This window comes from Megascapheus bottae, chromosome 30, assembly GCF_031878675.1.
Source record: "Megascapheus bottae isolate mThoBot1 chromosome 30, mThoBot2.hap1, whole genome shotgun sequence".
NCBI lineage: Eukaryota > Metazoa > Chordata > Mammalia > Rodentia > Geomyidae > Megascapheus > Megascapheus bottae.
In genome coordinates, this window is record NC_143538.1 from 11,014,947 (window position 1) to 11,158,073 (window position 143,127).

The 143,127-nt window shown below is 46.5% G+C and overlaps 2 protein-coding genes and 1 long non-coding RNA gene across 9 annotated transcripts; 1 reads left to right on the top strand and 2 right to left on the bottom strand.

Annotated features, from left to right (window-relative positions):
- Positions 1-7,026: 7,026 nt before the first annotated feature.
- Chd2 (chromodomain helicase DNA binding protein 2) lies at positions 7,027-71,252 on the bottom strand. Of its 4 annotated transcripts, XM_090321317.1 has the most exons (39): positions 70,685-71,252; positions 70,211-70,338; positions 58,543-58,774; positions 56,297-56,383; positions 54,807-54,868; positions 50,460-50,567; positions 47,290-47,430; positions 45,144-45,277; positions 43,585-43,810; positions 42,589-42,689; positions 42,102-42,146; positions 41,754-41,932; positions 39,359-39,483; positions 36,902-37,118; positions 34,990-35,079; positions 34,234-34,424; positions 33,309-33,497; positions 31,788-31,950; positions 30,994-31,146; positions 29,149-29,220; positions 27,539-27,688; positions 26,246-26,394; positions 25,055-25,151; positions 24,373-24,465; positions 23,483-23,653; positions 22,493-22,668; positions 21,602-21,643; positions 20,326-20,465; positions 19,521-19,659; positions 18,957-19,107; positions 17,802-17,924; positions 16,525-16,650; positions 15,430-15,570; positions 14,809-14,943; positions 13,755-13,933; positions 11,965-12,064; positions 9,814-10,027; positions 8,485-8,731; positions 7,027-8,134 (listed from the first exon to the last, which is right to left on the bottom strand). In XM_090321317.1, exons 2-39 carry the CDS (start codon positions 70,270-70,272, stop codon positions 7,801-7,803), a joined length of 5,484 nt encoding a protein of 1,827 aa, XP_090177443.1. In that variant the 5' UTR covers positions 70,273-70,338; positions 70,685-71,252; the 3' UTR covers positions 7,027-7,800. The 4 variants fall into 4 exon arrangements, with proteins under 4 accessions (XP_090177443.1, XP_090177442.1, XP_090177441.1 ...); XM_090321316.1 differs by lacking the exons at positions 70,211-70,338; positions 70,685-71,252 and adding an exon at positions 67,059-67,201 and having other exon boundaries at positions 16,531-16,650; XM_090321315.1 differs by lacking the exons at positions 70,211-70,338; positions 70,685-71,252 and adding an exon at positions 67,059-67,196.
- Positions 71,253-73,360: 2,108 nt separating this feature from the next.
- On the bottom strand, positions 73,361-91,862 carry LOC150044412 (uncharacterized). 4 transcript variants are annotated; one of them, XR_016533147.1, is made up of 5 exons: positions 91,709-91,862; positions 86,838-86,903; positions 86,240-86,318; positions 79,407-79,469; positions 73,361-73,722 (listed from the first exon to the last, which is right to left on the bottom strand). It is a non-coding gene; the product is annotated as an uncharacterized LOC150044412 (long non-coding RNA). The 4 variants fall into 4 exon arrangements; XR_016533144.1 differs by lacking the exon at positions 91,709-91,862 and adding an exon at positions 89,155-89,350; XR_016533146.1 differs by lacking the exon at positions 91,709-91,862 and adding an exon at positions 88,451-88,527.
- A 25,714-nt stretch (positions 91,863-117,576) lies between these two features.
- On the top strand, positions 117,577-127,367 carry Fam174b (family with sequence similarity 174 member B). Its single transcript, XM_090321626.1, has 3 exons — positions 117,577-118,150; positions 125,656-125,787; positions 127,285-127,367. The coding sequence occupies exons 1-3, from the start codon at positions 117,615-117,617 to the stop codon at positions 127,286-127,288; spliced, it is 672 nt and encodes a 223-aa protein (XP_090177752.1). The 5' UTR covers positions 117,577-117,614; the 3' UTR covers positions 127,289-127,367.
- Positions 127,368-143,127: the final 15,760 nt, after the last annotated feature.

A 143,127-nucleotide genomic window follows, 5' to 3' on the forward strand; every position in this document is an offset into this window, starting at 1 on the left:
AATCACCTGGCACATGGCCGCTGGCACAGGACAGAAAGGCCACCAGATGTGGAGGTCCCCTCTCTGGTACCCGTGCCTGAATGCCCGTGCTAAAGCAGGGGGAACAGCGGAGAAGCCCACACCAATAACTAGTGACACGCCTTCGGGATGATGGGCCCCTCTTTGACGACCTCGCCTGCAGGAATGTGAAGGATTGGAATTCTTTCCTGAACTTCCATCCAGCAAAAATGAAGGGGCTGGATGTGAGAGGGCAGGGAAAGGGGGAGCTGGGCTTTACTCAGGTGGGGGACAGATCCCTCAAAAGATTCAGAGGACCTTAAAACTGCTGCATGATAGAGTTGCAGAGACACTGGAACTCATAGGCATAGGCAACAGATTCCTGAACAGAATCCCAGGGTCACAACAGATTGGAGAGAGACTCGATAAATGGGACTACCTAAAAATAAAAAGTTTCTGCACAAATAAAAGCGTAGCCACAAAAGTAGAGAGACAGCCAACCAACTGGGAAAAAATATTTACCAGTAATACATCTGACAAATGCTTAATATCCAGTATCTACAGGGAACTCAAGAAACTAATCTCCCCCAAACCCAATAAACCATTCACTAAATGGACAAGGGAATTAAAAAGAGTCACCTATCAGAAGAAGAGGTTAAAATGGCAGAAAAGCATATGAGAAAATGTTCATCATCCATGGTCATAAAGGAAATGCAAATAAAAACAACCCCAAGATACCACCTTACTCCAACAAGAATGGCCAAGATTTTGAACTCAGACAATGACAGATGCTGTCAGGGTTGTGGAGAAAAACCAACTCTACTACACTTATGGTGGGATTGTAAACTAGCTCAGCCACTCTGGAAAGCAGTGTGGAGGTTTCTCAACTGAAAATTGACCTTCCCTACCATCCCACCATACCACTTCTGGGCATCTATCCTGAACACCATAACTTAAGATATGATAAGGACACCTGCTCAGCTATGTTCATCTCTGCACTATTCACAATAGCCAGGCGATGGAAACAATCCAGATGCCCTACTGCAGATGAATGGATACAGAAAATGTGATATATATAGATATATATATATGTACAATAGAATTCTACACAGCCACCAGACAAGATAAAATAATGTCATTTGCAGGGAAGTGGATGAATCTAGAGCGAATCATGTTGAGTGAAATAAGTCAAGACCAAAGGAACAAAAGGCGCATGGTATCCTTAATATGTGGCTATTAGACCCAAACAGTACAAGAGCGAGGACTCAATATTTGCTTACCCAATGCTATAGACATGGTATTGGAAATAGAAACACAACGACATAGACATAAAAATTTATGACTCCATAGACATGTTTTATTACATATGAATATGTATCTATGACACACAAACCCCCAGCCTAATTTTCATTATGTTCTAAAATCTAAGTGCCAGTGATTATATAGAGAGATTCCCTTCTTGAATACTTGTTCGTTAAACACGTCATTTGAAATATGGTGTAAAAATCAATGCTAATAAATCCTTTAATAAAAAAAAAAGATTAAGAGGACTGGAAGAAACATTGAAGGCCCTCCTCCGCCCCAACCTTGCAAGCAGGTGGCCTCGGGGACGTATCCTCGTGCTTGGTGACCACGCGTGAACAGTGGCTGGAGCAGGGACGCGAGTGGATACAAGGGAGAGCCCAGGCCTGGCTTCCCCGGGCTGTGGGCCCACCGGTGAGTTACAATGAGCTAAGGAGGCACAGGCTCCCTTGCCCTGTCATCCCGAGGAGGGAAGTGGAAGCCATGATTGTTATGAGCTGTATGGTCCCAGCCAGCGAAAGGGCCAGTACTCCAGGGCATCCCACTCCACCCAGCTCAGCCTGGCCGAGGAATAAAACTCTAGTCTCCATCACTGTCCTCCAGCCATCCCAGGCCTCCATCTGAACCTGCCCTTGAGTCCTGTGACGGCTTCGACGAGGTCAAGGAGAGTCCTAGAAGGCAGACGCTGCCTTCATATGAGCACAGCAAGTTGAGAGGCATCAACTGACTTGAGCGAGGCCCACCCATCACTCCATCCAGCCGCCTGCTCCTAAGTCAAGGCTGGAGCCAGGTCAGGGCCCAGAACCGCACCTGGAAGCCAGGTAGAGAGGGGACTTTAAACCTGGCCCCAAGGAGCAGACTGGGATGGAAGAGAATCTCCATCAGGCATGGAGGAGAAAGGGACCAGGATGCCAGCAGATTATCCTCTGGGTCACGCTGGTCCAGGGGAAGTCTCAGGATTTCTAGGTTGAGGTTGTCTTTTCTGTGAGCCAAGGCCAGGTTCAGGGTGGGGGTGGAGTCCCCCAGGCTCATACACACACAGCCAGTCCCTGGCCCAGCCAGTGTCATGACACATTTCTGGGACATTTGCCATATGCTGGGTACCCTGCCAACTTCTAGATGTAGGTGCTAATTTATCATGGCCGAACCCCTCCCAGTACCCCCCCATTCCTGGAATTCAGGTGGCTCAACGCCCAGACAGGCTCCATGAGAGGGGTTTGGTGGGCAGAGCCCCTGGGTCAAAAGAGTCTGGACCACCAAGAAGCAGATCTGTAGAAAATGCCGTCCATCCCTTCCTTCCCACAACAGATAGGATGACGACCGTCCAGTCACTTTCCTGGAGAAACATCCTGCGAATGCTGAGAAGCTGAGCCTAGAGAAAGGGGCTGGGGTGGAGACTGATTTTGTCTAATGCAAAAAAAAAAAAAAAATCAAGAGTCCTTTCTCTTCTTCTTGGTACAAGTATTCGGAGGCCGTCCGCACATGACGGGTTGCAAGCTAGATTTTGGTGGGGACAACAGTATTTTAAGAGGCCTTAGGATGTTGGCAGTGTGTCCTCACGGGTGACCTCTGGTGGTAGGAGACCGACATGACAAGTTACGTTGGCGCAGCCATCAGTGATAGGAGTTCAAGCTAGCTCTGCCAGGCCTAGCCCCTGACAGATCCTCCTACCTCCCTCCTCCCCTCTAAGTAGCTGAGATTACTGGCGTGAGTCACCACACCAGCCTGGCATGTCGGTTTTCACATAGGTTCTTCTCGATAATGGAAGCCAAGTCCTGACATTTCCAGCTAGGCTCTGACATGAGTACTTGCGTGTTTGTGTCGTTTGTTGTTGTTACCAAGAATCCTGCTCATGGGTCCTGTGAGACTCTTCCTGATCCGTATCCTGACCTGGCCCCTGTCACGCAGCTCTGGCCAGATGAGTTCTGATCACCTGGCCTGCCTTCAGCAGGAATCCTATTCCGTTTAGTGGGAAATCCACATTCCTGGGTGTTTCCTTTTAGTAATCTTTCTTTCTTTCTTCCTTCTTTTCTTTTTGTGGGTCATGGGCTTGAACTCTGGGCCTGAGTGTTGTCCCTGTTCAGCTCAAGGCTACTGCCCTATCCCTTGAGCCACGGCCCCACTTCGCCTTTTCTAGTGATTAATTGGAGAGGAATCTCCCAGTCCTAGTGCCCAGATTGGCTTTGAACCGTGATCCTCAGATCTCAGCCTCCTGAGTAGCTATGATTATAGTCGTGAGCCATGTACCTGGCCTTTTGGTAAATTTTCTATCCATGAGCCCCACCTGCTACTTGGCCTCCCACCTGCAACATTGCTGGACTTGAAGACCCCATGACAGCAGTTCTGCCTCGCCCCACCCACCCCTTATCCTTAATGTATGCCCTGAATTTGTATTTTATTTTTTCCTTTTTAACTTTCTGGCCACCTCCTTGCTATGGGATCTCAAGTAAGTCACCTAGCATCTCTGAGTCTCACCGGCCTCAACTGAAAACTGGGAATCGATGTTGCCAAGCAGGGGTGGCTCACACCTGTCATCCCAGCTACTCCGGAGGCTGAGATCTGAGAATCATTGTTCTGAAGCCAACTTGGCAGGAAAGTCCGTAAGACTCTTTTAATTTCCAATTGACCAGCAAAAAAGCCAAAAATGGAGATGTGGCTCAGGTGGTAGGGTATTGGCCTTAAGAAAAAAAAAAAAGAGCATGAGGCCCTGAGTTCAAGCCCCAGTACGTGCCAGCATAAAAACAGACAGATGATGGATGCTGAAGGAGCTCCAGGCTGACTCAGCCCCTAGGCAAGACAGCATGGCTCCATCTGGCCGTCTCCTTGCTCTGCACACCACACAATACCGGGGTCCAAACCACTGTCCAGATACAGCCCAGGGCAACAGACAGCTGCACCGACCCACGGCTACCTGGGGTATCAGGAAGCAGAGGCAGCGTGCGTGGGAACAGGTCCCGGGGGACAGGGTGCAGGGACCCTGGAACAGAGAGCGCTGCTGAGAGGAAACCAGGGCCTCTGGGAATCGCAGCGGCCCTCAGCTGCCACCTGGAGGTAGGGGTAGAGTAGGCTGGGACAGGTGGGGGTGCAGGGTCTTGCACAGGAGCTGGAAGTGAAGGGTTCTGCATATGGGCAGCACTGCCTACCCTCAGCTCCTGTGTGCCGAGGCCCCTCGACATCTCCTGTCCCTTCTCTGCTCCTCTGAGGGAAGGTGGCTCCAGTCTATGGGACCCTGCAATGCAGAAGGGCAGGGGAGAGACCCCCCAGAGCCTTGCCTAACTGGGTTTCCGTATCAGCCCTAAGGCCGCCATTGGTGGGGCACTGCTGCCCTCTGCAGGCCAGTTCTAGAAACACATGCACTCGAGGCTGTGCCTCAGCTCCAGGGAATGGAACTCAGGTGAGCACCTCCAGATGCCCTGACACGACCTTGAGCAATGACAGGAGCCATGCCTATGCCTATCCATGCACCCAGGGACAAGGCAACATGAGGGCTCTCTGACACAGATGTGGTGCTTCTCAGCCTGAACAAGTGTGCCCCTCCCCTCCAAATCACACAGCCATAGAACTGGATCTCAGGGAGAGGCCAGCCCTCTGGGGGTGGCCAGACTGCTCAGAGCCCAGGAAGCTGCAAGGAGAGGCTTCATCCACCTTGTCCATGGAACAGGAAGGAAGGGGTGCGGGGGTCTCGTGTGAAGAACAGCCTCCACTGCAAAACTGGTCCTGTTCCTTTAAGAGCAGCAGGTTGGGATCTGGCACGGAGACTCAGATTTCAGCAAGTGACCTTTCTGCTGGCTCTAATTGAGGAAGGCTTGTAGCAGTGCCAGGCCCGAGGGAGAGAGGGAGGGAGGAAGGGAGGGAGAGAGGGAGGGAGGGAGGGAGGGCCGCAGCGGGCCTGCTGCTTCCAGTAAAAGGCTGGAGTTTTGGCAGCCCTCGGTTTTGAAGCCTTGTAGCTGCTGTAAATCATAACTCACAGATTATTACAGCACTTGTTCTTAAAGTTTCCCCAAGTTGCTCCAGCTGAGCAGGGATCTGCCCGCGGGATTCGGCGTGGAGGCTTTCCTCAGCTCTTCTTCCCTTCAGGGACCATCCTATGTATGCCAGCCCCACCCCCGGGCTGAGCAGGGGCTGGGGCTGGGGCTGGCAGCTGCCCCTCAGCTGGGTGGGACATGCAGGATGGTTTGGAAGCGAGAATCACTAACATCATGTCAGCAATTTGGTTTCCAAGTCACATGTTAGGAAAACCTGTAGGACCGGGCAGCCTTCCCCGCTCCAACAGGCCCTGCGTCAGCCTTTCCTGGCTAAAACAGTGCTGGTCTCCTGGGAACGTATTTCCTGGCCGGGGGTGAAGCCAGGTCCCCTGAAGGGCGACCCCTGAAGTTCAAGGCAGTCCTGCTCCAGTGCCAGCCCCAGCTGCGGCTGCAGGCCACGCCAGGAAGCACAGAGGCTCAGGCCTGGTGGAGCTGCTCAGGGAAGGCTGCTCAGGGAAAGAGAAAAACACCCTCCGAGCCGGGGGGAGGCTCGTGGCCTCTATGCGGAAAGCGCAACTCCAAGAGGCCTTGCGGCTCAAGCTGTGCAGCCACAGCGCCCAGGGCTCTCGCTCCCTCGGATGCAAGGTGGCACGTCAGCCCAATTCTAAAAGTCCTTAGTAACACTTTTTAATATACAAGAACCAAAAGTACAGCAGTTCTACAATGTAGGAAAATTTAATACATACTATATAAACAACATTATTTACATCAGAAATCACTAGGACAGTGGCATTTTTTTCACAAATATAAATAATTACTGTTTTGTCAACAGGTTTTAAAAGTCCACAATTTTACAATGAAGATAAACCACCTGTCCCCAAGTGGGTGGGGCACGGATGGTCTCAAACAGCCTGGAGCCTGGCCTGGCTCCCCTGCCCGCACGGAAGCCCGACGCTGGGCCTGGTCCACCGCGCCTGCTGACACGTGGGTTTGGTCTGTAGGGCGTGGCGGGGTGGCATGGTGGGAACGAGGCGGATGGCCCGGGCAGTGGCCAGCGGGTGACAAGTGCCCGCTTCGCTGCCCTCTGCAGGGTAAGGAATGCTGCGTGGAGAAAGCCACACCAGCACGGCTCCATGCCCGCCTGGCCAGCGCCCAGCGCCCAGCCACAGGCTCGGGCCCCGAGGCCACACCAAGCCTTGTCAACCTCAGGTTTGGGGAAACCACGGCGGGGAGCCCTGGGCCCCGGGCAGGTCCCCCACAGGCCAGAGAAGGGCTACCTGTGCAAATCTGCTTGGACGTGAGCATGTGACACTCATACTGACTTACGCCGAAGCCCATGGGCCAGACACCGCCCACCGACAGCCAAGGGCCCCTCGAGGCCCGGGGGCTCGGGCCTCAAGACCAGGAACTCAAGACCCTGCAGGCCAAGCTAGCCTTCCTCTTTGGCGTGGTCCCCAGGCACCCAGGGAAGGCCACTCCCTGCCTGCAGGGCACGCGGAGCAGGGAGCCAGTCCGAGTGCAGCTAAGCAGCAGCCATGTGCCCTGACCGCCCAGCCAAGGCCCCTCTCCATGGATGCCAAGGCGTGTCTAGACCAGGATGCAGGATGCTCAGAGGGCTTCCCGGAGCTCGCCCGGGCACTAAGAAGCCCACCCTGCCAGACCATCTGTTCCCGTCCATCTTTCCATCTCCATCTAGAAAAGCTTTGGATCCCTTCACAATACTGACAAGCTCTACGCAACATGAACACCACTGGGGGGGGGGGGGGAGGGAGGGCACAGGTGGGAACCGGACCCCCAGCTACGTCCACACTTCACTGACCTTACTCTGCAGCCCTAAAGCCACGACAGCCTGCCTCTTGGAGTTGTACAAAGCAGAGGAAACACAGCTGAGATGTCACCTCTCGAGTTCCTGTCAGAAGACCCACTCCCCCCGCTCACTCCTTCCCCACTGACCCCACCTCTGGGCCCACTGGCCACCAGCTCCCCACAGAAACCAGAAACCCACCAGGAACTCCTGTCCCCACTGCACCCTGACCCACTCTGCCCTGGGTCACCGTGACCTGGTGTACCCCCAGCCAAGGGCGCTGGCCTCCTGGCACAGGGAAAGAGCCTTGCCCAGGAGACTAAACCTTTGAAATGTACCGACAACGTGGGAAAATTAGTGTTGCTAGACTGGGGAGAGAGGAAGCGAGAGCTGTTGTGCCAGCCCCGCCCACCCCTGCCCCGTGGGGCTCACGTGAGACCCAGGGTGTCATTGGAGGGGTGCTCCTGCTCCCATCCCTCCCCCACTCCAATCAGCAGCATGGTCCGGCCACCACGTCCTTCCACCGGCTGCCCAAGGCCAGAGCACACGAAAGCTGGGGCACTCAGTCACCTCTCCCGCTCCCCTGGGGGGCTGGGTGGGGGCCCCAGCTCCCAGGCCGGGAGGAGGAGGAGCAGGTCTGAACTCCACTCACCAGCCTCCATGTGGGTTGCATGGGCCCACAACCTCAAAGTCCTCAAGCCGATGCCCCTGCTCTCCCTCCTGTGCGGTCCTTTATGTTTTCCGAACGTTCCAGTTATACTCCGGGTTGTTCTTCTGTTCCAGGGACCGCTCCAGAGGAGATCTGTGATCCAGGGGGGACTTGGAGTCGTGGGGAGACTTCTGGGAGGGGGGCGAGCGGGGGTCCGAGGCTGCCGGGGGCAGAGGGGGCAGGGGCTGTTTATAATCCCCCGGCTTGTCTGTGTGGAAGGAGCGGTAGTGGTCTGAGGGTCCCTGGCCATGGTAGCCCATTGGGGGGCGGTGATCAGACATGCGCCGGAAATCCTGCTGGTGGTAGTTCTGAGGCCGGAAGTCATCCCCTCTCCTCCGCTTTGAGTCACGGTGCTGCCTGGAACAGGGACGCAGGCATCAGCTGGAGAACCAGATCCCCGCTCCCTGCCGCCGCCGCCACCCCCCCCCCCCCCGGCCTCCCACCCAGAGACGGACACCTGCACCGCAGAGCCACACAGTGCTCACTGCGAGGCCACATCCACACCGGAAAATCGCCTCCGCCCTTCAGGAAAGCGGGGCGCCTATGAACACTCCAACACTCCCACCCCAAGCTCGGGTTCATAAAATCTCCTTTCTTACTGACTCGATGGGAAGAGTACTGAGAGCTTGGCGTCCCGAGTTCACACCTTGAGAGCAACAAGCACGCACGCACACACAGGCACGCGGGCCAGGGTCCCGGGCACGCACCTGTCGTAGTAATCTCTGTGGCCCCGGTGGTCTCGGTCGCTGCTGTACTGGTCGTATGGCCGCTTTCTGGACAGGTTGTTGGGGCGGTAGCTTCCGGAGCGGTGGGCGTCGGCGTGCCGCCGTTCCCCGTAGTGGTGGTCCTTGTGCCAGTGCTGCTCGTACGGATGACGCCGCTCACCACCCCAGGGCGGGTTGCCGCTGCCACCGCCGTAGTTCAACTTCCTTTCCCTCTGCCAGTCTCCTCGGTCTGCAGACGAGAAATGGCCCAGTCCACTGACCACGTCTCAGCTGACCGAGGCAGAGCTCACGTTTGTCTCTTCCTCCTGATAGTCTTACTGCCAGCTAACACACCACTGAACGAGTCCTAATATTTTGGACCCCACCATCCATTTTTCAGACAAAAAGCAAATCCACCATCTCATCCTCTCCCACGCCTGCTCCAACCTGAGAAGACCCGTGAAATGAGGTTTCGCTCAGATACCAAACCCAAGCAGCGATCTGGAGAACACGGCTTCTGAGATGCAGTGCTGCAAGGTACCCAGGCCTGGCACTGATGGCCCCTGACGAGCCGCACCCTGCGTCCTGAAACTCGCCAGACTCCACGTCACTGCTCTTCCTTAGGTCACAACAATGCTCTTAGGAGATCATTAGAGAGGGACCTGGTCTGCTTTCTGCACTTCCTCTGACTGTGGACTTACTCGCTGCTTATGGCCCATGGCCTCCCTTCTCTCTTGGGAAAGGTTCACACTTGACTCCGGAAGGATGGGGACACATGGAAATCTAGGAAGGAGGCCACCAGCAAGCCGTGGGGAGTGGCAGTGGAAACAGGGCCTTGCTGATGCAGTGAAAGCACCTTGGATTTCAGTGGGGCCCTACATCCAGTGACACGTCCCCTTCAAAGAATGGCATGAGAGACATGAGACACTGAAGTGGCCTGGGAAAGCTACAGGCAGAGAGTTAGTATTGGTATGGTGAAGTGACAGATAAGCACCATCAAAGACTGTTGTGAGCTGCCAGCCACACAGGTGGATTTTAATTCCTATGGATGTGTGCATGTACGTGTGTGTGTACACATCATCTGTAACAATGTGTGTAACACACACACACACACTCAGTTTGAGATTGTTGAGCGATATGATAGTTCTATTTTTAGTTTTGTCTTCAAAAATAAATTAAAATTTACAAATGTTCTTTTCTATAATGTCGGAAGCAATGTACATGTCTGCCGGTCGAGTATTTTATGCTTCTTTATCTCACCAAGAAAGCAGAGGATAACAGTGTCAGAGAAGCACACACAGAGGTCACTGCAGTCTCTGGACGGCGACCTACCCGCATTACTGAAGTGCCTTTTGTTGGGGTGACTGTAGTTGTCTCTTGGGTGTCCGTGCATCTGTGGGCCATGAGCGCCAGGCATGTGGGGCTTCTGGGGGTGAAGGCTGTGCGAGATGTGGGACTGAGACAGCAGAGAATCCCGGCCTGAGCCCGAGGCCTCTGGGCGAAATGGTTTCTTCCCACCGGTCATGTCATCTTTCCTTTTTTGTTCCTGTCAGGGAAGCCAAACAGCTCAAGCTTCCAGCCTCTTCCCCCAGAAGTGGAATAAAGTCCTCAACTTTTCATTTAAAAACTTCTTACCAAAAAATGCCCTGTCTTTTTTTAATATAGAGACTTAACTTGTCATGTGGTACTCTGTACTGTCTTGGTATTTCATGACATTTGCACACTCAAGGTTCTGACAATCCCCCCATGTGAAATATTTACTTCTATTGTATCATATTTAATGAATGAGTAGTATAAATGTCACAATCTAGCTAACCTATTATTGTTGGGCCTCCAGATGCTGCCATTATAATCATGTTTAAAGCCTTAATTATCCCCTGAAATGGGATTTTTACAAGCAAAATTGTTTATTCTAGTCTTTGTCAAATTTTTGTCCAAATTTTGGCTGTGACAGATTACACCCCCACTAAGACATCAGGATGGTGGTGCAGGTAACACCACTACGGGGCTATCACCAGACCCTGTGACTCACATCATACTAGCTTCCAACGATCAAGTGACCCTTATTCTGGCACTTCATGCTTGAAGACTGTACCAAGTCTTGGCAACATCAGATTCTCCCGTGTGAAATCCAGCCATGGCTGGTGAACACTAGACATGCGTCAGCTCCCGAGGAAGAGCCCCGAGAGGGGAAACCTCTGCCAGCAGGGAGCTCACAGGCCGTGAAGTGGTCAGAATGCTCAGCGTCCTCCCCCATGAGGCTTGCCAGCACCAGAGCCCTGACTCTGCAGCAGGAGCCAATCACCTCAGCAGGGTCTACTCTGCTCCACTCTGGACCCTGGTGCATTTCTGCTTTTGTACGTGACTAACTGCAACCCCTGCAACCTCTCTGTGGAGGGGTTGCAGCTCTGAGCATGGCAAGTAGAGACGACAGGGAGTGTGGCCTAGTATGAAGCCCCAGGTTCGATTCCTCAGTACCACATCACAAAAGTGATGCTGTGGCTCAAGTGGCAGAGTGCTAGCATTGAACAAAGTGTTCAAGGACAGTGCCCAAGGTCCTGAGTTCAAGCCCCACGGCAAGAAAAAGAAGCAAACAAAAAAAGCTCACCCTCCTAAGTGAAATGTGAACACGAAACTACAATCTAAATTAGAATGTGCAGACACACCCAAGGAACATGACTACTAGAGAAATTCGATTTTTTTCCTCCCATTTTGACCAGTACCAGGACTTGATGTCAGGGCCTAACCCTTGGGCTGCTTGCTCGGGGACCTAATTGAGCCACACCTCGCGCTTGGGTAGCTGGAGATGAAGACTCTCAGACTTTTCTGTCTGGGCCACTCTGAGCAGGTAGGATGGTGGGCTCCTTCCTCTATGAACCTCGTGATGGGCAACATGTGCAGAAATGGCAACTAACCCGCTACGTACAAGACACAGGAGCAGTCACACAAGGGGATGTGACATTAGGCGCCTGCTCAGCCGAGAGACCCAGGTCCCCTCTCCAAAGGACCTGCTTCCTTGTGAGGAAAAGGCTGGATCATGGACATTTTCATAGTTAACTCTCTGTCAAACTAAAGGCTGGAAGGATACGAAGTCCATGGCCTAGAAAAGAAGAGGAGAAGGATTTTCTGGCCATAATTTTGTTGCCTACGAGGCCATGAGGTAAGTTAGAGCTGGCTTGAGGACACCAGCTTCTTGTCAGGTCTCACAGCACTGCCTAGCTCCACTGCACTGCCTGTCTATTGGTAGAGCATCCTAGGAAACTGCAGCTGACACAGTGAAATACCACACACTGCATGAGTGAGACAGGGGCTGCAGGGCATAGACTCTGTGACCTGTGGGAGCCTTTGTCACAGATTCAGACCTCTGCTTCCATATACAAATCAACAACAAAAAGGCTCGGGACCCTTCAAGCACCACCAGTCCTGTGATTCTGTGGGATTCTTTTTTGTTTACATAAATCAGGATGAAATTTGTATTTTTACCTCCTCTTCTTGAGATCTTTTCTTATGAGCCATCTTGTATAACTTATGGAGCTTTTGAGCATCAAATTCTGTAAACTTGGAAACAAAAATCCATAGGTTCCTAAAAAAGAAAAAAAAAATAAACAGTATGAATAAATGAAAGATTTTTTTTTTAATTTTTATACTTCGTTTTGTTTTTAGATCATGGGGCTTGATCTCAGGGGCTAGGCGGTTGTCCCTGGGTTTTTTTTAACTCAAGGCTAGTGCTCTTTCCACTTTGAGCCAGTTTTCTTGTGGTTCCCTGGAGATAAGTCTCATGGCCTTTCCCGCTGGGCTGGCACTGAACACAATCCTCTGCTCTCAGCCTGCTGAGGAGCTAGGATTACAGGTGTGAGCCACAGTGCCTGGCCCTGCTTATGCTTTTTATTGATGGAAAGCCATTGAATTTTGCTGTGGAATAACTGCACTGACCTAAGTCACTGACCTAAGTACATAAATTCATAAACAAAGATTTCTAATTCCCAAAACAAACAACATATAGACCAACTCAGGCAATCTGATGTTACTGTTAGCATTTCAACCACTGTGTGACCTGCTGAGATTTTCTGACCCTTAATTTCGTGAAAATCTGCCTCCACAAAGCACATGTTACCAGGAAAGCAAGATAAAAGTGAGTATGCTTGACTGAAGTGACGCAATGAGTCATAGGGTCCACATCCCAGGAAGCCTCGCTGTGACCCGCTAATCAAGTGAAAAGCAAGCCAGATGCACTAACCATAGGAAGAGGTTGCTAACCGTGCTACGGGGAAGAGATACAATGTTTTTAAAGTTAGTGGAACATCTGTGGATAGCATCACAACAAACTCATCCTAACTCAACTTTTCACCAACAATAAACTCGGTGAAAGTGGACTACAAAGGTAACTGCATTAACTAGGAGAACCAAGAGTGGTGATCCATGCCTGTAACCCCAGCATGCAGCAGACTGAGCAGGAAGCTCACAAGCCCCAAACTGTCTGGGGTGTGTATCAACACCTAATCTCAGATGCACGAAAAGTACCATAAAATTACCATCAGATTATCAATAGATAGTGTATATTAAATGTAAGTGCTAAGATGTCAACATCTTAAATACAATGTTTGTATACAAGTATTCCAGAATCCACAGCACTTCTGGAAAGAGAAATCCAACTTACTTACAAATGAATACATACATATAAGCCATAATGCCTCACAAGCTAGATTCCTAAAGTATATTAGTCTGAATTCACTATTGAACTTTTCTAATAACTGAAGGAGATCAAAACAGAAAACAGAGGGTTGTTGTTCTTTTAGAACCTTTGCTTCACTGCATGTGTCAATACTTGAAGACATTATCGTATCTGAGCATCTATCTACCTGAAATGAATGGACAAAGTAGTGACCCTGGATAGTTTCTTTTTCTTCCTTTTCTCCGTAGAGGAAGGGGGACCATACTGAGGTTTCAATTCAGAGCTCTGGGCTTGCCAGGCAGGTGCTCTACTTCTTGAGCCATGTACCCAACCCACACTAGATGATTTCTACCCTGCACTACAAGTCAATATCCCGAGAGGCCAGCAAATCTCCTATATTTTACATTGAGAATACCATCTTGTACTCTCAGAAGGCTGGTCTTGATGGGATGGGCAGTTTCATGAAGAGGACGGCAGTGCCCACAGGTACGTGGGCAATGCATGAACTGTGCTGAGCTACACCACCTCTTATCACACAGAACCAGCAGCCACCCGTTCACCACGATGAACCCCACCGGCAGTGCCGGGCAAAGCTGGTTACCTCCTCCATAGTTTGACGTGCTCCTGGTCTGAGTAAGCTTTAAGGCACTCTGCGATCCGGTCTCCAATTTTGAGCAGGCAGTTCCTGGTGTGTTCCAGCTGCTCCTGCACATTGAGTCCCTTGTCGGGTTTGTCCAGCTCTTTCAGTGCCTTTTTCACGGGCCTCATTCTTTCCTTACACTGCAACAAGGCCAGCAGAGTGGAGGCATAAGGCATGTGCAGAAAGGACATCTTCTTTGCTACCTACCACGTCCTGACTGCCAAGATCTGAGCAAAGGCAGCCCCCTGCATGCCAATCGTTACCACAGAAGAAGCAGGTGACTGCGGAGGGACTGAGTGGCACATTCACCAGAGACTCTTAGGCTGCAATGCCAATGCCACACCGTCACAGGAGTTTCATGGTGACTTTACTTGACCTCTCTAGGCCTCCTCTCTGCACCAGGGCCACGGGGAGGCCTCACTGGGCCATTCTCAACATCACACAAGAAGCAACTGCCCCCATCTGAAAATCTTTTCAACTATCCATTAAGTGCAGATTGAGATACTTACAAATCCTTTGGGCCCAAAACTACAGTAAGACAAGAGCTTCTATACAAAGATGGGAAACTGAAGGCAAGAATCTTAGCCTCTCCCTTTTTAATACTGCTAAAATGACCTGAGTAAAAAGACTGTCTCTAGCTAGCCTTGGACTAAGGTTCTTCTATCAATCTTAGTCCAAGGCTAGCCCTAGGCAAAAAGGAAAAGCAGACCTATCTGAAAAATAAAAGCACAAAGGGCTTGGGGGAGGGTATGGTTCAAGTGGTAAAGCACCTGCCCAGCAAGCACTGAAGCCCTCAATTCAAACCATAGCACCACTAAAAATGAAGAAATAAATGACAGAGGAGAGAGAAAAGAAGGTAAGTAGGTAGTCTTCCTGCCAAATGAGTTCCTTATAAGCAATGTGTCTGCAAAGTCATAAAGCAGGGCTTCATCCGCGGAAGCTCTGGCTGAGCCTCTGCAGCTCGGTGAAGGCCCTGTTGCAGGCCCTGCTGCCCGCACGCAGCTCCGGGACTTACGATGCTGAAAGTCTCCTGGTCCAGATCGTCGTCCTCGTCCTCTCCAATGGGGACGGGCTCGCTCCCTGCTGTGATGTGCACGGGCCCCTGAGACCGCTTGGATTTGGTTGAAGATTTGGCATCACCACCTTTAGGCTTTAAAGAGAGAAAGTCCCAAGGAGCCAATGTCATCGTGTGTCGACTGCATGCCCACAGGGAGCACACGGCAGGGCCTCAGTTTACTATGAGCTCAGTCATACGCCACTCCCATTTCTATTTTGGAAGGTACACAGCTATGGCTTCCGTTTCTTCAGTGCAATTTGTGTGTGTGTGTGTGTGTGTGTGTGTGTGTGTGCGCGCGCGCGCACACACGCACGCCAAAAAGTTAGTGAGACACCACCTTAATAATCTGGGTACAGTGGCATGCATCTGTCATCCCAGCTGCATGGGAGGCGACAGGTGGGGAAATCCACGTCTGAGTCCAGCTCTGGACAAAAATATTAAACCTTAAGTTCAAAGTCCCAATACTGGCCCCCTCAAAAAAAGACAATTATTCTGCAGTCCTCATACCCGGCTCTTCTCAGAATCTAAACAGGAATTGCAAAGCAGATGGGCGTCTCCTAAGCAGATGGGTACCAGTACCTTCTCTTTCTTCTCTTTCGACTTCTTCTTTTCCTTGTCCCCTTCTTTGTCTTTCCGGGAGCTCAGCTGTTTCTCCTTGTTCTCCTTGTTCTCTTTCTTCTTCTGTTTTTTTTTCATTGGACTTTTCTCTAAGCCATCATCCTAAGAAACCAATGGGGCTATGAACTTTTGCCACAAACTTTGCATTTGCTGGTTTGCAAACTCTGTATTTGCAGTGCCCCCAGTGGCTCATCACTGCCTGAACTGAGCGTGAATCCCCTGGGACCTTACAGTGTTCCCTGGCACAATTCTCCACTCCCTGGCCATAGACAGGTAGGCTAATACAGACAAACACACTTTATGTACATCGACTTATCAACTCTCATTCCAATAACCCATAAAATAGGCATCTCTGGGCTCAAGGGCAGCTCCAGCATGGGTGAGGCCCTGAGTTTAAGCGAAGCTGTACTTCCCACAAAAAAAAAAAAAAAAAAGGCATTATTATTCCTATTTATAAAATCTGAGGGCCAGAGAGATTAATTATATACCTCTTCACAGTCAGCTAGTCATTCATGAGGTGGCCAGTATGTGCATTTATATATGCAAACAATTCATGGTAATTCCAGTTCCCCAAAAATGACAGAATAAAATCCCACAGTGTTACCACTCACTGAAACATGAGTAAAACCAATTTTTTATTAGAGGTTACAAATTGGCAGGACTCAGACCTACTGACCCAGAAGACACAGAAGAGTGGGTCTGCTTTGTCTGGATCTATGATTAACTAGCTGTGTCATACAGAGCTCCCTGCTTTCTATCAGACATGATAAATCAATCCATACCACACTCACTCATTCCAGCATGAGCTAAGCATCAACTGTCATTTGTCATGAAAGCTTTCACAGTTCTAACATGCACTTCCATTATGCATGAACTTCCAACTGCTAGCTTCAATGACACTATATTCTTCTGATAGATTAAGCAAAGATACACGCGTTACTTGTGTTTTGTCTATGCTACCTGTAAACCAAACATATAAAATGATTTTGCGCTAGTTGATACAATAAGTAGAACTTAAAGACAACCACCACCCTCAAGTGAAATTCAGCCTCATACCTTTACCTCTCCCTCTTCTGATGGGTTGTCTGAGTGCCTCGGAGATGAAAATTCAAGCCCGTGCTCATCTTTCAGCCTTGGAGCTTTATTCTCCTTCTTTACTCGAGGCTTCCGCTTTAATTTGGCCTAGAGAGAACAAGTATTAAAGCTACAAATCAAGCTCCTCAAAAGCATAACTGAGGGCCGGGAGTTGGGCATAGTGGTAGAGTGCGTGCCTAGCATGCACAAGACCTGGGTTCGATTCCTCAGTACCACTTACACAGAATAAAGTCAGAAGTGGTGTTGTGGCTCAAGTGGTAGAACTGTAGCCTTGAGAAAGCCCAAGGACAGTGCTCAGGCCCTGAGTTCAAGCCAGGATTGGCAAAAACAAAAACAAGACTGAATATTCTGACCCTTTGAAGCAATAGCAGCCATAAGCAAAAAGGAAAATTGAGGGAAATGTAGTCAACGGCCTGGAGCCAAAACCCATAAGCTAAACATACATGTATTGTTATATACACATATATAACAATGAAGGAATCTGTATTCCTTGAATCTATTGATTCTATACTTGGAATTCGTCCTAAAGATAAAATTCTGAAGAAAAGAAAAAGGTGAAATATCTTCTGTACAAAGACTATTTAAAATAATACACTAAAAATTGTGGAAACAAGCGGTATCAACAAAGAAGGAAAAGGTAACAATACTGTTTATCCATTCAGTTGCATGACACAGTAATGTAAAGTAAGTGTACAGATGATCACCTGCAGAATGATGCCGTGAGTTCACACTGTTACACAACAAGCATGGTGATTTCCCCTAAACCAGTGTCGCAGCTAAAAGCCCACCTAAGGAACGCCTAACTTACAGTGGTCCAATGTGACTCAGCTTTCTAACCCGGAACTGAAACATCAAGTCAGGGAAGTCACAAAAGAGAACGTTCAGGTGAATTCGGTAGAATCTGAGTGTCTGTCAGTGAGTAAGGTTGTCATGACTGAGCCTGGTTTCTTAAGGCTAACCCAGCTGCACATGTTCAGCCCTGGGAGCCCTTAGTTAGCACAGGCAGTCCCTTCCCTAGAGCAGTAAGCAAGTCCAGGGGCCCTCAGTGCAGTGGCTGGGCTGCGGGCACACTCTCACTAGAGAACCAGGTCTGTGAGAAAATTGCCAGGGTGTTGAAGTGACTCACTAAAAAAAGGCTTTTATTACTACTAAGCAAACCACCAGTGTGGAATCTCAGACCAGGAGGAAGCAGGGGTGGAACCTGGTCCCGGAAGAACACCGAGTGGGCAGCCACGCACCTCTTCCCCACTCGTCACGGTCTCCTTCTTCTCCAGGCCCTTCCTGAGCAGCTTGAGCAGGTAGTCAGCTCGGTTCTGTAGCTGCTTCCCCTGAGGCTTCTTGTCTGTCTCCACAGGTAGAATCTTCAACAAAAAAAGGAGAGAAGCACCCACCACCCCCACGGCCTGGTTAGTGGACGAGGATCAACAGACAACCAAGAGCTCAGCACAGTTCTTTCCCACCCTGGCCACCCAAAGACACAGATAAAGCCTCCGTCCCTATCTCAAGTCCATGGCACCCAGTCACTGAAAATCCCTCGTGAGCCACTCTCATTCTACAAAATGGGATGGAGAAATCCAGCTCTCCCACTGGCTCCTACCTGTGCTGTTAACAGGGCAGAACAACTCAGGTAGGAGGGGCTTGTGGCTTCGTCTGCTAGAGCATCCCAGCCGTCGTGCATTTCCTCCTTCCCGAAGCAGGGAATCCCTGGAGCTAGGTTAAAGCTGTGTTTTAGATTGAAAATGCTTCCTAGAGCACTGCCAGAGAGCACTGGGCTGTGCCAGGACAAGGTCTCTGCTCGGCTACCAGAGCCGGACCTCTCAGGCCAGACTGGGTTTGGCCTCAGTGTTTAGAACTGGAAATGGGATGAGCAGAAAAAGTCCTTGAAGGAGCACGCAGTGAGAGAGAGTCCTACAAAAATTGGAGCCAGTCAGCCCGCCCTGCTTACAGCGCTGACCATGGCCTTGTTACTTGCAACAGATAGGGTGGGAGGCTCGATTTCCCCACAAAAAAATACCTGTGGTACAACTGTAAAGGTAATTTTACATTACTTTTAAGCAAAAGGCTAACAACTCAGGCCCACCAACACTTTACTACTTCACTGCACCTTGGTATCTGGTGCCATGTGATTTGACCTGCAAGGATCATGGGAATGTAAGGATTTCTCCTATCATTTCCCAAAAACTTCACCTGGCCACGGCCTATCCCTTTACTGCCCTCTTCCAACAGTGCCACCATGCTAACTTTGCCAAGAGTGAAGGAATCCTGGGAATTTCCTCTGGTGTTTGCATCTAACTTGATCTCCCCTTGCAAAACCAGTGAAGAAGAATAAGTCAGCAACACGGAAACCTGACACAACAAGACGTGGCAATCTCCGGCGTGACCGAGGCACTTACTTTGTCAGTCAGATTCAGCTCCGGATCTGTTTTAATCAACTCCCAGTTCCCATAGCCGTGTTCATAAATTCCCAGCAGCAAGCGTGAGTCGTCCTCCACGCCCCACTCCACGTCGAAGTGTGCAGCTTTGACGCGGCAGGTGAGGCAGTATCTGCAGAGCAAAGCAGGCAGGCGCAGGAGGGTGTTAGCAAAGAAGAACCACTAAAGCCAGATGCTGATGCCTGCCCCAGTGACCTCGCTCCCAAGGGGGCTGTGGCCAGGAAGACAGTTATTTACAGGCCAGGTGGGACCCCTATTGCTAGGTATGGTGGCATGTCCCCAACAGCTCACTATGGCAAGAAGCACAAAATATAACTGTGGTCTGGGTCAACCTGGACAAAAATAATGAAGGCAAAAATGTATAAAGGGATGGCTCAAGGGTAGAGTGCCTGCCTAAGCACAAAGTCCTGAATTTCAACTCCAGTTACTCCAAAGAAGAGATGAGGAAAGTGTTGCCTGACTTCATGTCACTGGAACCCCAAGTCTGTTTTCAACTGCCAGTGAACGTTCACAAAATATGCTCACTTTTTTTTTTCCTCAGGGTCCACAGGAATGGATTTATGCAGCATCTCAAACTCTTCTTCATGTTGGATAATGGATTTCACATTGACCTGGACTCCAGATATCTTAATGGTGGGGCCTCTCCTTTTCCCTGGTCCTTTCCCTAAGGAATACAAATTTCTTATTATGGAAAGAAAATACATTGAAATGTTATAGAAAACATTTATCATCAACTTCTGAATTCTCAGTCCTCTTTATAATCTCCAGCTTTTATTCTTAGTTCAAAGACAATCTGTAAAGCAAAAAAATGTTTTCAATATTTATAAATCAAGTTTGAACCATATTTTAACATTGAGGGCTTTTTGAATGCATTTGATGTTTAATCTCTTTCTTTAGACTTGCAAGTTCTAAAGTTCATAAATAAACACAAGAAAATTCTGATGACATTCATGGTGAAATATTTCCTTTTGTATTCCTAATTCTAACAAAAAAATTCAAGAACAACCATTTTCAAGATGCTTCATTCTTCCCTTTATAACACTGCTAATGAAAAGATCATGGGATCATGCAAGTATCTAGCACATTTAAAATAATAAAGGGGCATCCATATTGACTTGCCCTCTAGGTCTTTGTGTCATTCAAACCATTGTGGACATCTCATACCATTGTGAAAGAGCCATTTACCTTGCTCATCCCTGTACACTGTGAACACATTTGTCTGAGTACAGAGTGCATACATATGGCACACATTAGACATGTGTGGACGACAAGTGTGCTGGAACGATGCTGGTAATGTCAATCCCGTTCCTGGTCCCGACTGGGGACTCACCCTCGCTGGCATTCTCCTTCAGCTGTTCCTCATATTCCTGCATTGCTGACACACAGCTATTGTGGATCAACTCGCCAAGGCGCTTCAGGTCCGCCACAGACTTATCTACCAACTCAGCATCACGCGCTATGCACTCCAGCCTGAGGAGACACGGATGGGAACACGCTGTTGTTGTCGCTTTTCTACACGTCACACAATCCAAGCCCCCAGATTTCACATGACCTAACGCCAGCCTAGACGTTGTTACTGCCTGTATTCATGGGTCACCCCAGACGCTCCACTAGATGGCAAGGGCACACCCACCCACCGTCCATCACAAAGAATGATGCCCTGGGATATTCCCAAACCTCACTCATCAGGTGGGCTGTGCACTCGCAGGTAAAGCGAGTAGACGACTGCCTGCCCCTCCACGTTCGCCTTCCTGCCCCTGTTCTGCTATCGCTCAGCCTCCCTGTTCTCAGAGCACAGTTTACCTCGTCATAAAGAACACATAAACAGACTGCCTAAAACCAGGCTGTCAAAGAAGGCAAGCCAATCTTCCACATTCTGTTTTGGTTTTTTAATAGTAACTAGCTCAAAGATAAGCATTCCACCTGGGGGGAGAAGGGTGACAAACACACCCCAGGAAGATGCTCCCTACTTTGGCAGTTCTGCTGTGGTTGTTATGCATTACTACACCCAATACAAATGGAAAGGACAAAGCAAACAAAAAGCCCACAAACAAAAAAGTCAAGCTTGGTACTTTCATTAGGCCTGGCAGTTTATCAGGAATTAAGACAAAGCAATCTGGCATTTCCTTCAAATCACTGCTTCTATTGAAAGGATGCATAGCTGATTCTGCATAACGCAAAATACGGAACTAGAGTTTGCTGCTAGAATCCAGCTTCTGAATTCTTTTCTTCTGGAAGTTACTCTGAGCATAGTCCCATAATATCCTACCACGTAGTAAATGATTATGAAATCACAAAGAGCTTCTTTCCTTTGACTACTAAATCTAAGAATAATACTCTAGACATAGAGTCAACTGGAGTCACATGAACATCTCTTCCAAAAGTACTCCAGACTACAGTTTTAATGTGCTTGGTCTGTCTTCCTCAGGAAGACAAAATACCTGTCTCTACTGTCTGTCACCTTTCTAGTGTGGGATATACACCTGATATATCAGTGTTAGTAAAACTAAGTCAGTTCCTAACATTAGTATTAATTGTAAAATGTTACCAAAAAGAGAATTCACTATGTAAAACTGAAAACAGCAAGGGGCTATAACCAAACTTACCTTTCAAGAGGGAGTCCAAACTTCTTATAAGCTTTGATAAACCTACAAATATGATAAATAAAACACATTAAAAATCAGAGATAGAGGTATGTCAATGTCTACATACCTGTGGAGAGAATATGAGTCACAAGAATTCTCAAAATTTTAGACTGGGCCCAAATCCTTTCAGGTACAACTAAATGAACACGAGCTAACTGGGTTTAAACTGGCTAACTTAAATCAATGACCAGCATTGTTCTTAGCGACTGATCGTGAGACTGCCTCCAACTATGAGAAAGCCAGGCCTAGCGGCTCACTCTTGAAACCTCATCTTTGTCAGAGCCTGGTTGAACCTGCTCTGTGAAAATGTTTAGAAGGGTACATTGGAGGTGCAGATCAGGAGAAGCTGGTTCAAAGCCAGCTGAAGATTTGGGGTAAAAGGTAGCAAGAGCCCATCTCAACCACTAAGCTGGGCAGAATGGCACAGGCCTGTGATCCCAGCTCCTAGGAAGGCTTTGACACAACTGTAGCCCGGGGCAAAAACGGAGGGCCACCTGAAAAATAATTAAAGCAAACCTGGGATAGAGGCATGACTCAAGTGGTCGGGTGCTTCCCTAGCAAGCATGAGGCTGAGTCCCACTACACGCACCAGGAAAAGCAAAGGAAGTCAGTTCAGAACAGTAAGCGAAGAAGAAACAAAGAGATAAACAACATACGAGAGCACTCCCACCCACCAGCCTGGACGGGAGACCTGTGCAAAAGGCCCTGAAGATCTGGGTACGACTCAGCACACCTCCATCTTTGGAGCAGGGATTCGCCTGTGCCTACCCTGTCATTCATGTCGGAATCCAGTGAGTGTGCCTGCAGCACGCCCTGGCACACCAGCTCACATCAGAGCATGGCCGCACCAACCTGCGGATCTCCGTGTCAGTAAATCCCTCCACCAGGTCTTTCCGCACGCTCCGAGGGCGCCCTCGGCGCTTGGGCTTCTTATCATCATCGGAGTCGTCTGTCTCACTCTCAGAAGCAGAAGATCTCTGGGCCTGCCTCTTAGACTCAGTGTCAGAGTCACTATCATTTGTCTGAGCCTGAAAATTTAAAAAGGCAAAGCCACACTTCAGCAAAGGTCCTAACCATGCAATGACAGGTCTGTGATCAGCCCTCCTAAACTCTTTCACACTCAGATTCCCTTTCACAAATCCAGAGGCAGATGATAATCACACCTTCAGAGACTTCCTAATATGGTCAGTGAAAGTTTAAAAGATATCTGAATATTTTCATAATAACCAGTATCCTTAGGGATAAAAGAAAACGGGTCCCTAAGACATGAAGAGACTTGTCACAAGGACTGGATGAATCAGCAAGTGAATGTGCTTAGAGAAGGAGGCCTGGTCTATCACAAGAGCTCAGCAAATAAATACTAGCTACTTTTACCTAACACGGGTTTAACAGGATGTCTACCTGCTCCAACAAAATGAATAAAACACAGTTCTTAGCCACATCAATGCCCTTGCAAAACTGGAATGACATGTGACAGGAGAAGGTGCTACAACTGTCAAGCCTGTGAGTGTTCCTTGGTTTTTGGTGGTTTATGTCATCTTTTACAAGGAAAGTCCTTTTCCACATGCTGTGAACATTTACAGACACACTTACAGGCTGGGCCTACAGGAAACTGAGGGTAGCGGCAGCAAGAGCTAAACCATTAGGATTACCAATTCTAACCTCAAAGGCAAAATGACTGCTGCTCTTGGACCCCCTTCAACCATTTCATAAAAAGTGAGTTTGCAAACCAAGTCAAATGGCTCTACATGTAACCCAATTTCCTCTGCTCAGCAGGCAACAATGCACAGCCTCTTCCTTGAGAACTCTTCATACATGAAGACTTTCTTCTTACTCAGATACCTTTTTGGTGGAACTACGAATCCGAGGCAACATATAAATTTCTTCCAGCTCTTTCTGCCGCTCCTCTTCCTCTACTTTCCTCCTTTGCTCTTCTGGAATGATCTCATCCCAGTCCTTGTGAGGACGCTCTTCCAGCTCCTCCTCCTCTTCCATCGTTGCAAAATTGGCAACCTGAAAACAGGCAAGCTGCTGTCTCACATTTCTCCACTTCCCAGCATCATCCACTAAACCAGAATTCCCAAACAGAAGTCAGACTCCCAGTGAACAGATCACTGATATTTTATTCAGTTTTCCTTTATCACCCCCAAATCAACTTGCCACACCTGTAAGTTATCACATATCTTACTAGACAACAGATAACCACAAAGAGAAAAACCTATTTTGTAAGTTTTAGCAAAATATTGTTAAATCGCATATATTTTGAACCCGGAGATGTGGCTCAAGTAGAGGAGTACCCACCCAGCAAATTATAGGCCCAAAGTTCAAGTCCCAATGTAACTAAAAAAGAATGAATTCTTTTTGCTTGTTGACTTATATTAGTTACACTGCAGGGAGTCAGGGTGAGGGTTCATTGCTGTGCCTTCCCTGTTTATAGTATATACCAATTGATTTTAATGCCTTTATCAGACTCCTACCCCCATCCCTCTAAAAAATAGCATTCCAAGGGCTTCCTTATTCCATTTTCACAATTACAAATCATCTACTACAATATTGGCCCCACATATTGGCACAGACACATGCACAGAGGCATCTAACAAAAACATGAAGCCCTGAGTTCAAACCCCAAACCTCAATACCATCCAAATGGAAAAAAAAATAAAAGTAGTCATAGACAAGAAATGATCAGATAATCAATCCTTGGTGAGACGTCTCCCACAACATCACTATACCTTGAACTGTGACAGAAGCTCATCTGTGGCACTTGTGGACACTTCATTCTCTCGGGTTTCAGCCAAGCGTAAAATTTCATCTATATCCATCTCCTAAAAGAAGAAAAGTAATGCAGATAAAGCCAAAAGGCAGCAGTCTTCAGCAGTGATGGAAGGCATGAGAGAAGCTGGCTTTCCTTTCTGGCATTCTATCCCCTCTTATGCTCTCGGGTCTGTATCCCTTACATCTAACGCTGCAGATTATGAGCTAGAAATAGTCAGGCTCCTGGCTCCTCAGGAGGCAGAGGCAACAGGATCACAAGTCAGAGGCCAGCCTGGGTAAAGCCAGCAAAACTCTATCTCAAAAAGAAAATAATCAAAGGGGGCTGAGAGCATAGCTCAAGTAGAAGGCTTCATTGTGAAAGGTCCAATGCTGGGAGGAAAATTTACATGAACAAAAAGATGAGACTAAAGAAATTACAAAAAAGAAAACTAGGGGAAAATATTCAGACAAAATCCTTAAATGCCTTTTTTCATATTTAATATAGTAAGGACTTTGAGATATGTTAAGAAGAAATATGTGTCCCTTCAAATAATTACTTAATAAAATTCTTAACAAACTCAGATACTTCCAGATGAAACTTCTCCCAAAAAAGGGGGGAAAAAAATAGTAGAAAAAAAAAATCACCTCCCTGTCGATTACCTGAGGCTCTGACTCCTCCCCTTCAAGTTCTTTGAAGAGATCCTCTGCTCCAAATTTCAAAATAGCTGTCAGCTCTTCTTTATTAAAAGGATTTGAGCTGTAGAAATAAAATGTAGTTGTAATATCTTAGGAACGCCAAGCTCTCAGGAGCTGTATTTCAGAATACATGCCCTTCAGAAAGGGGTCACATTACTATGAAAAGATTACTGTTGCCCTAAGAAAAATGACCCCTGAAGTAGCTCATTTCTTATATTCAGGATAGGTTGTTGGACCCTACCAAAAGCCTAGAAAACCATTTCATCCTATTGACTTATCTATTACATGCTTAAGCAAGAAAAATGGTTACTATCAAAGAAGAGAGTTCCCTCCTGAATACTAAATAAAATTTTCAACCCTCTCATCTCTGCCAGGCTTTTACACACAGGTGCCTTTTGAATGGAAAAATTACTGGAAGACCTATTTAGGAGGAACATACCTGACTGCATCTTAAATCCAGCACAGCACTCAATCTGGTCCAAATGTGACCAAAGAAACCTCTTTACTTCTACCCCATTCTGCTATGGAATAAGAACAACCTTAACCATCTCCACATAAACACCTCCACCAACATTACACGCAGAGGCCCAAGCTGTCAATGGAGTCATTCTGAACAGCCAAAGGTGACACTGGGCTGAGAGGCAGCTCACAACACAGTCTACTGCTGCTGCTGGGTCACTGTCACACAGGGAGCCAAAGCAGAGCCAAGGGAGGGACAGAAAGAAGGAAGGGATGGCGCTTAAGCATAGGGTTCAGGGGCAAAAAGAGAAGAAATAGAGAAAACAGAAGCAAATAAAAATGTCTTTTTCTTGCCATATGACTAGTTTTGCTAGTTAAGAAATAGTGTAGGGCCAGGAATGTGGCTTAGAGGTGGAATGCTTGGCAGCATGCACAAAGCCCTGGAACGATTTCTCAACACCACATACACAGAAAAGGCCAGAAGTAGCACTGTGGCCCAAGTGGTAGAATGCTAGCCTTGAACAAAAGAAGCTCAGGGACAGTGCCCAGGCCCTGAGTTCAAACCCCAGGCCCCAAGACTGGCAAAAAAAAAAAAGTAACAGAACACGTGTGTGATAGAGAACCCTGTGTGACCTACACCAAATGCTAATGCAGAATCAGTTTCACTCTGTCCTCTCCAGTCTTTCTAACACTTACTTGGATCTTCCTGAATTGTTTTCCAGGACGGTACGGCCAGTGGTATCCATGCGCTGAATCACTAGATGGTCCAAAACCATCTTCTTCTTGGCCCGTTCTATGATCTCCTCTTCCACAGTTCCTTTTGTGACTAAGCGGTAAATATTCACCTGCAGGAAAAGGTAACGTGGTGTTTATGATTGATCAAAACCAAAGGCTATCTCTTTCAAAGAACCAAGAGAGGGAAAAAAAACGAGATTTGTTCTCGACTACCATAAATGATCACAAGCCATCCATCTAAAAAGGCAGCATGAATACATGGAATGTTTTTACCATCTACAGCAGATGACATTTTTCATGTTCTTATGGCAAATATGTCAAGGATAGTCAGTTTTAGCCAAGTGCAGTAAGTGGTTCATGCCTGTAATTCAAGCTAGTCCAAAGGCTGAGAGCTGAAAGATCAGTTCTAAGCCAGCACAGGAAGAAAAGCCCATCTCCAAAATAATTGGCAAAAAAAGCCAGGCAGAAAACATGGTCCAAGTGGCAGAGTGCCAACCAAACAAGTAGGCAGATCAAATACAAGGCCCTGAGTTGAAACCCTAGTATCATTTAAAAAAAATAAAGTAGCCAGATGGCACTAGCTCTGACCTGTAATCCTAGCTACTCAGGAGGCTGAGATCTGATGATCATGGTTCAAAGCCAGCCTGGACAGGAATGTGAGATTCTTACCTCCAATTAACTACCAGAAAACTGGGGTGGCACTGTGACTAAAAGTAGCAGCATGCTAGCCTTGAGTGGAAAAGCTCAGGGACAGTGCCCAGACCTGAGTTCAAGCCCAAGGACAGACACACACCAGGTTCACTCAAGCTTTACAAAATCAAATGTATGAAACCTATGAATTAACCAATACTAGAGCAGACTTTCAGAGCTGTACATCAAGGGAACCATCAAGAGAATTCCCATGTATTTCAGAGGTATACTAAAAAAAGAGCATCTTGAACAATGATGGACCATCAGCAACTACTCTATTGAAACAGGAATAATAGCTACCTCTAGGTCTATTCCTCATACACTAAATTCCTTGGTAAACACACCGAAAGCCACAAAAGTGCTTTTCAAATATAGATACCAAACGGTTCGACTTCTTATTGGGTCCTTATCTTCTTTGCATGTGTTAACAAAATAGAAACTGAATTTGGGGGGGCAATGAAAGCAAACAATAAAGAAAATTATCATGTGCCAAACATCCTGCAAAGGCTAATAAATAAACCACTCTTACAACCCATAGCTCAACCAGACACCTCTGCTACTGACCTGCTTCTTCTGGCCAATCCGATGGGCTCGGGCTTGTGCCTGTAAGTCATTCTGGGGGTTCCAATCAGAGTCAAAGATGACGACTGTGTCTGCAGAAGCCAAATTGATTCCCAGGCCACCAGCCCTTGTGGAGAGCAGGAAACAGAAGTCCTGTATACAATGCAATACACTACTTTATGCAGTGACCTTCTTATAAATAGTTTCACAGTCCAATAAGCCCTTATACCTGGAAACCCCTGCAGGTGTGAAGAAAATCGAGATACGATACACACGTTATGGAGCTAAAAGAAAAGTCAAGGACTTGACGGCAAAAGGAACTTGAATTTGTTTAAGAGGAGTCAGTGCAGTGAACTAAGGACTAATGGCAGAACCCAATGAGGCCACAGAACCACAAATCAGTGGTTACCATCTTTTAAAACTAGCATATACCAGAGGTTACGCCCCCAAACCAGACAAATCTCATTAGCATGAGAACCATTTCAGAAAATTACCCAAATATGTTACATTCTGGAGAAATGTAGTTATACAAGGTAAGTAAGTTAGTGTGAATGATAAATTATGTAAATGTTCACAAACCAATCTATGAATTCAGAGTGCTGCATACATAGAAACACTATACTAAACCAATCACAAACTGGGACAGCTAAAAGCACAACAAACTTCATCATCACAAAACATAACAAAGAAACAGGACAGGCTAGGCTGAAGAGCAGTATATACAAAGTCCAGACACTGATGCACCCAGCTCTACAGAACCAACCATGAAAACAAAGCAAGTAGGAATACTGGCTGGCAGGAAAATGTGCACACAGGAAAAGGAATAAACTCCATGTAACCAGAGTCAAAAAGGTAAAAGATTTGGATATTCTGAGAAACTAATCATATCTGTCAAAATCTGATGCTATGTAAGCAAAAGGTAGCACTCAAAAATGGGTAGCTAGGGGCCGGGAGTTTGGCCTAGTGGTAGAGTGTTTGCCTAGCATGCACAAAGACCCGGGTTCAATTCCTTGGTACCACATATATAGAAAAAAGCTGGAAGTGGTGCTGAGGCTCAAGAGGTAGAGCTCTAGCCTTGAGAAAAGTTCAGGCCCTGAGCCCAGGCCCAGGACTGGCGGGGAAAAAAAAAAAAAAAAAGGGTAGCTAGGAGTTCCAGTTTAATAAGTCAGTATGCTTAAGATGCACATAGAGACACAGCAAAGAAGTCTGTTATCTCCTACTGGGTGCTGGTGGCTCAAACCTTGTAATCCTAACTACTCAGGGAGCTGGGAATTTTAGTTCATGGCTGGAACCTCAGGGACTTAAGCAGCAGAGACAAGGAATATTATTGTTCCAGGCCAGCTTTTCATTCAATAAACCATGCCTGCGATCCCAGCTACATGGGAGGTAGAGGTAGGAGGATCCTGTCCAGAAAAATAACCAAAAGAACACAAAGGGACTGTATGGGCATAACTCAAGTGAGAGCTCCTAGCATGCCTAAGGCCCTTAAGTTAAGATCCCTGTAGTGCCAAACCACCAGGGAGGTCTCCGAAAAAGAACACCCTAAGTTGGAGAGACTTGTTCCTCCATACAGAACCTACGTTCCAACAACAATAAAGCCATGTACAGCCTACCTCAGAGCCATCTGCATTGAAGTGATCCAATGCCTGCTTTCGGATTTCTCCCTTGATGGAACCATCCAGACGCTGTAAAAGTAAACCACAAGAAAATCATGAGGCAGGAAGATCAACTACACTCAGCCTATGACACCATGCTCACAGCCTTTATCATCCCAACCCCCACTGGGTAAAAATAACTGGAATGCACTGGCAGAGGACCATATGCTGTGCAAACAGCATATGCTTTAGTTGTGACCTGAGCTCTCTCCAGTTACAAACTCAAGGTTAGAAGCTTCTAATTCAAAGGTTAATTCAAGACTCCAAATGGCTACCAGAACCTAGAGGGAAAAAAGAAGAAAAACCAGCCTGGTGACTGGGAAATAGTATCACTAGCCATCTACTAATTGGCTCCAGCAGAAAAATGGTACTTCTTAAGTAATATGATTAACACTACCATCATTACGTGCTATACAAAAACCAAAAAAACTATTAACATGTTTTGGAAAGTATTAGGCTGAAATATTGAAAATGATAACTTCATTGATTAGATATATCAATTTTTCTGAAAATGAGAAATCAGAGTAAACTATTCAAGCTACATCATCTCCTTAAAAGAGCCTTAACATTCACTGGCATACAGAATTCTTTTCTTAGAGAAAAGGTTCTTCTAGTACAAAACATTACTACAGTAAAATCATTCACACATAAAACAAATAATAAAGTATGACCATGCTGAACACATAAAGTATTTCTGTGTGTCACATTCCATCCATTGTAGTAAGTAATCGCCACTTGAACAACAATTTATGAAAGGCAAAACTGACCCAGAGGTGTCTGGCCGGCTGCAAGCAGAGTGCAAAAGGACTAAGCATCTCCCCCAACTCTGCCATCAAACTCAGAGCCAAACTGACAGACTCATACACAGGAAGTGCCTTCTTAATTGCTCTCTCAGGAATTGAACCAAAAATACTTTTTTAAAAGGCAGGTCACAGCCTATATTTAGAACCTGAAAATCTGCATGCCCTCCTTTTAGCATTCCTGTTAATAGAGAACACAAACTCAATTCTCTGAAAGCCACTGGTTAGACATGACAGACCTGGAGCACCCAGCTTACCCTGGAGTACAGAGAGACACATTCTTTTTTTTTTTTTTTTTTGCCAGTCCTGGGCTTGAGCTCAGGGCCTGAGCACTGTCCTTGGACTTTCTCAAGGCTAGAGCTCTACCACTTGAGCCTCAGCACCACTTCCAGCTTTTTTCTATGTATGTGGTACCAAGGAATCGAACCTGGGTCTTCATGCAAGCTAGGCAAGCACTCTACCACTCCCGGCCCCAAGAGACACGTTCTTGATTACAAGACTGTGTGGATATGAAAGCCCACAGAAACCAGAAGCACTAAGAGAGAATTTTGTACAAGACACCACAGTGTTAAGTTCACATCCAAAGACCACAGTTGTGATACAGTGGTGTCTTTCAGGATACTTTGTTAGTCTTTAACATCTGCTAACACCGCTACTTCTCCTTCCCTTCCATTCTCAGATCCAGTTCACACTTTCTCCACTCTGCTTTGACTATAATCTTAGATAAGACACCACCTCGGGATGGGGGTGGGGCCCAGTGCTAGAGCACCTGCCTCGCTGGTGCACATATCCAGGGGCCCAAGTTAATGCCCTTCAATCAACAACAAAAAGGAATAACCTTCATAGTCACATAGCTGTTAAATATTTTCATTATAAAAAACTTTATACAAATAGACAAAGCATATTATAAAGTGGCCTGAGACCGTCCTGGAAATGTGACTCTCCCATTTTGCTCTGTTTTGGTGCTCTGCTTGAACAAGCAGAGGGTCACGGCGCCCCTCACCTGGAAAGGGTAGTGCTTGATGGTCAGGTACTCTGCCAGGATGTCCAGCATTCGCACCATCTGGGAGAAGATGAGCACGCGGTTCCCCCTCTCTCGAAGTCGAGTCAACAGCTTGTCCAAGAGAATCAGCTTCCCGCTGCTCCGGACCAGGGACTGGAGTTTGAGAGAGACTCCAGTCATTCACATACACGCAGCTCAGTACTCTCTGCTAGGCCCAGTGGCTGTGCCACTATACTACTTTCCAGGTCGTTTCCTGGTATTTAACTTTGTGTTCTTTTTTATTTGGCAGTGTGAACTCAGGGCTCCCGTTTATACTTCATCCACATTGGTTAAGCAGTCATCAGCCCACCCTTCTGGTTAATCTGTCATGCCTCAGGAAGGACTGGCATGACATTGGCTGGCCTGGACAGCAGTCCTCCTATCTGTGCTTACCTCCGTCATTAGGGTGACAAAAAAAGCCAGTGCACCCAGAGACCTGTGCTTGTCCTGCTGCCTGGGATGGCAGGCACCAGCACATCGGCCACAGCCTACCTGGCCTTAAACTGTGTTCCTCCTACCTGCGGGGGGATGGGGGGGAGGGAGAAAGTAGCCTGGGACGGCTATAAATTAGCAATCCTCCTTTCCTGCATCTCAAGGGCTCAGATCCCAAGTGAACACCACCATATCCAGTTTTTCAGCGTCTCCAGATGCTTTTTCAAGCAATCAATGAAGCAAACAGCCATTCGATGATAAATGCATCCCTAGAGACAAACTCACTTTTGAGGAAAAGGTCATGAACAAGAGGCAGTACCCACCAGAAGAACTTCCTGCCCGTTCTCCCTTTCATTCTCTTCGGGGGCCTTAATCAGGTAGCAATGGTTGCAGCACTTCTTTAGTTCCATCACAATGTTAAGGAAACCAGAGGTGCTGCCTCTCGTTCCTTTGGCAAGAGCTTTGTAATTTCTAGTTAGAATCCATCTGCAAATTAAAGTTATAATGATGCTATCGGATTCAAATGGTATGGGCACCAGATATATATAAAATATTACTTAAAAAAAAGAGATCTAAGAAAGATAGAAAGTAAGGAAAGCTGGGAGCCAGTGACTCATGCCTATAATCCTCTCTACTCATGAGGCTGAAACGTAATGATCCAAGTTCAAAGCCAGCTGGGGAACACAAATGCAAGACACTCCTCGTTCTCCAAATAAAACAAGTAGAGATGTGACTCATGTGATATGACAGTAGCATCTTAGCCTAAGGAAAAGAACCAAGCAAGGGCCAAGAAGTCCTGAGTTCAAGCCCCAGTACTGGTACCACAACACAGAGACTCACATCTTAAGTAATAACTCTCTCAGTAGGCGATGGAAAGACAAAAACAATACATATATTTACATATTTACATACATCGATGTGTGTATGAAGACATACACACATAGACACCAACAGAAATACACACACAAATTTAAAAGTATGTGTATACAAGTATGAATAAATGAAAAATAAAGATTGTGGCTAAAGTCTGCATGATTCAAGAGAATTTCTTGGGATAGAAGGGTAGCCACGTGATAAAAGTACTTGCACAGCAACCGCAGTACCATTTCAAAAAAACCCAAAACAAAAACCAAAAAACTTGAAAGGCTCCAGGTGAAGCTCTGTGGTGGAACGTGTTCCTGACACACCTGTGGCCCTGGGCTTGATCTCTACCAACACAGGCATGGTAAGTAAATAAACATCAGTATGGTTAGATAAGTTTTGAAAATTAAAATCTGACAGCCCATTACAAGTACATTATAAACCAGTATTTTGGTTTTACTTTAATCTAAAGCACGCATATTATCCATGCCGTTTGAAATACTAAAGGAGCAAGGTACTCGCCTTTGACTAACTAGCACAGAGGTAAGCAAACCCTCGGAAGGCAGGCGGGATCTGTGCATGCCTGCCCCGTTACACCACAGAGTAACATAACGACTTAGCCCTCGTCTGTCTTCTATGCCACTGAAGGCTTCTAGCAGGGGTGTGTCCCATTCATCTTTCCATTCCCAGTGTTTAACAGAATGCCTGGTACACGGCAGAAGCTTAGTGACTAGGTAAATATCGGTAGTGCATAGGTATTAAGAACTAGCATCTACTTCAGTCCACTCACATAACTAAAAGCACCGTGTAAACTTACCCAAAGGGAAAAAACCTTTCTGAACATGTTTCTGTATGTGTTTGACTAAATTTAAATTTCCATTTAAATTTATACAAAGAACGAATACCAGTGTTTTGCCTGCCTAGTAGATCTATGACACTAATCACTCACTAGCTTTAGGCTCAACCAACATGAACTCACGCACTTGTAATACTGCTTCTGGAGAACTGACATCTCCACTCTGAGAATCTGCTCCACTTTGGCAGGCAGAGATTTCTCCACATCCTTCTTGACTCTCCGGAGAAGGAACGGCTCTAGCACCTTATGAAGACTCTGGTAGCCATTCTCCCTCCCTTTCCCATGGTCTTCTTCAAAGTCTTCCCAGAACTCAAATCTAGGGAAAGACCAAAAGTGTTACTTAGTTATATAGAAGGAAAAGCCATTTTTGTAACTTTCTTCTACAAGGAAATGAGTGGGTGAGGGGCCTGTTTAAAAAAAAAAACAAAAAATCCCTGCAAAGTGGCTCATGCCTGTAATCCTAGCTCCTCAGAAAGCTGAGCTCTAAGGATCTAGATTCAAAGCCAGCCTGGGCACTAAAGACCATGAGACTCTTATCTCCACTAGCACACTGAAAGTGGCACTGTAACTCAAGGGGTAGAGCGATAGCCTTGAGCTAAAGAGTTCAGGGACAGCGCCCAGGCCCAGAATTCAAGCCCCATGACAAAAAAAAAAACTAATGGTACTAAGAAGAAAAGACAACATTTATCTAGAACTAGCTCCTGAGTAAGAAAATTTTAAGTTTGATTTTAAAAACTAAATTTTAAAAGTTTTTAAATAAAATACATTTTTAAATTCAATACATTACCTTACACAATAGAGGCCTCCCTGTTTCTACCTAACAATTGTTTCCCAAGTGCTTTCACTAAAAATTTTAGTAGACACTTCACTATCCTCCTTAACTGGCTAATATCGATGCCCTCTGTCCCTACAGAAGCTTCTAATGTTTCTACCTCCGTTGGATGTTTTGTGTCACCATCTGTTTTCCCTATAGCCTACTCAAACACATGAAACAGCACTGGCGTTTCAGATCCATTTAGCCTCTTTTAAAATATGCACAGGAAGGCGCTTACTTCTCCGGCATAATAAAGTGCAGCAAGGACCACAGCTCCTTGAGGGAGTTCTGAAGAGGGGTGCCAGTAATCAGGAGCCTATGGTTGGACTTGAAATCAATCAGAGTTTTATACAACAAAGAGTCATCATTCTTCAACCGATGGGCTTCATCCACTCCCAGAAAGGCCCAGTTAATACTGCCCAGCACCGTCTAAAGTAAAAGCAAAACGAACCATCAGGTCAGAAAGGAACCCCGAACCCCTACAGGGATTTCTAGCATTAATTAGCTCTGTACAAATACCATCACAGAAGTACACAAAGACCCATTCATTCTCCACTGACTTAGTAAATATTAGGACTCTTCTGTTCATTGTCAGATTGGTGTCTACAGAGTACCTCATCACCTAAAAGGTACGGGCAGTGTCTTAGACCAGGAAAAAACACAGAAACTGGTATGCGGAGCAAAAACAAAACGAGCAAAAAGTTTTAAATATCCCATATGATTTCTTGTCTGTCTGAAGTACAGAAATACCAAGAGCTACCAAAATGAACATGACTGACTGTTATTGTTACCACGTATATTACTTAGTAACTGTTAAAAAGGAGAACATTCCTATCAACTGTTCTAGACCTCAACAAGGATGGCAAGGTGCCCAGTTTCTACAACTACCATAAGGGGAGAAGACTAGGCAACACGAGTTCCTCTTCAATTCAAAGGTCCTGGTTCCTATTTATAATCTTGAAGAGATTTAACTTCTTAGCTGCTAATCACACACCTTATCTTTTAAGAGGATCTCATATGTTGTTATAAGTGCATTGAATTTCAGTCTTTTGGTTTGGGAATGAATCCATTCATATTCCCGTATCTGTAAAAGAAAATGGTATTTAAGACACAATTTCTATTTGAACTTTTTTGTCAAACATGTCTTGTGACAGATGTAATAGGAACATGCCAAATTTGAAAAAAACAAAAACAAGAAACATCAAAAATTTAATGAACAGTCAGTACAATTTGAACTAACTGACTTAAGTAACCCAAGTGTAAGAGAATTAAAATATGGTAGATCACTAATACTTCACTATCCAATTCAAATAAGTAGTACCCCTTGAAATATTTAATCAAGAATATACATTCACTGGCAATTGATGAACTGAACTAAAATAGTGACTTCTCAGATCCCTAGAATTTCCTTGCTATCTAAAGTTTCATTACTTACTCAAGGTAGGACGATACTTATTACTAAGAAATAAAATCTATCCTCTGGTCCATCAGGAATTTCATTAGTCAGAATAGACAGGTCTCCCAAAAAAAGGAAAGGGAGGCTAACAGAATTAAAATGCAATTTGATACAAAAAAAAAAAACAAAACCAAAAACCAAAAAACTAATGTACCCATATCAAAGTACAGCCAGTACTCAGAAAACACAATGGCTAATAAAGTTTTCAGTCTGTCAAGTTAGAAACCAGAAATCAGAATAATGACCAGAGATAAAGACTAGTATAGTAGAGACCTCAAAGAAAACTAACTCTCTGAAAGGACAGTTTCTTAGTTTACTTTCTTGATTTGCTTTTACCTTTAGAAAGAACGCTTACAGCTGTTTTTCATCTTTTTTAACTTTTTTTGCTAGATAATCTTTTTAATGAATTAATGAAACAATGTCTATATTCTTAGAGAATGAACATTAAGGGAATCAGATCTGCTATGATTTTTGAAGAACAATGTTTTTCCCCCAAGGGTGCAGGGGATCAAATCCAGGGTCTCGTGTGAGCTGAGCAAATACGCTACCAACTTTTATCATTTTAATGATAATTTAATAAACGAGAACATGAAAGTAAGAAAATGTTCACAGCATACAAATTGCTGGTGATTTACCCTTACTACAAGTACTCTCCTAGAGACAACTTTACATCAAATGGCAAAAGAACAGAGCTCTGGGACCAAATACCAAATACATCCCAACTCCTCTGCTACCCTACTCTCGCTGCCCTGGGGCCAGGATTAGATCCTGAGTCAGTGTCTTCATCAGTCGTCTAGTTCTCATGACTGCCAAGATCCCAAGCAATATCCAGCAAGTGCCGAAGACAAAGTACATTACAAAAAGTTAGCAATTACTAAGAAAAGATTTGCTAAAGGAAGGTATATTTAGGTCGTCATGTTCTAAATTCAGGGTGCCCAAATGGAAGTTAGGTACCAGGCAAAGAATTATTATTTGCAAATGGGAAAGGTATTCTTTCATTTTTCTTGTAAGTCATGCTACTTCACCATCTTAAGAGATTGGGAAACAATTCTAAGAACAACCATTATATCTCTCTGCAAAAACAGCAATTATATTAACTTTTCTCAAAGTATTAATCCCAGCTTACAATCTTATACAATTCAGTTTAAAAACAAAAAAGAAAAGAAAGAAAAGAGGGAAGAAGGGAAAGAAAAAGAACAGACAAGAAAAATAATAGTACAATCCAACTAAGAGAGATTCCTATGCATACATTGCTGTTGTTTTTCTTTATAATCTAGTATGTGAAGGTTTTAAAACACATCTGCACAAGTTCTAATATTGGGGACATAGCATAGTGTTTTAAGAGCAATTTTACTGAAGCTTTTTATAAATAACTTTACAAAACACTTAGATCAGTTTCCCAAGTACATTTATAACACAGATTCTATCCCAACTCTTTTTGTTTACACACCGTATTTCTGCTCATCAGGTCACCTATGTAAACCACTACGTTAATCTCTGGTGCCCAGATTTCAAACTCCCTCTGCCATGAGGTGAGGGTGGATAAAGGGACGACTATAAGAAAGGGTCCATACAGCTGGTGTTGGTGGAACAGGTAGGAGAGGAATGATATGGTCTGGATGGTCTTCCCTAGGCCCATTTCATCAGCAAGGATTACACTGTTACTTCTGCAGTAAGAAAAAAGTAAAAACAAAACAATCATTAGTTCATTGACAAACAGTGAGTGCACAAATACCAATGAGACCACGGCTTTACACTGACTGCAGAGAACAGCATCAGATTGGGCACAATTCCTCTCATCTGTAATTACTTAGCACTCCTACATAAAAGAGGAAGCCATAAATAGTAGAACAGCAAGTGATCTGTAAGCATATTTGAAACTGGATTATCGAAGTCTAGTCAGACTACGTTCTTTATCTTCAATGTGAGGTCTGAATTATATAATCGTCCAGGGGGTAGCCTTTCTAATAGAGAAGATTATTATAGATGTAGGCAAGTCTGTAACCCTCAGCTCCATCTTTACAAAAACCATGAGCAGACTGTTGGCCTGTCCTGTACCCCAACTCATGAGTGCTTACCCTCTCCATTCCACTGCATGCCCAAGCTGTTTACCAGTCTATCCAAATGCACCAACTGCACTTAAGCAGCAAGCATCTAAGGGTCTGATCCCTAGACCTCACCTAGGATGGAGACAATTGGAAAAGGGCTTCAGATCCTTGGGATTGAAAGGCACCTTTGAAAAGTCTGGTACAGGGGCTCCGTGGACCATCATTTGAGAAACATTGCTCTAGTGGATTCCAATAAAAGATCAATTTTTTTAATTGCTCCAACTTAATAAGAACTAAAAATAATAATAGCCAGAGTTGGAAAATTTGTGGGAAGCACAAAGTAGCTCTTAGGTGGGAAATTAGGCATCTACGTATGACATAAGGTTACAAACATTTAAAAAAAAAAAACTCTTTATAGTCTGGACCCTTAATACAATTAGTATAAGAAATTAGTGACAGGGATTAAACAGGCTCTGCTACAAGGTAGCAGCAGGGAGAAGGGGAATGAGGGTAAATGTGGCAGACGTACTTTCATGCACCTACAGAAGTGGAATAAGGAAACCTGCTGAAACTAAAAACATAAAATAAAATATGCTGTAGATCAGGGTCTTCCCTGAGCTGTGAGCTCTGGCAATTCTCTAACCCCAGGGACTAGGATAGTGTGGGACCTTCACAGCTCTGCATCTGCTTCCATCGTTTACAGCTTTGGGCTGCTTCTTGGTCCCTGGCTGCTTATGGGCGACCCCAAGGCTGTCAGCTGGGCGGCTGTGGCTTCTGGGCTCCCACTCCCACACTGCCTTCAGCCTGGCTGCCTTCATGCGCCGCCTGACCACAACTGCAACAGCTCTTTCCTGCCTTCCTTCAGGGCTTGCAAGGCAGGAGAAAGAAGGGTGCCAACACTGTCGGTTCCCATTCAGCCACATTCTTACCTGTCCTTTAGAAAGATCAGGAGGCACTCTGAAAGCAACACTGTTTATTTCCAAGCAATCAGAATGGATATGTGAGACCCATGTTCTCAGTCACACAAACTGAAGCACCACAATTTTTCATAACTAAATATTAAATACCGGATCAGACTTTATAGGACAAAGTAAGAAATACTTCACTTTTTTTTATTGGTTTTTTGTTTTTGTTTTTTGCCAGTTCTGGGGTTTGAACCCAGGGCCTGAGCACTGTCCTGGGGCTTTTTCAAGGGTATAGCTCTACCACTTGAGCCACAGCACCATTTTTGGCTTTTTCTATGTATATGTGGTATCAAGGAATCAAACCCGGGTCTTTGTGCATGCTAGGCAAGCACTCAACCATTAGGCCTGGGTACTTCACTTTGGAAACAATCATAAATGACTCTGTAACTAGAAACCATCTTTCCAATGTTGATGAAAAAACTGCATGTTTTAGGTGGCTTGAACAGGCCTAATAAAAACAAGCCTGGAGTTCAAACTACAGGACCACTAAATAAATAAATGAATGAATGTAGAGTGCTAGCCTTGAGCTAAAGAGCTCAGAGATAGCACCCAGACCTCCCGCATAGTTCAAGACCCATAACTGACAAAAAAAAAAAAAAGTAAAAGAATTTAAAAGTAAAATAAAAATAAAACCATGTATTTCAGGCTATAGTTGAGTTGCAAAAATCGATTTTTGCTTTACTACTTTTTTAAAAAATAAAATTAAGATCTTATGTGTGAGCAAAGAAATTTGCACCAAGGCATTTCCGGAACGTTTTACATTAATTACTCCACAAACACAGAGACAACATGTCTGCCTTGATTAATGGTTAAATTTTTCAATGCCTCCATGAGTTAGGATAGCAAAAAAATGCCAAAAGCAGTGAGAAAATTTCAAACCTATTTTCTACCTACTTGCACCAGGAATGCGCAAGCCAGTTGAGGCCTTCTAGCTGATAGTCTCGGAGCTCCAGATTTTCCCCTCCTAAGTATGGCGGTTGTTTCTTTAAAGCTACAAAACGTGGTCTCTGCTTCAGGGCCTGAGAAACAGAGATTAGGAAAAGTCAAGTGTGAGAAAATGTTCCCCCTGCTGCACTTCCAGTGTGAGCCACAAGTGATGTGCTGTGAAGTCAAACTCTCCCATCTGAATCCCACCCGACTCCCACCTCCCCTTCCCAGCCTCACATTCAAGATTCCACCTTGAAACAAAATGACCTGCAATTCTCCTGCTTCTTTTCGTAAACAAGTTTGTGAAGAACATTAAATAGCTCCTTACTTTTACATCATTGTTATATGGCATGAGAGTCTGCTGTCATTCTAGTTATCTTCGTGATACCTTAGTGTGTAAGTGTGTGTGTGTGTGTGTCATGGGGCTTGAACTAGGCCTGGGTGCTGTCCCTCAGCTCTTCAGCTCAAGGCTACCACCCTACCCTTGAGCCAAGCCCCACTTCCCTTTTCTAGAGGTTAATTGGAGAGTCTCAGGTCCTTTTGTGCCCGGGCTGGCTTTGAACCAGTCTACTTTCATTTTCTAAAGGGAAAAGTGCTATTTTCATCAACAAAGTTCTGAAGAACAGACTTCAAGAAAGGTAAAGTCTCTGCTGTACACACAAGTTATGGATTCTGTGGATAATTCAGTTTGGCCAAAATTTAACCAAGGTATATCTACACAATTTTATTCAGTAAAAAAAAAATCTTTTTTTAGGAGCATCAGTGATCTATGGAGCCTGTTACAAGAGATATCATCCTACCTTTAATGTGGGTATCAGTAACTTTAGCTCTACTACATAAAAGGCCTAGGAATGAATGGAATCTGACCTTCACCCTCCAAACACCAGCCATCCATCCACTCTGGCCAAACTGCTTCATCATGGTTCTTGCATCCAATCCTTCCATGCCACAGCTACATCCTTCATGCTAATTCTTCATTCATGTTGTTCTATGACATCTTACTGGCTGAGTCTTCTAATACCAGCCTCCTACACTCTGCCATTAGATGAAGCTTTCTAAATACAACATGCTTCCACCCTGCTCCTCTACTCAGTGCACACTGATGGCTGTAGGATAAAGTCAAGATGCCCTTCCATAAAGGAGTCAAGACACACAAGCTTTGATAGAAATAGAGCTGACTCACCAAAACCATATCTACACTTATGTGCAAGATCTCTTTCTCTCCCCACACGACTCTTCTCTCCTTTCTCCTCTAGTTCTCTACTACAAAAAACCTCTCATGCAAGAAAAATCCCTGGGCCCCTTCTTGGCTATCAAACACAAATCTATTCAAGTGCCAGCTGACAGTTGAGGCACCAATTTCCTCTAAGACACCTTCAATGACCTTCAATGATGCCTCAGAGGCTTCTACACATCTGTACTTCTCTGACCTTAGACTCTCCATCACACTCATGTAACCCACAATCACACACTAGCTAGCTTTCACCATGTTTGATACATGTGTTTATTACCATTAAGGAACCAATTTGTCTATTTTCCAAATTAATAAATTCCAATAAAGGAAAAGGATTTCTGCAGCCAATACAGCAAATTATAAACCTAATATATATTAGCCAGGTGTGATGGCCTATACCTATACTATAGTGCTGGTGGGTTGAAAGGCAGAGAATGAGAGGATTGTGGTGCAAGATTAGCTTGGGCACAAAGATTACAAGGCACATCTCAACAGAAAAAGCTGGGCATTACGGCATGGGCCTATCCATCCCAGCTATGAGGAAAGCATAAACAGAACTACAGTCCCGGCTGGCCTAGACAAAAAGATCCTATTCATAAGTAGCCAGAACAGGGGCCAAGAGTTTGGCCCAGTGGTAGAGTGCTCACACAGCAAGCATGAAGACCTGGGTTGGATTTCTCAGTATCACATACATAGAAAAAGCTAGAATTGATGTTGTGGCTCAAGAGGTAGGGTTCAATCCTTGAGAAAGCCTAAGCACAGTGCTTAGGCCCTGAGTTCAAAGCCCCAGGACGGGGGCAGAGAGGAGTAGCCAGAACAAAATGTGCTGGAGGCATGGCTCTGCCTAACAAGCGAAGGCCCCAAGTTCAAACCTCAGTATATTCAAAATAAGTAGAGGAAGAAAAGCTTGTAGATTTAGTTTATAACTCAGAGTTCCTGTCTACATCTTTCCTTCAAGTATTCCTTACTAAAGGGGTTAGCGAAGCTGGTCCTCTTACTTTACATATTGCTCTTCACTTCAGGATGGGAACCATCCCTTTCTCTTGTAATATCTGTGCCTCTCATTATCTATGTAACTAAACCTTTCTAGTGCCCCTCAAAAACAGCCAGAAATCAACGGTGACTAACCTTGCATTCTCTCGTCGGGATAGTTTTTGAGTTGTTCCGACTGTGGAAACTGTCGATGCAGCTCTGGAACTTCTTGCCAATGAGGGCCTCGTCCTCCCAGCTGCACTCTGAGTAGGGCAGCCCCATCCATTTGCACAGATACTCAGGTTCATTGGAAGGTGCTGGCTTCCGACTATGAGCTATTGCATATATAAAAATGTGGACATCAACTCAACGTGAGAGTGATATCGTTTTTGATGTATAACCAATGAAAACTACATCTCAACACTTTAAGGAATCTGAAAAATTAAGAGTCTTAAATGCTAAACAACACTGACAATTTAAAAAAAAAAAAAAAAGATCTCTTACCTGGAAAATCTGTTTGGCCCAAAGTAGATTTACTTGTCTTCACAGCTTTGAAAAATGAATTAAAAAAAAAATTACAAACATTACCTGATACTCCTCTCATGCCTACACCCAAATTTATGGATAAACCTTGCTGGTTTTTGCTTCAGAAACTGATGGCTGCCATCTGTAGGCCTAGATTAAGATTAAGAGGCTCATGGCTAAATCAGAAGGCTGAGATCTAAGGATCAAGATCTGAAGCCAGCCCGACAGATCTGAGACTCTAATCTTCAGTTAACAAGAAACCCACAACTAGAATGATAGAGCACCAGCCCTGAGTGAAAAACTTAAGCAAGAATGAAAACTTTGAATTCAAGTCCCAGTACCAGCACTAAATAAATAAATGTGTCTGTCCAACAAATCTATAAAATGTATATTTACATTAGCCCAAAACCAAAAGATGTTATTTTTTTAGTTTAAACATGGATAAACTCAGTTTCAATGTACTTACCAATTACTCTTTCTACTATCTGATACTGTTTATTCAACTCTGAGGCTAGCTCTTGTTGGCAATTGAAATATTCCACATCTTCAGGAGACACTTTTCCTAACCTGGACAGAAGCCAGAAAGGGAACATACCAATCAGACTCGCGGACTCTATACACATCCTCAGAGCAAAAATCAAAGGTACAATGGGAAACTTATGCCTGGTACCAGTGGTTCCTGCCAGTAATCTCAGCTACTTGGAAGGCTAAAACTGGAGGTAAAACTCAGGAGATAAGTTATCAACAAAAGTTAGGAATAGTAGCAAGTACTTGGAAGCAAAGGGAAAGCAAGATATTATCTCAAAAAAAAAAAAACAAAACATGCTGCTGGTTAGCAAAAATCCAGGCTGGAGATAGGCCCTTCTAGCATGAGGCCCCGAGTTCAAACCCCAACACACGGAGACACATACACCCTGACAAAAAAAGAAAACTTAATTGCTTCCATCTGTTCCTTTAATAAACTTTGTATTCAAGTCTGTGATTTAAAAAAAAACAACAACACTCTATCTGCAAATTATACCCAAGTGCACCATAACCTAAAATGTCACCACTTCACAGCTAAGTCATGCCAGCCTAGGCACAGAAAAATAACAGCATTCTTAGAGATGGCCCTGAAACTGGGCAGCCAAAATTCAAATCCTCAGTTCATATGCAGAGTTACTTCTGTGCCTCACTCTTCCCAACAAATTACAAACCTCACATCTTTATTGTTAAGACAAAGAGATGATGCCTACATAATACCCCATGAGCAAGTTAACTATTAATTCTAAAAACTTAATAGCTACATACAAAATTAAGTAGTGTCTTCAGGTCACAATTTCACAAAGTATGGCTACATGTTCAGATGATCAAGGCAAAATCTGAGATCCTTAATAGTTGTGTTGTTTTCCATTTCATTATTTTACAGGCTTCCCTACCCTTACACTGTAACTTATCTTCTTAATCCAAAATGGAAATATACCATTGTCTGATTTCATCCTCTTTCTTCTTGAAGTTCTCTAGCTTTTTGAGGCCCTTCACCTTCTGTAGTTGTAAGGATTCTTCACTCTCCCAGGTGCTATGAATGTAAGACCAACCCTTCCACTTGATGAGATACTGGATTTCTCCTTCATCCTTCTCAATGTCAAAGTCACCACTAGGGTCTCCATTAGCTTCAACAGCATACACAGTAGTAGAAGCTCCAGTGGCTGTGAAAGAATTGAGATACAAAAATAAGACAATAAAGTCAGGCACTTGGTCTGAGGATCAGAAGTAGTGCTGTGGCTCCAGGGGTAGGACAGTCCTTTCTGTTTTGGTTTTTTTTTTTTTTTTTTTGCGGGGTGGGGGTGGGGGATGAGTCATAAGGCTCCAACTCTGTCTGGGCGCTGTTCCCTGAGCTCTTCCACTGAAGGCTATTGCCCTACCTCTGGATCTGGGCATTGTCCCAGAGCTCTTCAGCTCAAGGCTACTGACCTACCCTTGAGCCACGCCCCACTTCCAATTATCTAGAGGTTTATTGGAGATAAGAGTCTCAGTCCTTTGGGTCCTTTTGTGCCACAGCTGGCTTTGAACCTTAGATCTTCAGATCTCAGCCTCCTAAGTAGCTAGGATTACAGGAGAGAGCCACCTTGCCCAGCCAGGGCGGTCCTTTCTTCAGTAAGCCATCAAGTGAATCCAAGTTAACATAAATAGAAGCTCACAAAAGAGGTTGGACTTGGTCAGTAAGGTCCAATATTTTCAAGACGCTAGCTCTATTTTTATATTTACATTCCAAAGTTTGCAGGTGAATCAAAGAAAATCCTTTGTCCAAACAATAAAATTGGAGTAGAATTCTCTTTTTATCATACTTCTCGCTCAATAAATCTGTTACCAGGAGTATAAACAGGAACTAAAAACACTCTCCCCTCACTAACCCACCTTCCCAAAGCATTCTATTAACTCCTGGGTCCTCAAGTAAAGCCAGAGTGAGGAATTAAAAGGGAGGGGGAGGAGGACAGATATAGGGACCTATAATTCTAGCACTTGAGATGCATAAGTTATGGGTCACACGTTTCAGACCAATCTGGGCTACGTAGCCGTACCCTATTTCCAAAATGGATAAAGAGGGAAAAAGTTGGGAGGGTAGAGGGACAAGGAAGAGAAGATATTACATATTATTTTAATACTTCTGAGATGAAAAAGTTACTTTGACACAAGAAAGTTATAAGACATCCCAGATGGTTATTTCTCAAACCTTCCATTATTATCCACACATATATTTAAAGAGTTGACTGATTTTTAGAGGAAGATTAAGAAACAACTAAAGAGCAACCATCTGCCTTATCACAGCTTTATAAAACAATAGTGCTCATGTTTACCAGCTTAATTTATTTAAAACCTCAAAAAACATACTGAATGGTCTCCCTTTGCTCTAAGCACTGAACTGTACTGATGAAGTCACTCCTTTCATAATCAATCCAAGTGTGAGCTAAAGTTGATCACGCCTGATTTGAAATCCATCAAATCTGGGCCTCACTGGCAGACACTACTAAAGACACAAACCTCCTTTCTTTCCCCGTCTTGAGTCTAAGACCTTTTCAATAGTTTCACTGTTGTCGTGCTGCTCTTCAGCTCCTTCTCCCGTCATTTCAATGAGATCATCAGAGTCAGTCTCAAAGTCATCATCTTCTTTATAACTGCATGAGAAACAGCACTGAGTAAACAAGAACTAAAACCCTTGTATACACCATTACTCTTACACAATTGTCGCTCAATGCTCTTATCACTAACCTTTTTCCTATTTCAAGTACCAACCCACTCATAGATAAGCACAAGAAGGCTAATTCACACTGCAGAACAAATATACTTTGCTCATACCATTATGTGTAAGCAAGACACAGAAAACAAGGATACCCCAGTCTTTGCACTTATTAGGGTTAGATCATTACCATGAAGAGAAGGAAACTATCACACAAACACACAAATAAATATATACATACATAATGGGAAACAATTGCTACTACATCACCAGGCAAAAGGGAAGTTCCCAAAATTACATGTGTGAACCCTCCATTTTACGTCCCAGTAACAAAGGAAATGAAGACAGGTGCAGGTGGTTAACGCACCTATAATCCTAGAGAATCAGAACACTGAGATCTGAGGTATGCACCAAAACCAGCCCGGGCAGGAAAGTACATGAGATTTTTATCTCTAACCACATTATCTCCAAAAAGCCACCAAAAAATGTAAAATGTACCCAGGCATGGAGGAGTAGAGGCCTGTAATCTCAGTACTCTGAAGGCTCAGATAGGAAGATCACAAGTTCAAGGCCAGAGCAAGACCCCATTTCAGAAACCCAAAAAAGAAAAAAAAAAATTATTGCAAAATAGACATAGAAAACGTAAGGTTTTTTTTTTTTTTGGGGGGGGGGTTGTTTTGTTTTTTTTTTTTTGCCAGTCCTGGGCTTGATAGCTCAGTGCCTGAGCACTATCTTTGGACTTTCTCAAGGCCAGAGCTCTACCACTTGAGCTTCAGCACCACTTCTGGCTTTTTTCTAAGTATGTGGTACCAAGGAATCGAACTCGGGTCTTCGTGCATGCTAGGCAAGCACGCTACCACTACACTAAACTCCCCAGCCCGAAAACATAAGCTTTTATAATACATTAACAACAAATAGTTTGACAATCACTGGAAATTAAAATATAATTCTATACCAAGACATGTGAAAGGGCATCAATGTATGTGAATTAATGCACCTTCTATCTGGCAAATATCATGTAACCCTTTTACTAATTACAATAAAAAAATAAAATATAATTCTAGATGAAGTACAGTTAATAGTAAACCAAATGCCAAGCTATACAATAGCATATTCAAAGCCCAATCCTAGTTCATAATTACTAATACCTTACATCAGACCGTAATACCTCTAGGGCACATTTTTACCGCTCCTAAGTGGGGTAAAGAAACCTGAATATATTCTTTTTTTGTTTGTTTGTTTGTTTTTGCCAGTCCTGGGCTTGAGCTCAGGGCCTGAGCACTGTCCTTGGACTTTCTCAAGGCTAGAGCTCTACCACTTGAGCCTCAGCCCACTTCCGGTTTTTTGTATGTATGTGGTACCAAGGAATCAAACCCAGGTCTTTGTGCATGCTAGGCAAGCACTTTAACCACTAGGCCAAACTCCCAGCCCGTATATTCTTTAAAAAAAATTCAGGGTCTGGGGCCATTTACCCATATCTCCATCTATTTCACTATTGTTTTATAGATGATTACTAAATTTTGATGAAATTATCCACAAATCGTAACAAGTATACTGGACCTCAGAAAAATAATGGGAATGTGGTTCAAATAGTAGAACATTCAACAACTGTAAAGTCCTGAGTTCAAGCCTTAGTAACACACATACACACACACACACACAAAAAAAAAAAAAAAAAAAAAAAACAAGCAATTGAGAAAGATATAACAGAAGCACATTTCTTGAAAGAATGTTATAAAATGAAGCTATAGAAACACTTAGATAAGACATAAACTTGAAAGAGTTTAAAATGCACCAATGCTATGACTTAGTCCACCTCACTCAACACCATTCTTTTCCCAACAAGAGAGCAACTTCAGCACATGGTTAATTTTGCATTATCTGGAGACTTGCTTAACCAAGTTCTAAGCAAGTACACCGTGAACGAGACACCTCGTGGGCGCCGCTTACCTAACATTTTTAGCGGCTCTTCGACGAGTCTGCCTCTTGGGAGCTTCATCATCATCATCGTCGTCATCAGAAGACTCTTGCTTTTTCCTTTTGCCACGCTGAGTCTTCGTTTGCTTTTTAACAGGAGGTTTAGGCACTGTTCTGAAATGAAACAGAAAAACAGCAACGTTATTGCTCAGTCATTCGGTGTATGTGTCCAATATATATAAAATGCTCCTTCACGGAGGAGTGGGACATACACAGAATTCACTGGAGAGATGTGAAAAACCTGTATTCCTGGCTCTCAATCCCTACCTTCCTCAAGGATTTGTATTTTTAATAGTACGGGAAAGAAGAGTGAATACTTCTCACTAGTCATCAGAATCACCTGATATAAAAAAAAATGTAGGGCAGATTCTCGATTATGTTTTTGTGGACAATTTGGAAATGTCCACCAAACTTAACAGTCCAAATGTTGACCACAGAGACTAATCTTAAACACAGAATTAGGGACCCACTAAAGCATCACATGTAACAACAGAAGAAGTGAAATACCCCAAAAGTCACTCATCTGGTAATTAAACATAGCATGTAGTCATTAAAAAAAGAACAGGGACTTCTCTGCACCCTGATATGGAAAGAAAGATGCGCAGCTTGCACAATACACTGGCTTCTGTACAAATGGGAATAAAGGATAAGAACTACAGAGACCACCCAGATCTCCTAGAACACACTGAGAAGATGGCCCTTTGCACTATCCCCAGGCCATCAAGACTGAATGCCATCGCTGAGAAGTTGTCAAGAGAAAATCTTCAATTATTAATGACACAACAATGAAAGAGGTATAAGAGACAGAAATCCACAGTCATGTTCTTGTTTCTCTAACATAACCAACCCTGGAAAAATGATCAAGGATTCAATAAAAAAATGGGTAAAAATCTAGAAGTGACACTTTAGTCTTCAGAGCTTTAACTCAGATGTACAAAGTCAGTGGATGCCTTTCTCTGATGGGGATGGGAACAGACAAAATGCCCTACCTAGGACAGGGGTTGGCAAATGATTTTAGGCTTTTTCCAACCAAGAGGCAAACTAAGACCATTATGTGGGTACTTACATAAATATTTTTTCTTTCTCTGCCTTGTAGTTTTTGGAGCGAAAATCATGGAGTACAAGAAGAACCTTATCACATTAGTACAGTTCTAACTGTTTTACATAAATATTTAGAACATTTTCTTGATAAAAATTCAAGCTAAAGCCGGTCACAGTGGCTCATGCCTGTAATCCTAGCTACTCAGAAGGCTGAAATCTAAGGATCGCAGTTCAAAGCCAGCCCGGGCACTAAAAAGTCCGTGAGACTCTTATCTCCAAATGAATCACCAGAAAACTGGAAGTGATGGCTGTGGGCTCAAGGGGCAGGGCTAATATTAGCCTTGAGTTGAAGAGCTCAGGTCCCAAGTTCAAGCCCCATGACCAACCAAAAGCCAAGAGGTGTGTGTATATATCTACTAAGAGAAGAATTTTTTTTTTTCTTTTTGCCAGTCCAGGCTTAAGCTCAGGGCCTGAGCACTGTCCTTGGGCCTTCCCAAGGCTAGAGCTCCTCTACCAATTCTGGCTTTTTCTATGTATGTGGTAACCAAGGAATCGAATCCGGGGTCTTCGTGCATGCTAGGCAAGCACTCTATCATTAGGCCAAACTCCCGGCCCCTAAGAACAGAATATTTTAGGTGAACTTCACTTAGTATTCATATTTAGTACTCTGTATTATCTAATTACTATCTGGCTATTATCAAACTATAGATTGTAAACATCCCTGTATAAAAACTTACCAGTTCTCACACCACATAAAAGCAGGCGGTGCCTAGTAGGAATTGACCCAGAGACTATATTTTGATGGCTATCTCTTAAGCAATATGACAAGGAACTAAATTTTCCTGGGGCCTACCTTCTGCTTTCCTTCATCTGTCATCAGTACCTTGTCATCTGATCAAATATACCCAATATTTGCTGCCATTTCAACCTACCTCTCTATAAAATTACATTCATGCTATACACATTATATGAATAATGTTTGCCTTAAGTCAGCCAAGTAGTACTTGAACATTAAAAATTAGTTCTCCCCGAAAGGACCTGTCACCTGGCCAAAAACTGCAGATGTGTTTGTACCTCCCTTCCAACTAGACAGCCATAAGAAGTATGATCAGTGTACATTAGAAAAATGCCACAATAAAACCCTGTGTCTCATACAATTAATAAACTCAAATAAGAAATAATAATAAAAATCCTATGAAGGCAAGGCTTTGGTGGCTCATACCTATAATGCTAGCTATTCAGGAGGCTGAGATCTAAGATCACGGTCCAGAGCCAGCCTGGGCAGCAAAGTCGATGCGATTCTCACCTCCAGTGAACCACCAGAAAACCAGACATAGAGTTGTGGCTCCAAGTGGTGGAGTGCTAGCCTTGAGCAAAAACCCACCGTAAAGAGAAGAAGAAAAAAAATCTGCTGTCCAATATATCTGCACATAAACCAGATTGTGACTCAGATGAAGGGCACTGAGCTAGCAAGCACAAGCCCAAGTTCAAGCTCCAGTACCCCAAAAACACAACATTTATGCAGAGGAGGCATGGCCGCTCAAGCCCATAATCCCAGCACTGAGGAGTGGGAGTGGGGACAATCACCACTTCAAACCAGCGCGTGGGTTACATTGTGACCTCTAGACCAAAAGCGAGAAAACTGGAGGGTGGCACTGGTGGCTTACACCTGTAATCGAAGCTATTCAGGAGGGAGACTTATCTCCAACTAACCACCAGAAATCAGAAGTGGCACTGTGGCTTAAAGTGGCAGAGCACTAGCCTTGAGCAAAAGAGCTCAGGAACAGCACCTAGGCCACCCTGAATTCAAGCCCCAAGACTAACCAAAAAACAACAAAAAAAATTCCCGCTATGCCTCACCCAAATTCAAGCCTCATGTCTGATCAAAATAATAATAATAATAATAATAATAATAATAATAAATATATCCATCCAAGTAGCCAGAACAGATGTGAGTAGCCATTAATGATTCGTTAGGCAGTCAACTCAGAATCACACTCATCCTCAGTGACTAAGGCTTTCTTCCAACAGCACACCATCGTTCCCCATGGAAGGCAAATTAAACTCATTCCAAGCAGAGACTTCACAACCAAACAGTGCACCTTCGGGGGACAGGTCTTCTGGCTTTTACTCTTTTTTGCTCTGGTTCACTCTCTGCACTGGTGCCTTGCTCCTGTTCATCTTCTGAGGGCTCCCGTTTCCATTTTTCTCTGTGATCAAAAGCAAAACGATATTTTCTAAAAGACTTCTTCAAGCTAATCAGTCTTGTAAGACAAATGTCAACAAAATTATTGAAAAAGCAGAACCTGCATATTTATATGTCAATTCTTTTCAAAGAGATTATTTTGGCTGTGATCCTTTCTAGGCTACATACTATGTAAATCCTATTTTAAGCTCAAGTGAGTAAATAACTCAAACTAAATTGGGATCCATTTTTCAAGCCATTTGTTCTCAGGAAGAATGCTGAGAGTTCTCAAATTCTCTTTTGTCTACCAGTGTCAGTGACAAGATTGAAGCCGTAACACTTACTACTACTAGATTAATGGCTCCCAAAGTATTATATGCATCAGAATTATCTAAAAGGCTATTTACAAAGACTGGATCCTAGTCACATAGTTTCTGATTCAAAATGTCCCAAATGAAACCAAATACTTAGAATGTTAAAAAAAAAAAAATCTCTCTCTGCAGGCACAGAGCTGTATAGAAGTACTTGTGAAACTGAAAGGGCAAATCAATGTAAATCCTCACAGGAGAACAAATATATTCCAAGATGAGGTGATGTGTCGATCCCAGAAACTACAGGAGCTGTCTGATGACTGAAACTGGTAAAGACGTAGGAGGGGAAAATTCAAGGCTTCCATGAAAGAACAGTGGAAAGAAGTACATTGCTCAAACTCTGCTGGCACTGTCTGTTTGCATGCCCATTTTCTGCTGATAGTAGCTGATTCCTTGCATGTTATACCTTTTTTGGGCTTGAACTCAGGGGCTCAACTTTTTTGCTGACTACTATGCTACCACCCACACCATACCTCCAGTCTAATATCTGATTAACTTTAACTGGAGGGTCTCTTGAACTTCTCTGTCTAGGCTAGCTTTGAACCTTAATCCTCTAGGCCTCAGTCCCAAAGTAGCTATGATTACAGGCATGAGCCACTGATGCAGTTACAACTTTTCTGTTCCCCTTTAAAAATGTAAATAGATATGGTCCTTTGTTAAGCCAATTAAGAAATGAACTATAATGGATTATCAGTCTGACACTGAAAGTACTTTGGGAAGGAGACTTGCAAGAGAGTAATGTTTGCTAATATCCATTCATCTGTCTTTACAGCAAAGTCCTCTTAATATGTAACCATGCTCTGGAACACTTGTCTTACTCTTCTCCCTTCCAGTCTAACATTCTAACAGTTCACTGAAGAACCAGGGAAGCCAGTCAAGGTGGCACAGCGCCTACACACCAGGGCAGAACATGGCAACATCAAGGCCTCTGGGCTATACTTAAGGCAGATTCTTCCGGAAAGAAGGAAGGAAGGAAGGAAGGAAGGAAGGAAGGAAGGAAGGAAGGAAGGAAGGAAGGAAGGAAGGAAGGAAGGAAAAAAGGCATCCAAGAAGGTGATATTCAGGAAAGAAGAAAGAAGATGTCTCAACAACTGGCACAAATCCAGAAGAGGCACACGTAGAAACTGTTCAGTGGCTATATGGCCACAAGCTTCAAGAACAGGATCAACCAAAACCCAGGAGAGTAGATCAGATGAGAAGTATTATTTCCAATTCACCTATTTCCTCCATGGACTGAGGCTCTAAACCAGGGCCAATAGTCTTCTGAGAGCACAGAAGACTAAAAGTGCAGCAAGCGTGGACAAAATATGTTTTTCACTTATACTACAAATTTGTAAACAATCAAGAAATCTTAAAATCTCCCAGTACCTTTCCAAAGCAACCACTCAGAAGCTTTCTACCAGAAGAGGAGACTGAAGCACACTGAAGACAAGTTGCAGCTTTCAGTCACAGGCCACTGGAAACCAAAGATCTAGAAATGTTAAAAATGGAGTCTGACAGCCAGGCGCTGGTAATCCTAACTATTCAGGAGGCTGAGATCTTGAGGATCCCACTTGGAAGCCAGCCTGGGCAGGAAAGTCCATGAGACTTTTCTCTCCAATTAATCACAGAAAAAGCTGGAAGTGGTGCAAGGGCTCAAGTGGTAGAGTGCTAGCCCTGAGCAAAAAAAGAACTCTGGGACAGTGCCCAAGCCCAGAATTCAAGCTCCAGCCAGGACTAGTGAAGAAAAAAAAAAAAATTCACTGACGCTAAAAATAAATTGTGTGTGCTAAGGAAAAAATAACAATTCAGTTGCTGGGGTTAACAGACCATGATTTAGGAACCTTACACTCAGGTGGTTCAGAAAACATGCAGAATATACAAAGTATCCATGAGGATGGCTCCTGCACAGCTGTTTTAGAAAGACAGCTTTGCAAACACAGGAGGTAGGTTCCATTACCCTTGCTTAGAGCAGAAGCACCTGACAAGACTAAGGCCGTGCCTTCCACAAACAAACACAGTCCAGTGAGACATGTCACAAAACAGCTCTAGTAAGCAGACAACAGATTCCAAAGCGAATGAAGGGACAGGACAGAGCAAAACACAGCCTGAAGAGCCCACGTCATTTTAGTGTCTGTCCAACTCTAAATAACTATTACAAACACAAATGGAAATTGGTTATATACTGGGCAGTTTAAGCATTTGACTTTTCAGTGAAATTCTTAAGAATCTATATTTAATGCACAAAAATCAGAGGACAATTTCTATTAACAATTGGTAAATATTACTCTACTTTGGAGATGAGGAAATGGATTCTAAAAAAAAAAATCAAATCTGGGGCCGGGAGTTTGGCTTAGTGGTAAGAGTGCTAGCCTAGCGTGCACAAGGACCCAGGTTTGATTCCTTGGTGTACCACATATGTAGAAAAGGCCAGAAACGGTGCTGTGGCTCAAGTCGTACAGCACCAGCCTTCAGAAAGTCCAAGGACAGTGCTCAGGCCTGAGTCCAAGGCCCAGGACTTACCAAAAAAAAAAAAATCAAATCTGAGTTTAGAGGTACACACTGTAATTCCATCACTCAGAAGGATGGGGCAGGAGAGTCACAGGCTCAAGGTCACGCCTGAGATACATAGCAAATTAGACCACATACTGGTATTTTAGAATCAGAAGAGATATTCTCGTAATAGAAGCCACAGACATCATTTCACTTGATAATGAGTCTGTGCAAAGCTTAGAAAATCAATATTTTTCTAAAAAAATATATGGAATGTATAAAATTCATACAAAGTACTGCACCCTCTCAAAAAAAAATGTACAAGTAATCTACAAAACAAAACAAGTATCTTCAATATAGAATTTGAAATTTTTTTTTTTTTTCCAGTCCTGGGCTTGAGCTCAGGGCCTGAGCACTGTCCTTGGACTTTCTCAAGGCTAGAGCTCTACCACTTGAGCCTTAGCACCACTTCTGGCTTCTTTCTATGTATGTGGTACCAAGGAATCGAACCCGGGTCTTCGTGCATGCTAGGCAAGCACTCTACCACTAGGCCAAACTCCCAGCCCCAGAATTTGAAAATTTTTAAAATGAACTTACGATCCATTTCTTACAGTACTTTTTGCTAAGCTTAAGAATTAAATTTTGGGGTGGGGGGGTGTGGGGGGGAGGGTAATGGGTACCAAGACATGTGAAAGGGTATCAATGTATGTGAATTAATGCACCTTCTATCTGGCAAATATCATGTAACCCTTTTACTAATTACAATAAAAAAAAGAAAAAAAAAGAAAAGAATTAAATTTTTCTGGCCTATATACAATTAAAATTGTGTGGAAACAGAGATGGCCATGGTGGTAAACATCTTTAATTCCTGGACTTGATTGTTAGGTTCAAAGCAATAGTAAAATTCTGTCTAAAATGAAAAAGAGAGAGAGAGAAAAAGAGAGAGAGAAAAAGAGAGAGAGAGAAGAGAGAGAGAGAGAGAAGATTAGAGAGAGAAAAGCAAAGTATAAATACAGAATGTATTTCATACCAAAACGGAGGCCTAATTAAAAATGAAAACAAAAAAAATGGCAAATGTTAAATTATTCTTTAACAAGAATACCAAACGTTTATTAGGTATTTGTGTATATTGATAAGGAAAAAATATATCTGTGCTAATCTGACTAGCCAAAAAAATAGGGAATGTAGATACAGAGTCTGCCCAAAGGAATAATCATCTGCCAAACACATGTGGGCCCCCTCTGTGTATTAAATCACAAGCCTGGGGTTCAGTGCTCCTGTCAGGAACAAACAGAAAAACAAGCATCTAAGAGACAGAAGACACTGAGACTCAGGACAAACTGAAGACACAGTATATAGGTTATCCCAGAGAGAAACGGGTTTAAAACTACCAGGTTACTTTCCCCTATGAAAAGACTTACTGTTTTTTCAGTTGCCTCTGGCCTCTTCTTTTTGGGCTCCCACTCTCAGACCCGCTACTTGCCTTCAGTGTGTGAGGGGGAGGAAAAAAACGATTACAAACTTTAATTCACAGTTCTTTGGGACAATGCTATCTCCTGGCTCAACAGCATTATTCAACATTTCTGATAGAAACCTAAGCACTTTGGTTCTGCTAAGTCTCCTCTTACTTTTGAAAATCAGCATCTGTTACTATTAAATAGCTCCAAAGCCAGAAAGTATTTATCTCTGCTTGACTTCCAGAACAGCAATATCCCACACACGGCATGCAACACTGTCAGTAATCTCTATCTCCAAGACCCAGTGCCGTGGCCACCCAAGCCACTTGTGGCTTCTAAGCACTTGAAACGTGGCTGGGAAGTGAGATTAAGGAATAGAATTTTAAACTTTGCTTAATTCCAGTAAGTTTTATAAGTATTAAGTTACATATGGTTGCTGTGTGCTGACCTTTACCTCAGACTCAGTCTGTTAAGTGATGACTGAAAAGTGCCCCGCCCACAGCACCAAGCCAGGGAATAGTGTGTATTACAGAACAGCTTTATGCCCTAGAATTAGTAAAATGGCAAACTACTTTTATTGCTGTCAGTACCATGCCCTACAAATATGCAGGTGAGGAAAAGGTTTAAAGAACTAACAACTATGGCTCGGTCATCAAGTATCAGACACCGTGGGACAGGAAAAGTCAAGGTTCAGCAGTCACCAAACTCAAAGCACCACCAATGTGATGCAGGTGTTAGGGTGGATTCAACTTTTAAAGCACATTTACAAAAATTCCACACTCGTCCCAATACCCTTTGAGTTATCGATATTTAACTCATCAGAAGAATGTGAAATAGTTAAGAAGTCCTCCTAAGAAGACAGGCGACATCGCACTGACCCTTAGAGCATCTCAGAATCAAGCCTAGGATCCTACTATAGAGGTCAAATTTCATTTAAAAAAGAAAAAAAAAAATCACACAACCTGAGGAAAGTAAGAGGTCTCATTCTAGAGACAAGTGAACACGTGAGAGTGAATACGTGAGAAACTAATTCCCCAGAAATGAGCTAGGAAACCAAATTTGTAGAAACTAAACATTCCCCTTGCTTTCCTTTCTCAAGAATAAGCCCAAATCTACTTCCAGTGTTCCACCTGTTCAATAAACAAGCTACTCATTGATTTCAAAGCAAAGACCCTGCTACAATTTTACTGAGAATTTTAAGTAAAAGCACATAAACAGCTACGGCCAATCCTGCATGTTAAGCTAACACTCTAATGAAATATTCACTACTATACGATTATTTGGTAAGTTCCTTTTATACCAAATTGACATCTTACCTGACTTTATTCCCAGGAAGGTCCCATCGAAAAACCTCCCATGCTTGAAATCCGCTCACGTTAAAAACATTCCAGAATCCCAGTGGATAAGGCCAGATAGGAAATTAAAATTATTGCCCTTAAAACTTTGCATCTTACCTCTTCCTTGATATTAAATCGTGAGGGCTCTTGTCTACTTCGATTTGACCTCCTGACTCCATAGACATCGGGATATTCTTCCCACATCTACAAAATTAATAAACCACATATGAACACCTTCTCTTGATCCACATTTACTATTTTCACTAATGAAACGTTTACTTCAGTTCCAGAGAATTGAAGCAACTATTTATCAAAAGGGCTACTTTGCTGATTTTTAATCAGAGTATTATATTTAAAAAGAATAGTCATTATTATCCTAGAACACAACATTCAACAATATCTTTCCCTAATAACTACTGAACTATAAGGGTACATTGCTGACTCATCATTAAAATATAATTTTATAGCCAGGCGCTGGTGGCTTGCATGCAACTATAAGCCTAGCTAATCAGGAGGGTGAGATCTGAGGATCACGGTTCAAAGCCAGCCCTGGCAGGAAAGTCCATGAGACTCTTCATCTCCAGTTACTCAGAATTATTCAAAAAAAGCCAGAAGTAATGCTAAAGCTCAATTGGTAGAGGATTTACCTTGAGCAAAAAGCTCAAGGATAGTACTCAGGCCCAGACTCCAAGTTCCAGTACTGAGGAAAAACAAATTGTGTGTGTGTGTGTGTGTGTGTGTGTGTGTGTCTATATGTCTATACAGACATATAATTTTACAGCCAAACAGTATGACAAATTAATACAGTAATTATGTGAACTAAAGAGAGGCATTTATGAATTCTCTGATCTTAGCCTTCCGAGCAGCTAGAATTACAGGCATAGGTATAAGACACCACTGCATGGCTCAAGATTTCATTTTAGAGTACCTGCCAAAAGCATCATCCACACAATCTCAGCTAATAGGTACACACCAGTGTCCTAGAATCAATTATTCTAGCCTCAAAAGCTATTTGAATATTTCTGTCTACAGATGTAATTTTATCTTGAAATTCTATTTCGTTTTGTTGCTGATCACTGAATAATTCAGCAACCCCACATACTCAGCAGGCAAATCCAATTGTACTGAAGCCTTCTATCATTTCATAGCTCTCTATCATTTTCTTAAACAGAGGTAAACAAATTTTAGATATAAATCAGGAGTCCTCAAGTATCAATTAAGATTTGGGGCCATTTTATGAATACAAATCGCAGTTTCTATGTTCCTTTCAGTGGTATGTGTTAAGCATTCTCTCCTAGGAGGATAATCAAACTTAGGGGCTGTGCTTGTGTTTACCATTTTTCACTGTTAGTCTTCTGTATAAGAGAAACCAGGCTCAAACACCAGCTACTGAGGACTGCTGAGCAATGCCTTCTACCACATGCCTGGAGGATAAATTTCTGAGTGTAGTATACCAAGGACTCCTGTACGAATTTTCTCAAGCAAGGGAGTCACCCTTTGAATCATCTTCTTGAAGAGTGACCACAGGCTAAGCAAGCACCAAGAAAGAACACTTCTCCAGTGGTGTGTTTATTAATAATGACAACTTTTATTTCCTAGCACTCACGCTGCTACCAGCCTTCTACAACCTCCCTTCAACTCCTACAAGTCACAAAGCATGAAGCACTGAAGAAGCTAACCAAAGAACTTAAATGAAAGGACCACTTTTGAACTATAGGGTTGCTGAAGCTACCATCTAGAATTTAAATCTCTAATATAAAAATCTGAGTATGAAAAATATAATTTATATCTTACTATATATCTTAGAGAATGACAGCACACCTTTCATTTCATGAAGAAGTTTCTTGTATTTATGATTTTCATGGTCTCTCAAAATGAAATGTTAAAAAGATCCACTGAATTCTGATGGTTACACTAGTACCTATTTTTCCACAAAAAAAGAAACATGTTCCACTTTGTATATCATTCAGAAAATATTACATAATCCAATTGTTGTATTCTCTTCTAGATTGTTTTATTAAGCAAAGAATGTCTGCATAAAGATAGTTTTTTTCTATATGATGCACTTCTTTTGTAATTCAGATTAAAAAAACAATTTTTTGTTCACTTAAAATTATAAAATTTTATCTAAAATTATAAAAAGCGTGTCTTTACCCCTATGATTGGGTGGCTTGAATATTTTCCTGAAAGATGTATGTTATTAACTTTATTAGTCCAGTAGAGTAGAAATCATTGCAATGGTATCCACGGTGCTTTATTAGAAAAGTGGCCATAGTGGTTATATCAAGAGTATTCCAAGAAATAAAAGGTCTGCTAGCTGGCTCCAATTAGCAGCACATTTATACTGGACAAAATGGAGATACCTTCTTTACATCAGCTATCCGTTCCTTCTTGGAGGCTGGCTTCTCTTTGGCTTCTGGAAGGACTGGCTGGGATTTGGAACCTGCTGATTCACTCTCAGATTCTGACTGACTCTCAGAGGACTCGGAGCTGCTGTTCGATTCGCTGCCATGCCCACTTCCTGGATCACTGCCTTGTTCACTCTCCGATTGGCTGCCGGAGTCTGAACCCGAAGCTTCTTCAGAAGCTGAATGACTTAATTTAAAAAAGAGAAACACAGGCGGATATACACACACACACACACACACACACACACACAGATTAAAAAAAAAAATTAAGAACTGCCACAAAATCAAATCTATTTAAATCCTCATGATAAAATGTAAGCCAGTAATTTTAGTAAAGTAAGACCAAGAATTTCAAATTCATGTTTATATTCTCATATTGCAAATAATGCTTAAGACTTCATAGACCAGATGACAAATGTACATTAGTTCTTTTACAAATAACTTTCACAGAACATAGATATAATACAGTTCCCTCCAAAAGAGAAAAAAAAATAAAGCTTAAGAATAGTTGAAAGGGCTGGGAGTGTGGCTTAGTGGTAGAGTGCTTTGCCCAGCATACATGAAGCCCCAAGTTCAATTCCTTAGTACTAAATAATAATAAACAAATATCATTTTAAAAAAAGAGTAATTAAGGAAATCTCAATCTGAAACCAGACTGATATGAATCTCATTGGTCAAGTATCATTTCCCCTAGGGCAAAATAGAATCAATCACAAGAAACAAACAAAAGCTCTTAACCCAAAAGGAATACAATCTGGCTATTATTGTCCAGTAATAGCTGGTTTTCAGTAATAGCTGTAAATTGTACTCATTTGGGGAACTTTGTAACCACAATCCAGAAATCCTGCCTCAAACAACAGTCCAGATTCTAAGACTGATAATGTGATCAAGACTGCCTCCACAGCTCCCCCCACTTCTCTTTGCCAGGCACTGGCAGCTCACATTTGTTACTCCAGCTACTCAGGAGGCTGAGATCTGAGGATCATGGTTCAAGGCCAGCCCAGGCAGGAAAACTAGTGAGTGTCTTATCTTCAACTACCAAAAAGCTGGAAGTGGAGCTGTGGCTCAAGTGACAGTGTGCTAAAAAGCTCAGACAATACTCAGGCCCTGGATTCCAGCTCCAGAACAGGCACAGAATTAAAAAAAAAAAAAAAAGACATTATGTGATATGCACCTAAAAGAAGCAGGAAAACAAGCAACTGATAACAATGGAGCAATTAAATATTTCTAGTAACTTGAGTTTGAAAGCAGTTTACACTTCTATTTTTTTTCAATTTTCCAAAAGTCCACAAGAGGGCAGCATGGCAATATTCCATTTAAAACAGCAAGTCGACAGGTTCTCTCTGTACAAAGAGCAACAGCCAGCCATTTCAGTGCTATGGTGTTTGTTTTCCTAACAACTTACAAAATGGCTGAACTACTTGGCAGAATCTGAGTATTTTCCTGGTGAAAGCAAAATCTGGAAAATGCAAAGCACATCTACAGTAAAACTCCATAGATCCTATTTCCAGATTAAGCACGTTTCGCCAATAGAAGAGCTGATGTTTGTGTCAACAAAATATAAAGTATCCAATCCTCACAATAAATCCTGTAAAGACAAAGCCCAGAGGTGTTAAAAGAATTACAGAATCTGACTGACTAGCTAATGTGTAGCTAGCGATTCCTTCTCAGTCATTACTAGGTTTAAAATATGGAAATGAAGCCAGGTGTGGTGGTTCACAAAATCTCAACTACTCAGGAACTGGAGGATGGAGAACTGAGAACTGAAATAATGTAGGCTAAAAGGGAAAAAAAAGCACCCAGACCCCCATCTCAACAGCAAGAGGGGTAATGTGGTAGAGGGGACATAGAGGCTAGTTTACCACCTTTCCTACCACTGGAAGCATAAACAGGAGAGTCTATCCAGACTTGCTGAGGGGAGAGGGAGGAACACAAGATGCTACTGAAACAAGAACAAAGCAAGGTGTGTGCCATTCAATGGAGCACAGATGCTACCAAGTTCAAACTCCAAAACTACTTTTAAAAAAGAGAAAAGGGGGGCCAGGAGTTTGGCCTAGTGGTAGAATGCTTGCTTAGCACGAACTAAGACACAGGTTCGATTCCTTGGTACCACATACATAGAAAAAAGCTGGAAATGGTGCTGAGGCTCAAGTGGTAGAGCTCTAGCCTTGAGAAAGTCCAGGGACAGTGCTCAGGCCCTGAGCTCAAGCCCAGGACTGGCAAAAAAAAAAAAAAAAAAAAGAGAGAGAGAGAGAGAGAAAAGGGAAGGAGGTTATTAAATACAGAATATTAGATATATCTATGCAGGGTAGAAGTGTACACCCTATAACCACAACACTATAGAACCTAAGGCAGGAGCTGGAGGACTGCCTGGGCTATACAGAGGCCCTGTACCAAACAAAATCAAAACAAATTAATATATCTGTATATATGTATATATGACTATGTATATATGTATTGCACATATACATATTAACTTGAGTATATTTCTGTGAATATTATTTGAATGGGTTTAATAGTTATTAGAAATATAATACATATTCTAACATATTCAAATAAACATGGCCTAATTGTATATTCATATCTATTTAATATGTATTCAGATGTTATTTATGAGTATATATAATCAATATATTATGCATCTGCATGTATACAGTTGACTATGGATTCACATAAGTATTTTGAAATGAGACAAGAATGCCTCACTGGTAAGTAGGGAGATGTTACAACAAATACATCAGATTTCAGTCTCCAACTAGTTCACAATTGGCACACCTAATCAGAGTTAGAGTATATGACATCAAGCTTAAAGACTCAGTATAAAAAGGAGACAGCCAAGCTCTGAAAAGCAGCTGAAATGGAAAAAGTTCCCCCTAGAATTCACTAATAACTAGGTATAACTAACCATCTCTAGCAAAGTATTTACATTTAGAACACTAAATAAGAACAAACAATCCCTTTAAGCCCTGCAAGACTGCTTTCCTTATTAGCTACCTTGGAGGCTATAATTTTTAGACTTTTGTAAGACAGGTGGTGTTTACAGCTACTTCAAAGTATAAGGGAGATTAAATGGCCTGACTAAAAGCTCCAATAGAAAATGTTAAGCCTATGCCCACAGTCCTATAAAAAAGAGGTTTCATAATCGGGTCACAGGAAACAATCATCAAAGGCAAGGGACTACAACTCCTCTGCAACCACACTCACTGTGATCAACACTGTGTCTGCACCATGACATTTCGGACATTTTGGAGTGATCTGGAGTGAGAGAGGGGACTGTCTTGTTTACAGAAGAATTTAGCAGTATCCCTCACCTCTGCCCACTGGATTCCAACAAACACATTGTTCCTGGTGACAATTAAAAAAAAAAAAAACGGCCAGGAGTGTGGCCTAGTGGTTAAAGTGCTTGCCTAGCATGCACGAAGACCCGGGTTTGATTCCTTGGTACCACATACATAGAAAAAAGCCGGAAGTGGTGCTGAGGCTCAAGTGGTAGAGCTTTAACATTGAGAAAGTCCAAGGACAGTGCTCAGGCCCTGAGCTCAAGCCCATGATTGGCAAAAAAAAACAAAAAAAAAAAAACCTCTAGACAATGCAAAATATCAACAATTCAGTTTCCACAGTAACTAAGCTAAGGCAAAGTAGAAAAATTTTTCAAACGTTCCAACAGGCATCAGTGGCCCATACCTGTGATCCTAGCTACTCAAGAAGCTGAGATCTGAGGATGGTGGTTCAAAGCCAGCTTAGGTAGGAAAGCCTCTGAGATGTTTATCTCTAATCACAGAAAAAGCCAAAAGTGGGGCTGTACTCACATAGGAGAGTGCTAACCATAAGCAAAAGAAGCAGCCCCAGACCCCACACCAAAAAGGAAAAAAGGAAACCAAACAAATGCCAGGTATACAAGTGGAACTCAGTCCACCTGCAGAGAAATATGCCTAGTGTTTCCAGACCACTCAGACAAGGGTGTGGAGAGTGTGTTCAAGGGGTAAAATGGACGGGATATCGGGTAAACACCTGCAGAGATGTAACAATGAAACATCCCCTGTATAACTGATAAAAGCCAATTTAAAAAAGTATAAATGAACAAATAAAAGCCCTATCCCTTCTCATGGGAATTACTTTAGGGGCTACATTTTTAGAGAAAACTTTTATGTAAACTCCTGGCCTCTGATGGTACAGACACAATGCATTATGCATTTCTGGTTTTTGTTTCTTTTAAGCCACGTGCATTGGGTCACGCCTGGAATCCTAGCTATTCAGGAGGCTGAGATCCTGGTTCAAAGCCAGCCCAGGATCTAAAATCCATGAGACTCTTATCTTCAATTAACCACTAGAAAACCAGAGGTGGCGCTGCGGCGCCAGGGGTAGGGGGGCAACCTTGAGCTGAAGAGCTCAGGAACATCACCTAGGCCCAGAGTTCAAGCCCATGACCCACCAAAAAAAGAAAAAGAAAATGCACAATGTAAAATTTTCCCTCATGAAAATGGCCACTGTCAGGCACTAGAAAACTTTTCAATATACCATATGAATGAGATTGCCTGACAGGTTTTCTAAAACTCATGATGTCATTTTAACACTAGGAATGGTTTATAACCCACTGTGGAATGACAAACCACTCCTAAACCATTTCCTCATTGTTTAGTTATTAAAAAAAAAAAAAAAAAAAAAGGCCAGGCACCAATGGCTCATGCCTGTAATCCTAGGGGCTTAAACCCTCAGGCCTGGGTTCTGTGTCAGAGCTCTTTTGCTCAAGGCTAGCACTCCATCACTTTGAGCTATAACTTCATTTCCGGCTTTTTGGTGTTAATTGGAAATAGGAGTCTTAGGACTTTTTAGCCCAGGTTAGGACTAAACTGTCATCCTCAGATCTCAGGCTCTAGAGGAGCTGAGATTACAAGCTGAGCTACCATGTCTGGCCACACTGACATTTTGTAAAGCTGAGGTCTGAAATTGAAGGGGTGGGGGGGCAGGAAAAGTAAACTGCAACTAAACTGGGAGGGGAAAAAGTAGGTAACAATAAATTCATAAACCAAAGGAAAAGAAAAGAAGAAAAAGAGGAAGCAGAGGGGGAAAAACTACACTAATTAGATTTAGGTCACTTGATTACATTGGCTATAAACACTGTTACTGTTCTATTTATATATCAGCAGTACTGTCTGACAGGATTCAGGATGGACTTTCCACCTTTCTAAACAGCCTGAGAGTGGAGAGAACTAAGGCAGAGAGGTGGGTGAACTGGCTAGCTGAGTTATCTGCTAGTGACTCACCTAACAAGCAGTTACACTCCTGGTACTCACTCTAAGGCTGGTTCTTTAAATAACAACAAAAAAAAAAAAAACTGAAAGAGATTAAGTATAAAACAGACCTGCCGATTTAACTAAAAGGAGAAAGGCAGGAGGAGCAATTAATGTTAAGTGACTTACCTAGAGTACTTTCAATGTGGTAAGCTGAATTCGCCAATTAACATTATTAACATTTTAAAAGGAGAAATTTCTCCTTCTATGGAAGGTATGTCTGTAATCCCAGCTATCCCAAAGTTTCTAGGCCCAAGGCAAAAGTGAAGATATCTTATCTGAAAACTAACAAAAGCAAAATAAGGTCAGGGCCTGGCTTCAGAGGTAGAAGACCTGCCTATTATTGAGTTCAGATTCCTATACTATCTTGCAACCCCAACCATGTCCTCAATTGGAAATTATGCTACAAAGTAAAGGTTGAGCTACACACTGCCTGCACCCAACTGAGGATTAAACTTTAAGCATAAAGCAGCCTAGCAGCCTCTTCATCTAAGGAAGAGCCCCTCAACCAGAAGGAACAGACTGTCCACATTAAAGGGAACTGAAATACCTTTCGGTATGAAACGCAATCCAGAGTGTTTTAATTATCAAATACATGACAAAAACACATAACCCATAACCAGGGTTTAGGGTTTGACAAGCAAACACTAAACTATTCCCAAAATCATTGGATCATCCACATCTAAGGTCATCATCTGTTTCAGGAGGGCCGAAGGCCCACTTCATATTCTGTATGCATTTTTAATATGTCTTGTCCCAGTTGATAGAGGTTTTGATTAGAAGCAAAGGTTGTAACAGACATATCAACTGGGTATCTAGCACTGTGCCACATTATAGATTATAATATAAAATAGGACCAGCATGAGATGATTGGGTCAAACTGTACTTATTCTGACTTTACACAAACAACCCTAAATCAAGAACACAAGTACTAAAAGACCACAAATGGGAGCTTAGCCAGTCCTACAGGAATGCAGGAGGGGAGTTAAGTTAATCAGCTGAGTCACTCAAGATAGGCAAGCTAACTCAGGTGATTTTTTTTTAACTACCCTTTGTTAAAGTTACACCACTTCCAGGAAACCAACTGAGTTTAAAGGCTGTTAGGAAAAGGTTTAAAATGTTAAGATAGGCAAACTAACAAAATAACTCAGGTCTTTATGGGGGGGGGGGGGGCATGGAGCTTAAATTCTGGGGCTGGGCTTTATACCTGAGCTGTTTTCAGTTTAAGGCTACTGCCCTACCCCTAGGCTTGAGCACTGTCTGTGAACTCAGGCTTTAGGGGGTCGTTACCCTTGAGCCAAGCCCCACTTCCCCTTTTCTAGAGGTTAATTGGAGATAAGAGTCTCAGGTTCTTTTGTGCCAGGGCATGGGCTTGGCTTTGAAGCTTGATCCCCAGATCTCAGCCTCTAGAGTAGCTAGGATTGCAGGCATGAGCCTCCTTGCCCTGCTTGAGGTCTTTTTTTTTTCTTTTGAACTATCTTTTGTTAAAGTTACACCACTTCTAGGAAGCCAACTGAGTTCAAAGGCTGTTAGGAAACGGTTTAAAATTTTAAGGATAGCTCACTGCCATGAAAAAAAAAAAAGAACATTACTTGTACTTTATTTTTAACTTAGGCTCAAATTCACTGTATCAAATTTTGGGGAGAAATTATTGTGGAAATGAGTGTAAGAAATAAGTGAGACCAGAATGTGGAAATTACAGGTAAAATCCGGAGGAGTCTTTCAGTTTCAGAAGTTTCTGTAAAGTATCAATTCTGAGTTTCCAGTAAAAGTTAACCCTTCCTATTCACTCATGCAACAAGGTATACTCGATACTTTTAAACTGAAACTCCACATCCACTGATTTATTCTTTACAAAAGGTGTTTGTCACTAAAGAATCAAATATCTAGAAGCTGTACATACAAAAAAAGAATACATTTACAAAAGTATTAATCAACATTCTTTTCCTGACAGTTCATGGATTCTTCCACAAAGGGGAAAAGTAATGGGGAGGGGGAAAGACAGGGAGAAGGAAAGAACTTAGTACAGGGGCCTAAACAATTTTTAAAACGTTCATTAGCTCTTCCAAGGCTTGCAAAAAGTTCATGAATAAATTGCTCCCTTTGTAAATACACATTTTAACTCATGAACAAGGAAATTGGGTTGGGCTAAATAAAGTATGCTGCATGAAAGAAATGTCTATACCCTCCCAAACATAAATACATTGAGTCTATTCAGCAAATATGAAAAATTAATAATCATCTTCACACACTGAAAAGAAGCTCAGGCTAGTTTATTCTCCTAGTGATAGATACCATTTTATAACGTTGGAAGCCAAACACTAAAAATAGAAAGTGTTGGAAAGGAGGTCTGGGGGTGGGGCTCAGATGGAACACCTGCCCAGCCCGCACAAGACACAAGTAAAAGGGGGGAAACCCTAACAGCTGCTGAGATATGTGCAAGTATTTAAGTCTCTAAGGACGTTATACACATTTTGGCACACAATTTTAAAAATCACATGTACAACCTTCAGGTAACTTCTATGTACAACCACTTGTCCAGCTGATCCCCAAGTGTTCCTAAGAATTCCTCCTCCCAATACACTTTTATGCTTCAAGAACTTACACTGTCCTAGTGAAAGATGCCCCCAAAAGTCATAAGTCATAAGTGGCCCATGCCTATTGTTCAGGTCGTTCCGGACGTCTCTATTTTGCTTGGGTTTCTCTCTTTTTGTGGCTCGGGAAGGGCTTTGGGGCGGTATTTTTTTTTTGGAAGCGGGGTCGTTCTGTATGGTTTTTTGGTACTTGTACTGAACAATTCAGCGACGGGAGGCTGCGCCCTTGCTTTTCTCAAGGTTGACACTACACCCCTTGCACCACGGGGATCCGCTTTCGGCCTTCTGCTCATTCGTGGACTTTCCTGCCTGGACTGGTTGGCTAGGATTACAGGTGGGAGCCACCTGCGCCCGGTGGTCCCCTGCGTTACAGTGACACCTGTGCCAGCTCACTCGCGGAGCGGAGCGGCCCCTCTGGCGTGATGGACTCGGGGCCACGCTGCGGGGGCGCGCGGGGCCCACGCCCGCTCCCGGTCCGGACGGAGGCCGCTGCTGCCATGGGCGGCGCGGGCGCGCTCGAGGACCGTGGAGGGCTCGGGTCCCCGGCCGGCGGTGCTGGTGGTCGGTCGTCACCGCACGTACTGACCTGAGTCTTCCTCCGGGGAGGAAGGAGTGGCACCAGGTGAACACGCACCGGGGTAGGTTCACGAACTCCTCCCCGGCCTGGCGAGCCATGGGCCGCCGGCCTCACCCCCGGAGGGCGGCCTGCCGACCCCCCTCCAGCGGGAAACGGTTTCGGCCAATGGTGACAGAACGGATTTCACCAGAGCTCGGAAGCGGCTCCGCGCGGGGCGGAGGACAGGGGGCGGAGCGGCCAGGGGAGCGGGAGGGCGGCGGAAACGCCAGCGCCGGGGCTGGCCCCGCGAGCCTCGCCTCTCCAGTCGGCCAGGAGGGAGCTCGGCACCAGCCCGCAGACCGCGACACCGGCCCGGCCGCCGGCGCCGCCGCCGCCGCCGCCGCCCCCGGAGTTCCGGCCAGCGCGCGCACGCCCCGCGGGCACTCGCCGGGCAGGCCGGCGCCGCGCGCGCGCGCGGACACGCAATCACGCCGCCGTCGGCACGCCGGGCGGGGTGACGTCACGGAGGCGGGGCCTGCCGGGCGGCACCGCCGCTGACCCGGCTGTTACCAGGCGCGCCGGCAGCCAATCAGCAGCGGGCGCCGTCGCCGGCCGGCCTTTGAACTCGGCACGGCAACTTCCTGCTGTCTGGCGAGCGCACAGTGCAATGCAGTATGTCTGTCGGCGCCGCAGCACAAAGGAACAGCCATTTTGTGACTGAGCCGGGCCCGCGCCCAGGTGCCGGGGCCTCCCGAGCCGCCCTCGCGCGAGACGCCGGGCCGCCCTTGGGCCCGGGCCCGGGGCGCTGGCACCGGGGCGCAGGGCGGAGGCCGGGCCGCCGCGGCCGGAAGGCTCGTTCGGGGCTCGGCCTAGACGGAATTCCCGATTTTCCTATTAGTACCGGCGTCATAAAATGGCTGCCACCTCCACCGCCGGCTCCGGAGCACAGGCGCCGCAGTGCCCGGGCCGCCCGGAGCCCGGCGAGGAGCGAGCCCACGAGAGCCGGCCCCGGGGGCCCCGAGGCCCGCGCGCCCAGGCCGGGCCCCCCGCCCGCCCGCCGTGGATCCCCGGGGCGCGACGCTGGCGGGCGGTGGGAGGGAGCAGCCTCCCAGAGTCGGCGTGACCCTGAGCGCAGACAAACTTACATAACCGCGGTGACTTAGTGCACGAGTCCCCAACCGGGACCCCGGTTTCAGTGTGCATTACCCGACAGCCAACTCCCGCTGCCGCTCCGCCCCTGGCCGCCGCCACCACTTCGGGCTATCCGCACTATTCCCTGCACAGTATTCTTTGAGCCGTAAAAGCTCGGGTCCTTTCACAGAGAAATCCTGATGACACAGCAAGCCAGCAGGGGAAACTCCCTGAATTTCAGATCACGACAAGTACGTTGTTCCTTTAAAATAGCTCTAATAATTTTTAAGCAATATAGTCTTATAAGGAAGTGAGGTGATAATTACGTACATGCATCTGTCGTGTTTGCCGTAAGTTAAAAGTAACTCCATCATCTGTCAAGAAATCGCCTCAATATTTCTGGGTGTTCATCAGGCATGTGATTCAAAAATATATTTGACAGTAAGTCAGTGAGTATAGGCTGCTTGTACAGCAGTAGCTCCATTAGTAGTCAAATATGTGAAAACTTCCAAGTTTTTTCCAATCAGTAAAATATATATATATATATATATATATGCATAGATTTAGTAAAAAAGTAGCATTGCCCCATTTTTTTCAGTTAACACAGCCTGGTGAGAGACCACAAACCTTGCAAAAGCCCATATGCAAATCAAATACTCAAGGGAGTAACAATTTTAAGAAATCAGCCTTTAATGATTCCTCAAATATACCTAGAATTTCCTATTTCTTCAAATTATTACTTTCCAGAAAACTCGATTCAGAATAGAAGTTTTGTACCACAGTAATGAAATGGGCAGTTCATAGAAATCCAAAATTGTATGACAATTCAACCTGTATAGGAATTTGGCATTATATTTTCAAAAGCAGGGTTTCAGAGTACTACTTTTATAATAAATCATACTCAAAATTAGCAAGTTTACTAGCCTAATATTTTAAACTACTTTTATCAAAGATCAAAACTGTAAAGAAAAAAAATCACAACCTGTCAATTTCATGATAAGAATCCCAACAGGACAATTCATAAGAACACACCAAAAATGCACTTTAAGAAAAAACAAGATACAGAAATCATGCAACAAAAACATCTTAGAAGCTTTATTACTTAAATCACTAATAAGCTACTGCAAGGATATGAAACAGATCATGATTTGAACAAACAATACATTTGTTAAGCTTCAGCAGATAAAAGCATTCCAGACTGTTGAAATAAATCAATAAATGTAAAGCAACAACCAAAATGTAAAGATACAACCACCAGCCAGAAAGCACGATCTACTAGTAAGTACACAGATCCAAATCTTAAAATATTTGAAATAGAAACTATAGTTATAAATATAGTCACAGAAACAAACACTATAGAAGACAGTATTCAGAGGTTCCTATGATTACAGGTTTGGTTTCATAAATTCAGGAATTGTAACCAGGTAAATGTCTGGATAAATCATCAAAATTGTCTAAAAATGTCAGGTATATGAAAAGAAATATAGAGTCAAATTAAAATATAAACTGAAAGGCATCAGTCAAAGGGTGCCTTTTACAATTTCACGTTTAAATGTACATTTTTTCATTCATACAACTTTCTCAAATGTCTATTTACTATAATTTACTACTACAGGGCTCCTCTATGGCCCTCGGTTACAAGTTGGGATATCCGAGAGTCTTCAAAGAAAAAAATGTGCCTTGTATGTAAAATGGTGCAATGCAGCAATGGCTAAACCCACAAGGTCATTTTTCTGCACCACAAAAACCTGAAAACTGAAATTTACGGACAGAAATACTGTAGTTTACAGGAAAGGCCCCTTTGAATAGAGGTACCTTACCTCTTGAGACTGTAAGAGGCCTTAAGTCACAACTCAACTTTCATAAATTGCTACCAAAAAATTAGGGTGTGGCATATTACCAATCTCAAGGTCACACTTTAAAAAACAAACTGAAATTGTAAAAATACTTATAATCATACAGACGGTAATCCGTGTCTGTCAAGGTAAACAACTGTAAGCCAAGGGTCCCCCCCCAAAAAAGCAAAAAGGAAGAAAGTTGATAGCTCATACCTCGAAGCATTGCTGGGTAGCGAACTGTCCTCCTCTTGGCTTTTGTCCTTATTTCTCATCATCTTTTAATTCTTAAATATTAAGGGGGAGGGGGGATCTGTGTTTGAAGTCCCGTGCCCAGGTATTTACTGTCAAAAGTTGAAAGAAAGGTAAGGTCCCAGCTCCTATGGTTTGTATTTATTATCAGGAACAGAGTCCTGACTATGTTAGAGACACTGATAGAATGCAGTAACTGTAAGCACCAAAAAAACAAATATTTCTATTTTTACTTTTTAAAAAAAAAACACAAAAGCAGACAAGCCCAACACTGAAAGCATCACTATCAAGAGGAAAGTTTCTCAAAGTAACATACTGGATACAAATAACAATCTCTGAATCTTATTGCGTCACTCAGGAATTTCTCCTATTTACACAAAATAAAACAAACTTTAACCTATAAATCTTTGAAATTATCACTAATTATCATGAACTTACCTGATCCATGTAGCCTGTCCAAAGCAAGAGTCCTATCTGGTGGTAGAAAAATATCGGATCCGAAATAATTCAAAATAAAGCAAAAATCCTCCGGTAAAAAACCAAAAAATAAATAAAACAATCCTCAAATGTTAACTGATCAAAAAATAAAGCAATAATCAACACTAAAATGGGTCCGGAAGGGGAAAAAAACCTCATTAGGAGAGCGCACAAAAATGGAGGTGCGCCATGGCTTCTGAGCTGCAAAAACAACGACCTGGGATCTCAGTACGGCGGCTTCTTTCCAACAAGGCACGAAAAGAAAGCTTCCCAAAGCTGCTTTTCTCTCTAAAAACAGGCCCCGCTCGACCCCAGAGAGTCACTAGGAGGTAGGGGGCTGCGGGGGCCCCCTGAGGCTGCCCAAAAGTTGGGGAAAGTTGCGGGAAGTGAGGCAAAGGCAGGGAGAGAGCGCGCTCTCTCTAAGGCACAGCCGCCATCTAGAGCCTCCTTCCCAGCTCTGAGAGCTCTGCCTTTGATTGACACTCTCTACATTTACCCCACAACTCAGGTGATGTACCATAGACCCACCCCTTCTCTCCACCAAAAAAAAAAAAATCTCCCATCCCAGAGAGCCTCAAGACCCCCACCCCCTACCTCCCTGCCCCTCCAGACCACCCCTGCCAGGGGAGGGGGAAGGGCTTCCTAACCCCCTCTGGCTCAAGCACCCTTTTTAAGCCAGAGAGAAATGTAATTTGTTCCTTTTGTCTAAAGATCTGCTAAATATTTCAGTCCTTCAGCTAAAATAACTTCCTCCCTGGACAGGAAGTGGTGTTTTATCAAGCCATTTTGAAATGGGGATAATTCTTAAATGAATCTAAAGCCCATCTTAGGTACCAATCTTTTTTTAAAAAATGAAGCCCCCCACCAATGAATGGAATGGTTTCCAAATAAAAGCAAAACCATAATTTCACAAATTAAATTCAAGACGTGCCATCTTTATGGTGTCTAAAATTATGCAAAGTCAAAGTTTAAAATGGAATTTTCCATCCCAACTAGGAGAAAAGGGTAATTGTGAATAACTCAAGAGCGCCTCCCTAGTGTTCAGTTTCATTAGAACAAAATTTGCCCAGGATTTTTTTTTCAAGTACTTTTTCTGCTCAAGTACTTCTTGGCACTTTAACCAAATTCTTTAACCCATTATAATAATCTGGGTAATTCTGCTCACCAAAAAAATGTTAAAACCACAAAATACGATTTTGACAAAACAAAGTACTTCAAATTCAAGAGTACAGACCAATCATGGTCACTAAATGACAAACCCAAGAAGCTATCTCTAAAACGAAAAACGCACATATCCAAACAGTAACCTCATATTTCACACCAAACTCTAAGCATACACCCATTTAAACAATGACAGACTATTAATATAAATCCAATAATAAACCATCAAAGTAATGTCACAAGGCAAAAATCTTAGGACCAAAACCATAAGATAGAAACCATTATTATTATGCCAAAAAAATAATTGATGTTCTCATTAAACACCCCTGAAACAAGTAACCATGCTGACAAGCCCTAAAATGTCCAACCAACATTCCATGTTCAGCACAGAATCACATCAATCAAAACCATGTCCTTCCCTCATCAGCGATATCCATTTTAGATATACAACCAACAAAAACAAAAAAAACCATATTCACTCTAGGTAAATTAAAACGAATAACCCAGACTTCTAATTCTACATCAAAATCAAAACCCAAATGTTCCACTCCTGAGCTGAAAGATCAGCTAACTACCTCACATCAAGTCAAGAACACAGTACCAAGTATTGATCATGGATCATGCTGGTTAAAGTACTTGACATTGGTCACACAGAAAGATTATTTGTAACACAAAAATTATCCTGAAAGTCTTTGCATGAGAAAAATCATCAATGATTCATGTACCCTTACCAAAATAAAACCTATTACACCTTTATGAGATTATAGATACTGACACTTGCTATTAGACAATTCACAATGAAAAGATGGCAAATGAAATTTAACCATAGGTAATTTATGGCTTGGCTTGATTCATCTGTTCTCAATCTACAATTGTATACAATAAAGAAAACACAAAATATCTATTTCAAAAAGCAACAAAAACAGTCCTTTTCTGTATATACAAGGACAAATTCCTATTAATATAGCACTTCCCTTAATATTAAGACACAGCAAACATCAACTTGAATATTCAGGTGAACATGTTATTGAAAGATGCTTTATTTATAATATTTAATCGCAAAGGTAAAGGGACCTTGTTCATTAACTCAAAATAATTCAGAGAGAAATAATCTCTCATTCTGAATTTGGAGATATAACCATAGTTTTAAAGGATTATTAAAATCCCATACAGATTAAAGACTATTATTAACCAATGACTAAAGCATTTTACAAGATGCTTCAAGAAAGCCCAAACAAAAATTTAAGGAAATTCATTCAAAACTTGGAAGATATAAAAACACAAACAAAAACATGGTTTAACCAAGTGGACACCCCAAAGCACATCACTTTAGTGAAATGAAACACTTCCCAATTCACTACCTTTATTCAGTGTTTTTTTACTCCTGGGCAACATAAAGGTCAAATCATTAAGGTCATAACTAAATATTTTAATGAAACTTCTACTAAAAAAAAAAAAAAGGCCCAAACTGATCAATTCAAATATTAGAAATTTTATTGATGTTAACATTCCATGAGGTCATATTTAAATTCAAACTACAAAGAAGTTTCTGGAATACAAACTAGCATTTGGGTTAAGATGTCATCTTTCTTCTCCAAATGTCAAAAATGCACTAGTTTTAATGACATAAGTCTCAAGAAAGTCACGTGTACTGTCCACATGAGCTCGGTTAGAAACCTAAATCTTCACTTTCATGGAATCCATATTAAAGAACCCTGCTTGGTTGTACATATCACAGCACTCTTGTATTAAATCCATTTTCCTCAGTTTCCCATAGTGGATTGCCATCTTGATTTCTCAGTGATAGGGTCCATTTGACTCTTGAAGCTGACTGGGTGCTTGATAAAAAAAATTAAAAGAAAAAAATGCTGTTGGAATACCAATAGTCTTAAGTGCTTCAAACAATATCCACACACCTTGAAGATATCACAGCATTAAATTCTTAATTTTGTAACAGTTTTCAACTGTAAAAGATCACATATACACAAACTACACGTTCTCCTATGATAGATACATTTGTATCCATTCTAAGATGGAGATGAAGATCCAAACTTTACATACTGAACTCCAATATGCTACATATGAAAGGTAAAAACAAAAATTAAATACTCTATACTACATATATGAAAGGTAAAAACAATAATTAAAATTCACTATTTCTAGAAAGTTGAATAATAAACACTGTGAATTCTAAATCCCGATACAGAAAATTTTCCAAGCTCCTTCAAAGAAAACTAATTATAGAAAAGTATCTTAAGGGATTTGAAAAGGAGAGGATCATGGAATACTTCTCCAGTTTAACAGATGTTAATTTTGTTTAGCTACAAATGGCCCATATAGATGGCACCATCTTTATGTATTTGAGAATGTAGAAGGTGAAGTTTCTGAGGTGGTGGGGGAATGAAAAATGTCTACTTGACTGATCTTATGTTTAACATGAAATTGCATGACTTCTCAAATTATATACACTAAAATACATTCATCATCACTTAAGTGTTCCTCACAGAAAAGTGTATCAAGTATTAAAATAATATACACTAAAAAAAATTCAAAATATGCACTAAAAGAAGGAATCAGAAGCTGAAGACTTTATCACTAATAATTGGATTCATATTTAAACATCGTTTTAAGACAACAAGTTTAAACAATAGATTTTCATAAATTCTGCACATCTCCAATTCAATTTGTAGAGATAGTGACTCTTGGAATTTAATAAGACACTTTTGCTCACTGGATTTCTTTGTCTCCTTAATTATAATTAGGATGTTGTCCATTACATGCAAAACTACTTAATAAACCATTTAAAGAACGGTGACACAATAGTAGAAAACTAGGTTTTATACCACTGTGGTAAGGTGGTACACCCTAGCAGGAAGATGGTTGTTCAAGCCCAGTTAGGGCAAGAGTTTATATTAGACTCATTACCTCAATCAATAAAAAAGCTGAGTGGAATGGTCGCACGCCTGTCATCCTAGCTATGGGTAAAGTGCAAATAGGAGCATCACAAAGGATGCTAGGACAAAAAGCAAGACTCTCTGTCAAAAAGCAACCAAAGCCTGTAATCCTAGCTACTCAGGAGGCTGAAATCCAAAGATCAAGTTTGAAGCCAGCCCAAGGAGGAAAGTCCATGAATACTCATCTCCAAATAGCTGGAAGTGAAGCTGTAAGCTCAAGTGGTAGAGCACTAGCCTTGAGCTAGAAAGCTAAGAGAAGCAGCACCCAGGTACTAAATTCAAACCCCAGGTTGAAATGAAACAAGGTGAGGGGAGAAAAGGGGAGGAAATTTGATAATCTAAGGAGTTTTTTTTTTTTTTTTTTTTTTTTGCCAGTCCTGGGCTTGAGCTCAGGGCCTGAGCACTGTCCTTGGACTTTCTCAAGGCTAGAGCTCTACCACTTGAGCCTCAGCACCACTTCCGGCTTTTTTCTATGTATGTGGTACCGAGGAATCGAACCCGGGTCTTCATGCATGCTAGGCAAGCACTTTAACCACTAGGCCAAACTCCCGGCCTCTAAGGAGTTTCTTATTAGCCAAATTGTCCAGTGTCTACTATTGTAAGGTAGGGACAAGCTCAAAAAGGTATTTGATGAGGCAACTTTTATGAGCAATGACACCAGGACTGCACTGACGTCAAGATAGTCACTTCGGGAACTACATATGCAATTTATCCCAATTGGTGCATGAAATGATACTCAACATGTTGTCCTGCCATGGTCCAGAGGGCAAAATTTACCTAGAATTCTATGTGTAATTTCCTAATGTAATCGTATTTTTAATCAAAAGGAAATCTAATGCTATTATTGAAAATATTAAAGAATTACTCATGGGGTTGGATCTATGGTTCAATTGGTAGAGCCCTAGGCAAGGAATGAAAGCATCAGGTACCAAGTTTGAGTATTGATCTCAAACAAAAATTAGTCAAAAAATGCTTTAGTTTATATGAAAACAATAAAAATTAGAAAATAGTTTATTATACTAGCAGTCGTATAAAATGTAATTTTTAGCCAGGCACTGGTGGCGTACTCCTGGGAATTAACACTAGCCTGGGTAGTAAAGTTCATGAGATACATCTCCAATTAAGTGGTGCTGGGGCTTAAGTGGTAGTGCTTGTGTTGAGCAAAAGGAACCCAGGGACAGTGCCCAGAGCTTAGCCCCAGGACTGGCAAAAAAAAAAAAAAAAAGTAATTTTCAAAAAGCAAACGAATGCTACAAGACGAAGTAGCCAACTCTTAAGACTACAGATAATGAAGAGCCACAAGTCTATGTATACTCCTGCAAAGTGGCACAACCAAAGGTCAGAACTTTGCTAAGAGCAAAGTGCTTACTCAAGTATCAAAGCTATTAAAAGGTCGCTGAGAGGATTAGAGACTAACCATCCACATTCACAGTTTCAAACTCTCAGAAACCAATTTTGCAGATACGTAAACTTTTGTCAAAAAAAAACAACAGGGAACCAGGTATGAGTACTGTAAGCCTGGAGGTTTTTCTAGTACTCCGTATGTTAACAACAAATCACCAAGCTACCTACCTCTTGAAGCACTACTGAGAACTGAGCAAGTTAGTTTATTCTTAAAAAACATTACCGAGGGGCTGGGAGTTTGGCCTAGTGGTTAAAGTGCTTGCCTAGCATGCATGAGGACCCGGGTTCAATTCCTCAGTACCACATACATAGAAAAAAGCCGGAAGTGGTGCTGAGGCTCAAGTGGTAGAGCTCTAGCCTTGAGAAAGTCCAAGGACAGTGCTCAGGCCCTGAGCTCAAGCCCAGGACTGGCAAAAAAAAAAAAAAAAAAACATTACTGTGTGTGTGTGTCTGTGAATAGAACCTCAATAACTGTTGGGTATCATTCCAATGCACCACAATATCTACAATACTTGGGAATTCAAACTAATACTGGTCAAAATGATTCACATACTCATAGTAAATCTACCTCTGAAGAACAAACACATAGGATCATTAGGTCAGTTATTCATTTTTTTTAAATCTCCACTATATAGAATTCAGTTTTGCAGTTATTCAGTATCCTATTACAGAAAAGAATGGGCTGAGCTCATAAAGTAATGTCCTACTGACTTTCTTTCTCCATTGGCTAGTGAATTTCTGCAGATATCTTCTATCTGTTGAACAGAAAGAAGACACTTTCATCTAGAATTTCATGATTATCACACTTAGATCTTCTGGGTTTCCCATATTAAGATTCAAACAAATAATATGCATTATTTGAATTTCTTCATTTAGGTATCTTCTAGTTTATGCTTCTTCTGTAAAGAATCTAAGAACAATTCTAAGAACAATTCCAAGAGCAAAAGTAATTACTAAAGCCAATAATCACTACTACCTCTTCAAATTCCCTCATGTTGCACGTACACATAAGAACACCTGGGCACAAAAGTTTTCTTGAAATTCTACTTTAGTAGATTTGTGCAAAGAATGAGACATTATACAAAACAGTACAAATGAGAACTAGGGCTAAAAGTCTAAAAGTCTAGAGCTAAAAGTTACCATTTCTAATAGCAAAGAAATATGTAGAAGACTATAAGAAATACCAGTAATACTTTGAAATTTCTTTATTGGATGGCTCTAATAAGAGCTATTAACTTGTTTTATTATTCAGAAACTTAAACACAGGTCAAAAAACAAAGCAACAGATACAAAATTACACCCTAGTACCAAACCTCAACCTTCTCAACACATAATTCAGACATTTCCTGCTTTAGTCTGATTTCTATGTTCTCTGTGCTCTATCTTTAAATCTGAAAACATTTAAGAATACCCTATCAAGTCCCCTATCTTGTTTCATTTGAAAAAAAAAAAAAAATTAGGGCCAGGCACTGGAGGCTCATGCCTGTAATCCTAGCTACTCAAGAGGATCAAAGCCAACACTGGCAGAACTGGCAGAGCCACCGGAAGTGGCTCTGTGGCTCAAGTGGTGGAGCACTAGCATCTAGCACCAAGAGGCTCAGGGCAGTGCCCATGCCAAGAGAATATACATTAATATATCAGAATATTAAATATGATACACATTCAAAATAAAAAATGACTTGAAAAGCACCTACCAGGTATGTCACTAAACAGACATGATCAATTAAAAGAGAGCCATATTTACTGAGATTTTTCAAATACATCCATCTTCTCAATTGTCCTGTTTTAAGACCAAACATAATCAACTGGACAGACTAAAATGACTGTCTCCAGCTGGAGAAGTATAATAAAAAAAGATTTTGGCTGTAAGTTTGGTCTAGTGGTAGAGTGCTTGCCTAGCATGCACGAAGACCCAGATTCAATTCCTCAGTACCATATACATAGAAAAAAGCCAGAAGTGGTACTGTGGCTCAAGTGGTAGAGCTCCAGCCTGAAGCCCAAGAACAGTGCTCAGGCCCTGAGTTCAAGCCCCAGAATTGGCAAAAAAAAAAAAAAAAAAAATTATCTCAATCAAAAATTTTACTTTTACAAGCTGGAGGATCAATGCTCAGTATTGCAAAAAGAAAAGAAAAATTTAAAGCATATCTAAGAATACTTAACAAAGTAAAATTTTATGTCTTACTGAATTTCATCTTGCTTTCTATTAGGCCCAAACATTGGCTGATAGGCAATATTTCTAATAGAGGCCAATTCTGCATATTAAGTCAACAAATATTAACTGAACATCTAATGTGCCAGGCAACTCATTTCTTTAAATTATATGACCAGACATGCATGCCATTAAGTCTGTATCTACTCTTAACTCTCTAGCCCAAAAAGCCACTTATATAACTGAAGCGAAATTACTGAGAATAATCTACAATCTAGATTTCCAAATGTTTCAAAAAGAATTATTATTATGAAACAGCTAGTATGCAATTTCCTAAAATGTTCAATGATAGGTCCTATGACTTATATACACTTGTCCTACTTAACAGTTCTACTGAATAGCAGGTATGTGTGGAGTTAGAAAAGCCATAACAGTATTTGTTAATAAAACATCTTGTACCAAATTAATACCTCAAAGTCAGTCAGGCTTATTGGCTTTCAAGTTTAAGGAACTTTAGAATTACTTCATTTATTAAAATTATAATATTAAAATTAGTGAACAGTCTCAAAAGAGAAACCAAAAACTTTGGACTCCATGGCAAGGTTAACCTAACATCAATATGGATCTGGGTCCAATGTCTGCAAACTACTCTTAAAAGAACCACAGTGGACACTTTATATGGTTATTTACTACAGCTACTGAAAATCCTAACATTGTCATAAGAAAGCAACTACAATGTTATTGATGAAAGAGAACCAGGTGTGTTGCAAGAAAAAAAAAATTTCCTTACAAAAGGAAGGAGTTTCAAATGCCTACATCCAAACAATGTCTGAAACAGGTCCAAACAGGTCTAGCAAAGCTAGACTAATAAACTTCCCACATACTTAACCAGGTATGTTCATGCAGTTTTGAGATTTGTTAAATGTTACTGCAATTCTGATTCAAATTACTCAAAACTATAAGACATAATGCAAACTGAAAAACAGAGTAATCATATAAATTAAATAATACTTACTAAATGCGCCCACCAATGTCTTGTTGCTTAGGACTTTTTTACTCAATACAGGGAATCAAATTTCTACAAGGAAAAAAATGTGTTTTACATAGAAAATGTTAATAATACTGTCAAACACCATGATTTATAGCACTATGTCAACAATTTTTCTTCCCTAGTACTGCTGAGGTTTAAACTCAGGGCCTCATGCTCACCTGGCTTGTTTGTTTTTCTGTCAGTTGTGGGACTTGAACTCTGGACCAGGGCGTTGTCCCTGAGCATTTCAGCTCAAGGCTACCACCCTACCCCTTGATCCATGGCGCACTTCCAGTTTTCTGGTTGTGCAACTGGAGATAAGACTGTGTCTCATACTTTCCCTGCTTGGGCTGGCTTTGAACCATAATCCTCAGATCTCAAGCCTCCTGAGAAGCTAGGATTACAGGTGTGAGCCACAGTGCCTGGCTTGGCTTGTTTGTTCTACTGGTACTCTTACCACTTAAACCATGACTCTAGCCTAAAACTTCAACATATTTTCTAAGGATCATTCACCAGCAGACCAAGAGATACATATTGAAGTACATTTAGTCCAAAAAAAGAACAGAAAAACTAATAAAAAGGACCATAAATTTTGCAGTGCAGAAAGTTCATTTTATAAGTTGAAATTACATGATTATATCTCAGTCTACCACAAACTCCAAAGAGATAAATATTGGAGTTACTAAGGTGGAAAACTGATGTCCATGGTATTAAAAAAAAAACAGAGCCTATTAATATCACCACTTACTGATTTTTCATCTTTCAAGCATTGTAAAGCTTTCATTTCTCACCTTCAAGGTTGCTTTTCTCTGTATATTAGCATGTTTCCTCACATTATCATGGACATGACAATTATAAAATATTAAGTATCAGGAAGGCATCATTTCAAATTACTATTTCAAAACTAAGACAATACCATTTTCTATATAACAGATACTTGATAATGAACCATTGTATTTGTCATTACACAAATCTTAACCCAACCAAATAAAAAATTGATCAAACTTTAATAAGAGTAGTCTAGAATTAATTAAGGAATCTTACTAATAAGTATTTTCTAAGGGGCTTACTTACCTAGAAGTAAAAGCAGTTTGTGCCCCTGGACTCTCATAGCCCCACTAATGTTGCACCACTATGAGAATTACTAACCACAATGCAACTCATTGCAGTAACACCACTCCTAAACTAACCAATGCTGAGACAGTTCAGCAACTAGGGGCAGAGCCTATAATCACAGCTTTTCAGGAGGCTGGGGATCTGAGGACCAAGAATCTTACCCTCAATAAATACCGAAACACTGGAAGTAGAGCTATAGCCCAAATGGTAATACACTAGTATTGAGCACAAAAGCCCAGGGATTACACCAAGGCCCTGAGTTCAATCCCCAGGATTGACAAGAAAAAAAAAAGTGGCAGAAGACTTCGATTTAGGCGATGGCTTTACTCAGATTCCATCCTCATCTATGCATTTCATATTATACTTTATAACAAAAATAAACTGCAAGTATAATATATAAGTAATCACTAAGTATGGTACTAGCTGTTTTACAATAAGAGAAACACAGATTTGGTCCTTTAATAAATGTCTTTAACAATATTTTAAGAAGCCCAGTGCAGTGACTCATGCCTATAATCCTAGCTACTCAGGAGGCTGACATCTGAGAATTGCAGTTCAAAGCCAGCTTGGGCACTTTGTACAAAGCCATGGGCCAGGGCACTGTGGCTCAAGTCCCATGACCAACCAAAAAAAAAAAAAAGTTTAAGAGAAAAATATAAATGCATTGTGAAAGAATTCCACAACAGTTGTTGCTAATATGCCTACCAAAAAACTCTACTTGAAGCCAGGCAATGTGACTAATGCCTGTAATCCAGGAGGCTGAGATCTGAAGATTGCAGTTGAAAACCAGCCAGCCCAGGCACTAAAGACTGTGAGATTCACCTCCAATTAATCACTAGAAAAGGCAAAGTGAGGCTGTTGCTCAAGGAGTAGGGTAGTAGCCTTGAGCTGAAAAGCTCTGGACAACGCCCAGGTGCAGGGGTAGGGTGGTAGCCTTGAGTTAATGAGCTCAGGGACAGCACCCAGGCCCAGAGTTCAAACCTCTGACCGCCCCTCAAAAAAAAAAAAAGAAAAACCTCTGCTTCAAGATACTTCATAATTCCTTTTTGGGGGGGCCAGGAGTTTTGCCTAGTGGTAAGAGTGCTTGCCTAGCATGCCCAAAGACGCAGGTTCAATTCCTCGGTGCCACATATATAGAAAAACCTGGAAGTGGTGCTGTGGCTCAAGTGGCAGAGTGCTAGCCTTGAGAAAAGCCCAACAAAACAAGGACAGTGCTCAGGCTCTGAGTTCAAACCCCAAAACTAGCAAAAAAAATTCCTTTTTTTGTTGTTAAAAAAAAAGGCAAATTCTACTTCAAGGACAAGGACATGGCTCAACTAGCTTTATGGAAGTATGAGTGAGAAGTTCAAAGCTAGCCCCATCACTAAAATGTAAAGCTTGTAATTACTATCGGAGAAGACTCAACTGGTTGTGTAATACTCAACCTCAAAGAAACTGCTTAAGTTTCAAAAGATACAGAGACTAGTTTCTGAAATACAGATGAAAGGATTAGACAATGTATAAATCAAAACTTGGACTGGTATTCAAATATGTACTTCAATGATAATCAGATCTCATTCTACTCAAGAGATTCACGTTAATGTTCAACTTAAATTGAAAATGCTAATTACATTCAGAAATAATAGCCCACTGGGAAATGAAGTTTGCATCCAAGCTGGGAGGAGGGGAACTGTGGTATGTACCAGCCTACCAATTTGCTAGGAAAGGTAGTCATGAAGATATGTATGTTTAGGAAGAGAAATGTCGAGCCAGACACCAATGGCTCAGGCCTGTAAAACTAGCTAGCTACCCAGGGGGCTGAGATCTGAAAATCCCAGTTCGAAGCCAGCCCAAGTAGAAAATTTCATACGACTCATCTCTAAACACCAAAAAGCTAGAAGTAGAAGCATGGTTCTTCAAGTGGAAAATCACTAGCCTTGAGCAAAAGAGCTCAGGGACAGCACTCAGGCCCTGAGCTCAAACTCCACAACCTAACCAAAGGAAAAAAAATACGAAATTTCACAAAGGTAATTATTGAATTCTATCAAACACACAAATACTTGGTAAAGTTTAATTGTATTTAATCAACTAAACACTAAAATAATTTCACTAGTAATTAAAGAATTAGAAAAATGCTTTTGCTGCAGAATTCTGAATACTAAAGATTTTATGCTTTTCCAAAATCTATGGTTCATATTTGAACAACAACAACAAAAAGAATACTATTAGCCCATTTCCATGATTTGCGGTGCAAAAGCTATGAAGTCTATATAAAAAAATTAGCTACCCTAAGGCAGATCTTAAGACATCACACAAGACTTCATACCAGGAAAACTTCATACAAATAAGATGTAGGCGTACAGAATAAATATCAAATATCAAGACGATTTTTTTTGGGGGGGGTACCATCCCTGGAGCTTGAATTCAGGCTCTTTAGCTTTTTACTCAAAACTAGCACTCGACTACTTGAGCCACAGCTGCATTTTTTGGTGCTCACAGACTTTTCTGCCAGAGTGGGCTTTGAACCATGATCCTCAGATCTCAGCCTCCAGAGTAGTTTAGGATTACAGGTGTGAGCCACAAGTACATAGCCAGAGTGTTATTTAGAAGTAGGGTCTCCTCATCTTTGAATTAGTTATATTTTCCATCCATTCCATCCCAACTCTGGTGTAACAGGAAAATTTCGGCAGAATAAACTAATTGGCTATTAATAGTCTAAAAACTTTAAGGCCAAAAAAAAATCTCCATTAAAAAAAGTAAATTTTGGCCAGGAGTTTGGCCTAGTGGTACAGTGCTTGCCTAGCATGCACGAAAACCGGGGTTCAATTCCCAGGTACCACATATATAGAAAAAAAAGCCAGAAGTGGTGCTGAGGCTCAAGTGGTAGAGCTCTATCCTTGAGAAAGTCCAAGGACAGTGCTCAGACCCTGAGCTCAAAGCCAGGACTGGCAAAAAAAAAAAAAAAAAAAAAAAGTAAATTTTAAAGAAAATTTATACTTAAAATGAGCTATACCATATAATTTATACTAAATATCATTGTCTACCAAAGTTTGTGACATGACATGACTTCCTCCTTTTCTTTTTTGTGCTTAGGCTAGCTTGAACCATGATCCTCAAATCTCAGCCTCCTGAGATAGGATTACAAGCATGAGCCGCTGGCACCCAGCCAATTTCTTTTTAATTATCAGAATACCAAACATACTCTAGTCTAATCATGGCCGGCTAAGATGCTTATAATTTAGAACAAGTCCAAAATGCTAACAAGAACCTTGCCTAATGGTCCGGGTGCCAATGGCTCAGGAGGAGGCTGAGATCTGAGGACTGAGGTTCAAGGCCAGCCCAGGCAGCAAAATCCACAAGACTCTTAGCTCCACTTTAAACCTCCAGAAAATTGGAAGCAGAGCTGTAGCTCAAAGTAGTAGAGCAAAAGAGCTCAGAGACAGTGCCCAAGTCCTCAGTTCAAGCCTTACAACAAAAGAAAACCCCAGTGCATAGGTAACTTCCTTAAGTATCATCCACAATGTGTATCTTGTAATAACTTCATTTATATAGTTACTCTAGTTACATTTTCCCTTTGCCAGTTTTGTCCACTAAGTTGTAATAAATATAACAGAAAATAAAGTATTATATCAGTATGTACATTCCTTCAACATAGGATTTATTCTAATTATTTATCTCACTGGTAATAAAAGCCATATTCTGCTAAATTAGTTAGGCTACTTTCTCACTTAAAAGCCTTTTTAATTAGTGATAATACAGGAAGAAGGCTTAAAACTATTTTAAATATCTGAACTTCACCTCTTTTTCTCTAATGGCTCAAATAATTACCTTGTAGGCCAGTATAAACATACTGTTTACACTCACACTTGTGATCACTTCATCCAGAATACTCATCATTCTCAAATTTTCTAGTACTGCCCAGCCCAACATATGAAAGTCAATTTACAAAACCTTCTCAGTGGCTGAGAGGAAACTCATCTTCACATTGTGTTAAGAAGGTGGGATGAGGGCCGGGAGTTTGGCCTAGTGGTTAAAGTGCTTGCCTAGCATGCATGAAGACCCGGGTTCGATTCCTCAGTACCACATACATAGAAAAAAGCCAGAAGTGGTGCTGAGGCTCAAGTGGTAGAGCTCTAGCCTTGAGAAAGTCCAAGGACAGTGCTCAGGCCCTGAGCTTAAGCCCAGGACTGGCAATAAATAAATAAATAAATAAATAAAATAAAACATATAGGGGCCGGGAGTTTGGCCTAGTGGTTAAAGTGCTTGCCTAGCATGCGTGAAGACCCGGGTTCGATTCCTCGGTACCACATACATAGAAAAAAGCCAGAAGTGGTGCTGAGGCTCGAGTGGTAGAGTTCTAGCCTTGAGAAAGTCCAAGGACAGTGCTCAGGCCTTGAGCTCAAGCCCAGGACTGGCAAAAAAATAAAAAATAAAAAAAAAATAATAAAATATATATATAAGAAAAAAAGAAGAAGGTGGGATGAAGGCTTTCTTTTTACTGCTTTGGTACACTGTAATACAGTTTAATATCTCACATTTTGTTTCCATTTGCATACAATAAACCACCAATCTGACCAAATCACAGTACAGATTAAATAGGGACAGATAAAATGAAGCAAAAGCAATGGAAGTCTCTTTATCACCTATTTTGGTCAATGAAATAAGCAAACACCAACCATGAAGACTGCACTTTATTTTCCACATAAATTGCACACAGGTAAATAGGTCCTTATTCTAATTGGCCACCTGTGTATTCTTTTATTTCCCAAGTTATCACTTATACTTTATAGGTTAACACTGATTTCCAGACTCACTTTTTGGGGGGGAGGATGGGGGGAGGCGGGGGAAGGCCCCAGTCCTGGGCTGGAGGCTCAAGGCCTGAGCACTGTCCTTGGACTTTCTCAAGGCTAGAGCTCTACCACCTGCGCCTCAGTCCCATTTTCAGCTTTTTTCTATGTACGTGGTACCGAGGAACCGAAGTCGGGTCTTTGTGCACACTAGGCAAGCACTCTACCACTAGGCCAAACTCCTGGCCCCGACTCACTTTTAACTTAGTATGAGTCCACCTTTACTTAATAAGGTCAGTGGACATATCTTCTCCATTCTAGATGCCAGTAGTATTGCTAAGCTATCCCAGGAACTATTGAGGCTTGAAGATAATTTCTACCTTTTATGCTTTAAGAACAACTGTTCAGTTAGATGTTTCTTTTTATACAACAGTTTGCTGAAAAATAATCCATTTATACCTGCTTAAAAATAAACTGATATTTTATAACTAAGACATGAAAGATTTTTGATACATAATTCTTGCAAGAATCAAAGCAACATTAGTAAAAAAAGAAAAAATTCAAGGTCATTCTTAAGATATGATGCCGTATCATCAAAATGGGCTCCGACTGAAGAATGTCCTTTTTGGATTATAAAGACGAAAGAGCCTGGTGACTATGGCAGATTTAACAATATTCTTAAATCACCATTTTAAAGACTAAATGTCTTCTTAGTTGAACATAACTACATGCATGGATATGAATTATACACAGACTACTAATAATCTAAAACTGTTTTGATGTAAGGTAAAAGAAATTAGAAAGGTCATTTTCTTCTCATTTTTCATGGGTAAACAATCCAGTTTATGTATCACTGAAAAACTCTCGTGACATTTTCCTACCCAAATGTCGTTAATTATTGCATTTCATATCATAGGTAAAAACAAATTTACTTACTTGCTACGTAAAACAGATCTTTCCAAAGGGTTTTTCCTTTTATTCTCAAGGAAAAAACTGTCTTCAAAATGACATACACCTTTTGAGGGAAAACAAACAACAATCAATAAGAAGAAGAAATAAATATTTTGAAGCTTTGCACTCATACAAAAAACAAACTAAATTCTATCCTAACACTAACCATGGAAAATGTTGTATTAATTCAAAGGAAGTCTACTTCAAATTTTCCAATAAATTCATTGCTGTGACTGTAAGATTGAAATCATTCACATTGTAGAAAAAAGAAAAAAGGTACCCTTGGTCCTTGTATTTTCCCCTAAATGGTCTTGTCACCAAAATTAAACAAAGACTTAAAAGACTGTCAGTATCTTATTCTACCCCAAAGCACACTGCAATGGCTAAGCATATACTTTTCTTTCTGTGAAGACTTAAACGGTCTCCTAAAACTATTTCAGATATTTCCTCATACAAATTTTAAAAACCATCCTGTCAGTATTAATTGGTTGCTTGAAATATACCATCAAAAAGCAAAACCAAAATTGTATGTCAAGTCAAGGAAAATTTTATGTCAAAGCAATAAAAATTAACCAGATCTTACCTGGGATAAAAGCTGTACTTGCTCAGAACTATCAGCAACCATTTTAATTTAAATCTTGTAAGTTACCTTTTAAAAAAAAGAAAGATATCAATTATTTTAATTTTAAACATTCCTTAGCCAAAAAAAAAAAAACTGATACAACAAGAAAATATGAAAAAACAAGACATAAGGGCATCCTGAAAAGGTGGTGGCCATAACCTGTACATTCACGGTAGCAGTCATTTCTCATCCTTAATGTCTATCAGTCTTTGTTTTCCCCATCACAAATACTAAGGATTAAGGCACAGCAATTAAAAATACAGAAAATTAAAGACTGATTGCTACAACCTTATTTTTCTCTCCTTAGAAGCTAGGCACTAGACAGAAAAAGTTTACCATTTTTTTTAATAACTACGGTCTCTTAAAAATTTCCATTACGATTGCAAAAAAAAAAAAACCCTCTACAGTTGTAAGCATTAAAAATTAAATCCTCATGGAGAAATTAGTGAAGTTAAAATGGCCACTGTTTACTTTAAATTTTAAACTCCAAGTTACTTGATCTTGCAGAGTGGTGTATTACCTTTGTCTTCCAAGCAGACATAAAACTCATAACATCTGTGACCTTTATTTTATTTCAAACCCAGGTCTGGAACGTTTTCAGCCTTCCACCTCCTCCATTACCATGTAAAAAGATCTTGAGATGTAAAAGGACTAGCAATTATGTTTGCATTTTACTACTTAGGAAGGATTCTAAAGCCCTCTACTGCTAATACCTCTGGAAAAACCACTTTTATTATCGAAAGATTCCTAAAATATTGACTTGGAAAAACCAAACTATGATTTAAAACAGATTCGGCAAAATCAAGATATACGCAACTGATGTAACACATACCTCTATCAAAGCTATTAAATTTTTCACTGGACTAACAGTATTATTGGAGATAGATGGTCAAATACACAATCAGATTTGATTTTAGATGCACACTTATTTTTACGCAGTTCTGCACCTTTATAACACAAGAGCTCTGCAGAAGGAACACATTCTAAAATACACAAAAGGTTTGTTATTTCTGGTTTGCTCTCCAGACCATTAAACGTTAATTCTCTCTTCAAACCGTTTGTAAATGGCAGACTACTCAAGTGAACTCCGCGATTTTTTGAAACCTGTTATCTTTAAAACGCCTGTTTCGTTTTGAAGCACATCTAGAATTTTATACATGCAACAAATATGGCTTCTCTTCGTCGTCCATTACGGAGCTGCCCGACTTTAATATTTACACTACCAAAAAGTAACTTCAGGCGGAGGAGATTTGGTTACCAGAATACTTCTTGGTAAAAGTTGTTTGGTTTTTTTTTTTTTTTTCAGATTATGACTTGCGATAATATAGCTTTGTAAAATAAATAAACAAATAAAAACTAAAATGATTTAGTTCAACTTTTAAGGCTCGGGACTGACCCAAGGACGTCTCTTTTTAACCCTGAGGTGGGAGAGTTAAGACACCAGCCCCTCACCACCCCTTCACACGAGCACTCAACGAGGTATCTACGTCCAAGTTATCGAGGCGATCCGATTCCGGAGGAGGTAAATCTGAGTCAAGCGTCACCGCCTTAGCATCGTTAAGTACCCAACCTACTTCCACCAAACAGCTTTTCACGACACGGCCAACTTGTCTTCGTCATTTTGGAAAGAACCAGAAGAATAAAAAGGGGGGAAAAAATAAGCTCCCACTTGCTTTTCATTTTTTTTTTGTCCTCATCTTCTTCCCCCACCCCCATCGACATGACGGCTATCGAAATAAAAATTAAAAAGAAAAAAAAAACAACCACCACCAGCTTCAAGAACCTTCGCCAGCTTCTGCCACCAGCTTTCAAAGAGTTAAGAGCCAACACCCAATGGGGGGGGGTGAAGAGGAGAAAACAGTCATCATCATCATCATAATAATGATGATGATGATGAAGCTGAAGGGCAAGTTTCTGTTGTTGTTGCGCCGTAGTCGGGGCTGCCATTGTTCTTCCAGCGGCCACCATCCCGGGCCACTTCCCCGGCTGCCCGGGGAAGGCGCTGGAGGAGCCCCGGGGTCCTCCCTGGCCGGGGGCTCGGGGGGCCGCGCCGTCCCCGCCGTCCCCGCCGCCGCCGCCCCGCTCGCGGCCGGCCCCGGGGTCCCGGGCGGCGGGGACCCCGCGGCGCCCGCCCCGGCCCCCCGAGCCCCCGGCCCGGGCCCCCCGCGCGCCCCCCGCGCGCCCCGGCCCGCCGCCCCCTCCGGCGGCCGCGCTCAAGGACGTTCGGCTTTTCCTCCCAAGGACAAAGGACAATAAAAGGAACCGCCGAGCCGCTTACCCGCCCGGGCCGCGGCCCGCGCCGCCCTCGGCCGCCGCCGGCTTCCTCCTCCGGATCCCCGGCGTCGGCTCGGCCGTCCGCCCCGCGCGTCCCGGGCGCCCGGCGCGGGGCCTCGCCGGGCCGCCATGGCCGCCATGGCCGCGGAGCTTCCTCCTTGAGGAGACGTCGTCGTCGTCGCCGGCCCGGCCGCCCCGCCGCGCCGCGGGCTCCGCCGACCCCGCGCCGCCCCGCCGCGCCGCCGCCGCCGCCCCGCTCCCCCGAAGCCCCCGGCGCGGCTCCCCGGGCCCGCGGCGGCGCGGCTGACAGCTGCCGGCGCGGCCGCCTCCCCGGCCATCTTGAGCCGTGTGTGTCGGTGCGGGTGAGCGCGAGCGTGTGTGTGGTGCCTCTCCGTCGCCGCTGCTCTCGGCTTCCCTCCTCCCCGCCCCCCCTCCGCCCGCCCGCCCCACACAACCACACAACATGGCCTCTCCGCTGCGGCGGCGGCGGCGGCGGCGGCTGCGGCGGCCCTGGGCGCTCCGCGGGGCTTCGGCGCGCGCCCCTCCCCCGCCCGCCTGCCCGCCTCCAGCCCGCAGCCCCGCGCCCCCGCTGCGCATGCGCGCCGCCCGCCGCCCGACGCCGCCATTGGCTGAGAGCGCTTCCCGTCTTCTTTCCCCGCCCGCGGCCCCGACGCACGCTCGCCGACGTCCCTGCCCCGCCCCCCCACCGGCGGTTACATCCCTCCTATTGGTTCCTTCTGACCACACCCACGCCACTTCGATCTCTGCGGGGATAGGTGCCTCTTGGTGTCACTCAAGCCCCGTAGGCGTTGCTGGTTGTCCTGAGAAGTCCTGGGCCCGGGATTGGCAGGTGGTGGAAGCTTGGGGTTTGCAACCCGCAGTGCGGACCCCTCCTTGTCTAGCCGAGGGGGATGGGGGGGTTCCCTTGGGGAAACCGAGGCTAGGACAGACCCCCTTCGTAGAAGACCCTACCAGCTAGTGGCCTTGCCTTTGGGGAAGAGCTCGGACTTCCTGGCTTCTGAGCTCAGGTTCTTGTCGTCTTGGAAATAAAAAAGGAAAGATGACTGACAGGATGATGGTTTGCCCTTGGGCCAGCCGGCCACATCCTCGTGATTTTCCCCCCGATCCTGGGCTTGCGAGCCACCTCTAGCTTTTTTTTTTTTTTTTTTTTTTTGAGTTGTTTATTGGCCCTAAGAGCTTCCAAGTTTCCAGCCCGGGCTGGCTTGGCCCCGCCACCCTCGGATCTCAGCCTCCTGAGAAGCTGGGATGACAGGCGTCGTCTTCACCAGCCACCAGAGCCTGGCTGCCGTCCCCGCGGTTTGAAACTGTGACGGGTTGAGAAGTGGTAGTGTGGACCACCGCTTGACGCTTCAGCTTAGGATTTCCAAACCCGATGGCCCTTCAAGGCCAACCTGTGCAGATCTCCAGTTAACCGCCCAAAACCAGCAAGGAGAACTGCAGGGCAGGTGACAGAAGGCCAGCCTTGAGTGGGAATGCTCGGGAACAGGGCCCAGGCCTTGAGCTCAAGCCTGAGGACTGTCTGTGCATGCTCACAGAAGCCCCTTACCACCTTTGTGGGGGCCTGAGGTTGGGTGGATCACAGTTCTCAGGACATCCCAGGAAGAAAAATCCACGAACCTCAGTCTCAGTGGAGGGAAGCTGGATACAGTGGCTGGCCTGCATCTGTCATCCTAGCCACAAAAACAGGAAACCTAGAGTAGGCAGGAAGTGAGACCCTATCCTAAAAATAACCAGCAAAAAAGTGCTACAAACCAGCTCAGGGGTAGAGCAATCAAGCATGCAGTCCTGGGTTCAAATTCTACTAGCCATCCCTAAAAGAAAGGAAGGAAGGTGAGAGGGAGAAAGGAAGAGAAGGGAGGGAGGGAGGGAAGGAGGGAAAGACAATTGATTTTACCCTGACCAACGGCCAGCAGTCACATAGGACTAGTCCAAGTATTGTGGCTTTTTACAGATGTTGAATTTCTTCTATGCAACCTAGCCATGTTCCTTCCTTGATGATATTCCTTCAGCTGTAAATGAGCCAGAATCTCATAGTGTCTGCATGTGCATGTGCACACACACACAACATGCACACATATGTATACATACTTCTTCAACAGAAGTTAAATTAGTTCTGTTTAATTTCCAAGACACCTTGCACTGCACAGTCTAGCTTTGAACAACACATGGACCTGTAGCAAGGCTTTTGTGTCTAAACAACCTAACCCTGAGCCTTTTTTCTTGGTGGTTGGGGAAGGGGACAGTCCTGGAACTTGAGCTCAGAGCACTGGGCACTGTCTTTGAGCTGTCTTTTTTTTTTTTTGCTCAAGCCCAGCACTGTACCTATTGATCCACAACTCCACTTCCAGCTTTTTTGTGGTTAATTGGAAATAAGAGTTTCTCAGATTTATCTGCCCAGGCTGACTTTGAACTATGCTCCTCAAGACCTCCGCCTCCAGAGTAGCTAGGATTACATGTGCGAGCCACCAAGCACTAGTCCGACCCTTTTCTTCCCCCCTTCATTCTTTGTGATGCGTTCTTAGCACGTTGTTACTCACATGCTTTTTCTTCTGGTTTTGTTTTGTTTTTCTCCTGCCATGACCTGAAATCCATCCATGTCTTCCTCTCCACACTCATCCTCACATCATTCTGAACCAGTAAAATGGGCTCCTCCAGCCCACACAAGACTGTGGCTCTGTTCAGGGTGTTCTGTTGCCCTCCTGGTGTGTGGGGCTACTTCCTCTTTACTCTCACGCTAAGTGTTCCAGCCTGACACAGATGGCTCAGGCCAGTCAATGTAGCTACTCCTAGGAAGCTGAGATTGGAGGGCCCTAATTCAAAGCTAGTCCCAGCAGGAAAGCCTGTAAGATTCTTATCTGCAGTTAGCCACCAAAAAAAGCCAAATGTGGAGGTGTGGCTCCAGCAATAGAGAATCAACATGGAGAAGAAAAAAAAAATCGAAGGAACGGTGCTCAGGGCTTAAGTTCAAGCCCCAGAATTCACACACACACACACACACACACACACACAAAATCAGACCCTGAAGGGACATAAACATCACCCTGAAATTGTCATTGGCCAATGCAGAAAAGGATTCCTGCTACAAGAGGCACAGCTTTCTCTGGAAGAAACATGGCTATCCTCAGGACACAACCTTGCCACTGAGCAGCATTCCCCAAGGCTCCCCTTGAAGCTTCCAGGTTTACTCCTGGCTCTGGCTTCCTTTCCTCCCGTCTCCTAGGAGAGACAGAGATGTCCTAGGATGCGATCTCCTCCCTGCGTCTGGTCCCCCGCCCTTCTTTGCTCTGCAGGAAGGAGATCTCGGCCCCATTGATGCCCTTGACTCAAGTTCAGGCTTCCCCAGGTGCCTGCTGTCTGTAGCAGTTCCTCTGGCTCTCGAGGCTTGCCTGCACACGGTCCTGTTCTACGGCTAGCCTCTTCTTCCCCTCATGTGGAAATCGTTATTTACTTACTTACTTGTGTATTTATTGTTCAGAGTACACCGTATGCAGGACTGAAATACTTTTGCTGAGATAGACCAGGTGGGGTGTTAGGAGCTGGGGATATATCATGGCCCTGAGCAGATGTTCCTCTTGGAGAAAGAGGAGGCAGCCACGCATACAGAAGGCTACACCAGTGCTGTGGCAAGGCATGGCTGCCGAGATTAAGAGACAGTTGCATGTGCCAATGGATGAGATTCAGACAACAAATAGTATGCAAGCAACTAATTTTGTTTCATTTCAAACTTCCTTTTTGACTGAGGTCATACGTCTATCACAGTTGAGATGGCAGGTACATTACCCACTTATTGGTTGAAATGGTTCTCCACCAATTTCCACCTGGGGATGGTCTGGAATTTCAATATAATCTTGATCTCTGCATTCCATGTACCTGGGATTACAAATATGAGTCATTGCACCAGATCAAGACACTGCCTTAGAAATAAAACACAGAAAATTCGCAGGCTGGTAGGTCAGGTCTGTAGTCCTAGCTACTTGAAAGGGAAAAAAAAATCTGTGAATGATTATTTGAGGCCAACCTCAATTGAGGGCACAGTTTTCGAGACTCAACCAAGGGCTGAGCGCAGTAGCACACACCTGTCTTTCCAAGCAAATTGCAAAACACAACTAGGAAGTTTATAGTCCAGGCTAGCCTGGATGTATAGCGAGTCTCTTACCTCACAAGTCACGAAGCGGGGCCGGGAGTTTGGCCTAGTGGTAGAGTGCTTGCCTAGCCCGAGTTCGATTCCTTGGTACTACACACATAGCAAAAAGCCAGAAGTGGTGCTGAGGCTCAAGTGGTAGAGCCCTAGCCTTGAGAAAATCCAGGGACAGTGCTCAGACCCTGAGCTCAAGCCCAGGACTGGCAAAAAAAAAAAAAAGTCACGAAGCAAACTGGGTGCCCGTGGCTCACTGCAGTCACCCTAGCTCAGGAGGCTGAGGTTTGAGGAGCATTGGTTGAAGTCAGCCTGGGTAGTAAAGTCTGTGACACTCTGATCTCCAATTAATCACCAAAAAGCTGGAAGTGAAGCCGTGGCTGAAGTGCATTAATTTTGAGCAAAAGAAGCTCAGGGACAGTGCACAGATCCTGAGTTCGAGCCCTAGGATGAGTATACACACACACACACACACACACACACACACACACACACGCATGCACACACACACACACACACACACACACAATAACCAAACTAAACCCAACCAGTCATTGTAAACCGAATTCCATTGAATAGATTAGGAAATGTGGTGTTGAATGAACGTCAATGATTTAGTAGATCCTCACAGCTTAGCCTATGTCTTCTATAAATACAGGGTTGCATTTACTAGAGTTTTATAAAGTAGAACACACCCTGTGTGCTCTTGACTAAAAATAGATCTTGCCCCTGACACTCCAAAAGAGTCTCTGGCACATGTGCCTTTTACTCAATAGGCCCAGACCAGCCAACACAAAGGAGCTCAATCCTGAGAATGTCTGGAAGTTCTGATTGGGCTCTTTCTATTTTCATCTCACATTACATGCAGGAGGCAGAGGATCATGGCTCAAGGGCCACCCAGGCAAAAAGTTCATGTGATCCCACATTGATCACTAAAAAGCTGGATCCAGTGGGATGTTCCTGCCATCCCAGATACACAGGATACTAAATGGGAGGGTGATCTGGGCTGGGCCAGGCAAAAAAATAAAAGTGAGACCCTATCTGAAACATAATGAAAACAATGTGTTATGACTTGCGTAGAAGGGTGCTTGATGCTTGACTGATGATCATGAGATTCTGAGTTCAAGCCTAGTACCGAAAAAAAAATTGTTTTAATTTTAAAAAGCAGAAGAGCTTTGGGGTTGCTATCTTTTTTTTGTGGGGGGGACTGGCAGAACCCAGAAAGGCTCCTAGCCTCCTCTCCAGTCATAAAGGGCAACTGGACATAAACCCTCATATTTACCCACTAATTGTCAGCCATCAAACATCCAACAGGCAAGCCGGATACCAGTGGCTCACACTTATTATCCTAGCTACTCAGGAGGCTAAGATCTGAGGATGGAGGTTTGAAGCTAACCTGGGCAGAAAAGTCCATGAGACTCTTTCAACAAAAATCAGAAAGTGGAGGTGTGCTTCAAGAAGTTAACACGCTAGCTAGCTTTGTGTGAGAAAACCAAGAGAGTGTGAGACTCTTGAGTGAAAGCCCCACTACCAAAAAGAAACCTATGAACAATTCTAGAAGTAATACAGTGCAGTTTGGTGGGCAGAATGCCAGGAAGTTACTGAGTGGGAGAGACACTGAGGAAATCTTGCAGCTGGAAAGGAAGGCTAGGTAAGAATTATAACTCCCTGCTGGTGCAGTTTTACTGCTCTGCTGAAAAGCCATAAGACTGCAGTCTTAACTCTTTCCTCACCCAATTCTCCAGTGCAGGCTACTGATTCACATCAATGACAGTGGGTAAAGAAATGCAATTGCTTTGTCACTGTAAACTTTATAACCAACAATTATTTCAAATACAGCATAAGAAAGAATAATACTTGCAGGAGCTAATCTTTATTATTATTAATATTGCTTATGCTGGGGATTGAACACTAGCATGTCCCTCTGTCATTATGCTTGCTCTGTTACTAGGATAATAGGCAGGTGGTTGACATGGAATCCTGTGAAATTTCTACCATGGCTAGACTCGAACACTGGTCTCCAATCTCTTCTTAACTAGTATTACAAGCTTGAACTACCATGCCTAGGCTTGCTTGAATTTTTAAATAACCACTGTAGAGACTCAGAACTGCCAATCTGTAGATCAATCCATGTTGCCCAGGTGAGATTTGAAGACGGAATTGTCAACCTACCTCAGCAACTCTAAGTATAATCTGGACATTTATTCCATCTCATTGCAGCTCTTGAAAAGATTTAATAAGTAGGTTATTCTAACCTTAAAGGCAACAAAAGTAATTACAAATAAATGATTCAGTAGTTGAGGCTGAATGAATAAATATGTAAAAAAAAATTCTAAGCAACTAACTAAATAAATAAAACTAATTAAATCAAAACTCAAAAGGCATGTTTTAGGCTAGGAGAACTAGTTTCCAGTAATCTGGAATTAATAGTCTTTTGTTTTGTTTTGTTTGGGGCTTAAACTCAGGGCCTCAGTGCCATCTGTCTCTGCCCTCTTTCGTTCAAGGTTAGTGCTTTGCTATTTGAGCCATAGCACCGCTTCTGGTTTTCTGATGATTACAAGTAAGAGCCTCATGAACTTTCCTGCTCTGGGCACACAACAATCAAACTTTGTCTCCAACCTCAACTTGCCTGATAGCTGGGATGACAGAAATGCCCTATGGTCCCCCACTATTGGTTGATAAGGGAGGGTCTCGTGTACATCCAGGCCGGCCACAAAAGGCTACCTTCCAGATCTCAAGCATACCCAAGAGCTGGGACTGAAGACGTGAGCCACCAGCACTTTCTAATACTTGAGCTTGAACTCAGGGCTTGGCTCTAGTGCTGTGCTACTTGAGTCAAACCTTCAGCCTTGGGTCAGGACCATGGCCTAATGGTAGAGTGCTTGCCTAGCATGCACCAAGATCCAGGTTTGATTCCTCGGTACCACATCCACAGAAAAAGCCAGAAGTGGTGCTGTGGCTCAAGTGGTAGAGCTCTAGCCTTGAGGAATGCCCAAGGACAGTGCTTAGGTCCCTGAGTCCAAGCCCCAAGACTGGCAAAAACAAACCAACCCACCAACAAACCTTCAGCCTTGTATTGCTTTAGTCATTCCCTGAGTGGGGTCTTAAGTTTTGGCTCAAGGCCGACAATTCTACCCCTGCCTCCAAAATAGCTGGCATCGCTGTGTGCTCCACCACAGCCAGCTTACTGACTGGGGTAGGGACTTGCTAACATCCTGCCTGAACTGGCCTCAGATGGTAACCACTGCCATCTCAGCCTGGCACACAGCTGGGATTATCCGGGCCTGGCCTACCCTGTCTGGTTATGTGCAAAATTTAAAAGCCCACACATGCTCCATCTGTTTTTCAAAATGATCCGTCCTGAAGTGTTTTCATTTCACAGGTGTTTCACATTCCAGCATCTGGACAGGTCAGGTTGCCAAGGGAGGGAAAAAACTTAATTTATGCTTTTCTGTGTGTGCCAGTCCTCTAGGGCTTGAACTCAGGCACTGTTCCTGAGCTATTTTGCTTGAGATTAACACTTTACTACTTGGAGCCACAGTTCTGCTTCCTGTTTTCCAGTGGTTCATCATTGGAGGTAAGAGTCTTGTGGGCCTTCCTGCCCAGGGTGGGTTGGAACCCAGTTCTTAGCTTCTAGAATTGCTATTATTATAGGCATGAGCCATTCTCATGCCTGCTGAGTTTTGAACTTGTTAATCACAAGTTAATGCCTGAAAATAAATCTACTAAGCATATATATATATATATATATATATATCCTATTGGTTCTGTTCTATTAGAAAAAACCCTAACTAAGCGTGATTTTCCAGCACCACAAACACCACCAAACAAAAGCAAACAAAAGGCTTCTGGAAGTTTCTGCTTGTGGTCTAAAATTGTCAGTGGGAGTTTCCTGTAAGGTACTTTTGACATTATTTTTTTCTACATTGTGTGTGTGTGTGTGTGTGTGTTTGCGAGTGTGCTGTACCGGGACTTGAACTCCGCACCTCAGATTTTTTCTCTTAAGGCTGGCACTGTATTACCTGAGCCACAGTTCACTTCAGACCTTTCACTGGTTAACTGGAGAATAAGAGTCTCATAGTCTTTCCTGGCCAGGCTGGCTTCAAATTTTGATCTTCAGATCTCAGCCTCCTGGGTGCCTGGGATTGCAGGTGTGAGCCAAGGCACCAGGCCTTGGCATTCCTTGTCAATAGCCAGCCTTGTATGCTGGCACAGGCTGTCTCCAAAGCCTCTGACCAGGCCCCAGATCCTGGAGTCCTGAACACGAGCCATTACACATCTCATCAGAAATTTGTCACATAGGAGCTGTGTTGTTAGCTCACAAATAAATTACTGGAAAGTATGAGTCAGCTCAAAGGAAACAGACTCTCAACTTGTAAAACTTAATTATGTTTTTAACTCCATAAATGAGTTTCAAGTAAAGGCATTTGAAAACACCCAGTTTCAGCTGAGTGTGGTGGCTCACACCTGTAATCCTAGCTACTCAGGAGGCTGAGATCTGAGGATTTCAGTTAAAAGCCAGATCAGGCACTAAAGAATATGAAACTCTTATCTCCAATTAACCACTAGAAAATGGGAAGTGACTCAAGGATTATGGGGGTAGCCTTGAGCTGAAGAGCTCAGGGACAGCGCCCAGGCCCAGAGTTTAAGCCCCATGTCCCCCCCCCCCAAAAAAAAACCCCAACAAGGCCAAGTTCTAGTGTGTTACAAAACGATAGTAATTTCTGTGTGTGTGTGTGTGTGTGTGTGTGTGTGTGTGTGTGTATGTGTTATGTGTGCACTAAGGACTTGAACTTTGATACTCTGAGAAGGCTAAATGTCATGTTTCAAAGGTTTGTTCTGTAAACAGCTTAGTTCTGCCTTCAATTTGCTTACTTGCCTGGTAAAATTTAGAAAATTCTAAATTTTAGAATAAGAGAAAAATCTACTAGAAAAAAAGAATGTGCAAAGAAAAATATGGTGTAAGTTTTAATTAATTTTTTTTTTTACCTTTTCAGGGCAAGGGGGTTAAAAAAAGAACTTGAGCTCAAAGACAAAAGCTCGCTGTTTAAGCCTGGGCAACGGCCCTTGAGCTAAATATATCCTGGGCAGTGTTAGCGTGTCTCCACCCCTCTCCAGAGCCAATCCCATGAGGGACAAACAGTTCAGAGCCCCAGTGACACAGGCTGGCACTGCAGAGGTACAGCCTTCAGCACGTCAGCCTGTGCCCCTTGCTCTCTGGAGCACCTCAGCTCTATCCTGCAGATGGAGGGGGGGGAGCCTTTAGCGGGATTAATGACGCCTCCTGGGCCTGAAATTCCTGTACCACCTGGGCTTGAATGACTCATTGTTTCCTTCTTGGCACTGGCTGAGCAAGGAGAGTTTCTTGGAGTAAATAACCAAGGCAAAGACATTTCTTCTTCTCCTTTCAACATAAGCAGTTTTCTGAAACCGAGTATAGAAATGGGGAGACAAGACCAGACGATTTCTTCTGCCAAAACAGAAGCCCAGTTTACTACTGCCTTGGAGTTGGTCTGCGGGGGAGACACACGATTTCAATTTGCTGTCTGCAAACTGAAAGAGGGCCCCCAAAGCCAGAGATCCTTGTATGGATGGCCATGTTGCCATGGTTCTAGAAAAGGGAGCAGACTTAGGTTAAAGCTCTGCTTTGTGAAGCTGGGATCTGGAAGCTGCAGTACTGGAGTTTGGTGACATTCCCTAAGATCTATGTAAATGAAAAGCCCAATGGGTAATTTTTCCCCTGGCTAAATGTGAGGTGTGCATACAGAAACTCTGCCCATCCCTGTATCTCAAGGGATGGGCCTCACAACACCCAGGCTTGAGCTGCATCCTCCATTGCTCCCTGGGGTCCTGGGCCAGTTGATTTTCCTGTGCATTGTGGACATTTTGTTTGCGACAAAAGCCACATCAGTTCAACAAAAGCTTAAGAAGGCCAGAACTTTCTTGTTATGCAGTGGATAATAGACAATTCTTTCTTTCTTTTCTGGCTCCTTCCTTCTATATACCTATCTTAGTGTGTGTGTTAAAATATATATATATATATTATATATATATAATATATATATATATATACATATATATATATATAATCCAAGCTGGGGGCTGGTTGGTTCATACTGGTAATCCTAGCAACTCAGGAGGCTAAAATCTGAGGATTGCAGTTTAAAGCCGGCCTGGGCAGGAAAGGTGGTGGGAGTTTTATCTCCAGTTAACCCAGAAAACTGGAAGTGGTGCTGTGGTTCAAAGGGGTAGAGTGCTAGCCTTGAGCAGAAAAAGCTCAGGGACAGTGCCTGGGCCATAGGTTCAAGCCTTACAATCAGTCAAATAAATAAATCTATCCACATGACTGAGGCTCATTCCTGTAATCTTGACCACTCAGGAGACTGAGAATTATGATCCAAAGCCAGCTGAGGGACTCTTACCTCTAGTTAACTAGTAAAGAGCCAGAAGGGGAGGCATGGCTCAAGTGTCAGAACTCCAGCCTGGAGCAGAAAAAGCTTAGAGACGGCACCCAGGCCTTGAGTTCAAACCCACTACCAGTGTGTGAGTGCGTGCACACAGACAATAAATATGTACTTCCATTTTATGTGTTTAAAAATATTCTGAAAGAGACCATAAGGACAGGCAAAACATCCACTATTCTGAACTGCCCAGACTGAAGATTGGAGAGAGCCTAGCTAAGAAAGGGATAGGAGACATTGTTCACTTCCACTTACATGAAGTTCCAGGACAAAACCAATCTCTGGGGTGGAAATTGAAGTCCAGGAATGCCCTAGGATAGTGTGAATAATGTTCTGTTTCGGGCCTGGTGGGGATTACAGCGTTTCTACACCTAATATGACTTATGCAGTGCATTTGACTGACTTAACATTTTATCTTAGGGAGATTAAAACAAAACCCAACTACCAAAACAAATGCAAAGGGTGTGTGTGGGGGGGGGGGGGATATTCTAAAGAGCCAGTGCTGGTGGCTGATTATCCAAGCCACTCAGGAGGATGAGATCTGAAGACTGCTGTTTGAAATAAGCCCAGGCGAAAGTCTGTGAGATTATTTATTATTTATATCTTTGTGTCAGTTCTGGCACCTGAATGCTGTCCCTGAGGGGAAAAAAAATTATGTTCAAGGCTAGGGGTCCACCACTGAAGTCCCAGCAATAGTTCTGGCTCTTTTTTTGGGGGGGGTGAGGGGGGTAGTTAATTGGAGATAAGAGTCTTGGGGCCTTCCTGCCAGGACTCGCTTCTTTCAGACTGTGGTCCTGGAAGCTCGGCCTCCTGAGTGGGTTGGGATTCCAGGTGGAAACCACCAGAGCTGGGCTGGCACCCCAAGGTTTCACCTCCAAGGCCTTGACAATCTAATCATGGGAGTAACCGTACAATACTGAGTCTGGTTATGAGCTGACTTTTCAAGGGAAGGAATAATAATAATAATAAAACCACCGTGTTTTCAGATGGCCAGGGAATCATTCCCCTCATGGTAGGGCTTCCCTGCTTCCCCATCCTGGCTGGGTTTCCATCTCAAGGCTTCTTGCTGAGCTCGCTCAACAAGACTAACCGGACCTCCTTATTCCAAGACGGCGTTTTCAAGGCTCCTGGCCAGGGAAAGCGCCTGCCATGGCCGTCACGTCGGGGGGATCTGCCCTGATTTCCTTCCTCTCCTCCTCTTCGTTTTGCAGTGGGTCTGGGGTTCATGGGGGGGGATTTGAACTTGGGGCTTTGCGCCTTCTAGGCAACCATTCAGGTGTTGGAAGGACGAGCGGGCACTGGCACTGAGCACACTTCGAGTGGGCGCTGCAACTCCTGCTTGAGGCCCGGCTCCAGGGCTTTGTGTGCTGGGTGCGGCCAGGCCGCAGCGCGGCGAAACCATCTTGGAAACAGACAGGCCGAGCGTCTGGGGAGGGGGGGCGGGGAGTCGGTAGCTAGGCAACGGAGGGCGGTCCACGCAGGCGCACTGGGGCGCCCGCCGCCGCGGGGGCGGAGCTGCCTGGGGGGGGGGGCAGTGGAAAATTACTGCGGCTTCCTCTTAAAGGGGCCGGCACCGCACGTGTCCTGCCAGGGAGCCTCTTGGCTGGTGCAGCTGGCCTTGCAGCTCCTGAGATGACAAAGTAGTGGCAGTCTGGATTTTATTATTTTCCTCGGGGGAAGAGTAGTGTGTGTGTGTGAGTGTGAGTGTGTGGGTCTTTGAGGAAATTAAAACAACAAAAAAAAATTCAATTCCAAGGCCTTAGCACTGGTCTGGAACTGGGTAAAGTTGGGAATGAATAGGTTTTGTGAAAGTCAAGGTAAAAACAAAAAAAAAAAAACAAAAAACCCCGAAATAACATAGCAGAGGGGGAAAATAAACCTTGGGTGAACTGCCAAAGACTGGAAAGGAGCTGCAGACCACCGGCCTGGGCAAGAGAGAATCAGGAGTACAAGGCACACTGAAGACGCCATAAGGAGAATTCATTCTTGACAAGAGCGACAAGTTACAGAATGCTTAAAATACCAAACAAACAAAATGAAAGAAAAGCCAAAAAAAAAAAATCAGGCGAGGAACTAGAATCAGGATCAAGAAACATCCTTTCCTTTATAAAGCACTTTTACAGAAGCATAAATCCACAAGATTTATCATTTCTTCCTGGTTTTTTTTTTTTAGGGGGAGGAGGGTAAAAAAAGTTCTGTTACATGGGAAGCTTTGGGGAAATAGACAAATGAAAGAATAATTTATTGCTGTCTTATTTTTCTGAAGTAACAAGCAACAATGATCTGGGTAGGATATATTTTGTTCTCTGTGGCTCTGAAATTAAACTTCCCCGGTGATTCCCCGTAGATATTTACTGGGAACCTCAGAATGAAGAAGAAATGCACATCTCTGGGAAGGCTAGCTGTTGACAGATTAAACTACATCTTCCTTGCATTTCTGTAGAAGAAAGCCCATCCTTTCTAGGTTCTCTCTGTTGATGGCCTGTTCTATGCAGACGTCTCTTGCCAATTGCAATCATCCATCCTTTTCCCGCTGCAGCCCAATCAATCAGGATGAATTTTCCAGAATCAGGGTGTTTATATTCCCGTCTACTCTGGCCCTGCAGTTCTACGTTCCATTCTGAGCTGAAACCCCATCTCCTTATGCCTCTGGTCTGCGCTATAATAAGTCTTATTACACTTCTACCCTAAACCCGTTTTCTTTAACCATTCCCTTCATCTTCCCCTGTTGGAAGATCTCTGGGATTTCAGTGCCACACAGTCATCTCTGAAGGATGCTTAATGATTTTCAGGTTCCTGCAATGAATTCAGAGGTGTCATCCTTGGATCCTCAGGAAATAGTTTAGCTGTGTTCAGCTTGTGAGTTTTCAGGTTGGAAATATGAAAAGCAGAGGGTCATGTTATCTTATTTTCTAGAACCACGAACTGAAGAATGATTTTGAGGAACAGAACACAAACCATGCATTTTCATTTTCACTCTTTGATTTGATCAAAGGGGACCTGTGACTTAAAGAAAAAAATAAGTGCATTGAGGCTCCTTTCCTGAGCTTCTCCCAACTTGGGTCTACAGTTTCATTTATTGGTGCTAACAATCCTGAAATCTGTAGTCAGGTAAGATGGACAGCAGACAAAGGAAAGGTGACCTATAGACTGAACAGCTTAGAGAGGTTCCCACAAATCTAATAGATAAAGGGGGAAAAGGTAGAGCATTCAGATTGGATCATCAGAATCTTCCCTCTTAAATGCAATGCAGTTAGGTGGCAAAAAGGGTAAATGAATATAAATTGGGATTTAATTTTGATTTTTAAAATATAATAAATGTCTTTGAAGAAAGCAAAATTTTTCAACATGTGTTTAAAATTTATAGGAAGCAAATTCCAGGACTTGACAAAAAAAAAAAAGAAAAAATTTAACCAGCAGAGTTGGAGGACTTTAGTTCACTTTAGTTATTAAACACAGGTAATAAATTGCATTGCTCATGAATTAAAAATTACTGGCTACACAAATTTTGAATAGCACCATTCATTTTAAAATTATAGCATCCTATTAATTACAATAAAATATCTTATCAGTCAAATTTGAATGTCTAGGAAACTATTTTTAAAATCTTTTTTTTTTTTTTATTATAGGTAGTATTTGGAATGGAACATACACTAGACATATGGTTCATCCGAAACTTACGTTTAACCTGGGCAAACTGCCTGTTAATTTGCTAAATCTAGAAAATCTGCCAGGTGTTGGTGACTCATGCCTGTAATCCTAACTTCTCAGGAGGCTGAGCCCTGGAGATCACAGATTGAAGCCGAGCATGGGTAGAAAAGTTTGCAAGACTCCTATCTCCAGTTGGCCACCCAAAAGCTGGGCTTGGAGTTGTGGCTCAAGTAGTAGACGCGACCCTGGAATGAAAACCAAAACAAAAACGAACAGACACCGCCCAGGCCCCGAGTTCAAGTCCCAAGCCCGGGGAACAAACAGACTCCAGCACTCCTAATATGGAGCGTTTTGGAAGGTATCAGTACATAGGTCTCTCCATCCACCCCAAGTAGCCAAACAGCTTTTTTTTTTTTTTGCCAGTTCTGGGGCTTGAACTCAGGGCCTGAGCACTGTTCTTACAGTAGAGCTCTGCCACAGCACCGCTGCCAGCTCTTCCGTGTATGTGGTGCCTACATAGGAACTGAACCCAGGTCTTGGTGCATGCTAGGCAAGCACTCTACCACCAGGCCAAACTTCGGGTCTTGGGGGCTGAGATGTAAGGGTAATTGGCGACCCAGGGCTATGTGAAAACGGTCCGAGATACCGGGATCTGTACTGCGGCGGCCTTTGGCATTCAAGGCCCGAGCTCTCTACGGCTTGAGCCACAGCTGCTTCCCCGCTCGGGTGTTCGCCGGCCGCGGACGGGGCCGGGCACCCGGGACCCGCCGGCTGCGTACGCCGGGAAGTGAGCCGTTACCGGATGACTTTGGGCGGCTGTGTACCGGTGTAACCCCTGGCAGGCTCCTGGTTTTAAGAAAAGCTTTTCAGGTTGGAACTTGAAATAAATGGTGCTGCAGTCTGAAGCTCATGGCTTGGGCTGCAGTCCTCCCCACCGCATCTTTTCCTGGCCTCTTTCTTTTCCCAGTCGTCACCCCCACGGTCAGGAATCCCGGTGCCCGCGGCCGGCTGGTTCCGGCACCGATGTCATTTTGTTCTGGTGGCTGGATTCGACCCAGACCATCTACAAAAGGGAACCAAAGTCTGGAGCTCCTGGGGGCGGTGAGGGACCTGCTCTCCGGGAAGCGGCCCCTCCTCGGGCTGCTGCGGGCAAGGATGCCAGCTCTCTCCAAGCTTCCTCCCGGGCAGCGGTGCCCGGCCGGCCGGCTGTGGGGGTCTCCCTCCCTGCGGGGCTCCCGCACCACGGGGGCCGCGAGGGCTCTGCCATCACGAAAAGCACGGGCTCAGGGCTCGGGGAGCTTCTCCCTCGCCGTGCCGGGGACCTGGACGGCCTCAGACTCGAGATCCTGAGCGCTGGGATCACAGGTGGACCCCGCGGAACCCAGGAAGACCCGTGAGGCTCTCACCCCCGAACCACCAGAAAAACAAACGGAAATGGAGCTGCGGCTCACAGTGGCGGGGCGCTAGGCTTGTGTGAAAGGTCAGGGACGGGGCCCCAAGGCCCCCCACACCCGCACAGACGACACCCGCACAGACACCCGGACAGACGACACCCGGAGAGACACCCGCACAGACAACACCCGCACAGACACCAGGACAGACGACACCGGGACAGACACCCGCACAGACGACACCCGCACAGACGACACCTGGACAGACACCAGGACAGACGACACCCAGACAGACGACACCCAGACAGACACCAGGACAGACGACACCCGGAGAGACGACACCCGGACAGACACCGGCACAGACGACACCTGGACAGACACCAGGACAGACGACACCCAGACAGACGACACCCAGACAGACACCAGGACAGACGACACCCGGACAGACGACACCCGGACAGACACCCGCACAGACGACACCCGGAGAGACACCCGCACAGATGACACCCGCACAGAAGACACCTGGACAGATGACACCCGCACAGGCACCCGCACAGACGACACCCGAACAGACACCCGCACAGACGACACCCGCACAGACGCCCGGACAGACAACACTGCACAGACACTTGGACAGACACCCGCACAGACGCCCGGACAGACGACACTGCACAGACACTTGGACAGACACCCGCACAGACGCCCGGACAGACGACACTGCACAGACACTTGGACAGACACCCGCACAGACGCCCGGACAGACGACACTGCACAGACACTTGGACAGACACCCGCACAGACGCCCGGACAGACGACACTGCACAGACACTTGGACAGACACCCGCACAGACGCCCGGACAGACGACACTGCATAGACACTTGGACAGACACCCGCACAGACGCCCGGACAGATGCCCGGACAGACGACACTGCACAGACACTTGGACAGACACCCGCACAGACGCCCGGACAGACGCCCGGAGAGACGACACTGCACAGACACTTGGACACACACCCGCACAGACGCCCGCACGGACGTCCGCACAGACGACACCCGCACAGACACTCGGACAGATGCCCGGACAGACGACACTGCACAGACACTTGGACAGACACCCGCACAGACGCCCGGACAGACGACACCCGCACAGACACCCGCACAGACGCCCGCACGGACGTCCGCACAGACGACACCCGCACAGACACTCGCACAGAGGACACTCGCACAGACACCCGCAGAGACGACACCCGGGTCACGCACGGCCCCGGGGACCCTCCCCGGGACTGGCTGCAGGGTCTGGGCTGTGCCTTTGGCTGGGGGAAGACTGACCGTGCCAAGGGCCTCACAGCCCGGCTGGCACGAAGGGCCGCGGACCCGAAGTCCACAGCCGGCCCCGCCCGCGGCGGCGGCTCCAGCCGGGCCAGGCTGCCCTGGCAGGGGCACGGAGCGCGGGGAGACCCAGTCTTTAGCCCAACCCGGACTCGGGAAGCCAGCGGCTCCGCCCAGGTCCCCGTCCAGGTCCCGGTCCGGGTCCTGGTCCAGGTCCAGACCACGCCCACCGCAGCCAGCCCCGCCCCCGCCTGGTGACTCCGCCCTCGCCGCCATGTTTGCTGTCTTTCCTCCCCGCCACCCCTGGTCCGGCCACGTGGCCCGCAGTTCCGGAAGAGAACCCCCACCCCGCCCTGACTTCCGCCCAGACCGGCTTCAGCCGGTCGCGATGAACAGACGCGCGGCTGCCCCCTGGTGGCCGGACCACTCCCCCCCGCCCCCTCCTGCCCGGCCGCGCCCTGCCCCGCCCGCCCGGCTCCGCCATGTCCTCGTCGGCGAGCTGCACGTCCGCACGGCGCGGGGCGGGGGGTGGGGGAGCTGCCTTGTGCGCATGTCCGCGCCGGGCTGCCTCCACCCCCTGGCCCCGCCCCTAGCCCCGCCCCTAGCCCCGCCCCCTGGCCTGGACCAGGGAAGCCCGGAGCCCCAGGGCTCGGAGCTGAGACCCCAGCAAGGCCGCAGGCAGCGAGGAGCAGGGGTCCAGGCCGACCCCAGCACCCCGGGTTCATCGAGCGGGGTCCCCTCGTTCTTAGTAGCTGGAGTTGCGGGCCTCCCTTTCCCCTTTCCCTTTCTTTTCCTAGGCCCTTTGCTTTCTCTAGGCTCTCGCATCCTTCTCCTGGATCCCCCCTGCTCCCCCCTGCTCCCCCCCAGCTCTCCATCTTCCCATCAAATGCACATCTGACCTTGTGGAATGCCAGTGTAGTTAGGTCTCTAACCCCCTCTTCTCTGCAGGCTTAACATCAACTGTTTCCACACCAACTAGGCTACTGGGCCCTGCAAAGCCAGGTCCTTGGGGTTCGGGTCTGGGAGGGGTGGGCACCTCTGCTCCCTGCTTGAGTCTCCTGCAGGCTCCTCCTGGGCGCCCTCTCCTTTCCCTCTCCTCCTACCCCCCTGCCCTCCTTCCCATCTTGGCTCCTCCAGCCTTTTCTCCTTTGTCTTCTTTTCTTCTTCCTTTCGGAGCAGGCCAGCTTGGCTGGGCTTTGCACCCTGGGAGGACTCCTGGTGTGCGTGGGGACTGGAGGGACTCCATTTACCCTCCCTAGGTGGTCCGATGGTCGGGGACTGGGCGGGCAGGGACAGTAGATGTTTACTGAGAGACCAGCGAATACACCGGGTTTATGCAGAGCCTTCATCATCGCTGTACTGCACTCGGCGCTGCCTCTGCCATCTGGTGGTGACTGGCCATGCAAGCCAGGTCTGCCCTGGGCTTTCTGGGGGGTGTGCCCCGCTCTGGACCCTCCCGAGTGAAATCCAGTGAGTCTCCTGTGATTAGTGTCTTCTTTTTGTTGATCCCCAGCGAGGCTCGAGGATCTGCGTGGCCAGCAAGCCCCCAGACAACAGGACGCTGCCTGCCCAGGACAGGGCTTGGACAACTCTAGTAGAACAGTTAACCCTTGTTTTTCTGTTTTCTTCCTTCTTTCCTTTTCTTTGTGTCAGTCCCGGGCATTGAGCTCAGGGCCTGGGTGCTGTCCCTCAGCTCCTTTTGCTCAAGGCCAACACCCTGTCACTTGAGCCACAGCACCACTTCAGGCTTTTCCCGTGATTCATTGGAGATAAGAGTCTCACTGACTTTCGTGCCCTGGGTGGCTTCCAATCATGACCCTCAGTTTTCTGGTGGTTAATTGGAAGTAAGAGGCTCATGGACTTTTGTGCCTAGGTTGACTTTGAACCTTGATCCTCAGATTTCAGCCTTTTGAGTAGCTAGGACGATAGGTGTGAGCCACCAGTGCCCGGCTTGTTATCATTTTATTGTTAAAGGTATTCACTGTTTCTTTTTGAGATAGGTTTTTACCTCTCTGCACATGCCTGAACCACAGTCTGCCTACCTTTGGCTTCCTGTTGTAGGTGGAAGGTAGGTTTACACTACGATTCTCAGGTTGTTTGCACTGAGGTGAAGGCTCTATAGATTTTTTTTTGCCTGGGCTCTGTGCCTGTCTAGAAAGGTTTGTTTCATACACAATACCGGGTTGCAGGCACACCCTGCTGGATCTGCCCCAGCTACTTGTGAGGAGGAGAGAGAGAAGGGATTGCCTGTGTGGGTGGGGCTGGCGCAGGAAGAGTGGCCCCAAGCCCGGGAGTGGCCCGAGGCTGGGCAAGGATAGACAACTCGGTCTTCAACTGGCCTCCCTCCACAGGCGGTGACATTGCATTTAGTGGAGGCTCTTTTGTGTGTGGGGTGGGAAGAAGGGCCACATGGAGAAGCCTCTGCACAATGGAGACCCAGCTGTGGCAGCATGGCCGTTGCCAGGGCAACCCGGAGAGAAGCTGGTTGCCCAGGGTTACTGGTGATGTCTGCAGATGTCAGAGTGCTTCAGGGCTGGCTGTGAATGAGGGGGCGGGGACAATGGAGACAGGCAGTGGGAACTGGCTAAGTGGATGTGAATGGGAGAGCACCAGGGGTGGGTGTCTTCTCTTCGCCCTCCCCCATATTCTTACCTTTGACAGATTCATGGAGAGTTGATTTCATCACTAGATCCTTATCTTAGAACCAGCATCCTCAAGTGACTCCTTCTTTCTTTTCCTCCTTTCCTTCATCTGCCCCCCCCTACCCCAACTCTGTGCCTGGGCACTGTCCCTGAGCTCTTCTGCTCAATGCTAGCTAGCGCTCTATCACTTTGAGCTACATCACTTCCAGTTTTCTGGCAGTTCATTGGAGATAAGTCTCATAGACTTTTCTGCCTTGGCTGGCTTTGAACCGAGATCCTTAGATCCCAGTCTCCTGAGTAGCTAGGCTGACCTAGAAAATAACCAACACATAGGGGCTGGAGGCGTGGCTCAATAGGCCTGTGAGTGTGAGTCTCTAACTTCAGGGAAGGCCTGCCACCCCCTGGGGGCGCTGACGGGATTGTAAACACACCCATTTGTTCTGTTATCTTCTGATCTCACAAGTGGTTTCTTTGTCAAAGGAGGTGTAAACCATGAGATGAATGTCAGCTACCTGCCCTGGGGCTTGAGCTCTGCTGCTGTCCCTAAGCTTTTTTTTTTTTTTGCCAGTCCTGGGCTTGAGCTCAGGGCCTGAGCACTGTCCTTGGACTTTCTCAAGGCTAGAGCTCTACCACTTGAGCCTCAGCACCACTTCTGGCTTTTTGCTATGTATGTGGTACCGAGGAATTGAACCCGGGTCTTCGTGCATGCTAGACTAGCACTCTACCACTAGGCCAAACTCCCGGCCAATCCCTAAGCTTTTTGGCTCAAGACTACTACCTTACCACTGGAGCCACAGCTCCATTTCCTCCTCTTCTGAGAGCTTGTTAGGGATTGTTTTTTTTTTCCCCCTGTCTGGTCAGGCCTACAACGCAATTTAAAAATAAAGCCTGACACTGTGGCTCACGCCTGTAATCCTAGCTACTCAGGAGGCTGAGATCTGAGGATCGAGGTTCAAAGCCAGCTGGGGCAATACAAAACCAAAGCCAAGAGACACTTATATCCAATGAATCACTAGAAAACGGGAAGTGGGGCTGTGGCTCAAGGGTAGGGTGGTAGCCTTGAGTGAAGACCTCAGGGACAGTGCCCAGGCCAGAGTTCAAGCCCCACGACCCAAAATAAACAAATAAATATATTTTTTTGTTGTTGTTGTCAATCCCAGGGCTTGAACTCAGGGCCTGGGCACTGTTCCTCTTCAGCTGAAGCTAGCATTCTATCACTTTGAGCCACAGCTTCATTTTCGGCTTTCTGGTGGTTCTTTGAACATGAGTCTCACAGACTTTACTCAGCTCTCAGCTCTCAGCCTCCTGAGTAGCTAGGATGACAGGCGTGTGCCAGCAGCACCTGGCTTTATTGTTATTGTTAAGGTATTGTCCAGAGGGCTTACCATTTCATAAGTCAAGTAGTATATGCATTTCTTTGGATAATGTCACCCTTTGGGGTTGAATTCAGTCTTGAGCTTTCTACCAGGCATTCTACCACTTGAACCAACTCTTCTAGCCGAGCTTTTGGTTGGCTGGTTAAATTTTGGAGATGGAGTCTTGCAGACTTTTTGGTCCAGGCTGGCCTCTGCTGAACCTCAGACTCAGGGGTAGCAAGAGTTACAGCAATTGTCACCAGCAGCCAGCCAAGAAAAACTTGGTTGAACTTTAAAAATGGCATCAGACACAATCTTGGTGGCTGTTTAGGAAAAGGCCATAAGGTGGCGCCAGAGAGCCAATGTGGAGATGGTTGGGTTGGAGCTGAGACTTCTGATAGGGGCCTAGTAGGGGGCATGGTTGGGGGAATGGGGCAGGAAGAGGCAGCAGCTCCTCCAGTCTCAGCCGCGTTCAGAGGGCCTGGAACCTCCTCCAGGACTTCCAGGTGTACTTACCTGGCCTGGACCTGGAGCACAAGGTGGAGGGGGAAGAGAGAGAGGCAGGCTCTGAGGAAGGGGTGTGGGATCTGTGCTTGGGTGTTACCAAGAGTCTGTGTGTCCCTCAGCAGGCTCCCTTTCCTCTCTGCACCCCAAGGGTTTTTTTTTTTTTTTTTTGCTTTGTTTTCTTTCAAGTCCTGGGGGCTTGAACTCAGGGCTTGGGCGCTGAGCTTCTTTGTGCTCAAGGCTAGCACTCTTGCCACTTGAGCCATAGCACCACGTTTGGATTTCCCTGAGTTTATTGGAGATACAAGTGTCATGGACTTTTCTGCCAGGATTGGCTTTGAACCACCATCCTCAGATCTCAGCCTCCTGAGTAGCTGCGATGACCAACCCCTCTCCCCCAGCACCCGGTAGGAAGCAGTGTTTTCTTTTTTTTTGTCAGTCCTGGGCCATGAACTGTCCTTGGACTTTCTCAAGGCTAGATCTCTACCACTTGAGCCTCAACATCACCTCTGGCTTTTTTTTTTCTATGTATGTGCTACCGAGGAATTGAACCCGGGTCCTCGTGCATGCTAGGCAAGCACTCTACCACTAGGCCAAACTCCATGCCCGGAAGCAGTGTTTTCTAGGTGGAGTCAAGTTCACACGGGAGGCTGGGGGCTGGTGAGGGACAGGAAGGAGGCCAGGGTGGTGGCTCGCTGTGCGGGATGACTGGCCTTGGGTCTCTGGCCGTGTGTCTTTGCGGTGTGCAGGAAGAGATGCTATCTCCATCAGACAGGTGGATGGCGTAGAAGGCAGAGGGGACCAGGGCACCAGAGGGCAAGGAAGGGCCAGCAGGGGAGCAAGGGTAGAGGCCAGGACTGACCGGCAAGGCTGCACTTGGGTAAAGGCAGTGACCCGTGGCGCTGACCGTAGGCAGTCTTTCCCCGTGGACATCAGATGACACACTGCCATTTCTGTGTCTTGGAGCCTGTTGGAGATCATTTGTAAAAATTACAGACTGTGGTCCCCAACACCTATCTGGAGGTGCCGCCCCCTCCCCAGGGGAGGAAGAACAGGTTAAAGTTAAGTGCAAATGCTCAGTAGAGGTTGAGGTCCTTGTGAGTGGGACGTTTGAAATCTGAAATCCTCCAACTTCTTAAAGATTGGAACGCTGACATAACTGTACCTTATGGAAAGTTCCATCCCTGACCTCACGTGACGCGTCGCAGTTAAAATGCCTAGGCACTAAAACTAGGTAAGTTTGCCTGTAGGTGATGGGTGTTAATTTTATGCTTAGGCAGAGGTCCCATTTCCAAGGTTTTTATTTATTTATTGCCAGTCCTGGGATTTGAACTCAGGATCTGAGTGTTGTACTAGAGCTTTTTTTCTTTTTTTTTCCCTCAAGGCTAGTGATCTATCGGTGGAGGAGAAGCAGCAGGTTTATGTTTTCTGGCTATTTTGGGGTAGCATATTGGAGATGGGAGTTGTACAGACTTTCCTGCCTGGACTGGTTTCAAACCACCGTCCTCAGAGCTCAGCCTCCTGAGTAGCTAGGATTATAGGTGTGAGCCGCCAGCACCCACCTTTTAGGATCATTTACTTCCATCTTTAAATCTAAATTTATAGATTACTTGGCCCAGACCACGGTCGTGTTTGAGGTTTAACTCAAGATTACCTAGAGGCTTCTCACATTTAAAAATAATTCTTTAATTTACAAAAGCCAAATTGTTTTTTTTTTTTTAAAGTAGGGCAGTGCAGTGAAATACATTAGGCCTCCATTTGTGGCCTAATAATAAGCTAGACGTTTCCTCCTGTCCTAAATTAGGCAAGCGCATTAACGGGCCGGGCTTCGGTTCCCAGGAAGCAACCAAACGTAGCCTGTTCCCTTTCTTTTTACCAAGAGGTGGGGAGATGACAGCTCTGGGCTCTGGCAGGGATCTTTCAGGCCCCCCTCTGTGTTTTGGGGCTTGAACTCCTGGCCTGGGGACTGTCCCTGAGCTCCTTTTTTTTCTTTCCGCTCAAGGCTAGCACTCTACCACTTGGAGCCCCAGAGCCACTTCCAGCTTTTTTGTGGTTTATTGGAGGGAAGAGTCTCACAGACTTTCCTAACTCTGACTGGCTTTGAACTGCGATCCTCAGATCTCAGCCTCCTGAGTAGCCAGGATGACAGTCGTGAGCCCGCGGTCCCTGGCTTAGAATAATTTTTTTCTGTGTCTTCTGGCATTGGGTGGGCACACAGGACTTTCTAGACCTACGCATGGCTGTGCATTAGTTGACTGGGTACCGTGCACATGGTGAAGGGCGCCTCCCTCTGCTGACCTTCACTTTGACCTTGTCGCATCCTCAGGAGCAGTAGTGATGGATGGTGAGGTGCTCCAGCACCTTCTCTAGGATGGACCTGGGGCTTCCATGGCCCGCCAGCTCCAATTCCTGCTTCCTTCCTCTTAAGTCGTGCACAGCTGCCTCCCTGTCCACGGCTGAGTGGCAGATGAATTCATGGATCGGGTGGGTCTTTGAGAGCCGGTCACCCTGGATGTGGTCTCGGAATCAAGAGCTCTGCCCCGGCTCGGAAGGAGCCAGGTCCAGTGGCACCTGGTCTGTGGACTCCAGTTTCTAGGATGGCCTCGCCCAGCCTCAGATTCATCAGGGCAGAGCTGTTTTATTTGGAAGGAGAGGAAAATGAGGCCAAACTGTCACCCTGACCAGATTTGGACTGTGTGTGTGTGTGTGTGTGTGTGTGTGTGTGTGTGCGCGCGCGTGTGTGTACGTGTGCCTGCATGCACAGGTCTGGGCCCTCCTCAAATGACCCTGGCAGTGGTCATTCATCATTAGCTCTCTTCTTTTAGAGCTTGGCACTAAGGAGGGAATTTTACTTACTAGAGATCCATTTCTTTTTATCTTTTATACCCAACCCTTCCTTAGCTCTTTTGTTCACGTGGCACTCTACCATGTGAGCTACAGCTCCACTTCTAGCTTTTTGGTGGGCCGTTGGACAGAAGAGTCACAATTTTCCTGCCTGGGTTGGCTTTGAACAGGGGGTGCTCAGATCAGAGTCTCCTGAGTAGCTAATGGTTACAGGAGTGAGCCACAGGCACCTGGCTTGGTATTCATTCCTTTAGCAAGTTCCAAGCATATGATACAATGTTAACTATTGTCATCATGCTATGATCTCTACCTTGCAAAAGATCTCTTACAAAAGGGCAGGGAGAAAATGTATAATAGTCATATTTTATGTTACCAATCAATTAAACATTCAAAGGAGTCCTTGTAAAAATTGAGTTATTGGCCGGGAGTTTGGCCTAGTGGTAGAGTGCTTGCCTAGCATGCACGAAGACTCGAGTTTGATTCCTCGGTACCACATACACAGAAAAAAAGCCAGAAGAGGTGCTGAGGCTCAAATGCTAGAGTGCTAGCCTTGAGAAAGTCCAAGGACAGTGCTCAGGCCATGAGTTCAAACTCTAGGACTGGCAAAAAAAAAGTTATCTCTGAGGACCCCCCCCCACACCAAGAAACACTTGTTATCCAGGTACTGGCCTTAATATCAGCTAGATGAGGGTAGGGCCAGGGCGGGGACGGGGCCAGGGCCAGGGTAACTGTCAGAGAAGGCCAGGATTAAAAGATACAGAATAACCCACTCCGTGCCCAAAGGCAGACAGACAGAGTTCTCCTCGGGGTTTCTGCTGGAACACCCAGGGGAACTATTCATGGCCTGCTGCCTTCAGCCAGCCAGGCAGAATTGAATTAATTGGTCTGTGGTTGGGCGTCAGGGTTTGTAAAAGTTCCCCGGGGGATCCTAATGTATAACCAAGGGGGCTACCGTCCATCCTAGGAGAAGCCTTGGGCATGGCATAATTACATTATGGCTGTTTGAATTAATGTACTTATGGGGTGGGGGAGAGAGGAGGGGACCGAGCTTCACTGAGTGCACTGTGTAAGCCCTGCAGGGAGTAGAACCCTCAGCTAACATTCATCGAAAGCTGTTTGGAGGCTGACCTTTTTGCTCCTCAGACCACGAGGCTTGAACTCGGGGCCTGGGCGCTGTCCCTGAGCTTTAGTGCTCAAAGTTAGTGCTTTACCACTTTGGGCCACAGCCCCACTTCTGGTTTTTCTGGTGGTTAATGAAGAGATGAGCGTCTCATGAGCTTCCCTGCCTGGTGCTGGTTTTGAACCGTGATTCTCTGTCTCAGCTAGGATGAGAGTTCTGTGGCTCCTTACCTTGACACAGTGGGTCCTGCTTCCAGTTTACCAGTGAGGACAACTCAGAAATTTCAGGGAAAGATCAATTGAGATACAACTGCAAGTTTTCTAGAAATCTTGGCACCTCAGCGTCACATCAGTCCGCGCATCTGGGCCGTGCTTACTGGACGTGGACCACAGATGTCCTGAGGGAAGAAGCTGGGGTTCCAGACTCATCAAGCCCAAAGGCCTGCTCTTCAGTCGTACTGGACAATTCCAGAACACCAGGATCAGATCTGTCAGCATTGCCCGTTTCCCCAGGGTTCCCGTGAACTCAGCAGAGAGTAACTCTGCCCGACCTTGGCAGTGTAGGGTGTGGAGACACAATGGGAAAACTCTCACAAAGGAGCTGCTGACGTGTCTGCAGAATGATTGGCGCTTTGCTGGGGAAAAAGCAAAGGTGGCGAAGGCTTGGTTGGAGAATCGGGCACTATTGACACAAAGCTTTGGAGAGGAGGCAGTGCCAGAATTCATCCTGGAAGGCTTGAACTGGGCCCTGCACCTTGTCCCTTAGCATTTGTACTCAAGGCTGGGGCTCTCCCACTTGAGTTGCCTTCCACCTCTGGCTTTTTGCTGTGTAACTGGAGACGAGCCTCATGGACTTGACTGTTCTGCCTGGGCTGCCTGTGAGCCACAGTGCTCAGATCTCAGCCTTCTGAGTAGCTAGGATTAGATGTGAGTCACCAACTCCTGGCTTTTGATCAAAGCGATTTTGATGTTTAAAAAATATCATGGCAGGGAAGGAAATAGAACTGTTTTTCTTTTTCTTTGCCAGTCCTGAGCTTGGGCTCAGGGCCTGAGGACTGTCCTGGCTTTTTTCTATGTATGTGGTACATACATAGACCTGGAACCCAGGTCTTCGGGCATGCCAGGCAAGCACTCTGCCACTCGGCCCCTAACTCCCGGCCCAGATACTGTTTCTTGAATAAAATCTAGCCAAGACGTTGGGACTTCTACCACAAGGACCCGGTGTTATTGCTGAGTGCCTGCAGCTTCATTTCCCGTGGCTGTGCGGAGTTACACACTCCATCATTTCCTATCTCTAAGCTGCCTTCGTGGGGTATGAAAAGCACTGTGCACTTGGGGTTTAGATTCATAACTGTGCCTGTTATCCTGGTGCCTTTGTGATTTCCGTGTTTGCACAGGAAGATGGGGAAGAAGCCCTTTCAGGCCCAAGATAGACGCGGCTGAGGTGTCTTTCAGCCTCCTGGGGACATTGTACAAACTGTTATTTTATGAATAAGGCACTGGCATTTCTCTTAAACCTTTTCGCCTTGGGCCATTTTACTGGCATTATTTATGTAGATAGGCATTCCTGTCATGGGATGGCCCTGTCATTTCTATCAGGGAGATGAGAGCTGTGTCTGGCCCCTGTCTTCCGCACAGGCCAGCAGGGCAGGCAGGAGACTCCCTCCTTCTGAACCCCCCAAATGACTGACTGGCCCTGAGACCTCTCTGCGGCAGGGACATCACACACTGCTAATTTCCTGTTCATCCTCTCCTTCCCCCTCCCTCTCCAGTAATAACCAAAACATTGCAGTGTTGAAAATGAAGACACCAGCCAGTAATCTTAGTTACTGCTACTCAGAAGGCTGAGATCTGAGGAGCTAGGTTCAAAGCTATTCAAAGCAGGGTGAGACCACTAGAAAACGAGAAATGGGGCTGTGGCTCAAGGAGTAGAGCTCTCGCCTTGAGCACAGGCCCAGAGTTCAAGCCCTGGGTCCGGCAAACAGACAGAAAAAGAAGCCATCTAGCTGGGGGCCAATGGCAGGCGTCTGTAACCCTGTCTGCTCAGGAAGCAGAACCCTGAGGATGGAGGTCGGCAGCGCCAGGCAGGAGAGTCCGTGAGAGGCAGACCTACGATTAAGCACCGAAAGCCAGAGCTGGAGTTGTGGGTCAAGCGGCAGAGCATCCGCCGCCTAGGGTGGGGAAGCTCGGGCACAGCGCCTGGGTCCTGGGTTCAAACCTCGGGACTGGCACAGAAAACAGAAACAAATTAGACAAGAACTAGCTCTGGAAGAGGAGGGGAGGGGAGCGGAGGGAGCGAGGCCCCAGATACCCGGCGCCGGGCCTCGGCCGGCGGTGCGGGGCTTCCCGCGCTGGGTCCCAGAGCCCGGCGGGCGGGCGGGCGGGCTGGGGTGAGGGTGCTGGGCGCCTGTCTCGCTCCAAGCGCCGGGGGCAGGGGAGCTGGTGCTCAGTCCTCTCCGGGGTCCGCGCCCCGAGCACCGAGTGCAGCGGGGGGGTGGGGGGGGGCCTGGTGCGCAGTCCTCTCCAGGGTCCGGACCCCAAACTCGGAGAGTGGGGGGAGCCTGGTGCGCAGTCCTCTCCTGAGTTCGGACCCCGAGTGCGGGGGGATGGGACCTGGCGCGCAGTCCTCTCCGGGGTCGTACCCGAAGCGCCGAGTGCGGGGGGGAGGGAGCCTGGTGCGCAGTCCTCTCCGGGGTCCGGACCCCGAGTGCGGGGGAATGGGACCTGGCGCGCAGTCCTCTCCGGGGTCCGGACCCGAAGCGCCGAGTGCGTCGGCCTGGCGCGTAGTCCTCTCCGGGGTCCGGAGCCCGAGTGCGGGGGGGAAGGGGCCTGGCGCGCAGTCCTCTCCGGGGTCCGGACCCCGAGTGCGGGGGGAGGGGGCCTGGCGCGCAGTCCTCTCCGGGGTCCGGACCCGAAGCGCCGAGTGCGTCGGCCTGGCGCGCAGTCCTCTCCCGGGTCCGAACCTCGGGAGGTGGGGTGGGCGCGGGGCGGGGCGGGGCGCAGCCCGTCGAATGACTCCGTGCGACGTGTTGGTGGCGGCGGCGGCGGCGGCACGGGTTCTTCCGGGCTCCGCGGCTTCCTGCGCCCGGCGCCGCGCGCGGGTGCGGAATCGGGGCTCCCCGCGCGCACCCCGCCCGATCTGCTCCCCGGCCGAGCCATCGATCCGTCAGCGACCCATCGTCACCGACCGGCCGATCCCCGCCGCCCGCGCCATGCGCGCGCCGCCCGCGCCGCCGCCGCCCCCGCCGCCGCCGCGGCTGCTGTGGCCGCTGCTGCTCGCGCTCCTGGCGGCGCCCGGCGCCCGCGCCCGCCGGGCCGAGTCGCCGCCCGCGCCGCCGCCCGCGCCCGACCGCCCGGCGCCCGGCCCGGCGCCCCGGAACGCCACGCGGGCCGAGCCCGGCCCCGGCGCCTCCAACAGCAGCGGGGACGCGCTGGTCACCCGCGTGTCCACGCTGCTCCGCGGCCTGCCCGCGCTGAAGGCGGCCGCGGGCGTGGCCTGCGTCCTCAGCGCCCTGCTGGTGGCCGGCCTGCTGCGGCGCGTCTGCAGGTGGGTCCCCGAGTCCGCGTCCTACCGCTGCCTGCCGCCTCCAACAGGACCAGAGTGCTGCGTCGGACGGTCCGTCCACCAGCTCCATCCATCAGCCCGTGCCTGATGATGATGATTATTGTTATTTGTCCTGCTGTTAGGGCTTGAGCTCAAGGCTGATATGCTCTGCCTGAGTCCCAGCTCCGCTCCCATCTTTTCTGGTGGTTGATTGGAGGTAAGGGTTTCACAAACTCTCCTACGCCCGCTGACTTCCATCTGGATCCTCAGATCTCAGCCTCTTGAGTACCTAAGGCTTCAGGTGGGAGGCACCAGGACCTGGCTTGAGATTTATTTTTTTATACTCACTTCATCGCTGGGGAAAACCCAGGGGGTAGAGGTAGGATTTGAATTCAGGTTTTCTACATTTAATCTTGCTGTCCCTTTTCACTTCGTCTCTAGCAACCCACATCCCATCTGCCCCTCTCTCTGTACATAACTTTGTCTACAGTCTCTCTCTGACTGCTACAGAAAGATGGTTTCTAGCATGAGGTTGCCCTCAGACACTTCTTTTATCCCTGGGGTTGGCACTGGGCCGGGGTGATGCTTAGTGACCCTTTGTGGCCTTGGTAACTTACAGGAGTGGGAGAGGTCTTGCAGAAGCTGGAAGGTCACTCAAGGTCAAGGAGACAGTCCCTGCAGGGAGGAGGTGGTCAGGCCCCAGGGGAGGTGAGCTGGACTCTTTGCTACCACAAAGCAGAGAGGCTGTTTTTGTAGGAAATGAAATGCATCCTGTTGCTCAGGCCGGCCTGACCCTCTGGGTGGGGCATTGGTTCCAGGCTGTCCCCACACTGCACGGAGGAGTTGGATAGCTGTGGGGACAGAGGAGCAGGAACCAGCTCTTGAGGGGTGTACTCTTGGTTGCCAAATCCAGGATTTGTGTGATCGGATGCAGATGGTCTGCGTTAGAGGAGTGGGAGGTGTGGCCCCAGTGCCCCTGCTCCCTCCCCTGCCTTGGCTTGGCCCCCCCACATTATTATTCCTCCCTGTGGCCATATCATTGGTATTCTGGGGGTTCAAGCACCCCCCCCCATGCCTTCCTTTACTCCTTTACTCCTTTGCTTAAGAACTTCATGCCCTGAACGACTTATGTGCGGCATTCTGAGCTCACTGCACTCCACCTCTGGCCCAGTTCCTGTCTCACGTCTTCCAGATGTCATTGAGGGGCAGCGGACCGGGGCTCCTTCCTGGGTTCTGTTCTTTTGGTTGGCTGTGGGGCTTGAACTCAGGGTCTGGGCGCTGTCCCTGAGCTCTTTTCCTCAAAGCTAGCACTCCACCACTTTGAACCATGACTGGCACCACTTCTGATTTCCACCTTTTGTCCGCCATGTTGCATTACAATGTGGACAGCCCAGTTCCTATACTCAGCAGAGAGCCCTACTATGGGGGTGCCCAGTTCACCCTGCCTGGGGTGACCCCATCATCTATCCACTCGTGTCACTGTTCAGTTGGAGGTGATGAATGCCCAGAGCCGCTGGGAACCTGGAGGTTTGGAGCCACTGAGCTTAAAAATAGGCTGAGCCCGGAAGACTGTGTGTACTTTGTCGGAAATGATTTTAACTATTTCTCCAGTCTGCTCTTTATTAGCCGGGGGTGGAGGGGGAGGCCTGAGGGAGAAGGCAGCATGTTGCCAGATGTGAGGGGATGGGGCCTTGGGCCTGGAAGGGTCCCATGTCTGGGAAGAAGTCAGGCAGGGTAGGAGGTGTGCGTCTTGGGGTGAAGCCTTGGGGTGAGTGGCCCCCCAAGATTCTTATCCAGACAAGAATTCATCACATTCCTCAGCAGGGAAGGGCCATGCTGCTCCTTGGCTCCCACGTGCTGCTTTGCATTGCTGGATGGTAGAACATTCTGCAAGTCAGGGTGGTCCAGGCAGAGCCGGGTTCCTCTGTAGTCTGCACTGCCTGTCTGCGCCCCTGGGGCTCTCTGATCTTCCGCTCTGCTTGCTTTCCAGTTCCTTAGAGTGCTGGTGCCTAGGTCTGAACATCTCCAGAGACCTCCCGCCCAGTGAATGACCCTGCCTGCCGCCACCTCTGCCTGTTTCCTGTCCCTCCTGACCTCTCCTATCTCCTGCTCCGTCCTTATCCCTCTCCATCTGGGTGTGTCCCCACCTTCTCCAGTACAAGCTATTCTGTGCCCAGGCCAGGCTGGTTCCATGTGCACCAGGGCTCTCGCCTCCTTCCCCAGCCCTGCCCTGGACTCTGCCCATGCCCCTCGGCCATGCTGGCCTTGAGGGGATTTCACGGAGCCATTCCGTGGCTCGTGCTTCTGGTCCCCCCCACAGCGCCCCGCCACCATGGCTCCATGGCCTGCCCATTGCGGGTTGTCCTCCCGGCCTGTGCCTCCAAGCCTCCACAGCACACTTGGGGTCGAATCACATGTCCCTCCCTCCACTACACTGGGTTCCTCAGGACAGACTGGCTTTTGTCGTCTTGTGTCTCTCTGATCACCTCATTTGGCCCCTGGCATGGGCTGGCACTTATTAAATATATATACATATGTATATATATTTTTTGCCAGTCCTGAGCTTGAGCTTAAGGCCTGAGCTCTGTCCTTGGACTTTCTCAAGGCTAGAGCTCTACCACTTGAGCCACAGCACCACTTCTGGCTTTTTTCTATGTATGTGGTACTGAGGAATCGAACCTGGGTCTTCATGCATGCTAGGCAAGCACTCCACCACTAGGCCAAACTCCTGGCCCCATTAAATATATTTTTAACAAAAGAAAGTTGAACTCCCATTTCACATGGCTGGTGTCTCTCAGAGTGATGTGGGACTTTCCTGCCCAGGCTGGCTTAGAACCACAATCCTCAGATGTAAGTACTCAGATCTTGTGTAGCTAGGATGATAGGGTGACAGGAGTGAGCCACCCATGCCTGGCTGCTGCTTTTTATTTACTTGGTTGATATTTTAAGTCTAACTATTTGCAAAAGAAAGTCCTAGAAGCATGCATTTGGGATGATTTCACTTTAAACAAAGTGTGTCCTTAACCTAAGGGCTGTCGGCCAGGAATCTGGAGCTGGTGTTTATTTTCTGGGGTGAAGGAAGGAGGAAGCCACTCTTGTTGACAGGTGTGGCTCTGAGGAGAGGTGGTGACTGGCGGCTGTGGCCAGGTTATTCCAGGCCCTGGGGCCCTGTGACCTTTCTCACACCCAAAGCTCTTGTGCTTGCCTCTCTCCATCCCAGGGCACCGAGGAGGAGACTGCGGCTCCGGCGTGGGGAAGGAGGGTGGGTCTGCAGGTAGAGTAGGGTGTATGCTCAGCTGTGCAGGTGTAGCCGGCCGAGCGTTGGCCTTGTGAACTGCGTGCGTGCTCACTGGTCCTCGGGCTTCAACTCAGTGCCTGGGTGCTCTCCCTGCCCTTCTGTTGTTCAAGGCCAGCGCTTTGCCACTTGAGTCAGGGCGGAGTAGCTAGGATGGCACACATGAGCCACCAGTGCTCAGTGGAAGGGTCTCCAGGCACTAACGCCTTGGCTTCCAGGGTCCCTACCGGCCATCGTGCCTTTGTCTTTGAGTTGTTTGGTTATTCACGGTGTCATTGTGAGGGCTGTACCAAACGGTGCCCACAGGCAGACGGGCTGCAGGCAGCCAGTGAGGACCGGACTTGTCTGTCCTGCCAGGAGCCAAATGATTTGTCTGGGAGAGGTCCCTCGTGCGTGGCCAAGAGGGGGCCTTCTTCCTGGCGCCTCCTGCACAAATGAAGTGGGTCCAGCCCTTGACAAACATACCTGGCAGCTTCGGGCAGGTGTGGGGCGCAGGCTGTGGTGCCTCCAACAGCTGGGAGCTAGGCTGTGCTGACTTAGGAAAGGAGAGTTTACCTCCCCCCAGGGGGTGGGGGGTGGAAGAGGAGCAGATGGGATGCAGAGCCCCGGAGTTACCAAGAAAAACCCTTGGCCATGTGTTGGAGATGTCTGGCCCGTGGCTGTCAGCTGGGAGGCCTGATCACCCAGGACCACAGCGTGCGGGAAGCTGTCGGGGTCCACCCGCCTGGGTGCCACGGTACCACTTTGTCAGTCGGAGAGGATGGGAGGTGCAGTGGCTGCTTTCTTAAGCATTGGCCAGGGATCTGTGGATCAGAGCGGAACTACCCAGGAGAGGTGATAAGGAAGGCCGTGTGGGTGTCGCTGCGTCTGTGCTCATGGACTCTCAGCTCGTTTCAAGTGCTCCTGAGGTAGCTGGGATGATAAGTATAAGCTACCACGCCCAGCCTTTTCTGCTGAGCCAGTGTCAGACCTTATTTTTTTGTCTACCTCTTAACCCCTCCATCCTCCTGATTGCTGCCTCCCACAAAGCCAAGGTCACAAGTGTACGTCCCTGAGCCTAGCTATAGGTTGAGATGGAGTCTCATGGGCTTTGCTGCCTGGGCCAGGCGTGTACCACAGTCTTCTCAAGTGGCCAGGATTACAGGGGATTTGCTGGTTGAGGCTGCTCGACTGCTTATGTTGTAACAATTTCCATGTCGTGAGTCATTTTAATGAGAATCTGTTTCCTATATCCTGACCAACCGTATTTCCAGATGTTTTGATTTTTTTTTTTTGCCAGTCCTGGGCTTGGGCTCAGGGCCTGAGCACTGTCCTTGGGTTTTCTCAAGGCTAGAGCTCTACCACTTGAGCCTCAGCACCACTTCCGGCTTTTTTCTATGTATGTGGTACCGAGGAATCGAACCCGGGTCTTCATGCATGGTAGGCAAGCACTTTAACCACTAGGCCAAATTCCCGGCCCGAGTTTTTTTTTTTTTGGCAGGCATGGGCTTGAGCCCAGGACCTGAGCCCTGTCCTTGGACTTTCTCAAGGCTAGAGCTCTACCACTTGAGCCTCAGCACCATTTCTGGCTTTTTTTCTATGTATGTGGTACCAAGGAATCGAACCCGGGTCCTTGTGCATGCTAGGCTAGCACTCTACCACTAGGCCAAACTCCCGGCCTTGTTTGAGTTTTTTAAGTGGATTTTGGATTTCTCCTATATTTTCATCTACTTTTGTGATTGCATTTTTTTTTTTTTTGCCAGTCTGTGGCTTGAACTCAGGGCTTAAGCACTGTCCTTGGGCTTTTTCAAGGCTAGTGTTCTGCTACTTGAGCCACAGCACCACTTCGAGCTTTATCTGTGTATATGGTACCAAGAATTCGAACCCAGGACTTTATACATGCTAGGCAAGTATCCACCTTACCACTAGGCCACGCTCCCCACCAGGCCATGAGTTCATTTTCTGCAGTGCATTTTCTGCCCCAGCTGCATTACCATGATATGGAATGGGCGAAGTAGGCATCTTTTATGGGTGACTGTTTTTTTTTTTAAAGAATTTATTAACGTTGATTTTTACATCATATACTTTTTTAAAGAAATCTTTCATGAAATGCCACTTTTATTGCACACTGAGTTCTGGGGTAAATTCAGGTCTGTTTCTGGATTGTCTGTCCTGTGTATATCTGAGTGTTAATGCCATCTGGGGGAATCTGTTTTCTCCCCCAGTTTCCTCACGGAAACCTGTATTTCATTCAACTTGTAGGTTAATTTAGTGGGCTCTGTGTCTTTGAGCTGGAGACACCTGCATTCTCGCCCTCCCTTTGTGGACACAACCTCTTTTGCTTGCTTTTGGTCTCCGCAGGAGCTGGCTGGCAGCCAGGGTAACTTGAGGCTGGCCTTCCTGCTGCCTGGAAGTTAACAGAGTCCCAGGTGAGCTCCTTGAGTTTGGGTTTTGGAGTGGGCCAGACCTGGATTTGAGGCCCGCTTCCCTAGGGCAGGCCCCTCAGCATAACTGGATTTTGCCAGGTCTTGGTGCCGCGCTGGCTGGTGGCTGCCATGACATCAAGGGTGCACGGTTGGTCAGTGGTGTTAGCCTTTGTCCCAGGGGAGTGGATGGTACCGGAACACGGGCGAGGGAGGCCTGTGAATGGAGTCAGGACAGCCTGGTACCTGAGAAGATAATTGGGTGTGAGCCAATGCTGTGCTGCCAAATGTGGCCCCCCAGGGGGGACAGGGTTGATACCTGAACCCCAGGCTCTGGACTCCTGGTCTCCCAGCGTCCATGTGACACGCCCAGAATGGAACAAGTCTTGCTTTGTTTATTTTTGTGCAGGAGGCAGGGGAGGAAGGCTTCTCTCCAAGCTGTCAGCCGGCCCTGGGCCCTGATGTTTATTCACCTGGCTCTCCTGCTGGTTGGAGACCTGTTTCTCACCAGTGGCTAGAAGGTTCTCTCTCTCTCCCTCTCTCCCTCCCTCCCTCCCTCCCTCCTTCTCTCTCTCAATACTAGAGATAGAATTTAAGTGTGTCATATTTGCTAGTCAGGTGCTCCCCCTCCATCTGGGTCCTGCCCCCAGCCCTTTATGCTTTAATTTGTTTTTATAGATTCTCATTTGTTTTTGACCGGTTGTCACACGCCTGGCTGGGCCTTTTGTGAACTATGATCTTCGTTTCCATCTCCCAAGAAGCTGGGATTACAGCACCATGCTGCTGCCTCTTTCCTTGGGCTGGCCTCGATCCCGCCTGTCTTTGCCTTGTGCATAACAGGGTGTACAGGGGTATATCACTGTGCCTGGCAGAGGGAAGGGAGAGTGAACATCTTTCTCTCCAACAGGAAGTCCTGCACACAGGCCGCTCTGCTCTGGCTGCCCTGCTCCACAGGCATTAGACACCATGCCTGCTTCAGGAGCACAAAGGGGAGGGCTCTGTCCTGCTGTTCCTGCAGAGACCCCTGGAAAATCTCAAAAGCTTTCTGGTTGTGTGGGCTTTGCCTTTTTTTTTGTTTTTTTATTCCTCAGGTCTCCATCCCGGTGTTTTATCTTTTGGAAAGCCTGTCCACAGGTAACCCTAGGGAAAGTGTCGGAATACTGTCAAGGAGCTGTAGATCCCAGGACTTAATGTTAGAGGAAGCGGAAAATGACATGGGTGTGTGGAAAACTTACTGTTACCGTGTAACAGGAATCCCACGATGGAGTTGGTTATTACAGTGGAGTCTTTAGGCCACAGTGGGACCGAAAACCTGGCCTGGTTTTGGTCTGGTGGAAGAGGTAGCTTTGTCCCTTTTGTAGGAGGGGCTCACTCCTTCTCCCTCTCTCCCTAGGCTCACTTTATTCTTTGTGTCTAGAAGACTGCTGTGCTATCTCAAGATCTGTGGGCAGGGAACTGTCTGCCTCTGGTTCATGGTTCCTAGCAAAGGCTGGTTAGCTCTGATTGGCCATGCCTTCCTCTCTTCTTCCCTGCTATTGGTTGGTTAACCGACTGCAATGCTTTGATTGGCTCGGGCTGAGCATCTGGTTCTGTTCAGGCTCTTCCTAGACACAGGTGATTGCCTCTGATTGGCCATGCCTTTCCTACCTGTCCCCTGCTATTGGTTGGTTGGGGTGGGGGGGCTGCCATGCATTGATTGGCTGGAGATGCAGGGCCAGCATGGAGGCTCCAGATGCCCACAGGAGGGAGAGAGCAACTTCCACCCGGGGCACACTCCGGGGAGCTTTCTCAAGAGCGCCTTTCTCTTCCAGATCTGGAAAGAGGTTAAAGAAAACCCGCAAGTATGACATCATCACCACCCCGGCCGAACGTGTGGAAATGGCCCCGCTGAACGAGGAGGAGGAGGAAGATGAAGAGGCCACGGTGTTCGACATCAAATACAGGTGCGAGGCTGGGACCCGGGCTCCCTCCTGGGCTCCGGGGGTGAGGTGGGTGAGCGTGGCCTGGCGTCTGTGTGTTTTGCCTCTGGTTAGGCCTTGGGCCCCGGGGTGTTTTGCTGATGAAGGGACCTGCTCTTGTCCTCCAGAGGGATGGATGCTGCCGGAGGTGTTTATTCCTTTCTCTCCCCTGATGATAATGCCACGTGTGCCTTAAGGATGGAGGAAGACCGTCAAGTCTGTGTTTGCCAGTGGCAGCCTGTAGGACTGTCACTGTGACCATGACTGTCATACAGCTTTCAGATGTATACTATCCGCCTCCCCACGTTGGGGATATTCCCGGTGGCAGGGAGGCCCAGAGAGGGAGAGGGACATGCTTGGCATGGGGTCTGCTGGTAGAAGAACCAAACTTCGGCTGGGGCTGTTTCTGCTGTCCCTGGTTCCATAGCTTCTGTGTACTTGAGATGTCTTTAACCCTTCAAAGACATTAGCTGTCTGATTCCTCCAAGCCTGCGCGGTTTGGCTGGAATGGTACCGACTCCTCTCTGTTGACTGTGTGAGGTCTTCTGTGTGGTAGGTAAGCCCACTCTTCCTCAAGGTTGGTGGGTAGTCTGCCTTATTATGCTTGTCTTCAAGCTTTCACTATTGGCCGCTGAGGGTCATGTTTGCTGCCAGTTCTCGGTGGCCCCCTGCCTGTCTCTGTACCATGGTGTCAGTCAGCTTGGGATTACGATAACAAAACACATGAGGCAATCTGCTTAGAGGGAGGACAAGTTTATTGTGGCTCACAGTTTCGGAGTTTCAGCCCACAACCCAGTAGCCCTGTGCTTTGGACCTATGGCGAGGTGCCACGTGGTGGAGGGAGCAAAGCCTCACCCCTTAGCAGGGGAGCAGAGAGGAAGCACCTAAAGCTCTCCCACAGTCCCCACCTGCTCAAGGGCCATCCCTGCCCAAGAGCGCCACAACTCAGGAGCCAAGAGTGGTTTCTTCATTGGGTGGTCAAGAAAGAAAGGAAGGAGGAGAGTTCATGAAGCATGCTCGTTAGCTGCCATTACAGTTTCAGTGTCCATAAATAAAGTTTTATTGGAACACAGCCTGTATCACCCGTGGCTGCTTCTCTGTCCCAACAGCTGGGTCGAGAGACAGGAGGGATTGCTAGGTCTACAATGCTTCCTGTTGGACTTTTGCAGTCTGTCCCAGTTTGCCGGTCGAGGAGCTGAGCAGGAAGGATTCAGGGAGAAAAGAGGTTGTGTGCCGGGGTCTGTGTGTACTAGAGTGAGGGAAGGAGCCTGAGTTGGGAGCTGAGGGAGGAAGTCCAGTGTGTCTTCCAGACAGCGTATTCAGAGGCCCAGTGGCAGGAAATGAGGGAGACAAGTGTGACAGTGTGGCCCACGGGAAGGAGGCTGCTGGGCTGGGGAGTGGTCAGGTCTGCTTGCCCCTCTGCTGGCAGGGCCAGTGCCCATGGCTCTGTCTTACCCCTCTTTTTCTTTTTTATTCTTTCAGGTAAAACCTGGCTTCTGACGGTTGGAGTCCCCCAGTGGGCCTTGGTGAGCTGCAGCGAAGGATCTGAGAACCGTTCTCTGCTTAATGAATGCTGGACGCCAGCTGCTTCAGGGATCAGTACTCCAGTCGCCTTGGCTGCCCTGCAGATGCCCAGGCTAAACCTTCTCCTCCTCCTCCGCCTCCTCCTCCTCTTCTTCTTCCTCTTGCTCCTCCTCCTCCTCCTCCAAGATTTTCCTTACCTTCCTGCGGGGTGAAAGATAGACACTGTGAAGCTGCAACATGGAGGACCCCGGATGGAAAACCACCCAGGGCAGCTGGCCTGCTTGCCCTTGGCCCTGCCTTTGGGCCCTTGCCCTGGGATGGCTGAGGCGAGGCCTCTCCTCCACCTGGTGTGGGTTCTGACTTTCTCCTGGTGAAATGGCAGCCTGTGGCATTTTCCCACCCCTCAGCAGAAACCAGCGTGGCTAGTCACAAAGAGCTTTCGGTATCAGGGAACCTGTGTGTGTGTGTGTGTGTGTGTGTGTGTGTGTGTGTGTGTGTGTGTGATATAGAAATAACACCTCCTCAAGGGAATGAAGGCACTGGGTAGTTAGTTTTTGGCCTAGTTGATATTTTGATGGTGTTTTGCTGTTTCTTAGTTCTGTCGCTATTCTACATTGTCTTAGAATCATATATGTGTGAGTGTGTGTGTGTGTGTGTGTGTGTGTGTGTGTGTGTGTGTGTGGTTATTAAATGAGTGGTGGTTTGGCTGGGTGATAAAAGGGCCACCGCCAGGGATCCTGTCAGATGTCAGTGTAGGCCACTGGAAACCTCCAGACCCAGGAAGTGCCCCCCAAAACGTGTGTGTGTGGGGGGATGGGGTCTTGTGTCCTAGAGACATGGCTTTTATTTTCCTCCCATCCTTTCCTTCCCGGGGTGTGTGTTTGCCTGGTCTTTGCCTTGGGATGAATGTTTCTACCTCTCTCTGTTTCTTCTTCTCCTTTGCTCAGAGGAGCTGGTTCACTTGTTACCTGCCTGGGGCCAAAGGCTCACGAGAGCCCTGCAGCCTGGCAGCTAAGCCAGGCGCTGTGCTTCATGTGTAGAATTTCAGCTGTGCAGGGGCTGGGGGCAGAGGTGGGGATGTGTGTGTGTGGCTCTGATGTGTGTGTGGATTGGGGTCCAGCAGTGGTGGTGGTGAGAGGGAAGAATGCAAGACTTTACACCTCTCCCCCCCATCCCTCCCTCCCTGGGGAGGGGACTGGGGTACTCACCACCTGTGGTGGCTCCAGAAGCGGAGGCCAGGCCAGGTCGAGGCTGTGCGTCCTCTCACCTGGAGCCTTGGCTCTGCCTTGAGTGTCCCATGCTGCAGCTGACTGGAGGGGGAAGCTGGACTCGCCTGCCTGCCGTCCAGACGCCATGGATCTGCCTGCAGGGCCCTGGCTGCTGGCCCCTGGAGGAGTCCCAGCAGGGACCCTTTCAGCTCCTTGGCAGACTTAAATAAAGACGCTTCTGGGGAGCCTCAAGCGCCTGGGCTGGGGGTGTTGGCTGGTAGAGGCCAATGCCCTGCTTTCTTGGTTGGGGACGCAGGTGACAAGGCTTGGAGGGGGGGGCAGGGCTGAGCCTGTGTTTCCGGTGTGTGTAGAGAATATAGACCCAGTCATGTCAGAAGCTGCCGTCTCTACTTCGCCCGCATCTGTCCAGGCCTAAGCCACCCGCCTGTCTGAGTTAAGATTTGTCCAGGATGGATCCAACCCTAAGTGGGTAAAAGCCAGAAAGGAAAGCTGGCTTCAGCACAAGGGTGGTGGCCTGCTTGACTCTTCCTGTCGCACTTTCCGGTTTTGGTACCAATCTGGGGCTTGAGCTCAGAGCCTGGGTGCTGTCCCTGCCCTGTTTTGCTTGAGACTGGCACACTACCACTTGAACCACAGCTTCACTCCCCACTTTTTGCTGGTTAATTGAAGACATGGATCTCACAGACTTTCATTCTCCAAGCTGGCCTTGCACCTCGGTCCCCAGATCTCAGCTTCCAGAGCCACTTGGATTACAGCAGGAGCCTCAGGTGCTCTCAGCTTTTCTTGTAGTCTTTTCCACCACAGAGCCTTGCCCGATGGGTGGGTTTTTTTCCCCCCACAAGCACCAGGGATGAGCAGGCTGGGCCGGGGAGAGAGGGGAATAAGCAGACCCCTCATCTTGACAGAGGGGTGGCTGATATTTCAGGCTGCCCTTTACTTTTGGGGGTTCACTTGGGGCCCCCATCCCTTCCATGCTTCTCTCTACACGCATGTGCAGCAGAAGACCTGCAAGTATAAGTAAGAGAGTGTCGTCTGCTCATTGTGTGGCTATTCACCCTGGCAGGGGGCGGAGGAGGGACATGGGTGTGGGATCCCCTTTTGTAACGAAGCCTTGAGTCCAATGTGTTGTCCAGTGCCCATGCTCTTCAGGGAGATGCTTGGGTTTGGAGAACTTGTTATGGAAAGGAGACCCCAAAAAAGCAGGGCCTGTGAGGAGAAGAGAGGGAGGGGTGTCATGCCTTCAAACTTGCTGTCCAGACTTCCCCAGCAGAGCCAGTCCAGGAGAATGGGGCCGGCCAGCTGCTCCAGAGGAGAGTCGGAGGGGAGGGGCTGTGTCGCCATCACCAGCAAGGAGGATTGAGGCCAGGGTCGTCTCCTCCCTCCCCAGAGCGGCACCATCCATTCACACGTGCTGTTTCTGCTCCCCTTCTACCCCGCTGGGGATGATGGGCACGAGCCAGGCTGTCGGTCCTGGAGGACCTGACTTAATTCCTTCCTTGTGGTTCTTTCTACATCTGGACGGTGTATAGAGCATGCGGCTTTCAGAAACCTGCTGTTCTCCTGTGATTATCCAGAGCCGCATAGGACGAAAACGTTGTTGGAGGCTGGCACCCAAAACAGTGCTCCTGAGCCTAGCAGATACTGAAGAGTGGAGTCTGCTTGTCTAAGACTGGAGGAAATGGTTCTCTGGACTCTGAGTTCTGACCTCAGTACCCCCAAGGAGCCATCCACGTGACCCCGGCCTGTGACCCCCCCCCCCCCGGCCTGTGACCCCGCCGTGTGACCGCAGGCTGTTTGCTCTGGATAGATCATCCTGTCCTCCTTTCTGCTTACCAACTGTGTAGAAATGAGTTTTTGGAGACTCCACTGCTCTGCCGTGGTGCGATTCTCCTTATGATGATTTGCTCCGTATTATTATAGGACTTTTTTTCTTTTGAGACTATTACTGATTCATTTGCCTCCACATTCACCCCACTGTCTCACTCCTTTGCCCCCTTCCTCCCCCACTCCCCCTGCAAGGCCTTGGTCACGCATCCATGCCTTTTCCTCTCTTTACTTTAGCTAGTGGTACTACCCTTGGAAAATAGTTACCGGGAATGTTCTGGAATAGAAAGCAAAGAACAGGAGCCTTGTATTAGCAGCACACAAAGTAGCTAATGAAATGGAATAATCTCCTTTTCACTGGGGACTGTGCCAGGGCTAGGTTTGGGGGGGGGATGGTGGTTCTGTATTTTTCCATCCTCTGTCCACCCCACCAAAGTGAGATACTGAATTCTCCTAGGTGAGAAAAGGGGGCAAACTCCCCCACCTTGCTCTTTTTTTTTTTTTTTTTTTTAATTTCTTGGTGCTCCCCTAGCCGCTGGGGAGGGTAACAGGCACACTGCCAGGTGCAGGGAGGGTGGAAGTCTGCTCCTGAGCCCCAGTTTGTGCTTTACTGATGCTTAAGCAACTCAAGTCATCAGACCACCAGCCGGCTATTTATTGAGCTTTTACTGTGTTTCAGGCTTGGCAATGAGAACATAGCCAGCCTTCTGAAGGGACTGGTTTGTATAAGCCAGCTGAGCTTGGACTCTCACTGCCAGAATCTGTGGGGCATGACACTCCCCCTGCGTGGTGACCCCCGCCCCCCCTTCCTCGTCATCGGGAGCCTAGCAGTGCCTGGCTGGCCCAGGTACTGCCAGCTGGGTGTGTCAGTGCCTTCTGTGCCCACCTCGGTTACCATTTCTGCTTTCCAAGGAGGAAACCCAGGCGTTAGCAGTGAACTTGCCCGGTTCCCTGGCTGGCAGTGGGCCCCCCAGTGCTCAGTGCTTGGGTGCCATGCCCAGGAGTGGGGCTCTCTTTAAGGTCAGAGACTAGGTGTGCAGAGTGTGTGTGGGCTGAGGGGCTCAACCAGGTCCACTGGGTTCTTCCAGAGAGAGAGAGTGAGTGCTGGGTGTGGGGGAGGGGATAATTGTCTTTCCCAAGGTCCTCTTCCCTCTGGGCAAAGAGCCTGTGGGGTCCTTGGATGTGGACAAAGAGGAAAATGGAAGAAGAAGGACAAGGAGGAAGAGGTGGAGGAGGCGACAGCCAACACCTCTCTGCTTCCCCGGGGTGACACTACCTGTGTCTAAACACGCCGAGCAGAGCTAGTGAGGTTTCAGGCCAGTAGAGTCACACTGGAATTGAGTGTGGTCCCCCAGAGAGATGTCCTTCCTCTGTCTGTCCCACCCTGCTCTTCTATGAGTGTGACCTGCCATCCTTTCCTCCAGGGGTCGAGGCGGTCCCATCTCGTCTCTCTCTCACCCACTGCTGTGAACGTTTCTTTATGCACGTTTCAATATTTGAAGTGCAAGTTCAGGGTGAGAAAGGTACTTGGTCCTTAAGATGCGGGAATCTTATGACCATTTTTTTTTTCTTGTGAGCGTTTCAGCGCTCATCAGGTTATATGTTCCAGTGGACCTGAGGCCCCCACGGCCCTAGAGCTGGGGCTGGTGAGTTCAATTCCTTATTTCCTAGCATTCCAAGTTATGGGAAAATGTTTGTGACTGGTTCAAATAACAGAGTTTTTGATAAGAAGTGTCTTATTAAAAAAAAAGGATCTTTTTTTTAATTGGTGGAAATTTTGGAAGACATATTTCTATAAAGAAGATAAAATAAACCATCCAGGTAATATGAACCCTTAATGGCACGAGGGTTCCTGTGAGCTTTGGTGTGTTCTTGCCCCCCTGTTCTTTTTGTGTTTTGTTTTTCCTTTGGTTTCACACATCATTGGCAGATGCACAAACCTGGGGTCAGGTGCTGTGCTAATGGGCGGGCCTGAGGAAGTTGAGTCTGTGGAGGATTGACACATCCCTGCCCTTGGGACATTAGAGAGTAAAGAGCCATGACAGGGCAGGGCCAGAGAAGGGTGCGCTTCTGCCAGGACAACAAGTGACCTCTGGACTTGTGTGCCTGTGTCCCCTGCCGGCCTCCTCCTCTACACCCCACTCACCCGGCTTCATCTTCTTCACTTATGCTATGCACATTTCTTCATGTCTGCATTTCAACATTTAAAGACAAAGCTTACAAAAAATAAAAACCCGCCTTGTGCCTTTGTAGGTTAGTCACTCACAAGAGACCTGTCTCTAAAGTAACGTTAGAAGAAACCATGGGTGAGGCAGGCCTGGAGGGGAGATACAGGCATGAGTTACTGGGAGGGTCGCAAGGGGTTCCCCAGAACTCCCCCACACTGGATCACCTCCTTCCTTTATTCTTTCAATAGTTCAGCCTGAAACTTAGGGTGAGGATGAGGAGGTGGTGGTGATAGAGGAGGAGGAGGAAGAGCAGGAGGAGGAGGAGGAGGAGGAGGAGGACTTCTGTTCTTGCAGACCAGCTATCTTCCAGCCCAGCAAGAGTGGACCATGACTGTTTTTTTCTAGCAGGAGAACCTAGTAACCATTGGCTCCACACCACAGAAGGCAGCCACTGTGCCCCCTGCAGCCCCAGTACTCTGGTGTGTGTGTGTGTGTGTGTGTGTGTGTGTGTGTGTGTGGAGGGGGGGGGCTTTTCTCAAGCTACAGGGGTCCCCTGAGCTATGCTCACAGGTGTCTTTGCAATGATCCAAGTATTGTGGTCAGGTTACATTCTGCAGAACTTTCTGTGGATTTCCTCTTGGGGAGCTAGATTCTAGAGCTTGGAGGTGCCCCACCTGCGGTCTGGAATTAATTGTAGCATGGGTGTTTGCCCAGGGGCTGCGGGTGGGGGTGAGTGGGTGACTCGTGTCCCAGAGACTGTGGGCTTCTGCGTCCTCATACTATATGAGAGGGAAACTTGAACTTGGGGGGTTTATGTGAATTCCAACTGTTTGCACCCCAGGAGCAGAAAGGGGGCTTGGCCCACCCTGACTGAGCTGCCTGACCCTGGCGTCTTCGGCAAGGCTCTGCTGGAGACTTGGGGTTCCTGTCTGTGAGGCTGCTGTTTCTCCTGAGGCTGCACACAGGGCCTTGTGGATTCCGGGGAAGGGCGGGCACAGGCTCAGGCCCAGAGGCGTGTGGTCACTGTGTGAAGAGCAGAGAATGAACTTGGCCTTTGGGTTCACCTTGAACTTCATACACCCACGAGGTTCAGGAGGCAGTCATGGAGGGAGCTGACCCCCAGGCCTTTTGGCCGGCTGTGACGAGGCTGCTTGTGTTGACAGCAGGGGGTCCCACGGTGGTGCCGGGGAGGGGGTGAGTTCCCAAGCGTCCTAGGGCGAGGAGCTGGTGCAGGGCCGCTGACATCTCTGTCCTCATAGCAGCCCTCCGAGATGGGGCCTCGTGGTTCCGGAAGTCACAGGCATGCCAACCCCCGGTCCTCATGCCCAGCAGATCATATTAACCATGCCTGCGTGTGGCCTGAGATTCTGTATTTCTAACAAGCTCCCAGGTGGTGCGGAGGCTTGGGGGAGGGCACATTTTCAAGCTGTCCCCCCTCCCCCCAATGTCCTGTGACAACTCAGCTCCTCCTCCCTCTCAACTCTGTTCCCTGTGGACCAGAGGCCACTCTGCCATCAGCCCTGTCCCTATCACTCTGAAGACAAGGTAACACTTCTGAATCAAAAGTCCTGTTGACCAGACACAGGTGTCCTGGCCTGAGGGACATGCACGTGACCCCCAGCCACGGTCCCGGCGGGGGGGGGTTCCAGAATTCAAACTGTGTATCTGAGGAAAGGCTCCAGGAGCCTGGGAGAGGAGGGGCATGGCACAGAGTATCCTTTTCCTTCTCAACAACCCTTACAGGTAGAAAGCACCCTGATTCACAAAGACAGGCCTTAATCCTTGAGTTCCTGCTTGCTTTTTTGGGGGGGGGAAGCTTTTAGGGATTTCCCACCCATTGTAGGCAGATCCTAAATCTTCTGAGGAAGAAGCAGGTTGTTCTTTGGTGGGTAAGAAATGGGTGGCTGTTGGTTTTTCCCAACCAGACAACAGCCTCAGGAAAAAGGGGGTTCAAATAGAAAAAGAAAAGGTGGTTCCAAGGCTCTAGGGACAGGGGAGATGAAGCAGGGGATTCAGCCTGGCTTAGAGAGAAGCAGGACCTGGTGCAATGGTGGGGGGGGGTGTCTTAGGCCTAGCGTAATCATCATGTATCTCCTCAGGGGAAGATCATCGTGGAGATCAATAAATGCTGCAAAGCATCCTGGGAACCAGACAGGCCCCGTGACACCTCCTGGCTCTGGAGAGCAGTAGGTGCCGAGGAAAAAGAAGAGAAAAGTAATCTGAGACCTTGACTGCAGGTAGATCGAAAAATCAACAAATAGTGAAAACAAGTGGAGGTGAAGAGTCAGGAGGCTGGCCCGAGGGCAGGACGGCATGTATGGGAGGGTTGCGGGAGGGATATCCAACTCCTGCCTCTGGCACACTGGTGCCGTCCAGGGCCTAGGGGTTGCTTGGGTAGACTACCGCAAAAAGGGGCCCCCCAGGCTGCCCCAGGCTGTGGACATGTGCTGTGGGAGTGCATGAATGCCTGCTGCAGGTGCTGTGGGGCTCCTTCATTCTCGGTTCCAGGATGTACAAACACCTCTTTCAGACCAAAGCTAGCCAACCTCTGGACAGGCGAGAAGACAAGGAAGAGAGGAGTTTGCATTTTAGAAGAGCAATGTGGGGTTTCTGGTCCAGGTGACCCCCTCCTGGAGCCCATTTTCCCCTTTTCTTCCAGCTTCCCAGGCCCCAACAGTATCTAACCCATGTAATCACCCTCGCTCCAGTGCCCGGCTTATCTAGTCCTCTCCTTCCTCCCGTTTGCCCAGCCATCTGCCCAGTCCACCATCCACAAGGCCCATCACTTCTACAGCCATTCAGTCTCTCCTGCCCCAGGTCCTTTCTGGCGAGCTCCGCGGTCCTCCCTCAGGACCCAGCTTCTAGGCAGAGGTTCCTGGCTGGTTTCTCGGCCCCTCACAGCGGATGCCTTCCCTACTCCAGGGCTTTTCGGAAACCATTTTTGGTGGTGGCCTTGGCGGGTTCCTGGCACCCTCTGCTCCAGGCCTTCCTTTGGTTAACAAATTTGTAGTGACTTCCCACTACCAAACTCTGTGGCGTCACAGACGAGACTCCCCCAAGGCTCACGCCAGCCCTGCCTGCCTCACCCTCCACTGCTTTCCTGCCCACTCTCCGCGCTCTTCTGCAATGCCTTCTCTTGTTCCTGAACTTTCCCCCGTGCCCTCGGCCCTCCATGGACCTCTCTGGACTTCCGAGTGGTATCTTCATCCCTGGGATTGGAGAGGGGGGCTTCCCTTGGGATTTAAAAATGAAGAGAATACAGAGGAACTTCTAGTTTACACACTTCCCTTGCAAAGCCAAGGGCTGGGGTCCGTGGGGGCCCATCTGTAAGACACAATCACAGCTTAGTCATGGAAAGGTTGGGGGAAGCGGGGTGGTGGAGGGCGCCCTGGAGTAGGGTAGACCACATACACACATGCACACGCACGCATGCGCCTTAGATATCCTTTTGTACATTTTCCCTGGCTCCTTGCTTTCCACGGCTTCCTGTTGCCCTTACATCTCACCCCCTCCCCCGAGCAAGAAAAGAAAAGAAAATCTAGCTCACTCTGCTCAGTGCACACTCAACAGCTCCCTCTTCTCTGGGGGTGGCACGGTCCAGGGACCGTCCCCGTTCTGTCATCCTGTAATCCAGTCTGTTCCCGGTCCTATACAACTACATTTCCTGTATGTGTGTGTGCATGGGAAGCAACCTGGAATCCCTGCTCCTCTCCTGGGGCCTGGCTGCAGGGGATGGGGCTGGGGGGCGGGGAGGTGGGGACACAGCCTGAGTCTTGCACTTAAATACTGGCTTGGCGACAATAGCAGCAGTCTGACTGTAGCCAAGTGACTTTGGGGTGTGATTTAGGAGGGGTCTGCCAGCACTTTAGGGACACAGAGGTCTAGTACGAAAGGAGACAAAAGAAGAAGAAAATGAAGCAAGATAAGGAAGGGGGCCCCCAATATTGGGGGAGGGGGAGTACAAGAAAAGCAGCCTGACTGAGATGCCGAGGAAAGGCTGTGATTTCACCCACTCTGCTGCCCCTGGCCAGGCTCTTTTCTAGCCGATGGGCAACAGCTGGTTTCTACATGGAAAGCTTTTGCTTGTTTGGTTTTTCTAAGCCAAAGACAGACTTGAGGCCACTAAAAACATCCTGGCATCCAAAGGACACTCTCGGATGATGCTTCCTGCCCAGTTTGACCCCCGAGCCCAGTGTGCTCCCCCAGGTCCGGGAGGTCGGCCGTCAGGCACTCGAGGTGTGGGGGGGAAAAGGTTATGAGGTGGGGAGCCGCTTCACAGGGTTGGGCTCCCCACAGCTCCCATCGTCCCCGCCTCCACACCTGCTGCCCAGTGCACCCCTCCCAAAGGGGGTCTTGCAGACAGGGACGGCCTCAGAGGTCCTGCGTGCCCAGGGTGTCTCTCTCTCTCTCTCTCTCTCTCTCTCTCTCTCTCTCTCTCTCTCTCTCTCTCTCTGTCTCTCTCTCTTTCTCTCTCTCTCTCTTTCTTTCTCTCCCTCTTTCTCTCTCTCTCCCCCCCTCACCACCCGGGGCTTTTTTCAGTTTTAGATGCCAAGGAAAATCAGGCTTCTGAGCTTGCAAAGGTTGGATAGGGGCCTTGGGCCTCCTCTAGCCTTAAAACAGCCAATGGGCCTTTTGGGAAAGAAGCCAGTTGGTCTTTTTTTGGGGGGGGTCAGGGAGAGGTGGGGAGGGAAGGGGGGGAGGAGATGGCTCTGGCTTCACAGTTAGGATGGCAGTTTCTCCACTTTCAAAATCTCACAGGTCAACTTCCTATTTGTGAGAAACAGATCTGTCCACTCTTTCATTCATTCATTCACACATTCATTCATTCCATCGGCTCACAGATTCTTTTCTGAACATCTGCCATGTGCTAGGTCCTGCCAGTGGGCACCAGACTAAACAGACAGGACGCATGAAGCCATCAAAAGAGAGCCCAGATCTCTTCCCCCCGCGCACCCCCCCCCCCACCGCAGGCTGCCCTCTGCCTGCAGATCTGTTTTGGGGTCTTTCACTCTCCTGAGTCATGGGGTAGGATTTCATTCTTGAGGTGCAGACCTGCCCTCATCTCCTGCCCGCTCCCCACCATCGTTCTCAACACAAAAATGATTCTCTCTGAAATTTCTATGGGCCAACCTAACAAAGGAGGTGGAGGGGAGTTTCTTTAGCCTCCTTGGCGGGGGTCGGGGTCGGGTGAGGTGGGCAGCTCCTCCCTGGGCCAGTTTCTACCTGCAGGGTAGGGGGCCAGCTTCAGGGCAGCCCTAGGCTCAAGTATCCGGCGGTTTGAGGAGGCTTTCACCAAGGGATGGTTGCCATGCAGGGGTCAGCTAAGAAGTTCAGTCACCTGGACTTCTCAGACCCAAGTCCTGTGTTCAAGACCACGGTTGGGGCTTGAAGTTTGACTTCACGAGAGTCCCAGGGAGTGAAAAAGGCTTGATCCGGTCGCATTAACTCCAGATGCCTTCACCGTCCATTCTTCCCACCCCGCAGATTAAGAAGTAGGATGTACAACGTCGGCTGCATGAGTGGGCCAGGCTCCAGGAGGGCACACTGGCTCCCCGCGGAGACTGTTCTAGGTCCGCCGGCAGGTCCTGGGGGCTCCTCACCTCTTGCTGGTCCCTGGGACCAGAGCACAGGCTCCTGTATTTCTGCCCACTTCTGTAAAGGGGCTTTTTTTCTGACCCTTCACCTTTGACACCTCCTCGAACTATTTCCTGCTTTCCTCGTTGAGAAGCAAGAAGCAACACGACCCCTCAGCCCTTTCAGCCTCAGGCCCTCCATTCTCCATCCCCCCACCCCAACCCCCCCCCCCGAAGGTGTGAGCCCTTCTGGCTGGCCACCTTCTGCCTCAACCACATTGTCACACTGAATTACTGACAGTCCTTACAAATGTCATGAGTGCTCCTTTCCCTCATCTCCACTTGCTTGCCCCACCAGCCCCCCACTTCTGTGAGGAGGGGACCCCTTTGTGAGGTAGAGTATGGACCTAGTTGGGTGTTCTCTAAGACCGAAACCTTTACCATAAGTCAGCAAAGCCAAAGGGCTTTGCATTCCCTGACTCTCCCGCTGCCCGGCCCCCATATTGGGGGTCTGGATTAAACATGGGGAGTGGACTGGGGCGATTCCTTGTTCATCCCCTACATCTAGAAAACCTTCTCAAGGTCACCCTCACTGGCCCCGTGCCTGGCCAGCTTTGAAGCCTGGCTGTGTGCCCAAAGGTGTGTGTGTGGGGGGGTGATGAGGAGGAGGAGTGCTTTTCATCCAGCCTGCAGCTGGTATGAGCCAGGCACCCTCTCCTCCCCTCAGAAGACACTTCTGGGGTGCAGGGAGTGGCCACCTCAGGTCCAGTGAAGTGCCTGTGTCCAGGGATTAGGGGCTGGGGGGTGGGGGTGTCCCTGGCCTCCATTGAGGCAGGAGGGCTCATACACCTTGAAGGACTTATTTCTCCACCTGTGACCCCGGCCGGGACCGTGAGGGTGGACGGGCATCTTTGGAGGTAAGGGGAGTCTGGGCGAGATTATAGATGGGGTTCTTCGGTGTGCAGCATGCCAACACACACTTTACCTGTGTTTTAAAATGGAGCCGGGGAGGGGGGGCATCCTGACCAATTCGCAGACTGAAAGGCAGCACACCTCGCGCCGTTATCTTCCCCCCCTCCCAGAGCAGTTCTGTCTTTCGGGGGGCCATACTGGACTGGCAATAGTGCACCTCTTCCAAGGCTTGATCCCCCCCTCTAGAAGGCAAACTCTTTAAGAATAAGGGAAAGCGTCGCTGCTCTGCGTATCCCTCCACCATCTCCCTCGTGCACCACAATAAACAGCATTATATCAGTGTTTCCCAAGGGCGTAGCGGCTAAGAACTTGTCTGGATGCTGCATTCAGTTTGCTTTTGTGGAACCCAACGAAGAGGACCGCTTGTTTCCAGGGGGGTTACTTGAAACACACACCTGGCTCTCTGCCCATCGCTTTGTCAGGGCCACGTTGAGCTTGAGGACGGAGCTCAGCTCACTTCTGGTAAACACACTTTCTGACCAAGTCAGACCAAGGGAGCCTGGAGCCGAGACACAGATGAGGGAACCAGGGAAGAAAGAGCAGCGTCCTGTGATGAACTGGAGACCTCTTGTAGCCTGTGGCTGATTCACCACCATGAAGACTAAGTTCGTTGTCTGTTTCCCTTCCAATGGCTGGACTACCAGCGGAGGCGTTTGTTGAAGAGTGAGCTTTGACCAGATGCCTCCTTAGGGCAACTGTCCCCGTCGGCCTCACTGCTCACGCAGGTGCTGGGCAGGCAGAGGCCTCGGGGGGTGGGGCGGGGACAAGGTACACTTCCCTTCTCCTGAGTGTGAACAGGAGTGGCACGCCCATGGGAGCAATACTTGTGGGACGGACACCGGGAGAAGCACCCATATTTCTGGAAAAGGGCAGATGAGCTGTGTGTGTTGGCAGAGACGAGAGCAGACAGATGATGGGACCATGGAGGGAGGAGTTGATTTGGTTCTTTGACATAAGGCACATGTATTCCGCAGAGATCCCTGGCACAAGATACTGGTCGGAAAGGAAGGCCTGAGCCACAGGGGAATGGGGCTGGAGGATCGATCGCTGGCTCCACGGAGCAGAGCCGGGCTGGGGGAGCAGGGGTTTAGGACAAGGCATCAGTTCAGGAGCGAGTGGAGCTGTGGCTGCCTGCCGCTGCCGTCTGTGGAGTACCAGGCCTGGCTCCCATGCTTGCCTCATGCTGCCTATGCTTGTGATGTCCGGTTGTTGTTTGCAAATCTGTCACCAATATCTCACAGGGTAGAGTGGAAGCAGGAGAAGAAAAGGAAGGGTTGTTGGTGTGTATGTGTTGTGTGTTGGGGGTGGGGCACAAAATGGCCTTTTCTGAGCATGCACTGGTACCCAGTTCTCCCAACCTGGAAGCCTGATGTCACCTTTGACCTCACCTTTGACCTCCCCCGTTCCCCCCCCCCCACACTCAGCCAGTCAACAAGCCAGTGTGCTCGCCCATCATCTTCGGAGTGGGCTCCTGACCCTTCTGGGCCTTTCCACACACTTCTGACAAACCGTTCTCCCCTGACACCGCTAGCACTTCTTCATTCCTGGCTCAGAGCTTCCATCTGCTCCTCAGGGCCCACAGATTAAAGTCCAAACTCTCTAACGTGGTGTGACCGACCGCACTGTCCCCGGTCTGCCTCTCCCCACTCCCTTTCCTTGCGTTCCACTTTCTTTTTTTGCAAGTTTCTGCCTTTGTATCTGAGCACTTGCAGTTTCCTCCGACCATCGCTCGGAGACGCTGGGAAACCCTGGCCATCTCCAGAGAGCTGAATATCACTTAGATTCCAGCCTAAGTCCTGCTCAAGGCCAGCCATGCCCACCACTCAGCATTCTTTAGGCCTCTTACAAATACTCTGCGTCCTTGCCCACAACTGTGCATCTTTCTCTCCAAAAGCACTGTAAATTCCTTGCGGGCATGGATTGTGTGTTAGGGTCCTTTGATACCTCAGCTTTGAACAAAGGGCCTGAAGTCTGTGCTCTCGGCTAATTTGTGGGTTTTTCTTATGTGCCCCCCCTCAAACACAAACACAAAAAACAGGTCGTGGAGAGCCATTTACCGGCAAGAGAAAAGCCACATAGTTTAGCACCAACGTTATGTTTGGACTGGAAGGAGCCTGGGTAGACAGGGAGTGGGCAGAGAGAAGCCAAGCGAGGGTAGAAAAGAAAGATGGCCCTTTGCATTATGGGGGGGGGCATGTGGCAGAACTGCAGGGGATTCCAGCGGTACCCCAAGCCCCTGGGTGGCCTGAGGAGAAATCAGTCACTGTCACCGCGCAGAGGGGTTTATGGCTCCCACCCCAGCTTTGAGAACACACTCAAAGGTCAGGCCTTGGGTTGGGCCTGGAAGCTCAGCCAAGAAGGGGGAGGGGACCAATACAGTTGGTGCCACCTGTGCCAAGCAAAGTGGGCATCACAGGTGGATGCCCAAAGAGAAATGGAGGAAGAACAGGCGTGAGCCTGTGTGTAAACATCTGGGCAGACTGAGTGGGTGGCAGGGTCCCCAGGACCCCCTCCCCCCTGGCTCCCCTCGGTCCTGCTTTCCAGGGGTGGGGGCAGTGGGGAGGGACTGCAGATTTCTTCTGTCAACACTAAAGAGGTTTCTTTTTCCCCAAGTGTTCCCCAGGTCTTAACCTTTTAAAGCCAGAACTTTAATGTCATTTCACACATCCCCAAACCCCAGTTCTTCAGGGGTGTGACAACCCCCTCCCTCCCCTTCATTGCTTTCTCAGGGCCCCGTGATGGTGCCTGTTATAGGAAAAAAAAAATCTGAGACTTTTCTGGGGTCTGTAGGATCTGAAAGATGGATCCTCTGTCAGGTAGGGGAAGGAAAAAAGATTGTGACCCAGGTCAGTCTGGGCTACCGTGTCCACCAGCCATGGTCACTGGCCTCAGGAAGCAGGACCTGCCCTGCCTTCTCCCTGCCTAGTCCATGCCTTTCTCACCAGAGCCCTTGCTCAACCTATCATTCCTGTGAAGGACCCCAAAGAGAACATAGCTGAATGGAAAGGGCCAGGTATGAGATGAAGACCAACAGAGAGAGAGGCGTGTGCCCCAGGCCGTCTGCCGTCTGTTGGGCAGCCCCTAATCACCTGCCCAGACTGCAGTGGGCCCCTGATGTCTTCCCCGGAGGAGGAAATGGGGATTGGCGATGTTATCTCAGGTCAGTTTAGTTTCAGCATTCCTCGGTTAAACCAACCCCCAACCAATCAGAGTGCAGGGCCAAATAAAACGGTCCTTTTTAATTTATACCCTAGTGGTTTTTGTTTTTTTCTGACACGGGGTGCCAATCATTAGTAAAACCAGTGCTTTACAGCTGGCCACGTAGTGAGAGAAGGGCAAAGAAACGCCAGCCGACCCCGTACAGCGCCGAGGGCTGCTGGGCTATAGCTACATCTATGAACACGCATTGAAATGTCGACACCTGGACAGTAAGGAAAAGTTTATTCGGTTTATTTCTTCCTGCAGTTTTTTGGTAAAAAAAAATGGGCAAACCTTTGGTCAGAATGGATTGATGATTACTCGGCCGTGTGTGGCCAGAGGGGGTTCAGGATCAAGCCTTCTCCTGGGACATTAAGTCAGAACCGAGGTGCAAGCCCCTATGGCCCCCAAACACTGATGGGTTCCCCACTTCTGGGGTCACGTGATCATGTCTTTCTGGGCCCCCTGGGAAGACAGGACTGTCCAAAAAAAAAACCCACCCACCCTACTATGTGCTATGTACCACGTTAGCTGTTGAAATACGCAGACTGGGGAGAGCCAGGAAGTTGGGAGTGCCAAATGGGGACATAGAATGAGAAAAGAGATGTTAGCTGGCCTTCTGGAATCTGCTACCATTGAGCAGAGAAGCTGGGCAGGCCGGCAGGGCAGCACCTGCCTGTAAAAGCAAACCTTCACCAAGTCCACCTGGAGAGCGGAAGGACTGTGCCCATGCTGGGAGCTCCTTTCCTGGCAGACCAAGTAGAACCCAGCACAGAGAATGCTGGTACACGGGGGAAGTGGGGCGGAGGCAGAGGGGAGGCCGGACCTGCTAGATTA

What these genes read in the sequence shown, in the direction of transcription:
- Fam174b (XM_090321626.1), top strand. Translation starts at nt 117,615, where the DNA reads ATGACTCCGTGCGACGTGTTGGTGGCGGCGGCGGCGGCGGCACGGGTT. An exon ending in CTGCTGCGGCGCGTCTGCAG is followed by an intron (nt 118,151 to 125,655) that starts GTGGGTCCCCGA and finishes TTTCTCTTCCAG; the next exon opens with ATCTGGAAAGAGGTTAAAGA.
- Chd2 (XM_090321315.1), bottom strand. Translation starts at nt 67,147, where the DNA reads ATGGCTCGCCAGGCCGGGGAGGAGTTCGTGAACCTACCCCGGTGCGTG. An exon ending in CTCCCCGGAGGAAGACTCAG is followed by an intron (nt 58,775 to 67,058) that starts GTCAGTACGTGC and finishes TTTTAAATTAAG; the next exon opens with TCATTCAGCTTCTGAAGAAG. An exon ending in ACCAGGAGACTTTCAGCATC is followed by an intron (nt 13,934 to 14,808) that starts GTAAGTCCCGGA and finishes GCCTTGTTGCAG; the next exon opens with TGTAAGGAAAGAATGAGGCC.